The sequence below is a fragment of the Glycine max genome, chromosome 4 (assembly GCF_000004515.6).
Source record: "Glycine max cultivar Williams 82 chromosome 4, Glycine_max_v4.0, whole genome shotgun sequence".
Taxonomy (NCBI): domain Eukaryota; kingdom Viridiplantae; phylum Streptophyta; class Magnoliopsida; order Fabales; family Fabaceae; genus Glycine; species Glycine max.
Window position 1 is genome coordinate 8,247,320 of NC_016091.4, and position 144,179 is coordinate 8,391,498.

General features: G+C 33.2%; 10 protein-coding genes, 2 long non-coding RNA genes and 2 pseudogenes across 17 annotated transcripts in view; 6 read left to right on the forward strand and 8 right to left on the reverse strand.

Moving 5' to 3' along the window:
• The first annotated feature begins 3,281 nt into the window (after window positions 1-3,281).
• Window positions 3,282-5,262, forward strand: LOC100794438 (zinc-finger homeodomain protein 2). Of its 3 annotated transcripts, none has more exons than XM_003522712.5 (2): window positions 3,282-4,469; window positions 4,765-5,262. In XM_003522712.5, exons 1-2 carry the CDS (start codon window positions 3,671-3,673, stop codon window positions 4,845-4,847), a joined length of 882 nt encoding a protein of 293 aa, XP_003522760.1. In that variant the 5' UTR covers window positions 3,282-3,670; the 3' UTR covers window positions 4,848-5,262. The 3 variants fall into 3 exon arrangements, with proteins under 3 accessions (XP_003522760.1, XP_014630049.1, XP_006578270.1); XM_006578207.4 differs by having other exon boundaries at window positions 3,317-4,469; window positions 4,786-5,262; XM_014774563.3 differs by having other exon boundaries at window positions 3,316-4,854.
• A 16,109-nt stretch (window positions 5,263-21,371) lies between these two features.
• Window positions 21,372-25,772, reverse strand: LOC100794961 (GEM-like protein 1-like). Its single transcript, NM_001255282.2, is given in 4 exon segments — window positions 21,372-21,838; window positions 24,729-25,003; window positions 25,148-25,249; window positions 25,338-25,772. Coding segments are annotated over 4 exon segments (852 nt in total). The 5' UTR covers window positions 25,639-25,772; the 3' UTR covers window positions 21,372-21,664.
• Window positions 25,773-27,456: 1,684 nt separating this feature from the next.
• Window positions 27,457-30,296, forward strand: LOC100799915 (transport inhibitor response 1-like protein). The gene is made up of 3 exons (XM_003523732.5): window positions 27,457-28,145; window positions 28,223-28,724; window positions 28,811-30,296. The coding sequence occupies exons 1-3, from the start codon at window positions 27,652-27,654 to the stop codon at window positions 29,564-29,566; spliced, it is 1,752 nt and encodes a 583-aa protein (XP_003523780.1). The 5' UTR covers window positions 27,457-27,651; the 3' UTR covers window positions 29,567-30,296.
• Window positions 30,297-40,283: 9,987 nt separating this feature from the next.
• Window positions 40,284-41,756, reverse strand: LOC121174781 (uncharacterized). The gene is made up of 3 exons (XR_005891154.1): window positions 41,367-41,756; window positions 40,658-41,273; window positions 40,284-40,566 (listed from the first exon to the last, which is right to left on the reverse strand). It is a non-coding gene; the product is annotated as an uncharacterized lncRNA (long non-coding RNA).
• A 3,313-nt stretch (window positions 41,757-45,069) lies between these two features.
• LOC100795497 (pyridoxine/pyridoxamine 5'-phosphate oxidase 1, chloroplastic) lies at window positions 45,070-52,106 on the reverse strand. 2 transcript variants are annotated; one of them, XM_003522714.3, is made up of 14 exons: window positions 51,824-52,106; window positions 51,531-51,728; window positions 51,391-51,429; window positions 51,000-51,167; window positions 50,791-50,896; window positions 50,191-50,360; window positions 49,807-50,049; window positions 49,529-49,617; window positions 49,334-49,384; window positions 49,146-49,236; window positions 47,481-47,585; window positions 47,322-47,392; window positions 47,013-47,108; window positions 45,070-45,277 (listed from the first exon to the last, which is right to left on the reverse strand). In XM_003522714.3, the coding sequence occupies exons 1-14, from the start codon at window positions 51,980-51,982 to the stop codon at window positions 45,211-45,213; spliced, it is 1,653 nt and encodes a 550-aa protein (XP_003522762.1). In that variant the 5' UTR covers window positions 51,983-52,106; the 3' UTR covers window positions 45,070-45,210. The 2 variants fall into 2 exon arrangements, with proteins under 2 accessions (XP_003522762.1, XP_025983989.1); XM_026128204.2 differs by lacking the exon at window positions 47,013-47,108.
• Window positions 52,107-53,356: 1,250 nt separating this feature from the next.
• On the reverse strand, window positions 53,357-63,664 carry LOC100800444 (probable ubiquitin-like-specific protease 2B). The gene is given in 16 exon segments (XM_026128205.2): window positions 53,357-54,253; window positions 54,641-55,030; window positions 55,520-55,639; window positions 56,788-56,881; window positions 58,230-58,361; window positions 58,363-58,449; window positions 58,536-58,736; window positions 59,653-59,784; window positions 60,412-60,468; window positions 60,811-60,919; window positions 61,121-61,196; window positions 61,278-61,475; window positions 61,874-61,920; window positions 62,029-62,119; window positions 62,204-62,544; window positions 63,464-63,664. Coding segments are annotated over 16 exon segments (2,871 nt in total). The 5' UTR covers window positions 63,558-63,664; the 3' UTR covers window positions 53,357-53,551.
• A 1,412-nt stretch (window positions 63,665-65,076) lies between these two features.
• On the reverse strand, window positions 65,077-71,010 carry LOC102669516 (uncharacterized). Of its 3 annotated transcripts, XR_003266741.2 has the most exons (13): window positions 70,558-71,010; window positions 70,340-70,487; window positions 69,923-70,134; window positions 69,735-69,773; window positions 69,199-69,435; window positions 68,439-68,585; window positions 68,238-68,341; window positions 67,974-68,021; window positions 67,803-67,848; window positions 67,664-67,708; window positions 65,925-66,060; window positions 65,415-65,493; window positions 65,077-65,229 (listed from the first exon to the last, which is right to left on the reverse strand). It is a non-coding gene; the product is annotated as an uncharacterized lncRNA (long non-coding RNA). The 3 variants fall into 3 exon arrangements; XR_413838.4 differs by having other exon boundaries at window positions 67,974-68,341; XR_003266742.2 differs by lacking the exon at window positions 69,735-69,773 and having other exon boundaries at window positions 67,974-68,341.
• Window positions 71,011-79,489: 8,479 nt separating this feature from the next.
• On the reverse strand, window positions 79,490-88,774 carry LOC100801525 (MADS-box protein AGL24). Its single transcript, XM_003523735.2, has 8 exons — window positions 88,414-88,774; window positions 81,254-81,332; window positions 80,760-80,820; window positions 80,557-80,657; window positions 80,444-80,482; window positions 80,151-80,195; window positions 79,623-79,801; window positions 79,490-79,505 (listed from the first exon to the last, which is right to left on the reverse strand). Exons 1-8 carry the CDS (start codon window positions 88,695-88,697, stop codon window positions 79,490-79,492), a joined length of 804 nt encoding a protein of 267 aa, XP_003523783.2. The 5' UTR covers window positions 88,698-88,774.
• Window positions 88,775-92,886: 4,112 nt separating this feature from the next.
• Window positions 92,887-94,096, forward strand: LOC100802055 (dnaJ homolog subfamily B member 14). Its single transcript, XM_003523736.5, has one exon. The coding sequence runs from the start codon at window positions 93,129-93,131 to the stop codon at window positions 93,867-93,869; it is 741 nt and encodes a 246-aa protein (XP_003523784.1). The 5' UTR covers window positions 92,887-93,128; the 3' UTR covers window positions 93,870-94,096.
• Window positions 94,097-97,783: 3,687 nt separating this feature from the next.
• On the forward strand, window positions 97,784-103,215 carry LOC100802582 (O-fucosyltransferase 31). Its single transcript, XM_003523737.5, has 10 exons — window positions 97,784-98,115; window positions 98,250-98,312; window positions 98,452-98,533; window positions 98,670-98,740; window positions 98,905-98,993; window positions 99,087-99,290; window positions 100,647-100,902; window positions 102,179-102,406; window positions 102,549-102,746; window positions 102,913-103,215. The coding sequence occupies exons 1-10, from the start codon at window positions 97,981-97,983 to the stop codon at window positions 103,120-103,122; spliced, it is 1,536 nt and encodes a 511-aa protein (XP_003523785.1). The 5' UTR covers window positions 97,784-97,980; the 3' UTR covers window positions 103,123-103,215.
• Window positions 103,216-107,801: 4,586 nt separating this feature from the next.
• Window positions 107,802-111,948, reverse strand: LOC100803108 (mechanosensitive ion channel protein 2, chloroplastic-like; annotated as a pseudogene).
• A 17,099-nt stretch (window positions 111,949-129,047) lies between these two features.
• On the reverse strand, window positions 129,048-135,398 carry LOC100796022 (mechanosensitive ion channel protein 2, chloroplastic). Its single transcript, XM_003522715.5, has 14 exons — window positions 135,076-135,398; window positions 134,552-134,764; window positions 134,392-134,451; window positions 133,531-133,688; window positions 132,645-132,768; window positions 132,460-132,557; window positions 132,003-132,116; window positions 131,670-131,730; window positions 131,214-131,363; window positions 130,860-130,970; window positions 130,518-130,685; window positions 130,323-130,436; window positions 130,095-130,151; window positions 129,048-129,952 (listed from the first exon to the last, which is right to left on the reverse strand). Exons 2-14 carry the CDS (start codon window positions 134,627-134,629, stop codon window positions 129,200-129,202), a joined length of 2,046 nt encoding a protein of 681 aa, XP_003522763.1. The 5' UTR covers window positions 134,630-134,764; window positions 135,076-135,398; the 3' UTR covers window positions 129,048-129,199.
• Window positions 135,368-139,163, forward strand: LOC102663680 (fasciclin-like arabinogalactan protein 1; annotated as a pseudogene).
• Window positions 139,164-139,732: 569 nt separating this feature from the next.
• Window positions 139,733-144,179, forward strand: part of LOC100803644 (kinesin-like protein KIN-4C) — a 9,756-nt gene continuing 5,309 nt past the window's right edge. Inside the window, exons 1-13 of the mRNA XM_006578212.4 lie at window positions 139,733-140,161; window positions 140,286-140,432; window positions 140,563-140,715; window positions 140,790-141,028; window positions 141,152-141,291; window positions 141,495-141,619; window positions 141,995-142,031; window positions 142,116-142,207; window positions 142,304-142,420; window positions 142,503-142,616; window positions 142,743-142,826; window positions 142,912-143,071; window positions 143,917-144,017. Of these exons, the coding sequence (XP_006578275.1) occupies window positions 140,054-140,161; window positions 140,286-140,432; window positions 140,563-140,715; window positions 140,790-141,028; window positions 141,152-141,291; window positions 141,495-141,619; window positions 141,995-142,031; window positions 142,116-142,207; window positions 142,304-142,420; window positions 142,503-142,616; window positions 142,743-142,826; window positions 142,912-143,071; window positions 143,917-144,017 (1,617 nt within the window). The 5' untranslated portion in view covers window positions 139,733-140,053. The remainder of the gene's footprint in view (window positions 140,162-140,285; window positions 140,433-140,562; window positions 140,716-140,789; window positions 141,029-141,151; window positions 141,292-141,494; window positions 141,620-141,994; window positions 142,032-142,115; window positions 142,208-142,303; window positions 142,421-142,502; window positions 142,617-142,742; window positions 142,827-142,911; window positions 143,072-143,916; window positions 144,018-144,179) is intronic.

The following is a 144,179-nucleotide window of genomic DNA, read 5'->3' on the forward strand; positions in this document are numbered from 1 at the left end:
AGTCGTATGTCTTCAATGTCTTGTATGTTTCGTTTGATTGATGAAAATAATACCATAAAGATCAATATAATATTTGAGTATTTGGGAAAGAGAAATAAAGTGAAATAAGTTTTAAAATGGTAGAATTTATTTATATTTTTATTTATCTTTTTTGTCTCTCTTTTTATCTCTTATTTATTTATCTTTAACCAAACAACTCAGTTTATCATTTTATTTCTCATTTATTTTCATTTTCTCTTTTTTATTTTCGTTTATATTATTTCTTTCTTCATTATCAATTAAGCACATCCTAATAGAGCTAAAAAGAGAAGAGATTTAAAAACATATATAACAATGTGATAAATAGAGAAGAATCAAGTAATAAAATAAAAGGAGATAAAAATTATAAATATGATTATTCAACTTGTTGTGTACTGTGTATATATTTTACTAACGATAAAATATAATAAAAAGTTACTTGTTTTATTTTTTTTGCTTGAAAGTTAAATTTTTAATTCTAGGATTATTATATTTATAATTTGAAAAAATAAAAATTATATACTGTATAATAAATTCAACTTAAAAGTATTCACCACATAAAAAATATTATATTATAATTTTAACATAGATTTTATATACAGCAAAATTATTGACTTTTGTAATTAATATTTAAAAATTAAATGTAAGAGTCCTTTATATTACATGATATTATTAAAAAAAACCTATATTGATAACGAACAATAATTGAACATATATAACATTATATATAGTAATTCTTTTAATAGTTAAAAAAACAAAGATACGAATATAATATATTTTACTAGTCCTCGGGGCAACCATCTTTTTTCGTTTTACATGTTGTATTTAGTATCTACAACATCTATCATTCGCTCATTTTTATTTATTTTTTGGTTTGTATCCTCTCCAAATACTGAACAATTCTATTATGAGAGAAATACACAGGTGTATTAAAAAATTAACAACTTCACTCTTTTAAGTTTTGGTTTTAATTATTATTTTGTTCTTTTAATTTATTTTTAAAGTTTAATTTTACACTGTTATTATTAAAAAAATTTAATTATGTACTTTAATTATTAAAAAGTTTAATTTTATTTTTAGAAGTTTCAATTAGTTTTTTATTTTTAAATTGTCTTAATTTTCATTCATCTGCTCCAATTTTTTTAAAAATAAGATCAAATTAAATTTATTTTAAAAAATAAAGGATCTAATTAAAATTTTTAAAAATAAAAACCTAATGAAAATACTTTTAAAAATTATATGACCTAATTAAACTTTTTTATATAATAAGAGAACCAAATTGATCAACTTAAAAAAATAAATCAGAGAATCAAAATAATAATTAAGCTTAAGTTTTATGTATATTTTTCTTCTGCTGGAAACTAAATAGTGCCGGAGAGTATCTATACTCTTGTTTGTAACGGTAAACTAATAAAGAAAGATTATACTTTTGTTAATATCATCATCAGTAACTAATGATCGGATGACTTAATGTTCTTTAGAAATCGAATTAGGAGAACAAATTATATTATTTTGTTATGAGATTCTGGCTTCTAATTAATGGTAAACTAGTAGAGAGAACAAATTGTATCAGGAGAACAAATTATATTCACTCATTTTTTTATGCAGTAGAAATAGAACAACATGAAAAGAAAGGAAACACTAGCTATGCCTTAGGAAAAACACCCCAAGGGCATCCACTATCAACTTAGACGTACCTAAGAGATGTAGGACAAGAACAATAATGCAGTAAAGGAATTGTCTTTCAAGGCTCCTCCTTTCTTGCCCAATCAATCTGCGCAGTTGTTACCATCTCTTAATTTTTTTTGACATACTCATAATAAGTTTAAGAACAAGTACTTTACATATATCAATTATAATTAATAAATACTGTAACAAAATTAGAGATACGTAAAGAGTACCGAAAAACTGTATTAACAATACTTTTTTTTTAATAATTTTTTACCGTTAATATTTTATACTTTATTTAACAACGACAAAAGAGAATGGTGACAGGTGAGTGACGTCATGTCATGTCGGAAGATGAGGGCACGTAGGCAGCTCCCATAAATGCCGACAGATTAATTTTTCCGATGACAAGTTTATGGGTCCTCTCACTTCTGCTGCTAATTCTTCAAGCACCATTCCATTCCATAGCTTTTTTCTAGAGCTTCCGCGCTAACAATAGTTTAAAGAATACTTATTAGTTAATACTGGTAGTAAATATTTGAAGTATTATACGTTTAATCATACAATTTTTATCGATTAAATAATATTTATGCTAGCAGTAAATATTTTTACTAATTTACTAATATTCTTGAAACATTTGTTAATTTCTACATTTTTGTTCATTGAGTTTGTTTATAATATACTTTGGTAGCACATATTAGAGTTAGTTAAACGTGTTTAACATTCTATTTTTTTTTTCGAATATTTAATTTTTTATTATTTTTGTTTCATTTTATATGACATTTTAAAAAATTATTCTAAATTAGTTTAGAAAGTTAACGAAGTATTAAGTATTTTTTCATGGAGTATCCTTAGTAGGAATAATATATTTTTATTGTGTAATAAATAATAAAAATCTAATTAATCAAATAAAAAATATTAGGTAGCTAGATAATATATTTTATGCAATCTAAAATATTAATTTCATTTTTTAATATATGTACTAAAACTTTAAATGTTGTATAAAGTGGAATGAATGAAGTATATAAGAGTGAGATCCTTGACACTAAATGTACCGTTGATAAATTTGTATTTTTTATAAACTTTTTCATAATAAGTTTTATCAATTTTTTTTTGTCTATATCAGTTTCTTTTTTTAAGAAATTTATGCATTTCAAAATTAATTAATTGTTATTTAATGTATTTAAAAACAAACATAATTAAATATGAGTAATTTTTATTATTAAATCACATATTTTAAATGCTTTCGATTAATATCACCCATTTTAGCAGTCAAAATAATGAATTCATTATTATTTATAAAAATATTTAAAATATAAATTTATCAAGACTTACACTTAATACGAACGGTTTGTGTCTAATATATTGTTGAATAGATAATTATTTTTCAACTAAATTTTATTGTTCTGTAAAAAAAAAATTAAAACTAAACTTTATAGAAACAGTATTTTTATTTTTTATAAAAAGTAAAAGATTAAAATAAAAAGAAGTACCGGGACAGGGGTTAAAGTAAAAGTAAATGTCTGAACATCATAGATGCAGATGTTAATGCAATGGCAAGTATTTGAAAGGCTTTCCAGAGTGAGACACCTCTTTTTCTGCAGACGGGTCATTGACGACCACATCCTCTTCCTCTCTCTTATCTTCAACTCCCAGTTCAAACAAATTTAAATATATTTAATTATGCTAATAAATATATCTCTTAAGTTTATTTAATTACTATATTTATTACAATCAACATAAAATATTAAAATAAATAGACAATGGTATTGCTTATAGAGTAGTTACTATTCCTTGCGGTGGCATATGCTTATAACTTCATCATTCAATTGACTCAGCTCTCCTTTCTCAAGTAGAATTGTTGATTCGTAGATCTTCTCTCGCAGTCCCATCCGAAGCAAGCAATACACCAAAACCCAAATAAAACAGAAAATTTATTTATTTATTCGTTTTTAGAAAAAAAAAAAAAAAAGTGGTGAGCGATATGGAATTTGACGAGCACGAGGACCAAGAGGAAGAGGAGGAAGAGGAAATGGGATTCTCAGTGGCGGCTGCGAGTTACGACTCGCTGGGAAACGCGGCGGTGAGGTCTAAAATGAGCGGCGGCGAGGGAGTTGCGGTCACCGGGAATTCTGGTCGGAAAGGGACGCTGAGATACAGAGAATGTCAGAAGAACCACGCCGTCAGCATTGGAGGCCAAGCCGTCGACGGCTGCTGCGAGTTTTTGGCCGCCGGGGAGGAAGGTACGCTGGAGGCCGTAATTTGCGCCGCCTGCAACTGCCACCGCAATTTCCACCGCAAGGAGATCGACGGCGAAACCAGCCCTTACCGGCAGCGTTCGCAGCCGCAGCCTCAGCCTCTGCACCCTCAGTACCACCACCAATTCTCCCCTTACTACCACCGCGCCCCACCACCTTCGGCTGCCGGGTACCTCCACCACCACCTGGTAACTCCTCCGGTGTCGCAGCACCGGCCCTTGGCTCTGCCACCGTTAGCTTCCGGAGGAGTGTTCAGTAGGGAGGAAGAAGACATGTCAAACCCCAGTTCCAGCGGCGGCGGTGGCGGTTTTAGTGGTGGTGGAGGTGGTAGCGGGAGTGGAACGAAGAAGAGGTTTAGGACGAAGTTCACGCAGGAGCAGAAGGATAAGATGCTTGCATTTGCGGAGGAGCTAGGGTGGAGAATTCAGAAGCATGACGAAGTTGCTGTGGAACAATTCTGCGCTGAAACTTGCGTCAAGAGACATGTGCTCAAGGTTTGGATGCACAATAACAAACACACTCTTGGTAAGAAACCATAATTCTCATTCTTCATTTATCACTTTCAATTGTTAGGTCGATATCATGAATTTTAGTCTCAATAGGATCACGAGTTGATTTATAAGAGTTAATTGAGTGTGCTAAGAAAAAAATGGAACAATTAATTTTACAATTTGTAATATAGAATTCTAATTAATGGAGATCTAGTTAGGGTTAATTCTTACTCAATATTCCACCTTTAGTTTACTTTCATTTGATTTTATTATTATGTGAATGAGATTTTAGTTGTTGGTGATTTTCTGTTATTACGTGTATGCACTAGCTAATTCTGAGCAACGTTCAGCTGGGAATGGATCGAACCACTTGAACAGCACAACAATAATTGAGAATTCTCAATTATCCTAAGGGAGATTAACGAAATAAAGAGAAAAGAACTGAAGTTGGAAGAAGTTCATGGAAGGGTTTGCAGGTGTTCATCTTATTTATTTATCAGGTGATGGTGAGGAGGGGGGGTATGCAATGGAAGTATGCGGATGAGCACAGAGAATAAACTCCAACTTAAAGTTGTATTCAATTAACGTGCGTGGAATGCAAGTGCAAAGCTGAGTTTTGCTGTGTTCCTTCGCATTTGTCGTCTTTTTTTCCTCCCTAACACCGCCCTAGTTTAGTTTTATTATCGTTTCTCTCTCATATTAATGTCGATCTCCTCTTCTTTCTTTGCTTCTGGACACATTAGACCTGAAAGTTCACAAACGATTTAATGAGTCCAAGAGATTCATGACCCGAAACTGAAGTGAGACACCATTTTCTTTTGGTCTGATTCAACCATCGCCATATTTTATGTTCTTTTTTACGTTGTTTTCAGTTGTTTGTTTCCGGGTTTTGTTCAAGACTAGGTAACGCGTCCTCCATTATTAATTGCTCTACGGATTTTCAGTTCATTTCTTCTCGATCTTTATGTGTTTGGTCGCTGTTGGGTAATTTTAGTATTTTTTTCTTCTTATCTCTAATGAAAATTGAGAAGAGTGTTTGTTGGATTTGAAGTAGTAATTTAAATCTCATTCCTGCATGTGTGAAAAAGCGAGAAAGTAATCGAAAACTATGAGTGGGCGTTTCACGCGGCAAACTCGTACACTGTTTGCCTGTTGCGTCGCAGATCACAGTGTTGCAGATCAGACATGCAGACTTTTTCTGATTTTGATAACACTGCACCACGTTAATGCTTGCAGACTACTATTTGTTATTTTGCTTTGTTTCCTTTAATTTTCTCGTTAACTATGTTCAACGATTTCTGATTTTGAAATACAAACTAATCGAAAAATTTAGGTTGATTTTCGAACGTTGTTAGCCGCTGAAACTTCCTGTATATATGTTAGCATTTGTATTGCACGTTCGCGATCATCTTTTCAGTTGAAGAGTTGAGAATGCATTAAATTATAGCTTATATTCTTTATGTAATATAGACATGAACTAGACCGAAATACCGTACGTTTTTCTTTCATTTTCCTTTTCTTTTTAGTTTATCTGCATATAAACTCCCTGCTGGTAAGCTTTTATGCATAAAGACCTTTCAGAATGCAGTTTTTCCTCGTATTTTGAAAATGCAGAGTGTGAATATAATTAAGGTTTTGATTGGTATACTATCGTATTTTTTTTGGGGTGCATTTAAATTTGAGAAATGAATTTATTTATTTTCCCTCATGAATAATTTTATTGGTCAATTTCAAATTCGCTAAAATTCGTACTAAATAATTTTTTAGATGGTCTTCTTAATTAATACTTTAATAATACTAATTAAAGAATTAATAGATGATATTTATTAAAATAGCTATAAAGTTGTATATTTAATATCAATTTTATCTCTAAAAGGCATCCCGAATGGTTAGGAGAAAAAAATGCTTATAAACTACCATTAATATCAATTACTACGCACTAATGGGTTAAAGAGTTTGAGCTCTTGTTTTAGAAATATTGTGATCTCAAGTCCGTCAAGTCCGCTGCATTGTTAGATTTACTTCATCTGAATGTATTATTTGTTTTAATAAAGAATGTTTATAATTTATCTTTGGCGTCCATTACTAAATAATATGAGACTTTTTAGTGCAACTGGACATCTTTTGGGGTATGTTGAAAAAAAAAAAGCAAAATCATAGAAAAATACAAAATAATAATCTTTATTTAGTAAGCAAATTACAAGCGGAGTACAATAAAATAATAAAAGGTTATTTTTTATACAATTTTCCTAGCTAGCTACATGTCTATGCCTGAGTTGATGTATTTCATCTTTTAGTAGGAAGACGATTATAACTCAGGAGTTTGATCTCTGCAAGGACATGGAACTGTCGGCAAAACTACCAAGTGTAATGCTCAATCAATTTAACTGCCATCTGTAAAGCTCAACTAATTTTACTGGCACCCTCTTTAAATTGAGTACAGTAGTAGCTAGGGGCAATGCAATTGAGTTAAATTGACAGGACGTTAACTGATGACTTGATGTGCACTTGCAAACAAATTTGTTACTGTGGTATAGGAATTCACAGGGGTTGGTTTACTTAATTAAAGAAGTAGATTAATTAATCTCTAACATGATTAGTTCACAGAAATTAATATCATGTTGAAGTGACCGTACTTGGTAATGTTTGTGTCCCCCCACAAGATTATCAACTTCTAAGAAAAGTATATACTAGTAGTAGCAGCATCAAATTAACCATTTATTTAAGAGTTATGTGATTTTTATGATATTATTTTAAGTTTAATTAAAATATACTGATAGCATAAATAATTTTATACAAACAATTATTATAAAATGATATATTATTGAAAGTTATTAAATTTTATTATACTTATTTTAAAAAACATACATAGAGATAGAGTAGTATCTAATTAGTTGTCAATATATTGAACTCTATTCTTTAAATCTCTCCATCACATACATTTCTTTTTCTTTTTTTCTTTACCTATTCTCTCCACGGGTTTGGTTATAAAAAGAATTGTAAAATATTACTGTACAAATGATAAAAATGGTGCATAAATTCGGCGATAGCTCTTTACTGGGTGTGCCTCTCCAAGAGTATTTGATTAGTCGTAAATTAATTGGCGCAGCAGGAAAGTAGGTCGTTATCTTTTATTTCTAAAATAAATAAATTAATTGATTAAATTAGCATCTCCATAATTGCCACAACTTTTACCTGTTGACGTGGAACTTCTTTAAAACTTTAATAAGAAGGATCACCAGCCATGAAGTATATCATTTTTTTTTTCAAAGCAAAAATAATTATATCATCATATTCAAAAAACTGTTCTGTACAAGATATACACAGTAACAGTGTATACTACTACACTACAGGAGAGTAACGAAGTATATCATATAGAAAAATGTTAAAACAACTAATATATTATTTGACACCAGGGAGAAAAAAAAAGAAAAAAAATAAAAGTATTATAGGAATAAAGATATAAAAAGTGTTAAGAGAAATGTTTAAAATAATAAGTTGTGTAACTTGACTCTATCATGTATTATCGTTTTAAAGTTGCATTGTATGCAAAATCACGGAGAAAATAATTGATTTAATTAATTATATTAGAAGCAGAATTCATTGAATCTACTCTACCACGAGACAAATCCCAAGATGAATATCAATCGGATGAAGGAACTCAAAGTTCACAAACGCGCTTCCGAATGAAGGGACAATGATGAAGACCAAAATGTGGCGGAGAGCAAATGCATGATTAAGGATAACGCGTTCGTCGCTATTCGGAACCATGCATTAATACTAACGATAACAGTATGGTGAAAGGAGAAAGAACAATAAATGCTTAACTCCATGCTAGATGCTACTCCACATTTCTCTCTTTCTCTTCATGAAAATGCTAACATCAATTTTTAATCTATTATGGCTTAAATCTACTTTTGGTTCATGCAGTTTTATAATTTCATGATTATGCATTTTTTTTGCAATATATGATCATGTAATAAGATTTTTATAGCTCATTTGATCTTTTATTTTTTTAAAACCTAGTAATTTTGGTCAATAAATTTATTATAATTTTTTAAGAAAAATATTTATCGTATATGTTAATAATGATTTGATGTTGATAATATATAATAATGTGACACATTTGTATTTATATTGGAATATCATGTCATCTATCACTTTATCTTATTAGTACCACATCATTACTAATATGTCATCTTAGTAATTATTATTAGAAAACTAACAACAAAATAACAGTATACCAAAATTATTAAATTTTAAAAATGTGAAGATGAAATGCATCTTAAATTTCTTAGGGACTAAAATTGTAAATCCATAAAAAAATTTTAAAAAAATCATGTATTTTTGTTTTTGTTTTTTTAACCGTCATTTAAAAAAATGTTTTATTTATTTGTTATTTTAAAAATTTATGGCACATGAACTAAAAGTAAAAAAAAAGAGTTATATTTATATTGACAGAATGAAAACATATTTTAGTTAGAAGGTAATCTTGTCTACCAATCTCTCTCTCTCTCTCTCTCTCTCTATATATATATATATATATATATATAAATTATTATTTTCTCAATTATATTAAAAATTCTGAAAATAATAATATGGAGTATATAAAATACCAAAGTAATAAATGAAATATATAAATGATATATTAAAAAATTACAAACGATTTTTATGTGAAGGAGAACTTAATTACTTTTCTTAATTTGAGTATTCTAACCTTAATCTATATAATTTTTATTAAGAAAGATATTTTTATATAGACTTTGATAATTCCAATAGTATGAATGTTTTCAATAACGTTTTTATATCACCGTCAATGCTTATAAATCAGTTTTAAGAATCAATATTCATCGAAACATTCTCTTTACCTATCAATTTTCGAAAGAAAACTTTATTTTTATTTACCTATCAATCTAAAAGTTCAAGAAAACATCAATTATCATTTTTTTAACGATGGCACTATTTCTACCTATTCCTTAATTTTTTTTTCATATTTGTCATGACTCATGAATGAAAGAAAAATATATTTTGCATTGTATTGATCCGCTTCACATTTTCCAGTAATTAAATTAACTAGATTATTTTTTAAAAAAATTCTTAGGCCGTAAACAATATGGAGTAGTGGAGATCGATCATATTAAAAATAATTTTCCAGTTGACAAGCTAGAAAATTGTATTCCATTTCAGAATTTGCAATGTAATTTGCATGCCTAAGAACTTTCGCTGTCATAACTCAGAATAACTTTGGCAAACTAAAATTTATTTGACCCAAGCTCCAATTTCCTTATTTTTGTCATGAATAGTTATTTCATTGTCATCTTTAACTTGAGCTGACTTTGGTTTCAAATCTGGTGCATTCTAATAACAAACACATGTGCCTATGGAAGTCAACGAAAGGAGCTCTAGCTGAATATCGTGTCGGGGAACGACCGAGACTGCACACATTAGACACTAATGCAGGTCTTACCTTACCTCTTACTTTGCGTTGATTTGTCATGTTTTTGTGCCTTTGCATTAAATGGAAGTGTTTGTTAACTAGCAATTTTGAAGGTAATCCTATATTCTACAGTAGTTGGTCAAATCAAAACTATAACTTTTTGTTTGTGATATTGAACGGCAATGATATTTTGACGTAAAATATTTAACTAACTTTATCTTGTGAATATTTTATAGTTCTCTCTCTACCTATTTAACGTGTAAATGTCTAATTAAGATTGACGCAGTTTATATATATGTATATATTTTGGAAGACCTAACTAACCAGAAGCATTTGAGTGTGTTCTATTCATCTTAGGTTAAAAAAAAAAAAAACCAAGGAATATATCCCCTTTCGTGCCTAAAACACACCCACGATATTCTCAGAAATATTTTTCGGTTTTTTGTATTTGTCATGATGATTGTCTCGAGATCCCTAGAGAAGACTCTCCTAGGCGGTTATTATGATGATGTGTTACTGGCTTGGATGAGAATGAATGGTCGGTTAGACCATGATTTTAGTGGTCAATCACTTGGCCAGGAGAATACACAGTTCCTCAAGCTTAAATGTAATAGCAGGATGAGACTTTAAAATGTAATATAATAGGTTGAAATATAACAGGAGGGTACAGGCACATATACAGTTTTTTTTTTTTTATATATATAATAAGGTCATGAGAAAATTTGCATAAAATAATTCATTTTCACTTTAAACTCGTTAAGCCATGCCAACATGCTCAAGCCTGCAGGCCAAGTGGAGCATACTCCGAAGCTTACGATGAATTTCTTTGTGCTCGTAATATTCTAATGACTTTTGAGAATTATTAGACTTTGCTAAGATAGAAAAAAAGGCTGCCCCTATAATGACAAAAATAACAAAATATTAACATGTTTTTTCCAAATTCAAAGGAAAGATAATTTCATGGGTGAGAATTTTGAGAATGATTTATTCCTAGCCCATGCATTTTCTTTTATCATTTCAAAGGAAAAAATTTAAACTTTAATAATATATTTTAGGTAACATTTTTGTTGTTGATGTTTTAATATATTTGCATCAAAATAGTTATTAGGGTTAGTGGCCAGGGTTTAGTTAAGGGCCAAGGGCTGACTGTATGTGGTTAGGACGTAGGGCTTAGGGGGTAGAGGTTAGGGTTTATGCTAGGGCCTAGGGTTGAGCTTTGGGTTTAGTTTAGTTTTTAGGGTTTAATATTTATGATGGTATGTAGTTTGGGTTGGTGGTTAGAGTTTAGTTTAGGGCTTAGGGCTGACATTAGGGTTTGGTGTGGGGGTTAGGGTTTAATATATGTTGTGGTATGTTGTTGGTAGTTTTAGAAATGGTAGATATGTAAAGGGGTAGAGTAGGTGGTTAGGGTTTATTCAAGTGCCTAGGGTTGGGCTTTGGGTTTAGTTTAGGATTTAGGGTTTATTTTAGTGGTTATGGTTGAGCTAATGGTTTAGTTTAGTCATTAGGGTTTAATATATATGTGGGTATGTTATTGAGAGTTTTAGAAAAGGGTAGATATATATGGGTAGGGGTTAGTGGCTAGGGTTTATTTTAGAGCCTAAGGTTGAGCTTTATATATATATATATATATATATATATATATATATATATATATATATATATATATATATATATATGGTGATATGTTATTGAGTTTTAGAAATGGTAGATATGTAGTGGTTAGGGTTGAGGCTAGGGTTTTTTTAGTTCGTAGGGTTTATTTTAGTGGGTATGGTTGAGCTTAGGGTTTAGGCTAGTGATTAGGGATTAGGTTAGGGGTTAGTTTAGATGTTAGGGTTTAATATATATGGTTGTTTGTTATTGGTAGTTTTAGAAATTATAGATATGTAGATATTGCTTAGGGTTTAGTGTCTAGGGTTTAGTTTATGTAGTGCATAGGCGTTAGTGTTTAAGATAGTGCGATCAGGGTTATAGTCTAGGGCTGAGGACTTAGGGTTATGTAGGTTTATAATTATTTGAATAGTGAATTTGACGGAAAAAAACATGTTCGTCATGATTTGCAGATCATGGTTAGAACCAGAGGTTTAGGTTATGCATTAGGTAGGGTTATAGGCAAAGTCCGGGATAGACAGGATGATCATCATGTGGATGATGTCCCCAGCGGCGTAGGCCTACCGCATCCGCACGTAGGCAACGGGAAGCTGCCCCTGTTGCTGAGCTGACTGAGGACGTACCAGCACTTGGTGCAGAGGGATTAATTGGTGATGGTACTGAGGGCTTAGTGGTGATGGTGTCGAGGGATCCGCTACTGATGATGCTGAGTGATTTCCAGGTGGGCTATGTGACCCATCAGTGCTGACTTCATTTGCTGAGCATGTTGCATATAGCATATGGACTGGAGAGGTATTATAATTTTTACGTAAAGTTATTTGTTAATTATTTGTTATTGTTGAGTTGTTTGTGATAATTAATTTTTGATATACTGTTACTTGGAATCATCTGTGTTTCAATTCAGGAACGTCCTGAATTAAAGTTGGTCTCCCACGGAAGGAAGGTTGAGAAATTTGGGAGGCCAGCTCCTGAGATTGAAGGGTTAGTCGATCCCACAAGATTAACTCCTTTGATCGCGTGTTCAGTAGTCACCGGTGATTTGGGAGTTATATTCGCTTTTGTCGAGAGGTGGCACAAGGAGACTAGCAGCTTCTATCTTTTAGTAGGAGAGTTGACCATCACACTAGATGATGTGGCGTCACTCCTCCATCTGCCGATCACAGGCACCTTCCACAGCTTCGAGCCTCTACATGTGGACGAGGCAGTCATCATGTTGGTGGAGTTGCTTGATGTCTCGGGTGAGGAGGCTAGAGCTGAGACTGTATAGTGTCATGGGGCATATGTACTCCTGTTGTGGTTGCGGGATATCTATCAGAGGAAATGCGAGGCCCGACAGTGGATTGTTGTAGCTCATGCTTATCTCCTACACTTGGTTGGTTGCACTCTTTTTGCTAACAAGAGTTCAACACATGCTCATGTAGTTCATTTGGACGTTTTTCGAGACTTGGCTCAGAGTGAGAGCTATGCCTGGGGAGCTGCCGCGCTGGTGCATATGTATGACCAGTCAAATGAAGCTTCTCAGAGCACTAGACAACAGATTGTTGGGTACCTTACTTTATTACAGGTAAATTTTTTATTTGTAATATGTTAAATTGGATTATGAAGTAAATATGTTTTTTTATGTGTATTTGACATTGATTTTATGTTCATCTCATGTTTGTACTGTTGGATATATGAGCACTTTCCCAGTGTGCATGATAGCGTTACTGATGATGGCTACGATGAGACGTCCCCACATGCCTGACGGTGGCTTACTACGAAGGCTTATATGAAGGGATTAACAGCATCGCCGTACCAGACATGTATAGATGCTTTGACGATCACTAACGTGTGCTGGATGCCTTATGGTGACCACCGAGGAGTTAGGGCGTTTGACCTCATTTCATGCTTCCAGGGTCAGCTTAGATGGGGTCTTATTGTGGTCACACTTCGACCAAAGAGGATGGTGCGACAATTCGGCTACATTCAGACCATCCCTCCACCGCCTATTAGTGCCACCTTGTCATATAAGGATATCAATGACAGGTGGATGCCCTACTCGGACCATTTAGCAGTTACAGGTCAGATTTGTCTTGTGCCTGGGCAGGTTTCAGGAGATTACATGGAATGATTCTTCTTTATATTTCATCTGTTCATCACACCCACACAGACAGGTGATCAGCCCAGACATCCACCTATCCCACAACATGAGGCATACCTGGAGCAAGATATCTCAGAGGTCCCAGTGGCAGTAGAAGGTGGACCGTCACAGGCATCTAATCCCCCCCAGACATGCAGTGGTAAGATTAATTTCTTTAATATTTTATAAAATGTTATTTATTTTAAATGTTGTAATAAACGTGTTTTTATGAATGTCATAGGATGCTTGTGAAGCGATCGCAGAAAGGTTGGAGCGTGTGCTCAACCTAAGGATGGTCACTGAAGGCACAAAGTTACATGAGATCATGGAAGATTGCCTCAGGATCACTAAGGGTGTCACCTCAGATGGAAATGTGTATGTTAGGGCGCGATGAAGACGGTGCACAAATCATTCATAGATCATGTTTATGGCTTGTATTTGACAAAACTTTTGTATTTGTTACATTATTTTGGTTATAACTTTTATTGAAAGTATTTGTTACATTATTTTATTTTTTGTGCACTCTATATCACACACCTTCCAGAATTGATAAATTTAATAAATAATAATTTGATGATAAAATTATCTTAAAAAGAAATATAAAAAATATAATGTAAAAAAGTATATAATAGAAAAAAAATAAAATAAAAAAGAGGTGTATGGTCCTCGAATGGGTAAACCTAACATGATATGTATCATTACTTTTCTTTGGTTACATTTTCTCATGGTGACTAAATTATTAAATGCAACCTAACATGATATTAAATACATTTCTTGAAAGCAAGTTCATGTGAAACATGCGAGCTTAATGCACTCATGAGTTGTTACCCTTTAAGTAACCCTTTAAGTAATACAAGGCAAGGTAAATTCGCCTTAAACTATCCTTGAGATGAAATTTAGTTTGTTAAGTAAATATTTAAAAGAGATCGTCTAATCCGCATTGAATCATGGGTAAACCAAATAGTGGAAATAATTATTGAACAAGTACTGAACAAATAGTGAACAACTTAGTTGAAAAACTAGTGAACAACTTATTAAATTCAAACATTACATTAACTTCAACATGTTGGAATGAAATAAAATTTGCATGAAAAACTCGGAAATAAAACATGTATTCAATCATGTCGCGACATAGACACGTTGTCTTCCATTTCCATTACCTGTTTAGTAAAAACAACTAAAATTTCTATTGGCCCAAATTGTTTTCAATAGTTAGACTGTACTAAGACCTTCAGCACGTCATCGTTAGTTTTCAGCTTAATAATTTCAAATTTGATAAATTTGTCTGAATACTCAGAATGACCTGGTTTTCGAAAAAATAATCGTCTTACCATTTGTGATTCATGAATACCATGAAGGGGAATCCCTTAAGATGCAACTTGCTTTATCAAATCCTTCAGTTCATCGACGGTACATCCTGAAGGAATGTCAAATTTTTTTGGATTTTTTCCTGTGAACGCATAACCTATAAAGTTGTTTTGGCGTAGCATGTTCCACCTCCCGTTGTAATATAGAAGTGCATCATGAGTAAGGGTCATAGTGCCTTGAAGTAAGTTTAATATTTCATCTGATGTTCTACCAATGGTGCATAATAACTCAATCGGACCAACACACGAAAATTAATGATTACACATGAACATTATGTTGACATCATCATCATTTTTCAATTGCATACATTGAAAGCGAATTTGGTTATCTGTATCTGTGAATGACTGCCGGTAGTAAATTTTATCCAAAAATTGTTTGTCGGTTAGCTGAAGGGTATTGTGTATTCTGGTTTTTAGCGTTGCAAAATCACAAGTGTTTGGTACTCGAATGGGTACTGGAGTGGAAGTTTGAAAGTAAACACCACTATCGTTGTGAATAATCGATCCAGTTGGAAAAAATGAAACCCAAACTTGAGTTAACAATTGTCTGACTGCTAGTTTCTCCGAAAAATGTCATACGTTGTTGTAAAAATTGGGAGAGAATGTGTGATTTTTTAGCGTGTTGTCGTGTCTCATATATATAGATGGTTTTCACTAACATTGTTTCGTGTTTGTGTTTCCAACTAAACCAATGTGGTGTCAAGCTGTATCGTGCATCAGAATGTGTTGTCAAGTTAGTCAATGTCGTGTCAGCTCAAACTTTAATACGCATGCATTTGACTATGTGTTGTCAATTCTGACAACAATGTATCATACATGCGTAATTGATTTTAGTTGCACCAACTAATTTATTTCTTAACACAACAATTACTTAATAATTAAGGATAAACGTCTGACAACAAATAATATCACATAATGAATAAAATTAGATAAACAAGTGTCACAGTCCATAACAATGATGCATGTTCAGTCTTCATTTAGGTCGACATAGTCTCTTTTCAACATCATGAAGCTTGTGTATTACTGCATTCTACTAATATATGGAGTTGGCCACTGCTTTGCTTAAGGATGAGAATTCCTAGACCACAATAATGCTAGAGGCGGTAAAGGACAACGGTCTTTCAAATAAACCTGTTATACGTGAACAAACATTATTAACTCAAATAAACACAAATGATTGCATAAATATAAAAATTAGACTAACTATCTTCATTGTACCTGAACAAAATGATTTCCAAACGCGTGACCGACACATATAATGCGGTGCATATAAGAATCTGGTGATGGTTGACTTCTAAGAGAAAAAAATGTCATGCTTTGTTGTCGGGACAACGATACAAGGATTACATTATACCTTGATGCAATGACATATCTCATCTCCATTATATCCATCCACTTGTCCACACTAACCTGAATCAAACAAACATACACATCTAAGTTATTTAAAGTTTGTTCTTAAAAAAAAAAACTAAACAACATACCTTGGAAAACCCATCAACAAGTAGGGACAACCTTAATTCTTCAGATCTCTCTGTGCCACCGAAGAGGTTGATGTAGTCATGAGACCATTCGCCAAGTTCTTTAATCAATTTGTTGCACACCAATGACCAAGAATGTTCGCCCATACCTAATAAAGCGGCAATGGACCGATATCCATAGTTACCATCCGCTTTCACATCCATAATGTTGTCAATGAAATCCTGTATAAATTGCTCAAATTGATCCAACATCGAGATGATCCTTGTTGGTTTCGGCGGGTCAGAAGATGATGCACTACGTTTCACTGAAGAGTTGCTGTTTTGAACAGAATGAAAAATATCAACATACTCCCAATAAGACGGATAACGCTTTGTGGATCTTTGGTTTTGGTTCATCGGTTTCTTAGATGCACCTTTAGTCGTGACCTTTGACGGAGGAGGACACACAGAGTTTTGATCAGGGTATGCAATTTCTCGAAGTTTACTCTTTATAGTAACTTTATCACAAACATCAAGTTCCTGAAATCTTTTAGATATGGTCTCGATCTCTTCCTTGATGGTGACTTCAGCCTCACATAACCCTTGGTGTGAAAAACTAAGTCTCCTCCAAAACATATGGATTGAATCGAGTGAGATGCTGTCAACAACATACCTAGATAGCTCACGTGCACAAGGAAGACCGTGCGTGGTTCTCATCACATAACCACAAGAAGAGGGATTCTTGCCAGCATAATGTACATGCTCAAACTCAGCAGCAATCTCATTTAAAGTGTACCTTGAAATCATTTCAAGAAGCCTTTTGTATAAGGTTTTTTAAATAGATGTCTAACCACATGTATACTTGTTTCAAAGGATGCTTTAATTTGAGTGTGCTGCAACATGATCATGTTATTCATGGCATCCCAAACACTACACAGGTCTCCAAGGCTATTATGTAATACTTTTTTTAAAGCTCAATGAGCATATTCAACCCTACATTTGAAATACACAAAAAATAGTAAACATATACAACAATTAAATTCCATGAATTAATAAACATTACTAGAAAAATTGAAATATTTTAGTACATGTTTGTTGTTGTGTTGCCTAGGTGCATCACCTTATTCGTCCAGGCTGTAATAAATTTTTCCTTGTGTGGGATTATCCATGTTTCGTTAACATAGTCAAGGAACATTGGCCAAGGTGAACAAGCCATTTGAAACTTCTGAAGGCACTCAGCGAACTACTATTCGGAAGGACAATCAACCAGACTACCCCAGACATCCATGACATACTTCCAAGCATTTTTTTAACCGATTGAAGATTTGCACTTGGCCTTGACGTTCTTGTCGATGTGAAACCTGCACAACAAGTTTGTACACCCGGGGAACACAGTTTTCACTGCATTCATCAATGTTAGGTCTCTGTCAGTGACAATAACTGCAGGGAGGCAATTGCGTCTTAAAAATAGACCTCGAAACCGTTCCAAAGCCCATACAACATTATTAACACGTTCATCCTCCAGATATGCAAACCCAATAGAGAATGTCATCCCCGTTGGTGTCACCCCAACAAAGTCAAGTAGTGGAAGTATGTACCTATTTGTTTTGTAGGTACTGTCTATCAAAAACACCAAATGATATGCATTGCATAACTTCACTGCATCCGAGTGACACCAAAACAGATCACGTACCACAAATTCATCCTTTAATCTATGCTAATGAATATATTTATCATGTTCAAGAAGCTTCATTAGATGTTGCATTTCAATATCACTTCTTCTAATGAAAGAACGATATGCACTTCTTGCATTGTATATTTGTTTGATTGTAGTGTAACTGTTGGCATTGTGCTCCTTCAACGTTAGTAGGATGTTTCTTGGTTTCACCATCGACTTTGTCATATCAGCAATAATATTCTTCTCACTCTTAGTCAATCGCCCAACATATGGATGTCCAACTAAGGACTTGGCCAATTCATGATTGTGAATCCCACAGATCAACTTCACCATCCAACCTTCCCCTCTAATAACTAGTTTCCCACAAAGTTTGAAGAGACAACCACATTTCCTACTCCCAGTGTCTCTTCTAACAAATTCTTTCTTCCTACACTTATACTAACCGCTCCTTTCACAACTAATTAACACAAATGAACTTCTTCCTCTACTACTAGTATGTGTGTCAGACCTCATAATGACTGCAACAAATCTGTTTTCATGGGCAACCGATCGAGCCTATTGCAAAACATCATCTTGGGTACCAAATACCTACAACGCAACCCCAACAATTTATTTTTTATACAAAACATACATTCAACCAAATGACTCAAACTAATGAACATGATTACTTGAGAAGTATTAAAAGCATCCGAACAATCAACATGTGATTCATTCACACCACATTCTTGTTCATTTTCATAATCCATATTAACTTCTTCAGACATTGTATTGTCATACATCCATTGATCTTCGTCCATTTTAACAATAAATCAAAAAATTATACATCATACACAATTCTACATAATCTTTTAGTGCACACCATATTAGCAAAACTAAAACTAGTCCCTCGTAGTACTTTTTATTTAGCCCTTAACATCATAATTTGATAAATATCATTAAAAAAATAATAACTACATAATTACCAACTAATACAACTACATTCAAAATTTACAACTAAATAATTTACTTAAACTAAATAGAAATTTTGGACCTGAATAATTTCAATTTTGACTTATACTATATTTAATTTTTAATAACTAACTAGTTTTTAATTTCTACCACAAATTACACAATATGGACTACAAAAACACAATAATAATAAATTTTACGAAACATCTAATTTAACATAAAAATACTTCAAATAAATACAAATTTTGCACCCTAATTAACAATAAAAATATATAAAACTATAACTAACAACTAATTTAACATTTTACCGCTACAACAAAATATAATTATTATACCTAAATTATTTAATCTTTTACATACACTATAAATAATTTGTAATAAAGCAATTATCCACAATTTAAAAAATTATGTATTAAAAAATATAACATAATATATTATTATTAAATATAAATTATTCACAAATTTTAAAATAATCTAAAAAATATTAAAACAAAAAAGCTTACGGAAGAAGTTCTTCCGTAAGCTTTTTTGTGAACAATTTCTTCCGTATAAGTCATACAGAAGAACTTCTTCCATAAGTGTACATTACTAAATACGGAAGAAGTTCATCTGTAAAAATCATACGGATGAACTACTTCTGTATGTTACAACTTACGAATTTAACAGATCTACTAGAATACCACCGGTAAGAGTTTCACCTTTATCAAACCGCTACCTCTCTCAACACTTGCAAAAACCACCACCAACGATAGAAACCACACCGCAATGAAAAAAAAGAAAGCTTTAAACGCAAAAGAAAATGCATAACCGGTGTCAATTTAAAGAAAAAACCAGGAGGGACAGAATTGGAATTTTCAAAAAGTGCTGGGTGCACCTAGCAACGCCCTATTGTTTTATCTTTCTCGGCCTGTGAATTCATCGACAACGAAGACTGTGAGACCCACATGGGCCTAGTTCACCCAAATAATTTGGGACCAAGGGTGTTCCAAGGTAGCCAACACTGAAAAATGCCTTGTTCCTTGAAGAATCAAACTTGATATGCCTTCGTACGCAACTAACTTGCCAACTTATAGACAATAGGGGATAAGAAATCCGGATTGGATTGTGTTTATCTTTTATATTTTGTCAACTGAATCTAACTTTAATGGAATTAAATTGATTGTCAGATTGGATCATTATAAGAATTCATTTTTAAGTCTTTAAATAAACTTTAAAAAAATTCTCAAACTAAAAAATAATACGAATATTTTAAAAATTAATATTCATAAAACATGTACTATTCTTATGATAAACAGAAAAAAAAAATATAAATATATACTCATAGTATCATTCATATAAAATAATATTATTATCTTAAAATAAACAGAAAAAGATAAATTTTAAAATTATATATTATCTTAAGATAAATAATATATTACCTTAAGAATAAAATGTGTTTAGTTTAGAATTTTTATATTAGTAATTTAATTATATGTGGATTGGAGTCTTAATCGGATTCAAAATTCTAAACCTGCCACCTAATCCAATTTTGGGATTTTTTTCTTGCACCAACCATTTTTTCTTCTATACCCATAATATTTTTTTATAATTCCAACGCTGTCCTCACGTATGACCCATATCGATGCAAGTCTCAAACCCGTAACTTTCGGGTTATTAACACGACACTCTAACCATCTAAGTAAATAAGTGAATTATGTTAAAAAATAATTAATGTCGATATATATAACACCAAAATTTATAATGTATATTTAATGCACATGTAAGTTTACATATAATTAATGTTATTATATATAAATTTTCAATAAAATCATAGGTTTAATAAAAATTTATATATATAAAAAATATATTATTAGATCAAAATTAATTGTTACAAAATTTATTATGTAAATTTAGTGTCTATACATTATTTCATAAAAAATATGACTGGGTATCAAAGAAAAATGGTCCATACTACATAAAAGCAATGTTGGAATCATAAAAAATATGTTGGGAATAGAAGAAAAATAACTAATGTCTTCCAATTTTAATCATATTCATTAGATTAAAACCAAAATAATTCAATACAATGTCTCAATCCAACTCATAAAAATCTAATTGAATTGGATTAGATAAATTCACGAATTGAATCTAATCCGTTTACACTCTAATAATCAACAACGTTCTTGGCATTAGATGAATAATAATTTGAATGAGATAAAGAATGAACCCGCCAATTCTTTTAAAATCATTCGCTAGTAACGGAAACAAGAGTTAAAGGATTCCCTCAATCTATTAACGTTTTAAAGTTAAATAGTTAAATCACCCAACTTAAAGATATAAAGAAGGAGATATTTAATATATTTAAAAGTAAATCCACCGTTTATATATCCATTCAACTTACAACAAATCAATGGACCCTCGCTTTCAGAAAGCAACAAAGATAAAACAAATATATGATAAACACTGAATGAGTTTCCATTTTAATACTATAACAGCTCCACCAACTACACTAGCGGACTAACCATATAAAGATAAAACACTTAAATGTTTCTGTGACGGATGGATAATTTATCAACACAAACCTCATCTTTGGTATAAACAATACATGGTGTTTTTAAATCCCTTGTGTGTCAATGAGGCTGCAATGCTCCTTGAATATTTTTAACAGCGCTGTCATAGTGCACAAAGCCCATAAACCAAAATTCATGGTTGTCAACAGAGATAATCTGTATATACTTTTCAGATTGGTTGGTTCTGCTTGTTGATGCGTTTACAGCTCTCAGCTGGTGCAATGGAATGACCACCTAATGCATGGGAAAAAACATATTAAGAATATATATATTAATAACTGCGAAATCTGAACTAAATTAATAGTCTGGCTAATGATAATGATTTCTTCACTTTATTAGTGTTTTTTATGAAATAATGAAGAAATTAACATTTGTGCAATTTTTTATTAGCAGAAGTCAAAAGAAGAAGAAATGAAGTGTCTTAGAGGGAAATTGACGAAAAATGTGGAAGAAAAAGAATTGAAGAAGAGTTGGAAGAATTGGACAACTCGCTCAACACGCAATCCAGGCTCAGTGCGCAACTCTCGCTTAACAGGCAGTTCTATGCTTACCGTGAAATCTTGCTCAGCACGCAGGTCAGGCTTAGCACGCAGATGCACGTTCAGTCGAAATTAGCGTGAAAAGTAAGTTACCTCATGCCTATCAAAAGGGAGTAGGATGCAAAAGGAAAAGACATACCAAGTCTTAGAGCTCTCCAGTGCAAAAATCCAACGCATGAACCTCTCCCTTGGGGAAACCCTCTTTCCTTAGCCATTCCCCCTTTTCTTATTACTAGTCATCCAACCCTTTCTTTCATTAGCCTCCGAAGTATAAAGCCTCTCATGGCTATGAGAGGCTAAGCCCCCTTAGTTGGAGTCTAACAGCCAGTGCCCTTGTAATGTAACTGTTCTTCTTATCTATTAATACAATTTCAATTTCTATTGTTATTTTTCTGCTTTTTATTGTTATTGTGTGGTTTGACCATCAATGCATCTGTTTTTAGGGGTTATTCATTGGGAAATGATAATGTCTAAAAAACTGGGAAAGAGCATCTCAACATTGCATTGCTAGGAATAAAGTGACTCTGTTGTGCCTCTGCATACATCTTTATACCTAATGTTGTTTATTGCTAGGAATAAAGTGACTTTGTTGTGCCTCTGCATACATCTTTATACCTAATGTTGTTTATGATTCCATCTTTACAAAGGGATTTGGGAGAAAGAATACATAAATTAGGCTCTTCATCATCGTGGAGGATCATGGGAGAACATATTTGCATATGTGAGTGAAAATTGAAAAAAACATTTAATAGAGAAAACCATTAATATTGCATCAAGGGTTGTTAGGCATGCTAGGCCCCAACATAATTGTCTTCTAAATAAAAGAATAATATGAAATACATCTTTAAATAGGCTAATAGGCCAAGCAAAACTTTCAAATAGGTTAAGCCAAGCCTAGAAATAAGGATAGGTAACAAGCTAGGCTAAAGCTTTTACTTGCCTTGAATTTTAGGCTTGGTCTATTTAAATAAAACCTATTTCCACCCCTACGGAGGAGTCTAGTTAATAATTATTATATTATTCAAATTTTATCTTTTAAGAAATGAATATTTTATATTTTATTAGGTTTTATTATTTTTGGGTTATAAATATTCCCTTTGGTCCTTTTTATAAGAACCAATCTAGAGTGCCTTGTGCATTAATTTTTTCACAAAAGCATCCTTAATTATGAGTCATAAGTTTAAGTTCAGTAAATAATGAATGGAATACATTAATGTCTTAAGCTCTATGGGAGTCTAACTTTGTCTTGTTTGAAAAGCTTGTTGGAAATTTTACTTTGACTATTTGCATACATAGCCAATAAAAATTAAAGCAATAAATATAATAATGATAAGAGATTAAAATAATTAAACTAACAAAAGTATTAAAAAAAAAGAAGAAAAGAGTGTGCCTCATTAATCTAAGGGAAACTTTAGGACAAATTTAATGTTACTAACAAAACTAACTAATTTCTTTAATCTCAGTGAATTAATTAATTGAGTCTTGTAAAAAGGATCGGAGGGAGTAATTTAAGTAATTTAAACCTTAAATGATTAACAATTAGACTTTGGGCTGGTTTGTTTCAACTTATTTGTTAAGAAAATGCTTATTTTAATAGAATAAGCAATTTTTTTTTGTTTTCTTTGTGTGTTTGTCTAAACTGTTTTTACTTAACATAAGTAATTTTCTTCTTATTTAAGAAGAAAATCCTATCTACTTGTTAGATAAAGCACCTTCTTAAAAAGCGCTTATTTTAAAGTTACTTTTTTTAAGTTTAAACTACTCACCCTTTGCCTAACTAATAATATTTACATTTCTTGTCTTGTCCTTTAAGCTTATCCAGTTTGAGGTTTGAAGTAACTGGCTTAAGAGAAGTATTCTTGGTTAGCATCCTACATCTAATACTAATTTGCTATACAAACCAGCACACAGTTTAAAGCCAACCAAATTGTGTCCTGACAAACAGACTAACAACAGAGCACACAGCAACTGAACTACTCGATCATCATCATCATCATCCTGGACAAGAGTTCAAAAGTAGAGTGCCAAACTATATAATTATAATCGCTAACCCCAATCTGAAGAAAATATTTATTCTGAATTACCAACATATAGTTTATAAAAAAGCACATTACAAAACCTCATTCTTTGAATAATATCAGAATTCAGGAATTGGAATGTACAAATATGAATAAAGACAAGCAAATATGTAACCATCTTTAATTAATTCCACTCTCCGCATCCTTAAAACCCAAAAAATTAGAAGAATTTATGTATCACACACGTAGAGTCTGGATTTAAAATTTCAAACAGGATCAGTAAGCATGAAAGACCACCACTACTAAAGATAATCCTTAGTTCCAAGAAATGCAACATAACTGAACTTCGGACCTGACCAATCAAGCTAGTAAATTGACCATCTCTAAATAAAATTTTGCATTCTCTTAGAAACACATGCAATTCTATCACCTGAATCCAATTTTTAAAAAGTAACAATAAAAATCTACTGTTAGAAGATAATCATAGAAAATGAAGCCATTCGCATAATCACACATCAAATCAGCAAATGTGTATCATATCTTGTATTAGAGGCCAATAAGTTATACCTTATAATAGCTCCATTGAGTCTGGTCACCACCCACTTGGTAAGAAAGAGGGTTATCACTACAAAATGCCAGCTTTGCCGTTGACAAATATAAGACACCCATCACAGGTCCAGCCGAGGTAGACAAGTAGCATGCATAAGTTTTCAGAAGCTGCTCCTCTGGAACTGTCTCAAATGTTTGCCTAAAGATCTTCTCATACCCTCCTTCTGCAAGTACTTTAGTCCCCTGAGCAATCCTCCCCACAGCAGCATCCGCAAAACTCGGTCCCGTTTTCACTGCTCCATGCAAAATTAAATAAATAATATATACAAGTAAATAATCAACCGTTGAGAAGAGTGCGTGAATTGTTGTGAATCCCTATATCTGTCTTTGATTCCCACAGATAAAAAAAAAAAAAAACAGAGGAAATGAATACATACAGTGCTGCCACATGTTGCCGGCGAGATCCTCGGCCTTCTTGGTGGCCTCGGCGGCTTTCTTCCCCCATTTCCCGAGAACGTCTTTCACGGAATCTAAAGTAGCTGCGCAAAAAGAACACCCACAAGTTAGAGGCAGTAGTAAATAATAAAATCAGAAAGAAGGAAAAGAGAGAGAGAGTAAATGAATTACTCTTGGTAGAAGAAGCAGGAACTGGCGCAGGAGTGACATAGGGATTGGAGTCTTTGGGCATAGTAGTGGCAGCATCTTCGGAAATGGGAGCGCGAGATTCAGTGTTGAGTGGTGGCGCAACATCGGTGGGGTCCAGTTTAGGGTATGGAGCATAATCGGCAGTGTGAGGCTGAGGCTGAGACTGAGATTGAGAATGAGATTCTTCCGGTTTGGTAGTGATGGTTTGGGTGTGGGTGTGGGTTTCTTCTGGTTTGGTGTCGGTGGCTTGGGTTTGGGTTTGGGTTGGGGCGTCGCCACTCATGTTGGCTTAGGTTTTCTCTGCTTCGGGATCGGCAACGGGTGATCGCGATTGCGAGTGGATGATGAAACGTGCGTGCTACTTCAATTGAAATTTGAAACGTCAATTTCTGCAAAACCGTCCAACTGATTCAAAAGGTTCAAGGTTTCAACTTTCAACGCTCTTTCTGGATCTACCCGTTGTGTTGTGTCTGGCCGTGTTTTTTTGAGCTTGTTTTTGGTCTTGCTTCACTTTCACTTTTCCAAACTAACACTAATGGACTTCTTCTCTCTACCCATTGGACCAACTTGTGATGATTAGCGGGCCTCTGATAAAAATAGGCCCAATATTATAAGGGTCTGTATACATTTTGAACATGATTTCTACTAGCAGAAACTTTGGTTATTTCTCTAGTAATTTTTTTAAGATTTAAATATATTTTTGTCCTTGTAATTTAGTATTTTTTTTTATTTTTAGTCCTTAAAATACTTTAGGTAACGCTTTGAATAATAAAAAAAAAACTAAGCTATAAGAAGTAGAAAGATATTTAAGCCTTCTTTTAAATAACAGAAGAGTAATTAGAAGCTCTATAAATTTGAAATTTTTAAACACAAAATGGTTTTACACTTTTACTTTTCATCTATGAAGGCAAATCGCTGTTAGCAGACGGACGTCGACTAATCATAACACGTACAGTTTTGCTAACAAATGAATTGGGCCATAACGATTTCTTACTAAAATAAGAAACATAACAAATGAATTGGGCCATCACAATGTGAAACTGTTGGGAAATATGAACTAATTTGCTAAAGGTTTCTTTGATGTTTTTCCTTCTATGTATGTCATTATTTTTAGACCAAATTTACATGAGTTTTATTCTACGTAATTCAGCCTTTATTCAAAATGAATCAATCTTGAGACTATATAGTAGTACTAATTTTTTTTACTTTGAAGGTAAAAAGGACACATTACAAGGAATGAAACAATAATAGTAAAAGAGTTCAGGGTCATGACTCATGAGAAAGGAAAAGAAAAAGACGTGACATATTTTCATGGTAGAAAGTTGAAACCACAAATAGATGAAAACAGATTAGGTATTAGATGCATGTCTGGATTTCAGTTCAAAATATGATATAAGAATGTCAAAGTAAATTTAATGGTCAACAAATTCAATTTTATAAAAAGAAGGATCTTAATGTTTTTGTAAATTTCATTTAACTTAAAACTTTTATTTACAACTGAAAAACAAATATGCATTACATCGAATCTCTCAAACAATTAGCTAGGTTCAGAACTGTAGTTAGTAGAAAATTCTCCTACGCCTTTTGGTTTTTAATAGTAAAAAATAACATAAAAACTACAAATATATATTATAATAATCATAATTTGACAACTTGCAATAGGAGGTCAAAAATTATATTGTGCACTCCATAATCCACCCTAAAATGATCATTACGAAACTAGAAGAGCATTTTAAAATTAGCCGAATCTTAGACTCTTTTTGTTAGGGCTTCTTAGCCTCTTTTGTTTTTGTTTCTGTTAATTGCCCTACTCATACAAAAAATACCCAAAACTCTGTCTTTTAATTAGTTTGGATAATAAATTTTAACAAATTCAACCTAAGGTACACTCCTAACCTAACGTATACTTCTAAGATCAATTTGTGTGAATTGATCTTAGGAGTGTGTCTACTTAATCAATAATATAATTTAAATATATAATTATGTTAAATATTTAAAAATGAAATTTTATTATTATTTTTCCAATCAATATTACATTTCATAGAAGAAATTTATGCCATAAATAAAAATAAAATAAACATTACTAATTATATATTTTACTAAGGAATAAAGTGAGAGTTAAGAAAAATCTAGAAGAAAAAAGAAAAAAAATGCAGACAGGGTTGTAAGAAAAAGCAATGGAGGTAAATAAGGAGGGAGAGGAGAAGTGAGTGGAGAGAGACAGAGACAGCAAAGCAGAGGCGACTCTTGCTCCTCCTTCCTCAGTCTCTCATTTTCTCTATCTCTGAAGCCAAAGATGAACCAAATCGACGACGGTCGAACCCTCTCCCCTCTGCCGGACCAGGTCCTGGAGAACGTCCTGGAAAGCGTGCTCCACTTCCTCACCTCCCGGCGCGACCGCAACGCCGCCTCACTGGTCTGCAAGTCCTGGTACCGCGCCGAGGCCCTCACCCGCACCGAGCTCTTCATCGGAAACTGCTACGCCGTGTCCCCCCGCCGCGCCACCGGCCGATTCCCCCGCGTCCGGTCCGTGACCATCAAGGGCAAGCCACGCTTCGCCGACTTCGACCTCATGCCCCTGAACTGGGGGGCCCACTTCACCCCCTGGGTCACCGCACTCTCCCAATCTTACCACTCCTCCCTCAACAAACTCCACCTCAAACGCATGTCCCTCACCGACCACGACCTCACCCTCCTCTCCCACTCCCTCCCCTCCTTCCAAGACCTCCTTCTCACGTGCTGCGAAGGCTTCGGCACCACCGCTCTCGCCGCCCTCGCCTCCAACTGCAGGTTCTTACTAATCTTACTAAAAAAAAAAGTTAGTATTTATTTATTACTGATCAATGTGGGATCTCCAATACTTACAGATTGCTGAGAGTGCTTGAACTAGTGGAATGCGTGGTGGAGGTTGGCGACGAGGAATTGGATTGGATATCGTGTTTTCCGGAGATTGACGCTCAGACATATTTGGAGTCTCTTGTTTTTGACTGCGTGGAGTGTCCAATTAACTTGGAGGCTTTGGAGAGGCTCGTGGCCCGGTCCCCCTCTTTGAGGAAGCTCAGGCTGAATCGTTATGTTTCCATGTCTCAGCTGCATCGCTTGATGCATCGTGCGCCGCAGTTGACGCATCTGGGAACTGGTTCGTTCAGTGCTTCGGAGCTGGATCAGGAACTGGATTTCGCGTCTGCGTTCGCGGCTTGTAAATCGTTGGTTTGTTTGTCTGGGTTCAGAGAGATTTGGCCGGATTATCTCCCTGCTATTTATCCAGCTTGTGCCAATCTCATATCCTTGAATTTCAGCTATGCTGATATCAGTGCGGATCAGCTCATATCGGTCATACGTCACTGTCATAAGCTGCAGACGTTTTGGGTATCTTTTGTCTTGTTTGGTTTGTTGTATGGATTGAATTGGGAATTAGAAATTAGGAATTAAAGTAGTGTCTTGGTGTTGTGCAGGTCCTAGATACCATATGCGATGAAGGGCTTCAAGCAGTGGCTGAGACTTGCAAGGATTTGCGTGAGCTTCGGGTTTTCCCTGTCAATACCCGGGAGGAGATAGAAGGTCCCGTGTCTGAGGTGGGGTTTGAGGCGATTTCTCGAGGTTGTAGGAAACTGCAGTCGATTCTGTTTTTCTGCCAGAGGATGACGAATGCTGCCGTGGTAGCCATGTCGAACAACTGCCCGGATCTTGTGGTGTTTCGGTTGTGTATAATTGGGCGGTATAGGCCAGACCCAGAGACGCTAGAACCCATGGATGAGGGTTTTGGTGCCATTGTTATGAACTGCAAGAAGCTCACTCGGCTTGCTGTGTCTGGTTTGCTGACTGATCGGGCTTTTAACTACATTGGGACGTATGGGAAGTTGATTAGGACGCTGTCAGTTGCCTTTGCTGGAGACACTGATCTGGGACTCCAATATGTTCTTGAAGGATGTCCTAATCTGCAGAAGCTTGAAATCAGAGACAGTCCATTTGGGGATGGAGCTTTACGTTCTGGCTTGCATCATTTTTACAACATGAGGTTCCTCTGGATGTCCTCATGTAAGTTGACGCGCCAAGCTTGCCGGGAAGTCGCACGAATGCTGCCCCATCTGGTGTTGGAAGTCATTAATAGTGAAGAGGACAAAGCCGATGATATTGAGATTCTGTACATGTATCGGTCTCTGGACAGGCCACGGGATGATGCTCCAAAAGTTGTTACCATCCTTTGCTGATTCTTTCAAACTCAACAAGTTTATGGCTTTTTCCCTTGTTATGGGGGCTGCTGAGTGAAATTATAGAGCAGGGATTCTTAAATAAACCTAACCTGCCACAAGATTCATCATTATTTGTACTGTCAATGTCAAAAAAAGTTGAGCTAACAACTCTGCTGTTCTTGGCCAACACTGTTGTGATGGCAGGCCATAGATTCTATTATGTGGCAAAGCATTTCAAATTCTGCATTCTTGTTCATGGGAGAGAACTTGGGGAATAGCAACGGGAGAGGGTGTGCTGAGAATGATGCAGATGATAAGAATTCCTGTAGTTATCGTATCAGGCCATCCAATGTTGTATCACCATTATTAAAATTTATGTCCTCTTTTTTATTCGTTTTATCATGAAGACCTACCATATTGAGGAAGGTAGAGATTGCTGAAGCTGCTTTGAGGATTTGTTAATAAGCATTATTTGTCTCCTTGGTCAAATAGATGATGATGGTTTACCGTACCAGTAGAAAAGGGAAAGCATTCGCTTTTTTAAGGACTTAGTCTGTGTATGCTGACTCGGATGATAGTTAGTTTAAGCTGTAGGTGGTGAGAATCCTATCACCAGACTGATATAAGCGAATATGCGCTCCCCTTATTGTTTTCTCTGATGTGTGTTTCTGTAGCTCCAGACTTTTGAATTTATTTTTAGTTAGCAATTGTTACGTGGTTTAATAAATGCCAGAATATGCATGGACCATATATGAACTTACTTACTGGGGCTGTGTCTATGCATTTCATTTTCTGAATGCAGAATGATCAATTGAGTGTGAACGCCCATTGATTATGTGTATGATATTCTATTTTATTCAGGTACTTGTGTGTCTTCCAGTGTATCTGGTTTATGCAGAGAACCGGACTTTATTAGTCGCATTCTAAATCAATTCCTCATGGTATGAGGGAGCCAATAATTTGATGGCTTCTATCTCGCACTCTCATAATTAGGAAAGAAATATTTCATTCTGCTTTGTTGATATTCAATATGGCATAATGCAAGAATGGTAAAAGAAAACTAAACATCAAAGTGGGATCTGACTGTGCAAATGAAACAAGTGATGGGGGAGCAAAGTTTCGGTTTTCTTTCTTGTCTAACCATTTTCTGTTGCGCCAAGTGGACCATGGCCAAATGCCAATGTTCTCACATAAAACTGACCCCTTTGCAATTTTAGCTATTTACCCACTTCCTTTTTTAGTCTGATCCTCACCTTCAATGACTCGGATTACGTTCCTGAGGATAAGAAGCTTGCGCGGTAATAAATGAAACATTCAGTTCTCATTATTAGGCATATCCATCCATATTGTAATATGGCGGGAAAAGTCCCTTCATATTGTAATTACCCTTTTCCGTGTGTATTTGCATGTGTATGGATAAATTTTGATAATCTTGATTTTCTAAAATTAATTTACTTAAAAAATGATTTTTTTTGTACAGATTAAAAAATGAGTTTGTTTATGTTCGAGTATATATATGTGAAAAGTGATTTTCCGTTTGCCTCAACATGTATTTCAATAAGCATTTTTAAATGATTTCAAATGCTAATTATATAAAATTGACTTTTAAGTACCTATGTGGGAAAAGTGAATGAGTGTTATTTGGATGATATTAATTATAACTATTTTATATGTAATTTTTTAAAAGTTAAATTTATTTTATAAACTTTTTTTTAGTAATTATGCAAAAAGTTAAAAACATATAAAAACTACTGGAGCAAAATAAACAAAAGAATTTATCGCAACAGTAACATTTTTTTTGTCTACTTTAGTTTACAAGCAAATTCTAGAAGGAAAGCACGGGACATGACATTTACCAAATTTTTAGTGTTTGTCTGTTTGACATGATGTAAACGTAAATGGAGGCACAACTAATCATAGCACGAGTTATTTTCTTGCGAGTAACCATCACTATCTTGATCCTATAAGAAAAGTGGTGGAGAAAAAGAAGAAAGAAAGATGAGAGAAGAAAGAAAGATGAGAGAAGAAAGGAAATTGGTATGACCTTAGACGGGTCGGAACGGTCCTCTTTCACCTTAACACTTGTTTCACTCATATAGCCGTCAAATGCTTTTAATGACTCTACTGATTAGTAATTATGGTATGACTAGAGCATCTCTAATTATATTTATATAAGCAAATTAATTATGTCACTTTAATTTTAAGTAATTTAATTAATTTTTTTTCTAATATATATTTTTAATAATAAGTTATTTAACTTATAAATATTTTATTTTTTTTCTTTGATATTTAATATAAAGTTAAATAATTTATGGGCAATGATTATTTATATAAACAATTTTTTCTTTTTAATTTTAAACGATTCAAAATCACATGGTTATATTAAAATAATATTTATTAAACAACTCCTATAGTATCTTAGATACTCTTTGGCAGCCTGCAGACCATTCCATCACTTTTTCAATAAAAAGAATTTCATCAAAATTACATGATCTAAATGGAAAGAATAATGTATAAACACGCAACCTGATATGGTTAGCACATGCATTATACTGTTTGCTAAGCACGCATAAACGATGATCATAACAAATGATAGTAATAATTATAATGAGTTGTTGCAATGCTAAAAAGTTGAAGTTCTTTGGGCTGATTGGTGAGGACCCATCTGGGTGTGGCCACACAGCGTGATCATTAAAGTGTGTGGGCCGTGTGTACGGTGATGGATTGAGTTACATTATTTATAGCTTTGTGCATATTAAGATATTTTATAATCATGCATTTGATCAAATAATGATATCATAGTTGATACAATAATGGTGTACGCGTACAAAATATCAAACAAGGAAGCCAATAACTGCAAGGCAAGTGAGTGACATTGGCCGTGGCTGGTGTCGGTGTCTTGGTAGGGAAAGGAAATGTTAGGAAATGGTCGGTGGAGCCACAAAAGGGTTTTTTGGTTTTCCACAAATTTGGTCAGTTAAGCACATTTCATGTTGATCTAAGCACGGGTCAACCACTAAAGTATAATGCAGTGTGCTATGCTATTACCATTGTATTAAGCTCCTCCTCCACTATTGTTGTTCATCTGGAATTAACTTGTTAGTGACGCATTCTTTTCGAGCACCAATTTCTGGATTGATCTTTTGATTTTTCCTAACTGAACCCGTCTCCCATTTTATATGTTAGAGACCATGATCAGAGCAGTGGCTTGAAGGAAAGTAGGTTGAATTTTCATGTAGACGGACGGCAATTGCTGATTTCAATAATATCCTGTATACTAACATTGCAGACCTATGTGTAGGTACAACGTTTATTTCCAAATTCACAATTTTATTATATAAACTATATAGTGTTACTTTATATAACATATGATATATTGATTTTTCCATTCGTTGCAAAAAATTTGTCTAACTTTGCTCTATAACATCTGCATAAGAACAGGATGCTAAGAGATTTCACTTGTGTATATATCTCAAACAAGTGTATGTCATGTCGAGTGAGAATATCATTTTGTTAGGAGTCTATCACGTCATTTTTACATGAATGGTCTTATTTAAATGTATCACATGGAGTAATAAATAATATGCTCAACTAGAAAGTAGAAAATTAGAGAATTACTGAACTTCAGTATTATTTAAATCATTAATGCCTCCAAAAATATTCAGTTTGCTTAGACTGCCATATCAAATGTCTAAAAATGAAGAATAAGAACTGGTTATTGGAGACTTTCTTTTGAAAGGCCCAATGTGCTTTTAGTTTGGCAGAAATCCAGGGTTCATAACAAAGGAAGAAGAACCCTCTCAGCATCATTAAAATATATGTCCCCAATTGAAGGCATGAAACATGCACTAATATTAAAGGGCCTCCTCTCAATGAATCAGTAAATCACTCAGGACAAGCAGTCAAGTCAGATTGTCAGAGTCTCTTTAGATAAGTTGCAGATTTTAGTCCCTTCAAAGGTTAATCATAATACAGATAACCATTGAAGAAAAGGTTTTCAAAAAAGAAAGTAGCATTATTCCCTCCTTCATTATCTTTGTCCATTCCTATACACAACTAGAATGCAAATAGCGTTTGAACAATGATGCACAAGACCTTTTTTTTTTTTGGGAATAAACGGGGTCAAAACATCTTTCTTTTCCATTTACCTTTAGTCTTCCCTCTTTCTCACAGTGTATTAAGGAACTGGATCTCCTAAGTTGATAATTTAACTGTACATACACAAATTAGTACATACTAGTTAGTAATTAGAGATACACAAAATAGAAGATACACATATTAGTACATCCTTAACCCTTAAGAAATGATATTACTTCCTCCATTTTATTATAATTAGTGTAAGAAAAAAAATTTGTGTAAAATAATTGTTATTTTAATTTTTATGTAACATTAATTATCTTTTTACTTATATATCTTATATATTAACCGTGAACAACAAAATTTATAAATAAATAATTTAATGATGATTTAAAATTAAGTACAGCTGAGAATCCTACTTGGAGGTGGTGGGTCGGTCCCCTACTCTAAAATTGGCATGTAGATGGTTGCTCACAGTCATAGGCTTGATGTTGATGTCATGTTTTGTTAAATTTCCCTTCAAACAGAACCACAGACCAGTTATCTGCCAATGCTAATAACCCATTAGTTTGATCAAACAGCCTCCCCCACTTGTGGAATATCTAGAACAGAACTTCAAATCCCATTAAAACCTTTTCTTTAGTTGCATATGTGAAAAAGTGGTAAAGAAAAGACTATCACAATAATTTCTCCTTTAGAATCATCAGAACTCAACTCTAATTCTAACTCCGTCCCATCTCAACATCTTAGCATCTGTCTTTCAAGCGTGACATATTGACATGTAACCAGGGCCACGGCCAGAAATTATCTCCTAAGGCAATTATCTTACGCCTCAAATTCTTCTTACTTATTATTATTATATTGGAACGCATTATTAATTGTCTCAATTGCTCCTTTTTCTCATGTTTTTAATAAAGCCCGTTTGTTATATTGAATATGTACAATACATAAAATAGTTAAAAGAAGACAAAAAATGCATTATTAAAAGAGGAAAATAGTTTTAACAAATAAATATGAAGTTAACAAGAATACAACATTAGTTGATAAGTTATAACTGTGAAGGAGCCGTTAGAACAATGTGAAATAGAGACAATCCCATACTTGTTAATTACTATTGTTCATTTCCATAGTTAAGTAACTGTTTATTTATTTTCTATTTATTTAACAAACTTCAACTTTTATATTTCTCTTTTAAAAAAACAATTCTCTCATTCTTTTTTACGTTCATACACTAGTCTTAATAATAATTCTAGCCAAGATATTCCAAAATTTCTACACAGGCATGGATGTAACAATAGTCCCTGTGCGTTTAACAAAAACATACATTAAGATAGAGCAAGCACTCATTGAATCTTTCTTTCTGAGAGAAGGTGGCATCTTCGGTCAGGACTCAGGGTCACTTTTGTTTAAATCAAAATAAAGCAGCGTGACTGTCAGACTGTCAGCTTCAACTCGGTCAAAAGAAGCAGGAGTGGAAGCAAGAAAAGTTTGCAAGTTTTAAATTCATGGTGGAGCCCATTTTAGTATGATCGAACTTAACCGAATCGATGCAAATATAATATTTGGGTGTGTTTGGTTGCACGTTTGTACTCATCAAACTTGAGTCTTGAATTCTTCAAATGCAATTATTCTTGTGATGAGTAGTGTATTTGAAAATTCGTTAAGAATGAAAGAATTACATATGAGATATGGAAGTTATAATTATTAGCTTTTTAAAATCACATTTAAACATTGAAACCAAATATGCTATAGAAGTTTGGAATTGAATTTAAAATGTGAGTTTCACCCTCGAACATGGATTCAATTAGAAGTTAACTTTTTTATATATTATTTTCTCATATTTACTAGTCACTCTAATTGAATTAATCCCCAAAAGTCCACCAAAAAATATTGTTTATGTAGCAAATTACTAGTCATCAATGTCTTATCTTCTCTACTTTCAAACCATTACTATTCTTCTGTTTATTATTAACTGTTAACTTCGAGTTTTATGACTTTCATCCCATTTTTTATTCACAATTTTCCAGTCCAGATCTCTTTCCTTCGATCTTTAGCTATGTTATTTGGATAAGAAAGATGATACATTTTATTAAATAAAGAAAATATTTTAAAATTTATTTATTGTCACTACTTTATATTTGATAAATAAGCTAATTTAATTTGTAAGCTTTTCTCAAAGTTGTGTATTTTAGTTCAAAAGCTAATTATTATGTAAATATTGTAATTATTAATTTTATTGTAAAAAATATTGTAAATCTCTAGCTATTTATTTTTTAAATTATTAATGAATATATCAATATCAATATAATTATTTCCAATACAAAAAAATGTCTGAAAAATTATATACGAATATTAAAACCTATTTTGATAATCATACATCTAAAATATAGATTTTCATGCAATATTTTCAATAAAAATCAATTTTCTAATATCTATAATTCAAACAAAAATCATGTTAGTTTAAACTCACGTTTACTTAAATCAGTTTTATAAAACCACGTTAATCTAAAATCAATTTTATAAACATATATCAAAACATGAAACATGAATTTAATGAGGCATTCCACTCATGATAAAAAAAAAATGAAAAGAAAGGTGACTTATCTTGAATAGAAAGTAAAAACTAATGGTATTTCTCCATCATATTTCAACAGGAGCATCTTGTTCACTGAAGATCAGTGCATAGATGATAGATAGAATAGAGGATATACGCAGACAGCAGATATACAGCACATTCACCCGTTTTAAGAAGGCTTCAGTGAGAGGTACTTTCCAATGAATGAATTGTTGACCAAAAAAAAAAACAGAATCTCGTCTTTTTAAAGGGTGATAACATTATTGTTTGTGTACCCAACATTTTTTGGTAATTCCAGAATTACTCTTTCGTCTTCTTCTTCCTTTTTTAAGTTGTTTTTACTGGTTTGTGGCATTTGCGCTTCGCTTTCTGCTCTGTTAGTTTTTGTCGTTGAGTGAGGTACCGCTTGAGTGAAGGTGAAAGTGTTACTGGTGGGTGGTGATTGTTGCAGTGGTTGGTTCGTCGTTGGAGGTACACCAAGTACGCGAGTTGGTGTTGCTGGTTTCCGTGAATGAGTTGATCCGTATGTTTAATTTCAACATACAGATCAAATTGATCCGTAAAGTTTATATGGATCAAATTGATCCATATGGTATACAGATTTTGAAATTTGTAAAAATTGTTTAAAGTTTTAATTTTTTTTAATTATAAATGTTTGTATGTAAATTAGTAAAAAAAAAATATTTATTTATATGTGTATTTGAAATAATTCGTATGTAGATTGATATAGGATTTTTGGTTTTTAATATATATGGTTATGAATTGTAGTGTTTAAAAAATGGTGTGCAGTAAAAGATTATGTTGAGTTTTGTATGATATTATATGTATAGTGCGGTTAGGTGTTGTATGTTTGTCATGTGAAGATTTTTAATTTGTTATTAAGATGGACGAAGATCAATGGATGTATAACAGTATAATGTCTGAAAAAGTTGCTATGGATGATGAAAATGAACAAGAATGTGGTGTGAATGAACAACATGTTGATTGTTCGGATGCGCTCAATACTTCTCAGGTAATAATTTTCATTATTGTTATTAAATTGATAAAATGAATGTCCTTTTGAAGACTAAAATTGTGTGGGTTGTGTTATAGGTGTTTGCTACCCAAGATGATGTTTTGCAGTAAGGTCGATCAGTTGCTCATGAAAATGGATTTGTGGCGGTGATTATGAGGTTAGACACAAATACTGACATTAAAGGAAGGATTTCATTTTTGTTAATTGGTTGTGAGAGGAGTGGTCAGTATAGGTCTAGGAAGAAAGATTTTGTTAGAAAAGATATTGGGAGTAGGAAATGTGGGTGTCCGTTCAAGCTTTGTGGGAAACCAGTGGTTGGAGGGCAAGGTTAAATGGTGAAGTTGATGTGTGGGAGTCATAATCATGAATTGACGAAGTCATTAGTTGAACATCCGTACGCTGGGCGATTGACTAAGGATGAAAAGACAATTATTGCTGATATGACAAAGTCAATGGTCAAACCAAGAAACATTCTGCAACGTTGAAGGAGCACAATGTCAATAGTTTTGCAACAATCAAACAAATATACAATGCAAGAAGTGTATATCGTTCTTCCATTAGAGGAAGTGATACTGAAATGCAACATCTAATGAAGCTTCTTGAACGAGATCAATATATTCATTGGCATAAATTAAAGGATGAAGATATGGTATGTGATATCTTTTGGTGTCACCCTGATGTAATGAAGTTATGCAATGCATGTAATTTGGTATTTTTGATAGATAGTACCTACAAAACAAGTAGGTACAGACTCTCACTACTTGATTTTGTTGGTGTGACACCAACGAAGATGACATTCTTTGCTGGTTTTGCATATCTGGAGGGTGAACATGTTAATAATGTGGTATGGGCTTTAGAACGGTTTCGAGGTTTTTTTCTAAGACGTGATGCACTCCCTGGAGTTATTGTGACTAACAGAGACCTAACATTGATGAATGCAATGAAAATTGTATTCCCTGAGTGTACAAACTTGTTGTGCAGGTTTCACATCAACAAGAATGTCAAGACAAAATATAAATCCCTAATTGGTCAAAAAAATGCTTGGGAGTATGTGATGGATGTCTGGGGAAGTTTGGTTGATTGTCCTTCAGAACATCAGTTCGATGACTGCCTTAAGAAGTTTGAAATTGCTTGTTCACCCTGGCCAATGTTTATTGACTATGTTAACGAAACATGAATAATCCCCCACAAGGAAAATTTTGTTACAGCTTGGACAAATAAGGTGATGCACTTAGGAAAGACAACAACAAACAGGTATGAAAATGTTCAAGTTTTTCTATTAGGGTTGATGAATTGATGGATTTTAATTATTGTATTTCTTTATTGTTTTTTGTGTATTTCAAATGTAGGGTTGAATATGCTCATTGAGCTTTAAAAAGAGTATTACAGAATAGCCTTGGAGACTTATGTAGTGTTTGGGATGCCATGAACAACATGATCATGCTGCAACACATTAAAATTAAAGCATCATTTGAAACAAGTACACATGTGGTTGGACATATTTTTAAAGTTACCTTACACAAAAGGCTTCTTGGCATGGTTTCAAGGTATGCTTTAAATCAGATTGGTGCTGAGTATGAGCGTGTACATTATGCTGGCAAGAATCCTTCTCGTTGTGGTTGTGTCATGAGAACTACACACAATCTTCCTTGTGCATGTGAGCTATCTAAATATGTTCTTGGTAGCATCCCACTAGATTCAATCCATATGTTTTGGAGGAGATCAAGTTTTTCAGACCAAGGGTTATCTGAGCCCCAAGTGACCATAAAGGAATAGATGGAAACCATATCTAAGCGATTTGAGAAACTTGATATTTGTGGTAAAGTAACTCTAAAGAATAAACTTCGAGAAATTTCATACCCTGATCAAAACTCTATGTGTCCTCCTCCAGAAAATATCAACACTAAAGGTGCACAGAAGAAACCCATGAACAGAAACCAAAGATAAAAAAAGTGTGATCCGTCTTACTGGGAGTATGTTGATGCTTTACATTCTATGCAAAATAGTAATTCTTTAGTGAAGTGTAGTGCATCATCTTCTGACCAACTCATTCCAAGAAGGACCATACCGATGTTGGATCAATTTCATCCGTTTATACATGATTTCATTGACAACATTGTGGATGTCAAAGCTGACGGTAACTGTGGATATCATGTGATTGCTACTTTATTAGGTATGGGTGAAGATTCTTGGTCCTTGGTGCACAACCATTTGCTTAAAGAACTTGACAAATGGTCAGATGACTATATCAAGCTCTTTGGTGGCACAGACAGATTTGAGGAATTAAGGATGTCCCTACTTGTTGATGGGTTATCCATGGTATGTAATTTATGTTTTTTTTTAAGAATTAACTTTAAATAAATGTGATGTGTATATTTGTTTGATTCAGGTTACTATGGATAAGTGGATGGATATAACCGAGATGAGATATGTCATTGCATCAAGGTATAATGTAATCCTTGTATCATTGTCGCTACAACAAAGCATGACGTTCTTTCCTCTTAGAAGTCAACCACCAACAGATTCTTCTGTGCATCGCATAATATGTATTGATCATGTCTATGACAATCATTTTGTTCAAGTAGATTCAAGATAGTCCTGTTTTTAAATTTATGCAATCATTTGTGTTATAATAATGTTAAATTGTTTGTGCATGTACAACAGGTTTATTTAAAATATCATTGTCCTTTACCGCCTCTAGCATTGTTATGGTCTAGGAATTGTCATCCTCAGGCAAAGCAGTGGCTCCATATGTTAGTAGAATGCATCAGTACAAAAACTTGATGATGTTGAAAAAAGACTATGTTGACATAATTGAAGACTGAACATCTAGCTTCTAATGACTTTGTAATGTTCTACATTAATATATAATTGTTAGGCTACATATTCACATAATTGTTAGTAGCTTTGTTACGTTAAACTTAATTGTTTAAGGTGTAGAACTTATGAATTTATTGTGATGTCATTACTAGGGTTACCTGATACGTTTAACGGTTACGTAATTTAAAATAATTTGTTAACATTAACCCTAACATTTAGAGGCATAAACATAGACTAAAAATTATAAACCAAAATAAGTTAACATTTACAAAATGTTTGGGAAAACCAAAATGTTGTCAAATACAAGAAAATTATAAACATAGTCCAAATATTAAAATATAAAATGAATGACGTCTATGGCTGATCCGTGCATCGCCTTCGTCGCGACCTGACATAAACATTGTCCTCTGCTATGACACCCCTAGCGATCCTTAAGCAATCTTTCATGATCTCGTGTATTTTTGTGCCTGTAGTAACTATCCTTGGGTTGAACAAACGGTCCAACCTTTCTACAATTGCTTGGCAAGCCTCCTATGACATTGAAAACAACCGATAAAGTATTACATTATTTCAAAATTAAACTAAATGACATTTAATAGAACATTAATGCAACATTATTTACCACTGCATGTCTAGGCTGCTCCACATTAGAAGGGGCATGTGCCGGTGCTGCTGCTGGTGCCACTGGGACCTTAGGGATATGTGGCTCCACATATGTGTCATCCTACGTCATAGGTGGATGTCTGGCCGGATCAGCAGGCTGTGCCGGTGTCATGAATGGATGAGAAATCATGAAAAACCACTGCATGTAATCTGATGCACATTGTCTTGGCACAACATAAATCTGTTCCACTGCTGCAAGATAGTCAGAGAAATGCATCCACCTGTCGTCAATATCTTCAAATGATAACATTAGTCTGTGGTGGAATGGTTTGAACATATCCAAATTGCCGCACCACCCTCTTTGGTCGATGTTTGATGACAACGGGACCCCATCTTATATGACCTAAAAAGCATGAAATCAAATCAAAATCGTGCACTACACAGTGGTCACCGTAAGGCATCCAACAAACATTAGCAATCGTCAGTCCATCTAGACGTTTTCAGTATGTCGATGCTGGTAATGACTTCAAAGAAACCTTCGTAGCAATCCACCGGTAGGCATGTGGTGACATCTCATCATAGTCAAGATCACTTAAAGACTCAGCAACAGAGGGAAAATGCTCATACATCCAACACTACAAAGATTAGATCAAAATAAAATAAATGTCAAATTAACATATTAATAACATTTTTAAAATAATTAAATTACAATAATTGACAATAATTACCTATAATAGGGTGATGTAACCAGCAAGCTATCGGTTGCTGCTCTTCCAAGCATCATTCAAATGATCATACATATGAACTAGGGCGGCAACTCCCCTTGTGTAGCTTCCACTCTGACTCAAGTCTCGAAAAGCGTCTAAAAAACAATATGAACATGTGTTGCACTCTTGTTAGCAAAAAGAGTGCAAACCTAACAAATGCAACAGATAGGCACAAGCTGCAACAGTCCAATGTCCAGCCTCACATTTACTCTGATAAATATCTCGTAGTCACGATAGGCGTACGTATGCCCTATGACATTTTGTTGCAATATTGTTAATGGCGGATGGCGGTTCATGGCGAAAAGCCAAAAATCTGCCATAAAAATATGACGGATGGCGTAGCGGAAAATGGCGGATGTCATGGCGGACAAAAAAGATATATATATATATATATATATATATATAAATAACCAAGTTAAAAAACTAAAAAAGTTAAAAAAGTTTCATGAGTTCATACAATAACCAAGTACCAACACCAAATAAACTCATTAAAGAGTTCAAAATAAGAAAAGGATAAAAACATAATGCAAAGTGCAAAGTGCAAAGTGCCATTTAAAAGAGGATTGAACAAAGAAAAAAAAACGTGTTGTCAAATAGAAAAATAAAATAAAAATGGGTGTCAAATAGAAAAACGAAAAAAAAAGCTACAAACACCAAAAACAGGTGTCAAGCAGCAAAAAAAAGAAGAAAACAAACAAAAAACAAAAATGCACACTGAAGCCGTCGACGTTCGCTGTTTGTGCAGGTGCGAGATGTGGGATCGTGTGTGTACTGCGTCACCTTCGCGGGGTGGTGGTCGTGTGCCGGTGTGCGTCGCCTTCGCGGGGTTGTGCAGGTGCGGGGTCGTCGTCGCTAGTCGCTGCTGGTTGTGGGGTGGTGCGTGCAGGTCGTGCTTCTGTGTTTTGTGTTGTGCGTCCTCCCACTACGCTTTTGCACTTCAATTTCGGGTAAGGTTGGGTCGGGTCAGCCCAACACCTACCGCGCAAAAAACAAAAAAAAAACCGCTATTCCTCCTTTTCTGCTATTCCACCATGGCCACCATGGCCGCCATGGTGCCACCATACCCAACCTGCCACGCCACCACTATTCGGTGGCATTTTTTCAAATTTCTGGCACACTTTTTCGCCATGGCCACTATTTGATAACACTGTTGTGTTGTCTTAACTTTAACTTCCTCTCCAGAGACTTCAAGTAACTCTACCAACATCAAGACCGCTTCTTCGACATGTAGAGTCTCGAAGCTATGGAAAGCGCCTATAATAGGAAGATGAAGCAGAGAGACCACATCATCCAAGGTGATGGTTAGCTCTCCAATGGGAAGATGGAAACTGTTAGTTTCCTTATGCCACCTCTCCACAAAAGCAGATATAAGTCTCCGATCGCCAGTGTCCACTGAACATGCAATCAAAGGGCTTAATCTTGTGGCAACGACTAGCCCTTCAATTTCAGGAGCAGGCCTCCCAAATTTCTGAACATTCCTTCCATGGGAGAATAACTTCAATTGAGGATGTTCCTGCAAAAAAAATTAAATGATTCAACAACTTATAAAAATAGTAATTAAAATTATGACAAATTTAAATAATAACAAATACTTAACAAATAAATTTAATTAAAATTTTTAAATACCTCTCAATTCCATACGCAACGTGGTCACCATAGTCAATTAGCACTGATGGGCCATGCGGACCACCTGGAAATCCCTCAGCATCATCAACAGCTTTTTCAGCATGTGCATGTACGTCTTCAGTCACATCAAGAGCATCCTCAACAACAGGGGCAACTTCCTGTTGCCTAAGTGCTGATGCTGTAGGCCTTCGTCGCCGGGGAACATCATCTAAATGATGATGATCCTCTCTCCTCAGGGCTCTACCTATAACCTTGCCTAAGACACGACCTAACCCTCTAGTTCTAACCAAAATCTACAAGTTTTGACACACATGCATTTTTTGGTCAAATTCAATATTTACTATTAAAATAAACATAAACAACTACAAAATTTATAACTACAAATAATATATGACTATTTTTCATTGAAATAAAATAACACCATTTAAAACTATTTCATAATAGCATATATGACCACATAATTAAAACACAAAATTCATAAATAAAATAACAACTACATAATTAAATAATATATGACTATTTTTCATTGAAATAAAATAACACCATTTATAACTATTTCATAATAACATATATGACTACATAATTAAAACACTAAATTCATAAATTAAAGTAACAACTACATAATTAAATAATATATGACTATTTTTCATTGAAATAAAATAACACCATTTATAACTATTTCATAATAGCATATATGACTACATAATTAAAACACAAAATTCATAAATAAAATAACAACTACATAATTAAATAATATATGACTATTTTTTATTGAAATAAAATAAACATAAACAACTACCAAATTCATATATTTACTATTAAAATTTATAATTATTTCATAACACCATACAATCATACATATTATTTTTTAAAACACAAATAATACCTATTTTTAAAACAAAACTAACAAATAAACTACCTATTTAAAAACATTTTTCAAAACATAAATACCTATTTTTAATTTTATTTGAATTAAAAAAGGTCATACAGATCAACATGATCTGTATGACGCATACGAATCAACTTGATTCGTATGCGTTATATGGATCATGTTGATCCGTACGAATGCACAAGAGGAAAAACGAAAACGCAACCATTAAAAGAGATGCGAAGCTTACCTCGACGGTGGAACAACAAGACGGAACTGCAGGTCCTCAATGCCAACAATGAACCACCCAATGTGCGGCAAAAGAACCTCCAAGGAAAGCAGATGGCATCGGGAGGAGAAGAAGCTCAAGCGTCGTCGCGAAAACAACCAAACAGCACAAGGAAGAGGAATGTACAGAACGCGTGAACAGTGTTGGATGTACAGGTTTTATATTTTAAGTGAAAAACATTTTTGCCCATTTACTTAAAATGTTGGATGCACCTAGTAACACCCCTTTTTAAAGAATCAAAGTTTGTATTGCAGTTACGAATAATCACAATACCTTGAAATATCTCTAACTCGTGGATCCGAGGGACCATGATTTGATTCAGGAAAAACAAAATGAGCTTACCAACGTGTCCACAACAACTATAATACAATAACGTGGCATAGCAAATAAAGCTGAAAAAGGCTAACACCCTAAATCATGCAACGGTATTTGGGGTTGCAAGTAACATTTGGTAGATTCCAAATATGACAAATGCATGCGATTACACAAATACAAGGTACGGGGGAGCAAGTGAGCGACCAATATTGGACAATAAATACAAGGTATTCACATAACTATTATCGTTTACATCTTACAAGACCCCTAAGACAACGGATAACGTTTTGTACTTGCTATTTTTGAAATGAATGTAGTTCAAGTTGACTAATTGAAGCTATCTTATAAATCATGATATGATATCGGACGATTATTTATGTATGATCCCAATTTCCCAAGGAACAGCTTCTCTCTGTCTTTTTTCAACATCATTGGTTTGTCTTTTCATTAACTTAAAATTAGACCCGGATCTCAATTTTACAAATTTTCGGCGGGCGAAAGCTCATCGTTCTGGAAAAGTTTACTTAGAATGTAGGCCTGCGATCAAGTCTACTTAGAATGCCAAGTAAAAAAATAAAATACAAGTAATATAAATATAGACACAGCACAATTCAATATGTCGAAAGAAAAAAAAAGGCTGAGCTTTAGAAACAAGTTTATTTCCCTTATTTTTCACAAGTTGAGATACTGAATAGAAGAAAAAATGATCAAGGAGCCAACCGGTCAACCTTCCACAGCCGTTGTCCATTGATCTCATGGGGAGTATATTGCAACCTGTCAATAAAACATGCACACAATATCAGGAAATTTTACCTCACTATATATGAAGCTCAGCTCTGACAGAACGATAACCTAGAGAACTTTATTAAAACGCAGAGAAGGGTGTAAAATGTTTCTGTTAGGTGTCTGTTTGTGTTAGATATCTTTTAGCATCTTTAGCAAGGGAGGGAGTTAGTTGGGCGGGGATATTTAGAAGAAACCAGGCAGCTCGTTCATAAATAAGAGGGGCTGAGAGGGACAGGTAGCTAGTCATTTGTGAGAGAATGGGAGCTTTAGGGCACGGTGGTGCAGAGCCTTGAATTTCTGTAGTGTTTGATCATTTGTAATTGGGGTTTATCCCTACTTTTTCCCAATCTCGGAGCTGTGGGTAGTGCATATAGAAGGATTCAGGAACTGTTCAGGTTTCAACAAGAATGAAGACATTCTTGACATCATTGGAGAACTGAGGAACCAGATAGCAATTTTCAAGAAAAACTAAAGGAGGGGCGTCTGGGAATCCCAGACTTTCAAGAAGATGATGTGTATGGATGGCTGATTCAAATCCAACAGCACTTTGACATGAAGAAGGGAGGGAAGCTGCAGTTGGATTCAGGAATTGTTCAGGTTTCAACAAAGAATGAAGACATTCTTGACATCATTGGAGAACTGAGGAACCAGATTGCAATTTTCAAGAGAGAACTCAAGGAGGGACGTCTGGGAATCCCAGACTTTCAAGAAGATGATGTGTATGGATGGTTGATTCAAATCCAACTGCACTTTAACATGAAGAAGAGAGGGAAGCTGCAGTCGGTTGTGAAAGTATTAGAAGGACATGCTTATGATTGGTATAAACAGTGGGAGGTCAGTAATCCTAAGGTGTCATGGGAAGAGTTTCAGAGGACAGTGCTCAAGAAATTCCAGGCCAGGTATGATCTGAATTTGCCAGTTAGGGTCCAAGAAAGGGAAGGGAAATCTTGGGAGCAAGACAAAAGGGAAAATGAAGGGTTGAAGATTGAGAACCAGAATTGCAGCAAGGGAGGAGAAACGGAAAACAGTGAGGAAAAAAAATACTATGCTAGATATGGTGGAGAAGAACCAGGTCAAACAATTTTGAAGAAGGAACAAAGGCAATAATGCTTTATCTTTGTAATTGGGTTTTATAAATATTTCTTCCTAATAAAGTACCATGTTTCTATCAGTTTTCTATGGATGGTTTATTTATAGACAATACATAACAAAACACTCTGATAAGATAACCCTATTCTATACCAGAATAAGATAATTTGAAATATGACAAAGTCCCTAAATAATAAATGGTTCCAAATCAAAATTGCCCATCAAGAATAAGTATATCCAAATTTTAAGCAATCTCAAGATAAGGTTCAATATTTAGGCTGTGTATGGATGACTAATGAGGGAAGAAAGATGCAGCAAAAGCTGGTAAGTGTTGATTTTGAATATAAACCTAAAACTTATTTGAGTAACTTGATTGGTGGGAGGACAGTAAATAAAGTAAAAATGTTATTATTATTGTAGACATGGCAGACTACTTTATAACTATCATAACCAAGCAGCCAGCCTAGGATATAGATCAACTCAAATTGATGGGCATACATCATGGATCTTGAACCTAAACCATGGCTTGAAAACCAAATATATGTCATTAAAAAATATTATGTACATACTGTTTGGCTTCATCCATTAAAAAAAAAGAAAACAAGAAACCTATCATAAACGGGGTAGCAACCACCTGTCATGCAAGCGAGATTTCTGCCCTTGCCAAAACTCGAAAAGTTGTGGTGTTAGCCTATATCCACCCCAGTTCTTAGGTTTAGGGATTAAACTTCTGCAAGCAAAAAATATGAGGATTATTTGCAGCTCCCCTAGAGTTAACAAATGGGAGAAAAGGTATACTTGTGGCCAAATGAGATGGTTAGCTAATCAGATTTCCAAGTCCAAGCCAAGGGGAGATGTGGAATTATAGACCATCTCATAGGACTATCATATTTTATCAGAACTCACAAATAACAGAGTCAAAAGCAGTTGTTCGATAACTTACCCATCAGAGTATTTTTCTTCCAGCTCTTTGTACTCCTGATAAAGAACATGCCTACCCGGCACTACAGTACTCTAATGATCCAAGAAATTAAATTATAAGTATACATACCATATCATTTCCATACATAATAATTTGAATTGAAGTGAGGCAGAAGTAGACCTGCTTGCTGACTATTGCTCCAATCTGACTACCTCTAGGGCGGCTATGGAAATACTGTTCTGATTCCTCATCAGAGACTTTCTGAACAGGCCCTTCCACCCGTACCTAGGAAAAGATATAGACAACAATGTGTTTTAGTTCCTTAGTCAAATATGAATTACAGGGAAGAAATAAATAATGAAAACTGTACACAAATTTAGGAGCCTAAAATAGAAAGGAAAAAAACTCCTTTCCCTGCTATACAAATAGATTACTGATAACAGCTGGTTCAACTAAAAGGACCTGGGAAAACGAAATCGGTCAATCACAATTCATAGCTGCTTCATATTTTCAAAAACAGTATCCAACAGTCATAAAATATCATGATTATCAATAAGTTAATTGGCGTGCCTCCAAAATGCAGTGTCACGAAGTTTGCATTATCAAACTAGATGCATCTTTTCCCTCAAAAAAAAAAAAAAAACTAGACGCATCCTGTTAAATTGGCACACAAACCATTGTACTTCATCAATGTAAAACAAGTCAGCAAATGCAAAATAATAATACTTTAATGAGGTTTGCTAATGCTCACCTATTTGTTTTATAGTTGGAGTACGTTAGAAAGCTACAATGTGGGTGTATTTTAAGAATATCCTTAGTTATAACTTACTAAGATACTCCAACTAAAAAATACGTAAGTGCACATTAGCAAACCCCACAAGCATTTACTAACATACATCCTCTTGTTTTTTAGTTGGGATATGTTAGCAAGCTACTACACCATGGGTGTATTTTAAGATAATCTCTAGTTGTAACTTGCTAACGTACTCCAACTAAAAGCAAGTGGGTGTATGTTAGCAAATCTCATACTTAATAATAATAAATTAAATAATCAATTAGTATAGAACAAATACTACTGATGTTCATCTTCTATCACTTCTTTTGCAGGTTTCCTAAGGTAAGATCATGTAAAGGAAAAAAGGTTTTAAAAAAAATTCCCTGGCAATCAATGCATGTAAGCCTAAGAGCAGGAAGTTTTCTGTAGTATTAATTTATCAAATGTAATGCAACTACTAGTGGATAAAATAAAAGACAGACCAGATTAAGATCAATCAGGATTTTTATTTTGCTTAATAAAAGAGAGAATACAACAAAGATAAAGGACACAGACTTCACACCGTGCAATTTGGACTGAACCCTAACAGAAAATGGAATCAATTTGCTTAGTATTTTCATCACTAAAATCTCCACCTGTATGCAACAAAACTTATTAACATAGAAAATCAGTTTTTGTCTACCTAGGCTTCAAAAAATGAAAACAAAGTAGAAGCATCACCAAACAAATCAAGCCCTTATGAATCCCAACTGAATCTTATTACCAAAATGACCCAACTCAAGATTTCCAAAAGAAGAGGCCATACTAATGGTAGATATTCTAATCCCCTATGTTATACCACCTGAAAGAAGTTTACTCATCCAAATCTTAAATGGTCTCTTTAGGAGTAGAACTATCAATTATTATACTTATCCTCATTTTCCCACCTAGTAAAGTACATTATGGCATGCTGCACCATAGGTTTTCAAGAAGGCATGATATTCTTTGGCATGAAAAATTAACTTCATCAATTCCATGTAAGAATAAGTCAATCTGAAGATGTGGCTAGAGAGAATGTAAGCAATAGTCACCTGCCGGTTTAAACCATCCCAGTAAAAAAGAAGTGATGCACGTGGATTTTCAGATAATTCACGTGCCTTTTGACTTTCATAGTTTGTGTACCTGCGCAAAGCAATTGCAGTAGGTGAACACAAATAAGCATTTGCCAAATAGCATTGCCACAGCAGTTCTAACATAAAAATAACAGATTAGTACTAACCACACAAATCCTTCCTTATCCAAGCCTTTTAGCAATACCATTCTTGATGAGCTGCAGCCAAATGAAGTAATTTGGAAATCTTAGTTCAGCTATTACACATAATATCCAGAATTATGGGAGAGTAATTTATTTTACAAGACCGACTGATATTTAGGCAAACAGCATTTTAACATAAAAAACAGAAGCAGATCTTACGGTTTTCCGTCCTTCCCTACAGTTGACAAGGACATAGCATTTGGTTCCTTCAAACCAGCAGCCAATGCATCATTAAACCATTTATGAAACTGCAGATAACAAATAGAATATTATAGATTTGCAATCATTCGCAGCCATTAAAATCTAAGTACTCAAAATACTCAGATTAGAAAACTGAAATAGATCACGGCAAAGTACTAAAGTCATTAACAACCACTGACAAGTAAAAGACAGACAACACCTCTGCAACAAACAGTATTGTGTCAGATGAACTTTACCTGATTAAAAGGGTCAGCCTCCACCTGCTCTTCAAGAAATTCTGGAGAGATATAGTTCTCTCTTAGAGCTGAGATATCAATACGTGGAGGCTTTCCAATTCGAACACACATGGAAGTTCCAGGATATGGTGGAAGTATAAGCTTATATTTTTCTGCAATAGCAGGTGGGACAAATCTACCTCCTAGAAAGTGGTGAGGACCACCAAACTTCTTTGCACCTAATTTTGGGGCTGTCAAAGAAACCTACAAAAAAATTAAGCACAACGGTGGGATGGCATCTCAATAGAAACACAATTTATGTTGAAATAAATATTGAGGATATATTATATCTAAATTTCAACATTCAAAGAAATAAATAGAGACACATATATCCCTGAAACATACCAACATATCAGGTTTAATGCCTGTACCATCAACATCTCCCTCTTCAACATGCCACCCAGAGGGAATATCTACAGAGACTATAACTGATCTTTTTTGGCCAATTTGATTATTATTATTATGTAAAGAGACAAGTCTCTGGATCAAATCATCAAAAGGAGGCCTTGGAGAACCTGAACAAACAGAAAATAATAAAGAAAAATAATACAAAATCAAATGGAACTATTTGTTAAAGGGTCTATACAGTAGTTCGGTATTCAGAACCAATGTGATGAGAGAACCTACTTGATAACAAAGAAAGCATTATTTAATTTAATTAACTGAGTGTTGCAAGCTATAGTTTAAAAATTATAGTAATGATATTGATCCTAACAGGGAGAACAACCCACCCAGAGTTCTGAGGAGACAGTAATCATCAAAATAAAAAGAAAACATACATGAAAAAAGAGAAAAGTAGCACAAGCAAGACGATGATTAGAGGCATAAAAACAGTGGTAACAGTATATTGTTTAGTCCCCGGTTTGCAAAACATAGGTGAGAATAATGTAGATGCTCTAGATGTACATGGATAGCAAACAATTTCTTAAAAAGAAAAATACCTACCATGAAATGAGAATCCAAACATTGCATCTATGACAACGTCAAAACCATTTGAAAGATCTGATGGTAGTTCTTCCACTGAGAAGAATGGGATTGACAGTGCTTCAAGCTAATGCAACAACATTTCACATGAGACTTGAAGATACAAAAACAATAACTAAAAAAGAGTGGCGGTTCAAAACTATGTCAAAATGAGTTCCATTCCATCCTACCTGAGTAACTAACCCAGCATATAGAGGCTTGGGGGTACGCTTTGGGTAACAGACAAATGGCTTATAACCGAAGTGATGCAGGTGCCGAGCAGCTACGAGACCGTCACCACCATTGTTACCGGGACCACATATAGTAAGAACACGACTATACTCACTCGGTTTGTAAACCTGTAAAAGAAGAAAAGAAACAATTCAAGCACAAACGCACCAGTATTAATTTAATAGACAATAATCCATAGAGAAAGAGAGCAAATTTCCCTCAGACAATGTTTTCTCCTTTCTGGTGTAAACTACACACCAATAGAAAGACATTCATGCCTAGAAGGTTTCAAATTTTACAATTATTATTGTTTTTTCGCAAAATCGAGACGAGTACACACAAAGTAAATACCTCAGAAATGGAAGTGGCGACACTCAAACCAGCCAACTCCTGCCATTAGGAATGAAAGGCGTTAAGTAACATAAGCAATGCGAAAGCGTTAACAAATGAAAAGTAAGAAAAATGGAGAATGAGGTGAAGAATGAAATAACCATGAGCTGGTCAACGCTGAAGCCAAGTGGACCCATGAGTGTCTCGTCGATCTCCGCGGCATCTCGCTGCTTAAGGTAAGTGACGGAATCAGCGTCGAAATTCGCCATGCTTTGGGCAAAGGCAGAAGAAGAAGCAGTTGGTGTGGGGGCGCTCCTGAAGTCGGTGGAAAATGCTCGAATTCGAGGCCGGAGAATACCCTGAAACAAAACGCGAGATAGAAACGCCAAAATTTCGGAGAGAAGCATCGAGACACTCGTGGATAGAATGAGAGAAGAGGGAATTGGTTACTTACGGAGAATAATTGAAAGAGGGGGTTACGGTTGTTACTATTATAGAGAGAAGAAGAGAAGGTAGTAGCCAGTAGGTTATGGCTATGGGTTTGAGTGAGTGAATGGGTAAGGCATAGACATGTCATGCTTCTGCTGCTTCCCTTCGGCACCAATGAACGCATCGGTTTGATAGTTGCCCTTCTGCATCTCCCCGCTATTCACTTCACCAATCACCACTGTACTGCGCTCTTAACACTAGTGATTATACCTCAGATAATTGAAAACCAAAACATGTGGTTATTATGACATCAAAATAATTTGGAAACTAATCATTTTATTTATACTATTTGATAATTATCTAGAAATTTAAGTTTTAGTGATTGAAAAATGCTATAAAATATTAACACATTCTAATCATGAAATAAAATTTATTAAAAATTACATAATTTTGTGAATGTCATTTAATATGGAATGAATCGTACTTGTAATTTTTTTAATTCTTAATAAATTTTAACTAATAATAATAATGGATAGTGTGTTAAAAAAATATTGTTATCACTTCTCTTAATCCTTGCATTGTATTTATTAATACAGATTTTTTGTCCATATATTTTTCCTTAACTTCATCAGATTACTTGTACTATTTTCCTCATGGTCATTAATCATTAGTTTTGGGGCTAAGTTTATGTACATCAAAAGTAAGTAATAACAAGTGTTTGAAGAGGAAAACTCGGATGGAAGAAGCTTTCCAACAATAGTTGGAAATATTCACTATTTGTTTCTAAATTCTTCAAATAAGTACTAAGGAAATCCACTATTTTACCCCTAATTTATATTATTGAAGCAGTTTGATGAATAAAATTTGTTTTAATTTTAAATAAAAATTAAACTCTAATAAATTTTAAAGAAATGTATCTAATAAAATTATTTCATTAAAAGGATATTATTTTGAAAAAAAAAAAGTACGTGTATATTCATACTAAATGTGAAAATATCTTATTCTCAAGAAACATATATGAACATTTTACCTAGAAAATTTATAACTGATTAAATAGATTTTAATCATTCTCAAAAATCATATACATAAGTTTCATGATTCTTAAAAATCACCATACTCTTGTATGAAAAACTTTCCAATTACCATGATGTATTATCCCTCACCATCCAGAACTGTTAGAATCGAGCCAACTAATGTTTGTAAGGTTTATCTAGTTTAAGTTATAAATTTGTCAAACACTGCAATAAAATAATATGATTAGATAATTTAAATTGATTATATCGTTTTTTAAGTTTTTTTGGATGTGATTAGTTGTTGAAATAAAAATGAGGATTAACATGATCCATGAACTAATTTTATAAGTTACTATTTATTTTAAATTTACCTCCCCTTTTACACTGTTAAGTAATTTTCTTAACAGTAAGCTCTTTATTGTTTTCCACTTCACCATTTACAAGAGATAACCCTAGTATCACAAACAAAATCAAAAGCAACAATCGTAAAATTCATAATCTGGATCTTAGAATATAAGAAACAGAGGGAGAACGAATTTCAAAGGTTTTCATCAAGGAAAAAAAAATCATATCATTGCCCGGTTGAATTGTACCTAAAGTCCGCAGATATTTCTCAGTTTTGGTCGCAGAATTAACTACTACCAAGCAACGACACTATTCACATAATGGTAAAGTAAAACCTAGAAATAATTCAAAACCAAAGGTAAAAGAAGATGCCATATTTATCTATATCAAGTTATCTACAAATCGGATTCTGTCCCAATGCCGCCACTTCTGCACCTTAGAGGCATAAGCCGCCTCCTCTTTGCAGCTTGTTCCTCACAATTATCAGGCTCCATGCCATCAATCATCTGACCATCATCACATCCAGCCTCATCATCTACTGCATCAGAAACTTGTTTCAATGGTGTTGTGGGAGCTTCCTCGTCATCTACTGCATCAGAAACTTGTTGTAATGGTATTGTTGGAGCTTCCTCATCATCCAATGCATCAGGAAACTGCTGCACTGAAATTGTCGTAGTTTCTTGACCAGAAGAGTGGAGATCTCCATTCTTGTTATCATCACACTTCGTAATCGAGTCTAGAGAATTTCCCACCACCGAGTTGGAAATATCTATAACATGCTCAGCTTTTTCCATGGCTGAACAAGTTTTCTCACCTTGTTCAGGTTCATTAGATGACCCAGGCTCATTCACAACAAGGCAATTTTTGCAGACTGTTATATCTTCTGAATCATCCAAGACACTATTTGATGCATCTAAAGATGGCTGCACCACATCACGATCCACTAGCAGAGAGATTTGTGGTCTATGACATTTCTCATCTCCACAATCCCTAGGAAGATATGGCAATGAACATGTTTGAGGTGTAATTCCAGCCACTTGCTGGTAGTTGGGATCTGTAGCCAAGTACATAAACTGGTCCCCAAGATCCGTGTCTTCCTATTAAAATACAATAGAAAACGAGGGGAGCAGAGGAGTTAGTTTTACAACATCAATGTAAAAAAGGAGTGATAGAACCTAATATAAATGTGATAGGTTCTAAGTTTAGAAGAAATTTACACATCATTCAACGGCTACATTTAGAAACTATGCTGGATAGGTCCTAAGTTTATTACAACGTATAAAATGTAATGCAGGCAGCATAAATTATTTGACAACCATAGAAGCCTTTTGTAGCATAAGGGTTCAAAATTTGTATTTGGGATGAGGAAACTGGCTATGTCCATGAGATAAAAATGTTGCTGGGAGGAGAGACTACACATGACCTAGGGAGTGCTTCAAACAAATTCAAGGAAAAAAATGCAGAGACAGATTATGAGTAGATACCTCCATCGAAAATATTGAACGATAATCAGATGACCGCTGGTCAAAGGATTGGCACTGTCCCAACATTGCTCCTGCAGTAGCTCCTGGATCAAAAAGCTCTTTAAGAACCAATCCTGAATTGTTAAAGGATTGAGGATCCAAAGACGATGAACCAGACAATAGAGTGATTTCTATTCCCTGCCCAGCATGAGAAGTTGTTGGCTCCTTATTGACTTCAGGGTGATCAATCCCAGTTCTGTTATCATTATTTTCTAAGCACTCATCATCACCACTACAGTCAGAGGAAGAGATTTCATGTGAACCATGATTTTCCACAAGTTCAAAGATTAACTTCTGGATCAGTGTTCGCTTGAGAAAAGCTTCAGCAGGCAGAAACCAGTCCACATTGAGCTGGAAATTACTAGTTATATTAGGTCAAATTGGGATATATAATACTAAAATAGGCATGACTAACAACTAAGAGAAATGTTAACAACACACTCCTTTTAACACATTCTTCAATATACTATCACTGAGTGAATTTTATGTGGGACCCAGGTTATTTAGTAGGGCATGTACTTAACCCAATTACAGTGTGTTGAAGAGAATGCTAAAATGCTGTTCAGCTAGAACTCCTCAGATGAAGAGATAAACAAAATTGAGGACGTTGCAACAAAAGAACTATGGGTAAATTATTTTCAACTTAAAAAAATATTGAACCACTCAAGTGATTAATAAAGTCAACCAGCAGATAAAGATTAGCTCTGCTCTTTGTACACTGGTAACCAATTGAATGGATGATTGATTTTAGAATGGAAATACTCTTTCCAATGATTTCTTGTTTGTGCTCTCATAAAAAGTTTGAAATAAACCAGAACTAAGAATGAGTAGATCACTTACAAAGTTGGAAAACTTGGTTAGTTTGAAAGGATTGAAATTAAGAGGTGCTTCAACAAGGAACAGCTCTAGGTAGTGAAGCAGAAATAGGCCACAATCATATGAGTTCTCTTGCTGCGGCAACTGTCATGGAGTGAGAGCATTCAATCACAAAACATTAAAAAGAAAGAAAAACTCAAACAGGAAACCAAAAAGTGATCAGTATATTCAGCAGAAATAGGCTAGAATCATATGAATTTTCTTGCTGTGCCAATTGTCAACGAGTAAGAACATTCAATCATAATATTATAAAAAATAAAAAAACTTCGTACCCCATTGCCCAGAGGCTCTTCGCTATGCGAAGGTATGGGGGAGGGATGTTGTACGCAGCCTTACCCTTGCATATGCAAAGAGGCTGTTTCCGGATTCGAACCCATGACCAACAGGTCACCAAGGCACAACTTTACCGCTGCACCAGGGCTCGCCCTCAATATTATAAAAAAAAAAATAAAAATAAAAAAAAAGTTAAGAGCATAAAACCAAAAAGTGATCAGTGTTCCTTGAATAACTCAACTAATAATGAGCCATGGGAAATTGAGGAAAGATACAAATGCAAAAGGTATGCCATATTCCATTTCTCTCAAATTTTTCTATATGGCGAACAAAAAAATAGAGGAAAATTAAGATTATCAAATGATGGGATTTTCCACTTCAAGTGTATGTAACACAAATGGTTTGCAGAAAAACTCAAAGTAAACCCCCAAACTAGTCTTCAAGATTGAATGAGTAAGGCATTTTAGTCCGAGATTTTAAAAATCCTGTTAATGCTTGACTTTGCAAATCATTCATTTTTAGCCCTTTTTGGTGCAAAACGACAATGGAAAAGAAGTACAAAAGGATTAAAATGAATTATTTTTTTGCAAAATCAGGGGTTAACAAAGTTTTTAAAATCTCAAGAACTAAAATCTCCCTCCCTTACAATCTCAAATTAATTTTGGGGTTACTCAAAACAACTTCTAACATATAATGCATTGAAACAAATACCTGTATTTTCTATATGAATGATTAGGTGCCTCACTTTGACAGAGAAGGAAAAGATTTTCAGGTTCATCAACCAGTAAGAGATTTTTTTTATCAAAAAACAGCAAACCTTTTATAGTAACTTCCAAAACAATATAGTATCTACTCCTCAGCAAATATAACAGCAATTTGTTTCATTAAAAACACAAATGGATCTTTAAAGGAAGAATGATTGTCCTTGTGAAAGTCATCAAAATATTAGCAGGCAATACCGCAAGTGGAAGAAAACGCATATTTAAGAATCTTGATGAAAGGTCTTCTTCCAAAGTATCCTTATGTCTCTCTTTCCACTCTTCCCACAAGTAACTGTCAATATCAGATGAGAAAAGACCAAAATACAACTCTCTTGAGTTCACTTTTTAAAATCAGAATACAAATATAAGGAATCTGCATAGTAGTAACAGAAATAAGCATGTATAATTGATATTATGTTGAAATTAAAGTAAGGAACAAAAAATGCCAATACGAATAAGCAGAATCCATAAGCACATAATTTTGGTTTTCTTGTTTGTTTACACCATCATTCATAATCAAAAGATAAAACAATAATGATATTTGCATTTTTCAGGGTTCAATATTAAATGTTTTTGTATTAGCAGTGCATGTTTCTGTATTATTTAAATGTTTTTCCAGATTGGCCAAACTATGTTAAGCTCAATTCTGGACTGATACTTGTACTGTTAGTACCTCTGGTACTCAATTAATATATATTATTAAGTTTGCTGATAAAAAAAAATATATATATATATATATTAATTTAAAGGTGAAACTAAAGGACTACATAAAAGTCAAATTAGAAAATTTAACATTGTGTTTTGGTTGGAAAGTTGCCTTAGTTGTGGTATGGTCACCCCTGGGTCAGTGTCTCAGAAAAGACTATCTACAAAGGGGCTGACCAGAAAGGCCAAGTGAAGTGTGGAGCCACCAGGAAGTGAACTCTTAGCAGGTTGAGATCACACATCAATTAAAAATAAGTCCTAAGTGGTGCTCATAATGCTTGGGCAATCCCTACCTTAAAAATCAGTTTTGTGAGGTTGAGTTAGGCCATAAGCCCAAATTCTAAGAGTTCCAATAACTAAGAAGAAACTTCATCTAGAAGACTCACTTAGAGTTTAATCAAATGCAGGATCAATGGTCTGAGCTCTATTTTTCAGATTTATATATGTCTAAGTCTAACGTTGTGCAAAAAGTTGAGTACAAAGTTGACTACATTTAAGTAAATTATTATACACAAAATACTAGCTAAGGATATACAGTTCTGTTCTAAGGCCAGAAACGTTCCCTTGAATGGTTCTAGGACTGATAGATATGTTTACAAAATTTGGTTAGATTGACCGTCATGCAAGACTTCACAACTAATTAGTTATTACATAATTAAAGGAAGCACATTAACCACTAGGAACTTCATTATCAATTGCTTGATAAAATCACAATTTAACGAAGTTACTACAAAATCAATATTTCAAAATTCAGCTGCAGGGGCAGATGGTCTGCAATGGTCTCAAACATGAACCCAAATATAACTTGTACTTGCATATATAATATAACATCAAATTCAGTTTTAATTTATAGCACATAATAACCAGCATACACGTTTTTGGGGCAGGGGAGGGGTTGAGAGGGGAATAAAAGAAAGTAAGAAGTTCTAATCTACCTTTGCACTAGGTTTTTCAGACCACTATGACTTCCTTTTATGGAATCCATATGCAATATACAGGGTACCTTAAGTGAATTGTCCGGCTCCTTATCTGGAATACATATAATAACATAAATCTCAGAAAATAGTTTCACAAGAATGATCATAAGCCGAGACCTCACCATTAAAATTAACCACTTCACCAGGATGGCATATGACTATTAAACTCCAGTGAAGACTACCATCACATGAAAAGATAAGGCTGATCAGCACTTGAATACAGTTAGAGACAGATGGAGAACCAAAACTTCCAAAGAATCTTACTTGAAGTTCACAGGAATAAAGATATAATCCTTTGCAAATAAATTTACTTTTCTTGTCCATTTACGAACGCGTAGAAATGCTGCTTTTCCATCAGAAGCACTAGACGGATTTTTGTCCATATCAGCCAACTTTCTAAAGAAGAAACTATTAAAAAAATGAAATCTATGCTTTTCCATGTCCGGTATTTGATTCTTGAGATACCTGCCAAAATGAGATTTCCAAAATGTCAAACCATCTTCAATCACAATATAGATCAACAACCATATAATTATAATGGGCCTTTAAAATACGTATACCAGAAGAGAAAAAAAAAAAGGGAAATGGATGGTACATAAAGCAGGGTGAGAAATGCTGCCATGAGTAAAGAGAAAATTAAGGATGGAGAGGTAACAGATTTTACATGTGGCATTAGCAAATTGGGGAGGAAATTCTGCAATGTTGTGTGAGGGTAAGGAAAACATGAATATAGTGGAAGGAGAAGAGATTGGCAGAGGAGAAGAGAATTTTTGAAAGGGTTTAATGGCTTTAGCCAGGGAGGGCAGGATCCACTAATTCAGCTCTGATTGTTCTTTTTCTTGCTGCATTTTATTTCTCTTCTGTTCATTCTGTTCCATTTCTGTGTCCAGAACTTAATAATCAACTTATACCCAAAAAGGAGAGTTTCTCGTTGCCTTATATTATAATTTCAGTATCCATCAATTTTTCATTATTTAATATTTCCTGCCTTTTCACAATATCCTACAATCATCAATCCTTTTAGTATTCTCTTTATATAAACGCAATATATGTTGATATTCCTCTGCCCATAAGTGCCTACATATATCATCATCTATTTTCAATTGTAAATTGTATGTTACAAAAATCATATGAAAGAGAACTTAGTTTTTAAAGGGAGAAAAGATAAAGGACACTCCATTCCATGGTTCACAAAGATGCAATCTATAAGAAAGAAAATGCAACCAAGAAGGACAGAACAAGCTAAAAATGTTATTGTAGTCTTGCATATGATGAATAAAGTTTTTAACAAAAATATGGGACAAAAGAATGATAATTATGCATACACACATGCATACATATGAGTGTGTGTGTGTGTATAGAGAGAGAGAGAGAAACTCACTGGATGTAAAAATCAATAATTGTGTCATTAATGAATGTGTCTGGTTGCAAGAGATCTACATCTCTCTTGCTTAGGGAAACAGCATCTGGATCCCCTTTCGGATAGATAACATCATCGAAAGGCTCCTCAAAACTGTTTCAGATCATAAATTCTTAGAATTAAACATGGTATTATGAGCTACATCCTCCCTCCCGCCCCCCAAAACACACACACACACACACACACAAAGCAAGACGAGAAAATGAAAAATGATAGTAGAAAGCAATAGGCTCTAATGGTTATTTACAAGATATCATGATCTTTTACATTCACTCAAATAGACACATTAAAAAAGTATATAGAAATCAGAAGATTGATGTGAACACGTTTTCCTCAACATAACAGAAGTTGTGCACGTTTCTACTTAAAGGTATATGGAAAACATGAAAATCATACAGATGTAACCATGGACTCAAACCTCACATTTCCAATAAATGATATCTACAACATTTTTAATTGGAAGAATGAGTGAAAAGGATTGCACTCAGCTTCAACATCCCAAGCCAAACATCTCAGAAGCACACATTAAACCATAGAATAAACTATGGAATACGGTGAAAAGAAGATTAATAGACAGCATATATGCAATGGCAAAGGAAATAGGACACCATAAAGCACTAAACCTGAACACGTTTTCAAAATAAAAGCTATGGGCTACGGCATCCATACATGTAGATATGCTTTCCAAAATGGAAAAGGAAATTAACAAACAATTCTTACTTGGGGAAGTAGCATCTTGACCCACGTGAATCAGTTTTATTGCCTTCTACATCCGCACTACAAGAGAAAAATTAGTCATAAAAATAATACATTCAATAAAATGACATAAACTGGCATTCAGAGCAAAAAACATATGCACCTCAAATCAATTTTGAACCAAGAATAAACTTTTCCATACAATGAAATCACACATCACAAGTTTATAAACAAAACACAAATATTACAATTAACAGAGTCCAGTCAAGACTTGTGACTTGCAGCCTATCCATCAATCAATTATAATCGATAGAAACCAGTATCCAACAGGTGAAAACCTACAATCTGTGTAGAATTTTATAGAAAATTGATAACCAACTGACCAAGGAAAAATGTAATAGAAAATACATCTTAATGACTTACCGAAGAGCCATGTTCCAAGAAGCCAAGTATTTCAGATTAAGAGATGTGATTTGTCTATGTCTAAGAGACCAATTGTAATCAGCAACCGCAATTTCCAATTCCTCAATGCCTAGCATATGTATAGACATACACTTAATCAGTAACAGAGATAAGTTACTATCTGCAAAAACAAACTACAAACTCCTACTATCAGAAATTACCCAAATAAATTTAGCTAGTTTGAATAAAAATGACAAGTTACGTCATGTAAGCCAAGATATAACGAAGAAGAAAACCATTCCCTTTGATCAACTATAATAATAGCACTCACCTGAAGCATCGCTTACATGTTTTGATTGGCTTGCATTACTTGATATTACTCGAAGCTTTATCACGACAGTTCCACTCTGAAGAAAGGGCATATAAGGAGAATTATAGAATTTACACACACACACACATATTGCAAGCAATAGAATTATAAAACTCACACTTTGAAACAACTGACAATTAATGTCAATGAGATCATCAACTGTCCATTCAAGATCAAAAGCTTCTTGCTTTATACATGTAGTTGAAACATTGATCTTGACAAAACAAGGTGAAAAGGTTAACTTTGGCCCCAGATAATAATTATCCTGGTATATGACATAATCAGGATGAAGAACAACTTCTGTATTTGTGTCATCCTGAAGATTACATGAAAGAAAATAATAGTGAATACAAAAATAAAATGACCCATAATATGCCACAAAAATAGTGAATCAAATGCCGTAGAAAGCATTCTATATTGATGTACTAGATATAGAGATAAGAAAATACAAAGTTTGTAGCTTAAACAGTTAGTACATCAGCTTATATTCTCAGATAAAAGGTAGGTAAACTTGATGAAGCAGTAAGGGGAAAGACAAAATAATCCAAAAAATTAATATGCAGCAGTAATGAAAAAGTAAAAAGCAATAAAAGACAACAGTAGAAAAACAACTAAAGCAATACCAAATCTAAAAAACCCACAAAAGATGACAAAAATACTGCATGAGATGTCAATTTCTTTAGCACAAAAAGGTCATGTGCTTAAAAAAATTACCATGTCAGAATTGTCTGTGCCATTCAGTCCACAACCATTTAATGACACTGAAATAATGAATACTAAGTTTAGTAAGTAAACTGCAATATAATATTTCCAAATTGAACGTGGTAGAGTTACCAAGTATAAGGAATCCAGGATTACAAAAAACACACCACCATTCTCTGGAAAATCCGAAGCAGGACTTGTTGGAGCACTCTCATCCATGCTATCATCAGCCTCTGAATTGACATCAATTGATTCATTCTGTAAAAAAATTGAACATAGACATAAATCTCACAATTAAATCAATTACTTAGACTGTAATCTGACAAATTGACGTTACAGTACACTGTATGAAGACCCTGAAGGGGCTGTGCAAAAAAATGAGGACCCTGAAGGGTCAACCTGGCTTGTTTCAGGTGAAGATACTTCGCCACTTGTATCCATTTTCTCTAGTTTGTTATGGTTATGAATATCTATTTTAAAATGATGACGGCTTTCATGACTAATCAAATTTGATTCTTTGTCAGCTTCCAACACAGAACTATTCTCTTTACTATCATATATATCTTCCACTGTGTCAGGAGAGGGGTCAGAACAATCCTTTTCCAAATTAAACATAGCACCAGCTACATCAACACAATGAATACTGGCAACACTCTTGATGCCAACCTTATTGACCTCGGAATCTGCAATACATCACAATATATGTACAATCAATTTAATTGAAATGCTTATATAAAATAAAAGGAAAAATAGAAAGAAGTGGGGAACATGAGAGGGAAACTATTTCAAGAAAGCAAAATTACTAAAATAAAGACTGAATGGCATATTTTCAACAATAAAGAGTAGGACTCTCAATCTTGCCGTTCATAATCCATAATTTATTACTACTATTTTATTATCTTTTAAGAGTCTTGCTATCCATGCTCCAAGGGTAATGATTAAAAAACTATAAAAAAAACATATTGAAAATCACACTGGAGATGCATTGGAAATTGTGGCAAGAGTATATTAATAACACTTTTCATAAAAACTATGCACTTATAATACCTTAACCAGTGCCCTGATTAGTATTTGCTTGTCTTTAATCCTTTTTCATTTCATGATAATTATATATACGCATGCCATTCTTCGTTATCTATCTATTTAAGCATATTGAAGTTTACTACCCTTCCACGAATTCAACAACCATGGCGTGCACTAGGGCCCATCCAGAATCAAAACGAGACCACTGCCTATGCTCGACAACGTCTTGTGTTAAGGACAGCCCAACTTATCTCAATAAAGATAACCAGCCATCATGACATTACATTTTTTAAATTACTTACAAACTCTTTAAGTCCTCAGAAAACGAAAACAATAACAATCAGGAAGAATTCTCTAGGTTCCATTCCTCTCCTTCAGTTCCTTCAAGTTGTCTCTCTAAGAAGCATTCGCTATACTTTAAAATCGAAACTATTAATCATCAAACATTAAATATAACGCAATGGCGACACCTACAAATTAAATTACCATCTAAAAGGCAAAACGAGTACTATATATGAACAATTCCAAATGAAGATCACGTTTGTTTCTCGAATTGGGAAATTAGGGAAATCGTCTTACCGCGAGCGAGGAAATTGTGGTGTTTATCGGAGGCGACCTCATCCTCTTCGTTGAAATCGAAGACTTGCAGATCTCTGCGCGGAGACTTGCTCATGGTTCCCCAGCAACAGCAAGGGTTTTTGGGGGGAGCAGCAGCGAGTTGAGAGCGCCAAATTGATGCAAGCTATGCCACTCTTGGGAATTGGGGGTGCGTTGAAATAGTGCCCTAAATACTATTAAAATCCGCCAATTATAAGTTGCCACCTGTCCCAAACTCGGTTGAAAGGTTGATGTATTTTTTCTTTCGACTCTTGAGTATGGAATTACCACGTGAATTTTTATAAGAAAAATACTCAATTTACTCTATAAAAGTGGAAAAGAGTTTCAAAAACATGAAAAATATTTTTTTATTTGAGTGCGTAAAAATTAGAGGTGTTTGTGACCTGATTTGGTTGGATTTTTTTTATTAAAATATCATTCCAATCAAACTTTAAAAAAAACATACAATTTGATTAAGTTTTAATTTAAAATAAAATCCGAACTAAATTAATCTTTTATAATTTAATTTGGTTAGATTTTTGCAGTTTTTATTGCTATAAAATTTTCATTGTTGAACATTTTATAATATAACTAAAGACTCTATAATTACTAACTTATTCATATTTTCGGAGTTGCTTTCATATTTACAAATAAATGATATGATGTCATAGTAAAAAATCTTAATACAAATATATAAACTTCTGACATGCTTTAATAAATATAATTCAACTACCAACAACAAGAAATTATCATTGATATCATTATAACATTCATGAATATTATATCTCACTGCTTCTCTTTTTCTTTATTTAGTTGTTCACAAATTCTCAATATTAAGATTAAAAAAAATTAATTAGCAAATTCAATGATCTAATATTATCAACCAAAAAGGCAAAAATAAAGCATAGGATCACTACTACAAAATTACCTTTCTACATCAGTTAAAAACACCTTTTTACATCGGTAATCACGCATCATTATAGTCGGCGTCGTTGAAACACTCATGTCTTTCTACATCAGTTGAACGACCATCTTAGAATGACTCGGTTCAAAGACGGGTCTCGAGCCACACTCGTCTTAGAATTCTAATCATTTTACATCGGTTGTGGCGTCGAACCGATGTAGAATGTGTCCATTTTAAGACGGGTTGGTCTCTAAACCTGTCTTAAAATGTCAGATTTCTACATCGGTTGTCCTAATAACCGATGTAGAATGTCCGTAATTCTACATCGTTTGTGGCCGTGAAACGTCGTAGAATGTCACCCCATGGTAAATATCCTACATTGATTTTCCTAATAATCGATGTAGAATATCCACCAATCCTACATCGGTTGTCCTAATAACCGATGTAGAATTATTAATTTTTATTTTTATTTTTTTTCCTTTTTGTTCATGAATGGCAAAAACAATGCAAATATAATTAAATTTTTCAAAATTCTAAGATGCAATTACACCTGAACCAAACCATACACAAAAGCACACATTCACATGTCCATTACCAATGGACATAGACAAATTTTCATACCAGAAAGACACAGACTTATTTACCATATAAATATGCTAAGTCAATCCAATAGTAACAAAAAATAGAGAGGCATGAATATTTACATTATGGGGGCCAATAATGGTGCCAGTCCAAGAGTGCATGTAAATGTCATCACCATCATCCATTCCATAGCTACCTGTGTCATCTCCAATTCCTTTTTCACCACGTTGAAGCTCCTCCAGCAATCTGAAGTTCCTAGGAACTGCATTTAAACATACAAATATTTAACAAAACACAAACATTTTTTATTTGAAAACATGTAACTAGCCATTGTGGGATCAATGCATGACAAGAATATCTACATATATTGATAAAATCCTTTCTTTAGATTTAAATCATTCCTAATTCAGGATCCAAAACTCAAGGACCAGAAAATTTGTACCATACTTTTAAGCGACAAAAAAGCTCGTTGGTGTGTAATATGTTGGCTAACTTGGACTGTCCATAGGCCTTCTTGTCAGAGTATCTGAAAAATTATAGCAAAATTGGAAAAAATAAATTGTAAAGCTATAGCTATATGCATCAGTCATGTATATGTTTCTTGATTACAACCTCATATTATTTGGTCTATTGCATTATTTTATTTTCTAGTTATTTTGGTTTATGAGCTTTTACCTAATAGCTTGAGGTTTTAAGAAATTGGTAATTTGCATGACATCAGAGTCTATGTGACCGAGGAGTATAATCATGTTTTTTACATGGCCATATGAATGAATATAGAATACTTATGTAATCAGATCAGATTATAGTTTCTTAGTACTTAAAAGCACATATTTAATTACAAAAGGAAGAAAATGGCTTTGTTAGCTATGATTAGATAAAAGCCAAACACTGCTATTAGCAAAGAGACTTTGACAGAAGGGAAGGAACGAACTATTCCACGGGTAAATACTGTACCTCTACTAAGTTGGTCCTTTCAAATGGGGACAACCATTTCAACTTCATCTCCGCAAAACTTTGCATGCTTTGCTATTGCACTAGAATCAGGTTCTATTGCCCACATTATTGTTGAATCATCTTCAACATGCCTCATCTTAAAGACCAAAAAACCAAAAAAAAAGTTAGCCGAGAATAGTAGATGATAAGCAATTACCACAAAAGCTAGTAAAAAATAAATATATATTTATTGACAGTCGGTGTGATGTCCCCCTACTCTCCGTAACTAATCATCATATGGTTATTTTCAAAAAGGAGAACACACACACACACTATATACTAATTGGGAGGGAGGTTTGAAGTTAAACATGAAATCTAGGTTCAGAGTCCAAGAATCTAAAAAGATATTGGCAGGAATCTATTTAATTAAAATCACACATTAAGAAATGAATTGTTGCCCAAGAACCTAAAAAGGTTGCATGTTGCACGATACTATATATAAAAGTTTGAGAAAAAAATGAGATTACAAAAATGTACTATATTTATGTTAATTTTATGTTGAAACGACATATAAACCACACATAAAGTCACTACGGCCAAAAAATGAGAAAAGAAAAATAACAGTATAGCCAAAGTGGGATGAATCCAGTATTTCACTATAGCCAAGGTGAGATAAATCTTGTATTTCACTTGAAGTACCAAATAATGATTACTACCACCATTAAAATTGAAAATAAAAAACTAGGAGCATGCATGAATCTATAAACAGTACAAAAAAATTGTATCTTACTATATATGGAATCCTCAATAAATAAAATAACTTACTGAACCGCTCCTTCAATCAAAATGGTTTTTACTTTACTATGTATTTTAGGACATGTTTAAAACATCTTTCTCTTGTTGTAAAAAATTATATAAAAAAATCTCTCATTTTGTATTATTTTTATTTGTTTCAAAATATTTATCACTCTAAAAAAACTTAAGAAAGTATATGAATTATTATTTGGTACTATAAAGGCACAGTTATGAAGCACAACTACACACACATTTGGTACTAGTAGTTATATAATTAAATATAAATAGTATATGTGGGATCACTTAGGACAAGGGAATTAAATGCTGCAACAACTTTGATTATATGCATGTCTCATAAGATTAAAAAGATCAGCAAAATAAAAAATAAAGCAAACTGAAAAGACATTTAATTCCCCTCCAAGGAAATAAAAAAAGCAGTAACATAAATATCTGTTCATGGATAAACAACTTAAGAAGTACTGGAGCTAATTAAAGAAGCTCTAGTGCTCTACTGTCATGTCATAACTGCAGTAAAATTAAATTTTTGATAAATAACTGTATGTTAAGAGTGTTGTTCCTTAAAGCTAAACCATAGTGTTCACAGAAAGGGTCCCTCTCATTAGTCATTAGTCGTTTTCTTTTTTCAAGTAAATACTCAAATGAAAAAGAGGTATGAGTGGAAAAGAATTTTTTTGCTTGAGATTGATGCTTAATCTCTTGTCATACCTTTGAACAAATAACTGCATGTGTATGCAAAAATAGACTACATAGTATTACATCAGATAGAAAATTTGTGTGATACTAGTAATTACTATTTAATAAAAAAAGTCAACTAGTTATTTGTGTGCGATATCATTATTATTATATAAAACTTGTTTAATCTATTTGCATTGAAGGCAAGTTTTCATACATATACATACAGTTGGTATAAAAACAGAAACAAAAACGGGATAAACAAGTGGTACCAGAGCCACTTCCAGAAGCGACACGACCGGCGGTTCTTCTTGGTTCTGCTTGAAAGAGAAAAAGGCATAAGAAATTAAGAATCATGATGTTTTTTAAACTAACATATACTGATTAATGAATGATGAAAACAATTCTTACGAAGGTAACAAGGGGATCTGCGTTTGCCATCACATAATCAGCAATCCTACAATATTGTGGCATTTAATCAGCAAAGAACATTTGGCTAGCAATTTATTATTCAAACATCTGAAGGAATTTCTCTTATTTCATTTCATAGTTTCACAATCTAAATGGCATGTACAAACATACTCTTTGCAGCATCTTGGGTTGAAGGCCCTCAACAGATTTTAATTCTTCCTGCTAGATGCAAAATTGTCAGTAAACTTGATTTTAATACCAAAAGATGCCAGACAAAAATTGCACAAACTTAATCCAAATTGGCATGTTTGACTGTACAATCCATAGTAGTTATCTAATAAAACTGATATATGAAGGATCATCAAATTTATGTGAAATAAAATGATTTGGTTTAATTATATCCCATAAATTAAATTAGTGAATTTTTTACGCTACCATAAACCTTAGCAGCACTAAATGACATTGTTTTCGTAACATATAAACAGCAAATTCTTTCACATAGGAAAAGTGACCAAAATGTCACGTGAGCTCTCCACCACCTACAAGTTCATAAAAACCAGAGTTAGTGAACTTATTATATTCAAACTCTAAATTCTGTTGTAACAATTGAGGAAGGGGGAGCTTATCGAAAGATACCTAAATAATTGCTTGTCCATAATCAATCCACAAGTCCTATACTGCTACCAATGAAAAAAGGCAAAGAAACCCAAGATACATGACTAATCCCAACAATTAATTGTACAGCAGGCTACAATAACCAGCATACGCCCTTGAGATGAGATCCTGCAACCCAAAAATCAACATCCATTTATAATTACATAGAGCCAAGCAAATCAATTTGTTATTATTATTCCGTCATTCACAATTTTATTTTTAAAAACATAAATTAAAATCCTAACCACTTAACTATTAATATTATGTACAGTGATTTGGTTTTTAGGCCTAAGAATCTGATCACCCTTAGCCACTATAGCAACCAAATTGCACTGTGTGACCAACAAGCATTAGCAAAACCAGAGTAACAGTTTTAAACTAATCAGATAACCAAAAGTTTGCTGGCGATGAATGAGAAATGAAATATAGTTTATTAGCACTTCTTCTTAAGCTTTGAAAACAAATGATCAGCATGGAGGAGATCATAGGTCCTAGTATAGGTGCTAAATGATTCACACCAATCATGATATATACCAAAAAGACTTCGTTCATAAATAATGGGAAGAGTATCTGGGGAGTCTATTGTAACCACATTCATGACCCAAACATTCAAATCTCTCGAAGCTATAGCAAATCTGGAAACCACAAACGGTGAAAGATGCCAAGCAAAGTGGGACATATTAGCAAGTGAAAATCTAATTCAGAGTAACAATTGAAAATCAAAACAGTGACTTTAGCTCACCCTCCATAGATAGATCTCATATCAATGACATTGCGTACATTTGACCATTTAATTCCCATCCCGTCTAGATAAGACTTGGACATTACACGTTTCCAATGTTCATAATCAGCAGTGAAATCTTGAGGGGCTGGCTTTCCATAAACTCCAACTTGGGAACTCGACAACCAATAAGGCACTTTGGTCAGTTTGGCTGGCCACAACTCAATACTCTATTTAGCTCCAAAAGAAGTTTACCACCTACAGTTGGACAATAATAATGTAAATAAACTAATCAAATCTTGTAATTACTAACTAGGAAATTGATGATTCTTGTAATTGTTAGTCTCCTTGTGTATTAAAAACAAATGTTTTTCATCAAATATCTCTCATTTTAATAAAACAATTCCTCCCCCACCCAAAAAACAGGGCTCATAAAATAAAAGCCAGTTGCACTCACATGTATTTTACATCAATACAGTTTATATGCTATCTTATAATCTAAATGGCTAAAATGAATTAATTTTATCACCAAAGTAAAAGTTATGTAGATGGAATACCTTCTATATGCCACGGAACTCTACATCGTGCACAATGGACTACATCAAAATTCACAAAGTCACCATGAATATATTACTTAGAAGTGACAATCATCATTTCATGATCCACACAATTATCAAACTCCTTGTTAACTTGCATGCTAAAACATGCCATGACCAAACATAGAAAGTCTTGATGATGAACTTACATCTGTGAAGCTCCTTGGACATTGAAAGCTCAAGGGCAGACACTGCTGAGAAAACTGCATTCAATTCTCTTCGGTGCCATGCCATAACTGTGCTTTTTGTACTCCGAGAGCTCTTCATCGGCCAATTGGAAATTAGGAAACAAGCCAATCCATATTTTGACGCGGCAACCAGTAGATGTTAGCTTGTTCACATTGATTATCTTCATAACACCCTATAATAACATATATATATATATATATATATATATATATATATATATATATATATATATAAGTAAAAGAAAGTAACTATAATGTAATCCACACCACCTTTAAAAGATTCCTTTCCATTCACCTTGGAATTCAAGTAATCAATTGCTAAATATAAGTACATAATATGAATATTAAAAAAAAAATTGAGAATAAAGATGTATTGACCTGAGCAATGTGCATTTGTCCGGAGGGTTCGAAGCCATCTTATCAAATGGGTTCGGGTTTTTTGGTGAGGAGGTTAAAGAGTTTGTCTTCCTGAATGCACTCTTTTCCGACGCTCCTCACAATTTGAAACTTCTCATCAGGGGCCAACCTGGGAATAAAAGAAAAAACAATGAAATTGAAACCCTAGAAAACGGAGTTAGTGAGTGAAAGAAACTTACAGATGAGTTGGATTGGAATTGGATGATTGGGGGATCTCAAGGTCGGAGACAGATAAGGATTCCACTGCTTTGGTGGGTGGTTGTTCCATTGCGTTACTCTCTTAAAGAAAGATAGTCAACGCCAGAGAGATGAATGTGAGAGTCCAGAACACCAAAGAAAAAACACCATAAATCTCTTCATTGGTCTCTGAGTGACCAATGTCTTCAGCAAATGTGTTCCTGTACACGTAGAGTGATAATGTTTTGTTTTCCTGGTGTCGTCGCAGGTGAAGAGATCGAAGACGGTGCTGCGGGGGCGAACGACGCAGGAGCTGCAGCAGGGGGAGGGAGTGGGGCGGGAGCAGGACTTGGAGCGAGTGAGCGAATGAGTATGAGAATGTGAGAGTGAGAGGGTCAGCTAAGGAAGGTTCAAGAACAAGCTAGGGTTCAATGTGAAAGGAGAAGGTGGGAGGACGTTGTTGCGCGTTTTGCTTTTTTTTTCCTGAATTACGATGGTTTTTACTAAAACCCGTCGTAAATTTAATTACATATAACATTCTAAGGCGGTTTTTAATAACTGTCTTAGAATGTGTGTCATAAAATGTTCTGATCCTTATAATAATTACAAAAATGTCACCGTACTACTTTCTAAGTCAGTTCCCATACAATCGTCATAGAATGGGTGTCGTAAAAAACTATTTTTGTAGTAGTGGATTCGTTGAACACTACACAATAATCAATTGATCAGCATAACAGTACTGCAGTACAATGAAATTTGAAACAACTAATAGCAATATAGCGTACAATGCAACAATAGTGGCTCACAGACTGAGTTGTTGTCTCGCTAACAGTGGTGGCTCACGATCACGATGAATCGGTGATGATTGCGAGAGGTTAGAGGAGCCTGAGAGAGATTGAGAAATGCAAGAGCCGAGACTTGTGAGTTGCGAGAGTGGTGGCTCTGGCTCAGAAAGAAAATTTGCAAGAAAGGCTGACACTTGCGAGAGACGAGAATGGTGGTTCAACTTTGGCTCATGGTGGCTAAGGTAGCAGATCTATGAAAAGGCCGAGACTTGCAAGAGTGGTGCTCACGGTGGCTCTGGCTCACAACGGCTCTCGATGGCTTTTCATGAGAGAGTGAGAGACAGAGAGAGCTTGAGAAAAGGCCGAGAGCAGAGACAAAGAGGTTAAGCGAGAGAGTGAAGGATGAAGACGAGAGACCTGAGAGGTTGAGTCGAGAGTGAGAGACGGAGGAGAGAGAGTGTTAGTGGCGCAAGCAAAAGAGTGAAGAAGCAATGAAAAAAACCAAGGACACTTCGGTTTTGATCCATTATTGATTTTTTGGATCAATTTTCAGTTATATTTTTGAAACAGTTCGGGTTTAAACACTCCTAATAAAAATGTCAACATTTTGGTGTTGTCATTACTTTTTCCTGGTAAGTGTAACATTTTCACTTATATTACATGTGGGGATTAAAATATCATGAAAAAAATTATCAAATGAGATGCTGACTCGATAAGATGAACTTGTCATGGATATTTAGATGAACTATTTTGTCAATTTTGATTTTTTTTTTTTACCCTCTCCCCTTCTTGCCAACAACTATTTCTTCTTCTCCCTTACATGTTCTTCTCCCTTTCATATTCTTCTCCTGAAACTAAGATGCTTCTCCACGAACAAAGATGCACCATGACTAAAAGTAGTCTTTGGCTATTTTTTTTGTTTTGTTAATATAAATTCATAATTTTCAATTTTACAAAATAGTCCTTATCATTGAGTTCTCCCATATGTCTGAATGAATTTAAAATTAAGTCTTATAATCCAAAATCCTATTCAAAACCACCAAATTTAGAACCTACAATAATTGAATCATAACCAAAATGGCACCAAATTTGCTACATATAAGTGCAATAGAAAAATTAAGTGCAAGTAAGAAGAGAAGAGAACAATGAAGAAAGAACAAAAAACAAACAAAAAATAAGTTAATCTCCCTTTGTCTCCTTTGTGAGCGTCGCCGCATCGCTGGATGCAAGTTATCATCATTAGAACTAGTATGTTCTCAATGCTTCAACCTCAACACGATCCTTTCACACACCACTCTTTTCAACTCTTTGCAGAGGATGACAATCGTGTGACGCCACCATGTTGAACTTCGTCTTCTTCGACACTCTAGCTTGTCGGTGAGCGCGAGTTCAAGAATGATCCAACACCATTGCGTCAAGGCCAATGTCACCGACATCAATGGCAATGACATGGATGGAGACACAATAACAAAACCAAACACATATACCTTCATGATAATCACAAATCCAACAAAAATGAGCATTATCCAAATCTAAAAAATCACTAACCTAATTTTCAAATTTTTACACAATAATTCATAAAACTAAATGCATAAGGATTCCCTCATCATTAACATTAGTGGCCCCACCAACGATTGCCACGGACTCCATTTGTATCCTCCTCAATCACTCGCCTTATCGCAATTGGACTAGCAAGGTAAAGAATGGTGGCTTACCTTCCTGGGTCGATCACCACACTCTGTACTTCCATCGAAGAGGTCAAAGTGACATTGTTGTCGTCACCATTGTGTTATGCATTGCCTCTTCCCCCACTATCTTTCTATGTGTGGCATTTAGTGTTAGGTTGGTGTTGTAGAAAGAGTGGTAGATTGAAAAAAATGAAAGAGAAAGAAAAAATAAAAAGAATAAAACATATTTGATCGTTGATTTAAAAAATTCAAAATTTACAAATTGGTCATACTCGGCATTCCATTTGATAATGGACATTTCAATTCTCATATGTTTTAGTTTTAAATCCAAAATTAGTAATTATAATTTTTTAAAGATTAGTAATTATAATTTCTTGAAAATAAAAATAGAAATATTTTTTCATAAGTTATGCTTAGTCAGTGTAAAAAAAATTATATTATCAATTAATTAAAAACCACCATTACTATAACTTTTAAAATAATTATTATAATCATGTGATAATTTCTTATTGAATTATATTTTCATTTAATTGATTATGCAATGGATATTTGTTCGGTCTAGGTGTTTTAGTGAATTGTTGGTGAATTCTAATTTCAAGGTAGCCATCAATCCCATTATCAATGGGTGTGTGCCTTCTCATGAGTGTGCTCTTATTGTCCAATCAATCCTTCTCAAATCTGCTAACCAAGGCGTTTCTTCTTGGCTGCATGTTTTTAGGGAAGCCTTGTCAAGTGTAACATCCAAAAAAAAAAAAAAAGAATAGCACTTTTTATAAAAATAAAATAATATATTTGGTAGGATAGAATATATATATAATTTAGATAAGATAAAATAATATATTTAGTTTATTTGCTATTTTTGAGCATATTAGTTTATCTTATATAAATATAAGATAAATGAAAGAAGATAAATTATTAGATTTATTTTATATGTATATATATGATAAAATAAGATAAGAAATGTGCAGTGAAATGATTAGATAAGTTGTTAGGAATTACTATAAATAAAGATCAAGAAAATCGAGGGAGAAAAGGAGAGACATAGAAACAAAAAAAAAAGGAGGAGAGATCAAAACAGTTGAAAATAAACGAGAACATCTATCACACAGGAAGAGAACTTTCTTTGTTTATAGGATACGTTCTGGGAACATTTAATTTAGAAGCTTAACAAGGTCTTTATAAGATTAGTAAAATATACTTTTAAAGCTTTCATGGTATTTTTTCTTGAAATTATAACTTCTTGGAGTTCTTGATAATAGAAATTTTGGGAGTTGATGAAATTATAAAAGTTACATACGATTGTTAAGTGTAATGGATAATTGAAGTCAATTTGGTTATATTTCTTATGGTTTTTTTCATGAGATTTTGTGTCTGTGTTGTGTTATGTTATTCTTGCGCACGATTTGAATATACTTGAGCGAAAATTGGTTAAAGGATAATCAAATATTTTTCATATGCAGAAGATTATTTCTAAAAGAAATAAATTAAATTACTATAATTTATATATATTATTAATATTTGTTTGCGTTGATAATTGTTTTTTGTGAACATGGAATGTTGGGATGTATATTAAGGTTTTTCATTTGTAAAATAAGTATATATGATATACAAAGGGGCACCTATAAACCTGTTGGTACGGTGAATTATTAGCCAAAAATCTTAATTGAATCTAGGGACTGAATCTTCCTGGTTGCTAACTATGGTCGCTAAATTTCTTGTTTCTAGTAGTGTATAGAGATATACTCATTCTTCAAAATGAGTATATCTCTATACATAAGCTAGTAGTATATTTATTATTATTAGCGTGAACGTGTTTGTTTCGGTTCTTTGCGTTTGCGTTTCTGCCGCGGAGAAAGAAATTTGTATTGCGAATCCTCGAAATGGTGGTGTGTGGTTGCTTACTTGTTTGCGTTCTCAACAGTTTTTTTTTTTTTTTTACTGAAATCGGTTTCTTAGAATGGGACAATGGCAAGCAAATATTCACGCCGAAGCATTGGTTTTCTAGATTGTTTCTCTGTTAGGTTTTAGAAAAAGGTTAAAAAAATTTAATTGCTCATGATCTCAATTAGGAACTGTTGCATTTTAATTGCCGCGATATCAGTGAACACAATAAAACCGAAATGAGACCGCGATTGAGGGCAATTGAATTAATTAGAGTAATTGTGGTTCGTATCCATCATAATAGAGTAACTTAAAAATCTAATATATTTGACTAGATAAAAGTTAGAAGAGAACATTGGTTATCGCAATTATTATGTTGTTGATAGACATTAGTCGGGTGAGACGTCTTGACAAATAAAATAAATGTGTAAAATTTGTGTCCCTTGATGATATTTTTCAAATAGTAATAACTTAATGGTCAATTCATAAGCTAGCACTAGCTACATTGTCTAAAGAGATTAGTCTCATATTATCTTTTGTGTTGTGTTGTTCTATTCATTGAATTTGTCCCTTTGATGAGATGTGATTTATTTATCCTTTAGGATTACACCGATGAGAATGTCTCGGTCCAAAACCTCATTGTCGTTATTCTTGGGGACAAGAATAAAGTGAAGGGAGGAAGTGGGAAAGTGATCAATAGCAAACTCGAGGACAAAATATTTATATCTACTTTAATCATGGAGGTCCGGGAGTTCTTAGTGAGTTAAGCGTGACTTGAAGTAAAAAAAAAAATCATCCCAAAGACTTTTTTCTTTCTTTGGTTCATGGAGGTATAGTTTCATATGTGAATATAGTTGTATAAAATAAAATTATCTAAGGGTGTAAAAACTTCATTTTTGTAGCATATCATGATGGGAAAAGAAGCCACTTTACTTAAGTTATTAAGGAGTTATCATGTGATCATGTAGGTCATATACGCGGAAGCTTGTGATATACGAGGAAGCATGTTTGAGGGTATGATGCCTAAGGATTTGAAGATTTATGCCACAACTGCATCCAATGCACAAGAGAATAGTTGGGGAACTTATTGTCTTGGAATGGATCCTTCTCCACCTCCAGAGTACATCATTTGCCTAGGGGATTTGTACAGTGTTGCTTGGATGGAAGATAAGTACTAAATATAGTGTTCTTTTGTAATCAACCCATATATACCATGTATAATATTCTAATCCAAATGTTATGACACTGGGAGGATTCAAATTGGGAGGATTCAAACTCGTCTATGACCTCCTTATTACTCCAAATGTTCTTTTTTCTCTTTCTTTGTTTCACACTTGCACTCGCTAGGTGACTTTTTGTTTTCACTAAAGCTTTTTAAGTTGTTGTGCACCTCAATCTATTTGATCAACTTCACTTTGTCATTGACATTGAAATTGAATTGTATCGCCAAGACTTAAAAGTGTTACAATGTTAAATGGATTGATCATGTTGGAACCCTAAACATTATTAACTTTGAACTTCTAAGATGGTTGTAAAAAAAATCATCGTACAAATTTGGACTTTCCTCTCATCGCGATAGATTGTATTTCTAATTTATTTTATATTTAAAAATTGAAAATAGTGACCTAATTTTATTTTAAAATTATTTTATGTCCTAAAATTAAACATTAAATAGGGCCTGAATTAGCGACCGAAATACATTTTTAATTTAGTTTACATTTAAAAATCAATTATAAATTAGCGACCGAATTGGCCATCGAACTTATTTTTAATTCATTTTATATTATAAAATTAGTCACCAAATCAGCGACCGAATGTACTTATTTTAAATTTTAGTTAAGTTTTATTATTTAATAGCAACCGAATATTATTTTAATTTTTGTTGCATTAAAAGTCAAATTATTTTTAGCGACCGAATTGGTTACCGAAAATTTCAGTCGCTAATTTGGTCCCAAGCAAAATAGCAACCATATACACAGCGACTGAATTTTATGTACTTGCGACTGAATCTTTCAGTGACTAAATAGCGACTGAATTTATATTTGGTCGCTAAGGGCTTAGTGACTAAAGTTTTTGCAGCGCAAAGAATTTGATCGTTAATGTCTTTAGCGACCGAATTGTACTATTTAGAGACAGATTGCTAAATCATGTTTTTTTTGTAGTGGTATGAGACTAAGTTGGTACTCCACATAAGTAAGATTGAGGTAACTTTCTTTGATGAAAAAATATATCTCTACATAACATTGAATGCCTTGAAATTGGTTGGTTTAATATTGATTGATTGTGATATTATTAGAGATTAATCATTGCTAGGAAAAAGGCTTGTGTGATGATGCTATAATATGTAATATGAGAAAATTATTAATTTAAGATATTTATATTATTATTATAGTGTTATTTTTTAAGAATGTGGGTACCATGATTAATTTTTTCGATTGTCGTATCGGATGAGAACAAGCATTATTTGCAAAATATTTTATAATTATGTGTTTCATTCACTAGGATTATATATCTCATTAGTTAGTGTTGTTTTGAGAACATAAAGACAAAATCATGGGGACTAAGGGAGCTTGAAGAATTAATATTTCGTTTATTTAGTTTGATTCTAGACTGGTTTGAAATTTAATAATAAATGGTCATTTGGGGTCGAATAAATTTTATTATTCCTTATGATCATTAATAGACATTTGAATGCTGGATTTCATTACTCAATTTATACATAGATGAATTTTATTGGATATTTTAATATATTTGGAGTGTTATTTCAAACCTTTTTAATTTTTGAAATTTAGTCTTTAATGAATCTTATATATGATTTATTGTTATAACGAAGGACATTACATCAAGCATTGGCTTGAAGTAACTAGTTTAGTTATTTTGGATTGGATTCCCTCTTTTGCATCTACGAGGGTGTTAGCTGATGTATTTACAACTTGTTTTCCTCGTGAATTTTAATCAATTGTGTTCTTGGGAGTTAAGCTCCTTTCTAGAAAAAAAAGTATGTTATTTCTTATAATAATTATTTTAAAAAACATATTAAAGATTATATTTAATTTAATTGTTTTATTTTTTTAAGTTGATTATGCATAAAAATTAAACTCATATATAAATTAAAAAAATGTTTATCTTTTCTCTGATTAAAGGAATCTCACTAATTTTTTGTTTTTCTTTTCTTTTACTATTCATATATTACATAAAATTATACTATTATTATCATGCATATTCTAATATATCTACACATTATTGTGTTATTAAACGTCATCTGTATAAAATATTATATAATTTTTTGTCTTAACTCTATGATTCATTAGAAAAAAAAGTAAATATTATATAATTTAGTTATTGTAATATAATGATACAATAATATAACATATAATATAATTAAATAATATATTATAATTTAATATTATGATAATAATAATGTTTAATAAAAATAAATTAATAATATATATTTTATTATTATCTATATAATAAATCATTAAAGATATTTTACTGATATAATTGAGATATCTGAGATCATCTCAAGATCCATTTTTATCCTTTTTTTTTCTATTCAATTGCATGAAATTTTTCTTATCTAGTGTTCTAAATTTAAATAATCTTTTCTTCACCATTTTCATTAGTTGTTATCCTTAATTATTTGCATTTGTTATTAACTTTAAAGTAAAATAATGGTTAAATTGTGCATATCGTGAGAAATTAAACTAATCTTCATATATAATTTCATTTAAATTGTTTAATATTATTGAATGATATTTGAAAAAAAAAAACTGTTTAAGAGTATATTGGTTTCTTTTTTTTTTCTCTTTAATTGATTGTATGTGAAACAAAATCTACAATCAATTATAACGATGTTTTATTTGAAAAAAAAATCATTTCTCTCTCTTTAACATTAGTACAATATATACTATGTTACAACGAGAAGAAAGGATCCAAAGTCCAAACAAGCACCTAAATTTATTAGTCCTTCACATGTGGAGTATAAATGTAGTAAAACCACCAAAATCATTTTTTTTTATTTGATACTATCATAATTAAGACCTTAACCTTCCTAGTGATACTCAAGATATGTACACAAGTTTTAATTCTTTAGATTGATGATTGGACTATGTCTTAGGATTTTTAATAACACTTAAAAGTTCTTTTCTTCTATCTAAGAGTGTATTATACGAAGATGAAATATAAATCTTTTTTGACAAATTCAAGGTGTATTATCAACTAATTCATATCCATTGGATACCACCAAAATTAATTTGATTTCCCATAGGTACACTTTGACAAAGAAAAAATATAGTAAAATACTACAAAGATATATGTGATGAGAAGATTAATAGTTAATATTGTATTAAATTAATACATGGAAATATATAATAAATTATAAATTTATTAAAATATATTTCATTGATTTATTTAATAATCATACATTTTAATTTTTAACACACTTCTCACTTATAAACAAATCCAACAAAAACATAGTGGTATGATTTTTTATTAAAAAGAAAAATACTGGTACACTTTTAAGAAAAAATCTTAATAACGCCCTAAAAGGGCATGACTCTTTCACCATATTACCTCTTCAATTAGAGAAGGGGTAGCCTGAAAAAACAAAGAACTTATTCAAATTAATGAAAATGCAAATAGCTAATTTTTGTAGAATATAATATACAATTGTAACTAATTAATTGTAAGTGTTAATTTGCTTCGGTTGCTTACCCTAACGTAAGAGATATGTTTGAGGAACCATCCTCGGGAGGAGGATCATTGATGAAACTACTAATGCTATTTGTAGAATCTAGTGAGACACCTTCTTCCTGCATTATTCCCTTATCTAAGTCCACCATGAAAGGAATTTCTGGCTCACACAGCATAGCCTCCATCTCTGTCTCCACTAACTAATTATTTAATTTAACTTAGTAATTGAAATGAAAAAAAAAAAGATCAAGACATTCTCATTATTTTAACAAACCCAACACATCTTTTTTTCGCACTTTCCATGCATGTTTTTTTAAGATAATATTAATTATTATCTTTTCATCATTTATGTATTTATCTTCACTTAATTCTTAAATATTTAATTATCATAAAAGAAAGAAAAAATAGTACTCAGTGAATCTCATGTTAAAACGTTAAACATGATTTTAGATACGAACAAGAGGATACTAATTACATTATTTAATCTATATTATTTTCTTAAGTAAACATATAAAAAGAAATCAAGTGTGCAATTGCTTGATTTCTCACCTTTTTCTTTAAATGTTTGTTCTCTTCTTCCAACAGATTCCCTTTATTAGCAGAGATGCACACAAAAGAAACCAACAATCCTCAAAATTTTGAAGTGAGTGCAAATCTAGATTCTAGAAACGCATAAATCTTGATATTCATTAAAGTAAGTATTATTTAAGATTCATCCAACAAGAATACCTTGTACTTGTACCTATCTAGCCGTTACACTACAAAAAGGAGCATTATACTAATTATATGTTTATTTCATTATCAAATACTAGCTTCATTATCAAACTATATCAATAAACCTTTTTCTGAAGTTCAGAAATCTGACTCATTATTTGCTTTTCCTGAAGGTAAAAGTTGAATTGAGTTGGTATAAATCATGCATCAACAATGCCCCAGAAGAGGTTAATTTGTGTACCTTTATCTCAATCACGCGATCGAGTCCTATTTCAATTGTTTTCTCAAATTGCTTCAACTCATTTAGCCCTAGTCCTTGAAGATCATCGTCTTTCAACCAACAGATCGATCAAAATATAAAACACAATAGATTTTACTAAATTCATCTATTTATATTCACCTATTTCAACTATTTTTATCTTTAATTAACGAAATTGATATACCTTAATTCTTGGGTTCTATCTACAATTTCCTTACTAAATTTGGCGCTATTGCTAGCCTCTAGCTTAAATGAACAAAAGTGTCTAACCAGTTAGTGCAACAAACAACAACCTAAAATGTTAAAACGTGACTATTTCATTAACTACACCTCTTTCAAATGTAAGTAATAACATAAATAAGTCAAAATATATAAAAACAAATAAAAAAGTTATACATTAATTAATAGTGTATTACATAATCATCCAATCACAATTCATTTACTGCCTTTTAAATTAATTTAAACGGTAATAATTTGTGATTAGATGATAATGTAAAACTATTTTACATTATCCGTGCATAAGCATTAAATTCTAAAAAAATAATTAAAGCAATTATATAAACATATTGAATTTTATACTTTGGGCATCAAGAAGTTCAGGCGGTATAAGCTCTACACAATCATAAGAAACTCATAAATAGAGAAAAGCAAAATATAAGAATTTGGTTTTTTGTACAACCTGCAATTCTAGTGATGGCTTGCCCAATTTGTTGACGCCATGGGAGTGCGTATTATAAATTGTAATTATGTCATTTATACTTTACACGACCAAAACAAGAAGATATCAAGAAAAAAAAGTTAGTCAACAAGTGTCAAATTAAATAATTTTTTTAATAGAAAAAGAAGCACCTTTGCAAGGATTGTGCTATATTCGAGAAAAACAAAATTATATTAGTTCTTATTAGTCAGGAATTAAAGGATATTCTCAAGCCAATATAATTAAAATGATCAGTATTTTTCATTAAAGTAGTTGTCTACTACGTACTCTACTCTGATTTGCAAGTTGAAGTTGTTAACTAGGCACAAATTTCCTTATAAATCAAACTAGAAGGAAGCTAAGCCACAATATAAAATATGTTTTTTGAGGATAAAAAAAACACATGATCAACATGAACAAATATAAGCACATATAAGTTGGCAATGCAAAAAGACTATTTTTATGGGTGAATTAAGCAATTCCAGTGACATCATTCTCACTGGTAATTTTTTGGCTTTATAAACAGGTTGGTCAGGTGATTAATCAATGTATATTACATATTATCATTCTTATGCAAATAATCTTTCAGAAGGAGCACATGAACGATATTAATTCATATGAAAATTCTCTATTTGTAGAGAAACAATTTCTGACAGTTTATTTTTGAGGTAGTTAGGAACTCTTACATATTCCAGCTGACTTGTACGGTTAAAAATCATTCTTGACTTGCATCTTATAGTTTGGAACTTAGAATGAAATATCATCTTACTATATGATGATATACGTACCAACAAACAAATTTCTTAAAGACAGACTTCTTCAGCTAAAAAACATATTTTAAGATTTATGGGAAATAAAGTGAAAATAAAAGCTTCTTACATTTAATATAAATATTTAAAAAACTACTATGTATAAAGCATATTTAGGAATGAAAAATTATGAAATAGGGAGAAAATTTTCACTTCTGCTGCTGCTTTGTACGTAGTGAGATTAAAACATTTTTGTGAGAATATAAAAAAAATGTAACAACCCAAAATGTTAAACTGTCTATTGATTTTATCTTCCTTTATCATAGACTCATTTGTTGCTTCACATTCATTTGATTTTGTTCTGTTGTTTTTTCTACCGTTTGTGAAAATTGAGCCAAGATAAAAGAAATCTTGAAAGAATGAGAGCTTGCAAGACTTTCTCTTTGTGAGGAGCACGAACATCAATGGAAGAAAAAGGTGAATTTTCTCATTCAGCTGGAAAAGGAAGGATACAAGCTACTAGTACTTATATAGTATATCATAAGCTCAGACATGGACAGATGGAGTAACTAAGGGAAAGAGTAACTAACCACATGACATACAAAAAGACTATCACCATTCCTTTATTCACTCATTTTCGCATTGCTTCAACCACCAATTTAAACCACATATCAAATTCCTAGCCGTTGAAATTTGGCTAAACACTACTACAAAAACAAGATTTAACATCGTCAAGTTAACATCAATTTTGACAAAAACCGATGTTACAAAATGTGCGATAGAATTTTCGTAAATAAAATGTTATCATTAACATCGGTTATTAAAAAATTGATGTTGAAATGAGAAGTTTAACATCGGTTTTCAAAAAACCGATGTTGTCAATACTCATTTAACATCATTTTTTTAAAAAACGGATGTTAAGATTCCCATTTCAACATTGGTTTTTTTTAAATTGATGTTATGCGTACTCGGTCAACATCGATTTTTAAAAACCGATGTTAACACATTTTATTTACTCTTTCTCTCTCTATTTTGCCATTTCTTTGTTTCTCTTGAAGTCATTAGGTGAGTGAATGAGTAAGCATCGCACCGTCGCCCTAACACTTTCTCTTCTCATCACAAAAGAAAACCCTCTTTCTCGCCCTAACCCTCTGATCATCATCGTCAAGATGTTGGAACTCCATCTCATGCAAGGCTCCCTCCTGAAGAAGGTTTTGGAGTCCATCAAGGAGCTCGTGAACGATGCAAACTTCAACTGCTCCTCCATAGGGTTCTCCCTCCAAGCCATGGACTCCAACCATGTTGCCCTCGTCACGCTCCTCCTCCGATTTGAGGGCTTTGAGCACTACTGCTGCGACCGCAACATCTCCATGGGCTGGTAATGACGATATCATCACCATCAAGGCCGACAATGGTAGTAACACTGTCACTTTCATGTTTGAAATCCCTAGTATGTTCCCCCTTTCTTTAGCATTCTTTTCAATTCTTGAGTTTATTTCCAATTTTGATGTTTCAGGGTTTTCTTTTCATATGTGAATGCATTCAAGTCAATAGATTGCTCTAGTTTCACCACAACATTCTTTGACAGCTTTTGCCCCTATGAATTCCGACAGCCTCACTCCTTTGTGCACTAGTGTAAGTTTCTTATCTAGAAAATCAACAGTGCACATCTCTTTCACGCACGTCACCATGGAATCGGACAAGTACATTTGCATTAGGGAAATTGCGCCATAGAACAACGTATGAATCCTAACACTAGAATTCTCATGCTTAAAGGTAACCAATCATTCGCGCTTTTGATTGATTGCATTATATGATTCCAATTGATTGTGCTTAAAGGTAATCAATCTCTAATATGTGATTTTTATTCAATCATGTAATGTAATTCATCCTATATTTTAACATATAGTTATAATAATATTTTTGTATAAATTGTCGGACACTTGATTGGTGGTGCTACTGCTGGACTATTGACATATTATAAGCCTAGAGAAATACCACAATTCTATTCAACCACTTGTGTCACGTTTGGTTTAGACATGTAGTTATACTAACTTCTTTAATTTACATCTAATTATAATTAATTTTTTCTATTGATGATTGATCTGATCTATCTAATTCAATAGGTTATGTGTTTTAATTGAATCATCACATGATCTTTAGCCTATGTTTAGTTTAAAGAAATGGAAGAGATGTGAAAGTAAAAAGAGATGAAAAAAATGAATTATTTAAATTAAAATAGAATGTAGAGGTATAAGTTCTATACCATTTTTTAAAACTCACATCTCAAATTCACCCAAGGCAATTTAAACCAAACTACCTTAATGTTAACCATATGCATAGAATGGTGCATTATGCATATTATTTTTTTATTTCATAATGAAAAATACATAAGGAAGACATGTTAAAGACATATTATTATTACTTTCTATTTTTCCTTTTTTTGGGCTTTATACTAACATTTTATTCAATAATAGTATAAACTTAACAGATTTCACACACATAATTGGTTTTGTTTGCAATTTGCAGGTTTGGGTTGATTAACAAAACAGATAACATATTAAAAAAATGTAGAAATGAAGAATCGATGTTGTCAAAACCGATGTCGTATGGTGGCTTACAACATCAATTTTATCAAAATCGATGTTGTAAGGTGCAAAACAACATCGATTCTGCCAAAATCGATGTTGCATTGAACATTACAACATCGGTTTTGACAGAACTAATGTTATAATCCACCATACAACATCGGTTTTGATCAAAATCAATGTTGGTCAAAATCGATGTCGTAAACTACATTACAACATCGGTTTTGGTCAACATTGATGTTATTTTTGCATTTTTTGTATATTTCTTATTATACGACATTAATTTTCATAAAAATTAATGTTGTATAGTAGATTTTAACATCGATTTTCATAACCGATGTTAAAATTGATACTTTTAATGATGGTAGTTTTAACATCGATTCATAATCGATGTTAAAAGTTTGTAATAACTAATATTAAAAGTATAATTTCTAGTAGTGAAAACAATTTCAACATACTATAAAACTTTGAATTTCTAAATATTACCATAGTAAGATGTAAGTTTTTTTATGAAAAGATATGTTATGCACTAAAAATACTATAAAAAAGTTTTTAGTGTTATTCACTCACAACCCATTGTAATGATAAGTTTATTAACTTTTACATTAATTATCTTAAAATCATACTAACAATTTGAAATTCTGATACTGGGGACAGATGTCGTACCGGATGTCACGACATCACGCTTCAGAACATGCAGATTATATGTGTCCGTATGAACAGATTAAACAAGTAAATAACACAAGAGAATTGTTAACCCAGTTCGGTGCAACCTCACCTACATCTGGGGGCTACCAAGCCAGGGAGGAAATCCACTAAAATAGTGTTAGTTCAAGGTCTAACAGTCACTGTTTACAACCTTCTCACCTAACCACTACCCGTGCAATCTCTACCTAAGAGCCACTCTTAGATATGAGAACCCCGCTCACTCCCTCACACTCACACTCCCGTGTTTACAAATAAATCAAAGACACACCAGAGATTGCTCTCTGAACAAAAGAGATCAACTCTACACACTAGAGATCAACTCTACACACAAGAGATCAACTCTACACACAAGAGATCAACTCTACACACTCAGGTCCAACACTTGATGTTAGGGTACCATCAAGGTGGCTCACAAAACACTCAAGTCCCAAAACTCACAAAATAACTCTTCAATCCCGGACTTGGTTCAAAACTCGTGCAGCCTCCATGGTTATATAGCAGTGTGCTTATCTGGGCTGCAACATCTTGTGCTGGATGAGATCTATCATTCTTCCTGAAAATCTGCACTTAAAGATCTAAAAGATACAGTTTGATCTTTTAGCTTTTATCTTTAATCTTTAATCCCTGAACGAACTCTTCTAGTTTGTAATTCGAACTTTAATTATCTTTTAATTCGTTCCTAAAGATAGATCATCTAATCTCTTGCTAACTGCACAATAATCTGTTAAAGATATAACAGATTTATATGTCCAGTATTTTCGGGCAAGATGTCCTGGACATCGTATCCGACATCGCGGATCCTGCAACTTCAATGCTTTCAGCAACTCCAGTATTTTCGGGCAGGATGTCCTGGACATTGTATCCGACATCGTGGATCCTGCAACTTCAATGCTTTCAGCAACTCCAGTATTTTCGGGCAGGATGTCCTGGACATTGTATCCGACATCGTGAATCCTGCAGCTTCAATTCTTCATTTGACACTTTATCTTGCCTTGTGCATTGTGCATCCCGATCTTATTCTTTGACATAACGTTGGACATCATGTGCAGCAACTCCAGCTTTCCTTCAGTGTCTAAGTGCTTATGTTTTAACAAAATCTTAGCCAATCTTTTAAAACTCAGTAGAGCTAAGCACTAACACAATTACTTTATTGATTGACAATGTAAAAAAAATTACCCTGATAATGCCTAATCAACACACACACATATATATATATATATATATATATATATATATATCACCTTCTATTTATAGGATTTATAGCTGTATCTTAACTTATTTTTTTATTGGGATTATTTTGAGAAAGCTAAGTATATTGTTGGGGATATTTCCCTTGACCAAACCTAAAAATGACATTATGTTGAGAAAGCAATTCTATTATTCCTAAGTTAAAACATTACAACTAAATATATACTTAGTCAACTTAATTTCCCATACTGCTCATATTTCTGATAATGATGAAAATTTTAAGAATGTAGTTTACTTAGGAAAAAACATTTCCTCACCAATAGCCACCGTTAGAAATATTTTTAGAATTTAGGGCTTTTATTCACGTATATGTATAGTTTCATCCATACATGTCGTCCAGCATATCAAAGAATTTAAAATCATAATAGAATATAATTTCCCAATATTATTATAATATATTAACATAAGGACTAACTAATATATTTAATTTAAGATTATTTTTTGGTAACTATTTAAATAAAGGTATATAAATATGTAAATTTATTTTTAATAGTTTATATTGGAAAATTTATGCTGTTATTAGCATCAAATACTCCATGAATTACATCATTGAATTCATACACACTCTGAATTTTGGAAGTTATCTCTGCCTTGCATAACTATGGTTTTTTATATGATTTTAGCAATTCATATTTTCTTTTGGCTTAGCAATATTTAAATAATATAAATAATATAGGATTGTAATATGTTCTTAGACATAATGTATTGGTAAACACCAAATCATCTAATTTAATCCGAACCGCATCTTATTATCATGTTGGATTGAACCTATTTTTTTTAAGAAATCAGTCTTCCAAACCACAAGTTATTTTAATTTTGAATTAATCATATGAATTTTAATTAGTTCAAATTGGATCTAAATGAAACCACAAACACCCCTAGTTGATAGCTAAGTAGTGCCTCTGTCTATGAAACCCTAACTCCTTATAAGAGAGATTGCAAATGCAGGAGTGAGAGGTCAACAACAACGAGAGGGAAGTGGTAGAGGATGCCTAGCATTAGCGCCAATTGGAGAGGCCATCTGACAATGACGTAGATCGCACAGCTTGTCCAACAATGCTGTAAGTCATACAAAAACTCCATCATATTGCTAGATCACTTGGAGCTAGCGATCACGATTTATCCAAGAGGAACAATTTGGGCCACGAAATGATCACTTCAGAAGGAGTAAAGTGTTGGTGATCTCACGTTAAATAGTAAAATAAACAAAATAAGATATATAATTTTCATTCTATAAGCTAATTTTTGAAATCTAACTTAAGTTCAAATCGAAATTCTACAGGAGAAATATCCCTGGTATGATGTGTCAATAATAGCAATGCTTTTGCACGCAATTAAATAGCATGACATGCATAATTCAATCATCTATCAAAGAGTTTCCTTTTTATAATATTTAAAAAAATAGTTAAAACGATCTATCAAAAGCTTAGTAATAAGTAAAACTATTAACTAATGCTGCATTTTCTTTTTTTCTCCCATCACAACTTACCTTTCATGGAAACTTCAATAAACTACTATTAAATTTCCATAAAATTAGAACCATAAGCGAGTGAAACGAGGTTTCTGTTCCAAACCCATCATGAGATTACGTCTAATTAATCTCCGTCCTTCTCCTCTCAGTTCTTATACACAGACTCTCTCTAACACACTCCCACATACTCCGTACATAAACTACAGGCACTACTAGCTAGGAATTAGGATAGAAAACAACGTAAGAATGTGCTTTACACATACATGTATATATATAAGTATGGTATTAGTATATATATGTGTATATAAATACTGAGAGAAAAGTCAAAAGAGTAGTGAGTGATAATATATATATACATACTAGTCCGTATGTACGTACCTGGCGTTGCTATAATCAAAGAGCTTCCCGGTAGATGAGAAAACAATGAGACCAACCTCAGCATCGCATAGCACAGAAAGCTCTTCAGCTTTCTTGAACAGCCCTCGCCTCCTCTTAGAAAATGTTACTTGCCTCGCCGTTATGTTGTCGATTTTCTTTATCTTTATCTTCGCCCTCGTCATTTTATAAATTAGCTGCACAAAGCTGAGAGTAAAAAAAAAAACTATTTTAATTAAACACATTCTCTCACACTTTTCTAAAAACAAAATAACAATATATGCCATATATATAAGGATATATCATATATATGGGATGATAAACACTGGGTTCTTGCGTAACTTAGATAGAAAAAAAACCCTAATAAAACACACACTGGCCAGTTTCAGATCTGGTTAAGGGGAAGAGAAAAAAGAACCTACTACCCAAAAGGAAGATCGTGAGCATGCAAGGGTATGAGAGCTTTGGATTGGTGGGACCTCGTTGTCCTTTTTCATGAGAAGCCAAATTCAGATTGGTGGGGTTTGATTTAAATTTGTTGATATATTTCACCCTAGTTGGAGCACTATCTCGATTTGTGAAAGGGGAAAATTGAAGAAGAAGAAGAAAATGTTACCAATCAGATACAGTAGTATCAAATAAAGGAACTAGAGAACGAGAACTCTGAGGAGTCAAGAACACATCAAGAAAGAGAGACAGAAAAGAGAGAGAAAGAAAGATAACCTTGATTGGAAATACTGGCTTGGTAACAAGAAAGGAAAGAAACCTTCCCTTAATAGGTAAACGCTGGACTCTTTCTATTTTTATTACTAATTATACAATATACTTTCTTTTTTTAATTATTTTTTCTTGCCTGAAATTCGTTTAAAATAATTAAGATGACCATGACAAAATGGTCAAAGTTGGATAAGGATATTTCAAAAAACTAGGACAATCAATTCTAGGAAAACTGCCATTGGTTCTTTAGAGATAGATGTGAACGCGATCTCATATTTTTCGTTTTGTCTTTTACAATTATTTTTTGATAAATATATTTTTTATATAAATTTAAATTTATAATAAATAAATATTTTAAATTTATGATAAATACATTATATTATACTTAAATATACTTTTATCCATTATAATTCATGATTGTACAATTTTGCTGTAATAACAAATTTTATTACACATTGATCTTCACTTTTTTTAAAAAAATTTAGTAATTTTATAGTTTGTTGTTAATTTTTAAATAAAAAATATTAATGTAATATTTAAATGATGAACTTACATTGACACATTTGATTAATAAAGTGATAGTTCTCTATATATATATTACATGTTTGGATATTAGCAATTCAAATTTTAGTTTATACTATCACCTCTATACATTGATTAGGGTTAAGTCATCATATGTCTAAGACTATCACATTATTTATCGCCTCACACATTTATTATCATATTACTTAGATGTGATGTTATCAATTTTTGTTAAAAAATTAACAACAAATTAAGAGTAAAAATCATAATTGTTAAATTTCAAAAATGTGAAAACCAAATGTGTAATAGAAATTTCTTAGGTAACAAATTAAAATGATACAATCATAAATCTATAGAAGCTGCTTGTTTCATGGAAATTTTTTACATTCTCAAAAATTTCATTCATGAGTATTTTAAAAAATAATGTTTGGTTACATTTTAATATGTTTGAGAATATCTTTTTAAATTTTAAATATTTTAAATAAAAATATATAAAAGTAAAATTAATGATATTTTAGCAAATAATTATACTTATTCCTATGAGAATACCTCATTCTTGTCCCTCCACTTGGGAATAAAAGTGTAGGAAAGTATAATAAAAATAGAAGTTATTATATTTGTAGGAATCATTAATACCTTAAAATATTTTTTTCCATAACTAGTAACAAACGTGGGTATGTAATAGTCTTATGTTACATCCCCGAAATTAACCTTTAATCTGTTAAACAAATACACTCATAGGGGTCCAAAAAGAATATAAAATATTATTTTTGAGTCACCATGACATTACTCTAAAGCATTTATTAGTTTTATTAATGACTAAGTTCTATCAAGAAACATGGTTAGTCACATTTAGTCAGTCTCCTAGGTATGATTTTTCATCTACAAAATTTAAACTTGATATATTTTTTAAAAGGATCGAGCCAATACCATCGGACTAATGACTTGTTAATATTTAAGCCTTTATATTATCATATAAAGTTATTTTTAATTATTGAAATTTTTATTAAAAAAATATTTTTTTAAAAAAAGATAAAATAATCTATAAAAAAGATTTTAAAAATAGTTTGAGATAGCTAAAAAATAATTTTAAGGATTATCTGTTAAATAAAATAATTTAAATTAAGAGATATATTCTAAAAATAAAATAAAACACTATAGAAATTTAAATAAGACATGTATCTCAGTGGAATAAAAAAAAAGAATTTAAGAAATGCTCCCGTTCAATGATAAGGAATTATGACTTCGTATTTATAATATAATATAGGAGCAGATTAATAATTAATTAACAGTAATATAAGTACCTTTTATATATTAAATAAATACCATCAATATTTATCATTTGTTTATATTTCCCTTTTTTTTATATTATCATCATACTTATATTTTTATCTCTTTCTTGTGAATTAAAACTCAATAAGAGGTTTATAGGACGAGTTGGGATAGCTTTATATTTGACCCGTGAACTTAAATTTAATTCGATTAAGATCCAACAAAAATGAATGAAAATCAGGTCAACTCGACTATAATTGGCATAATATATTAATCTGAATGTTAAATATAACTAGATCTTATAATTAAATAAATACACAACAAAAATTAAGGTATATTTTGTAATATATATTTTAAGATATATAATATCGATATAAATATAATATTAATAATATCTATGTAAAATAATTTTTTATTTATTAAATTAAGAAGTTATAGTTGAATGACTTGGACTTGTTTTTTAACGTATAAGTCTAATTTTATGAATCCAAATTTGTTAAAAATCCCTTTGTCCCAAGCCGAATTGATTAAACGGGCTAGGTCATTGACATCCCTAATAATATCATGTTAGATAAAATTTGCATTTTATAATATGAAGGAATTGTTTGTCTACGAAATCATTTTTATTTTTTTCAATGAATTTGTACATGAATTATTTTCATTCAATATCATGTTAGGTCATATATGATGTACACGAACTATTTTCATTTGATAATACGAAGGATTGTTTATCTATAAATTATTTTCTATTTATTTTTTCAATGAATATTTTATATATTTCTGTGGAGTATTGCTTTTTCGTACATCATGGCCATGCTGCCTGTCTGACGTGCTTTTACCTCTGAATTATTATTTCATATGATACATTATTCTATCCTATACTAATTTTTCTATTTTTTATATCAATAATCAATATGCAAATAATTAATAATACATTTATTTATTTATTATACAATAAATTTAATTAAGATATAGTGTGACAGTGAAAAAAACTATACTATTATTTAGTCAAGCAATGTCATTATTTAAAAAGTTACACGTATGATTGCATTAAAAACTATACTATTGTACAATAAATTTATTTAAAATATAGTGTGACAGTGAAAAAAATTATACTATTTATTTATTATACAATAATATTTTTGATAAATATTTTTTATTTTTATAATAATTATTTTTAAAAAGTTACATGTATGATTGCATTTATTAAAATTAAACATTATTAATTAGTGTGTATCATATAATAATTAAAATTAATTAATTTCAAAATATGTTTGATTGATATCCTTTATTATCAATAATATATCCTATATGTTTATCGTCATAATGAGAGAGACATTTTGAAAAATTACAAAATGGTCCTATATTTATTAAAAAGCTATAAAATGGTCATTTAAATAATATTTTATAGCATGGTTATCCAAAATAACTGAAAAAGTCATTATTTAAAGATAAACAAAAAATGATTTAAGAGACTATTTTACAACTTTCAATAAACAAGATACTATTTTGTAACTTTTAAAAATAAAGAGCAGCTTATAACCTAAAATAAAGATAAGTAACCAACAGCCTAATTAGTCCATAAAAAATATATTTGTATTTAATGTAGTTGTAAAGGGGACTGGTGATTGCAAAAGAAACAAAAGAGTTGAAAGAATAAAGAAGAATTTAAATTCACTGACATTGATGAACCTAATCATATATGAAGGTAAAAAAATTGCATTTTCTCATTTTAATAAAACATATATATTTATTTTAAATTTTTATATTTTTGCACATCCTAATTTTATATGTTTAAATACTGACCTGTTTTTAGGTGAGCATAAACAAATACATTAAAATCAAATCATTGTCCATTTTTAAATGGACATTTCGTTAATTTTCAATATTTTTACCAAACTAAATTAACGAATTTCGTGTAAAAACTATAAAGAGTGCAAACGGGTAGTAAATACCAAATAGTTATAAATAATTCTATTAAAAAAAATAGTTATGAAAATCACGTGACGTGAGTTAATCTGGAAACAGAGTATACAAAATCCAACATTTATTTACACTTGGGGCATGGCTAGTTTTAACAAAACGTTAACCCAGTTTGTCCAGAAGTAGCAGTCAATGTGTTCAGCACTGTCGCTGATGTAACTGTAACTCCCAGCACGAGGCCTATCACCACAACAATAACAAAATAAATTAAAAAAAACTAAAACATGAAAACAAGCAGAGCCGAAGCGGAACGCTTGCTAGCGATCGGCGAGAAGCTGCTTCAGAGCCGCGATCTGAGCAGCTCGCGCGACTTCGCCATCCTCGCCCAGGAAGCCGAGCCGCTCCTCGAAGGCTCCGACCAGATCCTGGCCATCGTCGAAGTCCTCCTCGCCGCCGAGAAGCCAATCACCAACGACCACCTCGATTGGTACGCTATTCTCCAGGTCGATCGCACGTGCCAGGACCTCGATCTCATCAAAAAACAGTACCGTAGACTCGGTCTTCTTCTTCACCCCGACAAGAACCCTTTCTCCCTCGCCGACCACGCCTTCAAGCTCGTCTCCGATGCCTGGGCCGTGCTTTCCGACCCGGTCCAGAAAGCGATTTATGACAGGGACGTGGCCGGTTCGGTCGAACCGGAGAGCTTCTGGACCGCGTGTCCGTACTGTTATTTTCTCTACGAGTACCCTGCGGTTTGCGAGGGGTGCTGCCTGAGGTGCCAGAATTGCGAGAGGTCCTTCCATGGGCTTTCGATTCCCTCGCTGCCGCCGCTCGTGCCGGGCCAGGAGGCCTATTATTGTAACTGGGGCTGCTTGCCCATGGGCTTTGTGTTTGGGAATTTGGGCTCCGATGGGCCTGGGCCTGGACCTGGGCCTATGGTCGAGAATGGACCTACTGCGGTGGCGGTTTCGAATGGGGTTAACGTTGCTTCGCGGAAGCGTGGAAGGCCGCGAAAGGGGGTTTGAGTTTTGTTCACTTTTTGTTTTTGGTTTTGCTTGGAGCGAATTGCAACTGAAGCAAAACATGGAGGTGGTGTTTTGTTTTGTTTATTTTTTTTTTTTACCTTAATTATTTCTTTGTTTGTTGTACATGCATGCTCTTTTCGTTGTTGTTGATGTTATAAATGTAGCTCTCTTGTGTCTGGTACAATGACGATGGCACAAAGTAGTAGATCAATGTTTATGTCACTCAATATCATCATCACCGTTTTCTTTTATTTATTTATTTCAGAATAAGGTTATAGACTTATAGTACTGGGCTAGTTTTCTAGCTTTATATGGATTTGGGAAACGTTCATCTGTTGTTTACATTAAATATACGATCATTACTCAAGTTTAAAGGATTTTGTTTGAGGCACATTTGCTGTATCCTTTTGTCATCATCATTCATTTGATGCTGCCACGATGTTCTCACTAAATTGCTGTGGGGGGATTTTTAGTTTTGGAGTTCATTTTGTATACGTAAGCTAATTGCTAAACTTTTTAAGTGGATCAGTTTCGTTGTAATTTCTGCTGTTTAGGAAAATTCTATTGATCTAAGATTCATTTTAGATATTGGGAAGCAGATCTTTTCTATTTTTCTTCTTCTGTATATCAAGTTTGTGCCTGTTTTACTGATGTTGAACTAGTTTGGGACACGTTTTGTTGAACTTTATGTGAACCTCAATGCACTGATTGTAAGTACTTAAGAGGCAACCCTAGATTATCTTTACAAATTGGTATTCCACTCACTTATGAATTAAAACTGCCTTTGCATTCGGAGTTTGGACGGACGAGTTTGAGGTCCAATATTTTTCTTCCATTCCAAACTTGCATTCAGTGGGTGTTATACCGCAACCTTGCCCTTGTTGAATGAAGTGTGTATAGGCTTAAAAGGAAATCACAATCTAGATTATGATGACAACACCATTATTTGTTAAGCTTTCCCTCCTCTAAAGGGAGGGATGCACTTTAGTATAGAAGATTAAAGTATTGTGGTAACCATTAATAAGAAAATCAAGAGTGGAGTTATTGGATAGTGACATGTGTCCATTGTGTTATGCAGATATCTCCTCATAACCAGGTTATGGGTAACAGTAGGATTAAGTTACAAGTGCTCTTGTGTGTAGGTTAACTGATCAGGTAAATGGTTAGTCTTTTTAGTTATGGATAGGCAGATCAAGTTCAGGAGCTGAAAGATATGTAGTCAGATCAAACAAGAGAGAGAAGGATAGGGGCTAGAGATAATAGTAGGTCAATAATATTTCTGGTATGGTTCATACTCTCCCTGCTTAGAACTCATATAAGCACGTGAGCTAGGGTTTAAATTTATGTCTTGCCTTGGGCAAAATCTTTGATTGGATAATCTGGGTGAGCCATTACAGTCCTCCTTACAAACTGCATTCTACCATAGCATTAGCTCTATTTCATTTAACACATTGTTGAATGTTCAATAGTTGTTCGTGAGATAATCTAGAATTGTGTTAATAACAGCCAATTTTATTAGTCCATCTCCCCTCCTCGGTCTCAGGCTATGTTTGGTTGAAAGTAATAAAAGGATGATATTTTAGGGGAATAAATAGTTAGGGAGTTTGTTACTAAATAATTAGGCAACTGCAAACAAACAAGTTTATAGGCTTGATTAGACTCATCTTCGATTTCGCTTGGTTTACTTTATGTGAGATGTCGACCTATGTGAAAAAAGAAAACATTATGAAGTTCTTTTAAAATAAAATAAGCGTCTCTCTAAAGTAAATGTCAATATTCGTTTAAGTCCATGAGCCACCCCATCCAGCTCATGTACAAGGACTTACAAGTTACAAATACAGGTGAATACGTGAATGAGTTATAACAAAATTATAACTTAAAAAACTATATAATATAGGTATTAAAAAATACAGATTTCCTTTCAAAAACAAATATTCCGTATGATGAACAATTCTGTGATTCTGCAGGGATAGTTTGAGCCAGCAAATGACTCTTTCAGCGTCTTTGAATTCTTCTTTGGTATCCGCATTCGCATGTTAATTTTGAAGCATCAAAGAATTGTTTATGCATTCACGTGAAAACGTGATTTTAGATGTAAATCTAAGCGACTGAAAAAAAGGTTTAATAATTTTGGTTTCTTTATTTTTAAAAATTAGTAATTTTAATCTCCTATTTTAAATTAAAAACATTTAATTTTCTATTTTTTAAAATCTGTAATTTTAATCTTCTATTTTAAAATAAAAATATTTAGTCTCCTATTTTTTTTTTAATAAAATATGCAATTTTACTCATTTACTCAAATTGAAAGTTAATTAAGATTAACGTTCACTATAACATAGATTAAACTAATTATTTGGTATCACACTAAGTAAATTTCTTACTTATCAATATTTTTTAAATTTGATTGAAAAATTAAAAATATAGATTTTATAAAATTGGAGGACTAAATATTTCTATTTTAAAATAAAAAAAATTAAAATTATGAAATTTAGAGAATATGAAAATTAAATATCTCTATTTTTAAATAGAGTAACTAAATTACATAAAAGTAAAAAACTAAAATTACATTTAAAGCAAAAGAAATAAAAACGATGTAAATCTAAATGTGTTTGGTATGTTAATTAAATGCATCAAAGTAAAAGCCATTTGTTATAGCTTCTGATTTTCACGTATTTTATGTGGGATAAAACACTAATGACCAAACACACAAGTTATCTTGCTTTCATTCAGTTTTTTAGATTTATTCATCATTCAATATTCAATTTTTTGGATAATTTTGTATTAGATGAAATCATTTATGAACAATGCAATTTAAACTATGCTTACCAACGTGGTAATTAAATATAGGAAACTGTTAAAGAGTTAATTTAAAGTGTTTAAAAGTATTAAAAAATTATCTTAAAAAAGTGGTAAGCTTTTATTAATTATTACATTAAAATATAAAATTATAATAAATACTTTCTTTTTAAATAAAAAACTATCATACTTAAATGTTAAGTTTTAAATTAGCTCAAAGAAATTGACGTTAACAAATTTGTTTAATACAATTCTTAAAAAAATATTTGATGTTTTGTTAAGAAAAATAATATTTGATGTTAATTTTAAAATTATAATATATTATTTTCATATTGAATTTCAAATGTGAATCAAAATTTTGTTCAAGTTGTGGTATAATTCCTCAATAAATAAAATTTTTAGAATATTTATAATACATAATTATTTAAATGAGTTGTTTATATCAATTTTATGAAAGTTATTATAAATTCAAGTATTTTAGATAAAATTCAATTTTAACATTAAAGTTGTTAAAGTAAATGTTTAACTTTTAATTTTATGATTTGCATAAAAAAACTTAATTTTGTGATTGAATTTTTTTTATTAGTATGAATTAATTAAATAACTCACTTAATACACTATCAAGTTATTTTATAAAAACATTACGAGGCATTTGTTTATTCTGGAAGATATTATTTTGGAAATATAACATGAAAATATTATTCCTGATACTTAAAAGAAAATGTGTGATATGTCCTTCAATAATCATTTTATCACCTTATAACAAAGGTGAAAATAAGTTTTACAAAAAATAAGTAAATAATCTATAAATAAACGCTACCTTAATATTCAAAACTTTCATTTAAGAAAAAGATGATTGAATTACTTAAAAGATAACATAAGTTGAATTGCTTATATAAAGAACATTAAAATATTATAATTTTATTAATATTTAATATATTTTTGTAAATTAATTTGATCTCAAAGTCATTTCACTCTTAAAAGTTTATGTTGATATCGAATTTCAATCAAAAAGTAGTTTAAGAAAATTTTGATTGTTATCTAAAAAAAAGAATTTTTTATTAAAAAGTTAAATAATTTTCTTAATAAAATGTGAAATAATTTTTTCTCCTTCTTCTCGTAATTGAGTCCGGTTAGTACCACATTAATCTTGAAAATTTTCATAAAACAAAGTTCTTGTGCTCCAGAATTGGATCTCTGACCTACAGATGCAGATGAATCTAATGAAGCTAAGGGAACATTATCTTCTGAGTTGAGTTGATCGGGTACAGAAACGCAGCGTTTAGAGCAGCACTGAAACTCGCTTGTATGAACAATGAAGCTTCAGATTTTCACCCAACTGAACCAATCTCAAAAATCCGCATTCGCGGTGGTTTTCGTGATTCTCTTGCCGCCTTTCTTTTCCAATCTTTTCCAACCTCTCGGTCGTGCTTCGCCTTCTACGTTCTCTGTAACTCCTAATTCTCAACTTTTTTATTTTTATTTTTTCGTTCCTTAAATTTGTCAAATTAAATGTGACTTCTCTGTGAGAAATTAAAAAAAGAAGATTGATTTTACTTTGAAATCAATGAATTACCATTGCAGGAGTGGAATGCTCCGAGGCCTATGCACGTGGCTTTGCTAGAGGGTGCCTTGCAACGCCAAACAGTGAGTGAAGAATGCATGTTAATCAATTCATGATTATAATGATAATTTTATTTAACTGTTAAAAAAATTAGGTTGACTTGGCATGCTTTTTGTGTCTCTAGTTGTTTCAAGATTACCAATTGTTTATTTATTCTTTCAGTCAGTTGAACTCCAAACTAGTATCTGGTCTCCCTTGGCTTTCCAAGGATGGAAGCCTTGTACTGAGCGTCCAAAACCACCTTGTGAGTTCAAATTGTATATTGAATTTAATTTTCTTTTACACATTGGACATTTATTTCTCATGAAAACGAGGGCTCTGTTGTCTGTTGGTAGTGTCTGGTATTTTACATGTTTCTTTTTGCTTATAATTTCTTGCAGCACTACCTGAAAAGTCATGGGGTTATATCCAGGTTTTCCTTGATGGAGGGTTGAACCAGCAGAAGATAGGGGTAAGTGAATGAATGAGATTGTGTTGAAAGGGTATAATTTGATCGAAGAGGTAAAGTGGAAAAAAAATGTAGTGTTTTATCATTTATCTCATTGACATTTGCCTCAAAAGTCAAAACTTGATCGCTTGTCTAATACTGTTCTTCCTCTTTTTTCTCTTTAAAAGATATGTGATGCTGTTGCTGTTGCTAAGATTTTGAATGCGACGTTGGTGCTCCCACATTTTGAAGTGAATCCTGTCTGGCAAGATTCAAGGTATATCCAGAGTCTGCTATTTTTTCAACCTTTATATGTTTAATTTTCAAACTGGAAAGTTGCCATTTATGTGAAGTTGTTGTGTTTCCGCAGTTCATTTGCAGATATATTTGACGTGGATCACTTTATTGATGACCTCCGTGATGAAGTGTCCATAGTGAAGGAGCTTCCTAGTGACTACTCTTGGAGTACAAGAGAGTACTATGGCACGGGCATAAGAGCTACGAGAATCAAAACCGCACCTGTTCAAGCAACTGTTGATTGGTATATAGAAAATGTCTTGCCTGTACTTCAGAGGTATGTACATAGCTTAACTTCAGATTTTAATGTGTTCCTTCTTCCCACTCCCCATCCTCCACTATTGGACTTGGGTTTTACCACTATTTTCATTGCTTTACTTGGTTAGTTACGGGCTTCTATTTTCTGTAAATATGACTTAAAAGCTTTTGTTACTAATGCTGAGATGGAATTTCAAAAAACATTTTATAAGTGTTATTCTCTGTGATATGAATCAATAATGTGTGAGAAAGTGTGACAAAATAAGGGAAAAAAGGAAATAAAATGTTCAGAAATATTTTACAGAATTCGAGAGAATTATATTGGTGGAAAGTGGAAATGGCTGAATGAATGAACTAGTTTTGCAATGCAAGAGATAATACAATTATTGGTTGAGAGTTAGGGAGGGAGCTGACCGTGTAACTTAACTACCCAATAGGTGTAACTGAGTCTAGTATAACAGACTTCAGTGACTACCATATGAGTAGTTATGCTAATATTCCCCACTCAGATTCAAGAGGATGGAGAAAAAGATTGGTCCGTGACCCTGAGTTTGTTGTGCAACTCAAAAAACCTGTATGCTGGGAGAGACTTAGTTAGCTCTTTATTACCTTCTCTTCGACAAATAACTAGTCCAACTCCATGTGCTTAGTTCAGGAGAATTGGGAGTGAAGCACTGAGTCTTGAAAGAGGGAAGCAGTGAATTGTCTTTGCCACAAAAAATAACAAGGGTGAGCACCGAGACTTTTAACTCTTGAAGTAGAGTATGGATCCATAAGATCTCAGCTTCAGTATTGACAAAACTTCTGTATTCAGTTTCAGTGCTGGATCTGGATGCTTGGGCAATATTTCTTGGACCACCAATAACTGAGGTTAGGTTGTAGGTAGATGCAAGAACTTGATGCAAATCTTCTGTCATCTAGACCACTGGCCCAAGCAAGCAGTATCATAAAATGAATGTAAAGAGAAGGGTTTCAGGGCAGTAGCAGGCTGGGGGAGTAATCCATGAGTGATGGTACCCTTAAGGTGTCTTAGGATGCATTTGACTACCTTTAGATTCTCTCCTCTAGGGACTAGGAAGGAAATTAATAAGCCTTATTATAACTTATTGTCTAGCAAACATGAAAATAGCATTTGATCCTGGGAATAAAAGATAAAATAACTATCTTTTGGTTTATCTTTTAGATAAAAGATAAATTGAAAGCTAATTTTTTTCTATTCTAAATATCAACTTTTTTCATGAGCAGAAAAACTATATAGTAGGCATCAATCTGGAGCATTTGCAGGGTCATAAACCATTCAATGTATTCCTTTATATAATACATTATTTACAATAATATCTGTTTTCAAATGTTGTAGATTTTCTCATTGATACAGTTATGGAATTGCTGCTATTGCACCATTCTCTCATCGCTTGACATTCAACAACTTGCCATCAGACATCCAGCGCCTCCGTTGTAAGGTCAACTTTGAAGCACTGATCTTTGTTTCACATATCAAGGAATTAGGAAATGCCATTGTTCATCGTCTTCGCCACACTACAGAAGGGAGTGACTATCCGCTGGAGGAAACTGATAAGTTTGGAAAACAGCAAACTGGGAAGTTTGTTGTGTTGCATCTGCGTTTTGACAAGGTAAAGACTTCATTTTGGTTTGAGTGGTTTACTAAGATTCGAAGCTTAGGCATGTAGCTTCATGACATTCTAGGTCTCTTGTCATTCTAATTTCATTTGAAAAATCTTGTTATTCAGTATTGCATTAGGGACACAATCTTCTATGCTGTGTATAGTTTGATATGTAGTTAGAACTTAGAACTTTGAAGTAGGAGAATTAATGCAAATATCCATAGCACCAATACTTTCCCTCTTTGTGAGTGCAATTATTCTTGCATATGTGAATGATAAATTGCTGGTTCATGCTTCTTTATTAGAGTAGCCAAATAATACATGCTTATATATAGAAAATATGTTGATTCTGTTGTAAAGACCTTTTAGGGCAATTATGACTTAAAGGAACTACATATTTATGTTGCCTGTGTGTGCGTGTTTGAGCATGGTTTCATGTATTTAAATGATAATTCATCCTTCTATAGTTGACTACTACATGTTAACACATGCTTCTATGAACAAAAAGGATGATTTTGTTATTTAGACTTTTAGATTAACTGCAAGGAGACACATTTCATCTTGAATTTTCTATGTAACTTTGTATTACAACAAAGCCTTGTCCCGCTAGGTGAGGTCAGTTATATGGATCACACGATGCCATTTGACTTGGTTGAAGGCCAAATCTTAAGAGATATTATTTACCATGAGATCCCTCTTAACAACTCCCTCTGGTGTCCTTGATCTCCTTCTCTTCCTTTTCACAAAACTAAAAGCCATATAATCTACTCCCCTATGTAGCAGTGTAATACATCCTGGATTTTCTGTGAAAAGTTATACATTTTTTCAGAAAATTGAAGGTCCTATTTATTTTCATAATGGCCACATGTCTATATGATACACCCTTAGCCCATGTATATATAAAAAATATGGGCTGGGAAAGAAATGGCACAGCAGAGCAGAGTGGTCTACTTGGAATTGGCGAGAAGGACTAGAGAGGATTTGGCTATACACAGGGACAGCAGGCATGCTGTGAACGGGAGATTCAGAAATAATGATTGAGAATCAGGAGTGGGCTTGTGTGGTTAGGCGGGTGTTGAGATAAAATTAGGAGGTTTGGTATGTGGGTGTTTCAGGGGTGTCTGGGACCCTGTTATTTTGTTTCTATGTTCTTTTGCATCTTTGTTTCTCCGAATCCAGAATACTTTCCTTGAGTTCTTTAGAGCTAATCTCCAGTATCTATTATTATTATTATTATTATTACATTCTCAGCCCTTAACACTTTGATTCCAAATTTACTATGCAGGATATGGCTGCTCATTCAGCCTGTGATTTTGGTGGGGGTAAAGCTGAGAAACTTGCTCTAGTGAAGTACCGGCAGGTGCTTTGGCAGGGAAGGGTATTGAATTCTCAATTCACTGATGAAGAGTTGAGAAATCAGGGGCGTTGTCCACTGACTCCTGAAGAGATTGGATTGCTCCTGGCAGCTTTGGGTTTCAACAATAGAACACGGCTTTATCTTGCTTCCCACAAGGTTCATTAAAAACATATGAAGGATGGCTTGTGATTATGTAACAGCATATATTTCATTCTGATATCCGTAATGATGCCTAATGATTGATAGGGCACTTTGTGCTCTGACTTGGGACTTATCTGGATTGATTGTATGCTTTCAGGTTTATGGTGGAGAAGCTAGGTTAGCTACTTTAAGCAAGTTATTTCCTCTTATGGAAGATAAGAAGAGCCTAGTCTCCACAGAGGAAATGGCCAAGGTTAAAGGAAAGGCATCACTGTTAGCTGCTGTTGATTATTACGTGAGCATGCAGAGTGACATCTTCATTTCTGCTTCTCCAGGCAATATGCACAATGCTCTAGTAAGAATCATTGTTAAATTTTCTATTTCAAAGTCCAAATAATTATGTTATATAACAACTTATAGGTTTAAAAGAGCCTTGAGCTATGTTTGTTTTGTATTGGTGCAAGAATTGATGTAATTTCCCAAAATTTATCATTTAAACCAAACATCTTTTGCTTCTTTAGGCAGCGAATCGTGCTTATATGAATCTGAAGACCATCAGACCAAGCATGGGACTGTTGGGGCAGCTATTTCAGAATAAAAGCATAGGCTGGTCAGAATTTCAGCGTGCAATTCTTGATGGACATAAGAACAGACAAGGGCAGATAAGATTAAGGAAGGAGAAGCAATCAATTTATACGTATCCTGCTCCTGATTGCATGTGTAGAGCTTAATGGAAACAAGTTTTGGCTGTTATAAATTGATCTTTAGCTTAATTACGGTTTTGGCTTATTTAGTTTCTCCAAAATTCATTTTTTCTCTCCCAAGTTCTAATTGCAGTGGTGATGTTCCAGTAGTTTTCGAATTCGTGAAATTAAGATGCTGCCACGGAGTCACGGAACTCTTTTTATGACGTGACATAGTATTCAATTCAAAGTATTTGTGATAGTTAATTGAGAAAGTATTTTATTTAGTAAACACGGGTGGGATTATTAGCCAAACCCCCTGTTGCCTCCCATTTTGAACCAAAAAGGAAAAGACGATTACCAAAAAGAGAAACCATATACTGTCAGGCTTAAAGAGGCGTACGTAAGAAGAAAAGATATCATGTACGAATATTTAATGGTTTGAATGAACTAGCTACATCTCAAAGACCCTTTTCATTTTTGTTAAGCGTCTATCACACACTTTTAACCGTTACACCGATGGCTTAAGGACCATGACTCAAGGCAGGACCCCCCTGAGATTTGCTTTGTAATTCAGAGATTTTGATTCTGATTTTGGGGAGGGGTACAAGTTTACAAATCCCACAATTATGTGATGTACTCTCATGGTCAAAATTACCGTGATAAGATGATGTTTAAATCTTGCCCTTTACTTTTCTTAATAGACAAAACCACAATAAATAGGTTGAAATGTTTAAAATTGGATAGAGATAGATATTTAAACTTAATTTGTAATTACACGAGAATTCATTCCCAATAATATACAAATGGATAGTACAATGCACAAAACACAGCTTAAAAAAGAGAACTCTGATCATCAGCCTAATCCTTTTGTTAAGCAGTAGGAAATGAAAGTATTGTAAGGAATTGCTTTAGCAAACATTTATAAGCAATATTATAACTGTTTTCCTTAACTAGGAGGTACTGACCATTGTACTATGCATCAGCAAGTATTGTAAGGAATCTGATAGCAATTCAGCAACCGAACACAGGCCATTCCTGCAACCTCACGTAGGTCATAACAGAATTAGTTACACAGTTATGCAATAGTGCAATTCTGTTAGGCAAATATTCTTACTAGTGGACAAACAATTATATGTATAAATAAGCACTAAGTGAATGGAAATGGTAGAGAAGAATTATGAAATACTTGTTAGTGTAGTTTAGCATAGCTAGCTTAGTTCATATCCGTAACAGAATCTAGTCTCACCTTTACACGGAGGTACTCTTCAGAATGTTTAGTTTTAACAAAGCAGGATACCAATATCTGTAACAGAAAAAAGGCACTTATAAGATAATGGTAGTTGAGAAATGAAAATGTGTAAAGTCACAAATTCTTGGCAATAAATAGTAAAGCAGATAACATTATGAGGGGCAGAAAGCAGATTTCTACAAATTGCAAGATGTTAATAGAAAAAATGCTTCAATCCTGTCATGGGTGAAGATAGCTAAGGAGATGCCTTGAATGAACAAAATACAAAATTAGACAAAAGACGAAAAATCTATCAAAGTATAGGCCAATTCTAGCATGAACCATTAAGTCAGCACCACCTTTTACAACCGTTAGGTTCATCAAGTTGTATGGTATTATCATAGATCCTCCCACACTGTAACATTTCCACTTTCCCCTCCTTTCTCGCCATTCCCTCTTTCCTCTCATTCCTCACCGTTCTGCCACCACACTGTAACTATGATTCCCCTCTTTCTTCATTTCTCAATCTGTAACCATAGTATTTTGGAGTTCTTACAGTTGCATTGAACCTGTCATATTTTCAGGCTTGTTTTAGTGACGTCTTCTCCCTTGCAACATCCACACCAAGTTCAATCGCTCTTCTTGCTTCCATTGTCATCAACGACAGCGTTTTCAGTCTCTTCTCCGCCGCGGGAGCCACCTGATCCGCTGTGGATTTCTCTTCCGTTTGAAGACAGGTGGTGCGCGGTTGTCGGAGGTTGGAGTTTCACTGTGGCGCCGCCGTATTGGGGCCACCTCTGCGAGAACGTCATGGTTGTTGAACCTTCGAGAACGACGCCATTGTTGCTGAACCTTTGAGACCACCCTCTTATGGTTATGCTCCCATTGAGAAACCAAGATTTGGTTTTCTGGTCGACAACACCATCGCCGTGTAAGCATGTGACATTGACGAGGGACGCGACTGACGGCGCACACTATTCTTATCGTTCTGTTTCCCCAAAGGTTTCGTTCTCGACGAGGAAGTCGATGATGTAAAATGTTCTTGCCGTAAAAGATGTCACAAGTGACGGTGGTGGTGGCCGTGAAACCATGGCTGTTAACGGCGGTGATGATGAGAATGGATAAAACAGCATGTTTGTTAAAGTATTTTGGTTTTTGGAGGAATGAAAAAGATTAAAAAAAATGAAATGCCGCGCTGGAAATTGTTTCCGGCAAAGGTGAACGATTGTCGCCGAGGATAGTTGCCGGGAGAAGGAAATAGGCACTACTATTGTGCAGAGAGTACACCATAACGCTATGAACATCAGATCAATCTAAAGGCCACCATTAATGGTGATAATGAACCATCTATCAAGTAGTCTATCGAACCAATGACTTATCTAACATCTCATTTTTCGTAAATAAATTAATTTTTTTTTTTTAAAATAAATGTAATTTTAAATTTTTTTGAGATTCTTATAATTAAAATAAAAAAGGAGAAATAATTTTATTAATTAAAATAGTGTTTTGAGAGAGAATAAAAATGATATTTTATTTATTCATTTGATAGGAAATAAAATAAAGTTTATTTTATAAAATAATAGAAAATAAATAAATAGAGTAAATAATAGATTTTGAGTACGCTAAGAAAAGTGAATTGGTATATGATTTTTCCTTCTCTTCCCAGGACCTTTTTTTTTTTTTACATACCACCAAACCTGTCTCACAATAATGATAATCTCGGACTCATTTACCGTTGGATCTTTGTGAAATTTGAACACCAGGTTTGAAACTCATTTATGACCATTCTCACCATTGAAATTATGAAACATGTCAGAGCTGAGAGAAATACCATTTGCATGTAACTTTTTTTTTTTCCGCACAAATCCAAAATTATCTCAATAAAACTACGATCCTGAATTAGTTAACCGTTGGATTGTTGTGAAATTTTGATATGAGGTCTGAGATTCAATTCCACAGACCTTCACCGTTGGGATTTGCGAAATAATATTCATGGAGAGAGAAAAGTGAATTGCACGGAGACAATACAAAATGAAGGCTTCAATCTCTTCTCATTCTCTAACGATTGGGAACCCTACCAGAGTAGTCAGAAGAAAAAACTTCAGGAATCTCAGGAATGCTGCTATCGCTGTTAGAATACGCACGTAAGCCATCTTAGCCCTCTTAGAGGTAAGAGATGAGTTTATCACAATTGAGATTAGAATAAGCATGTGTAGGAATCCTTAGAGGGATGTATTAAGTTGAGTTATGCTATAAATATTTTCATAATTTATTTTGACAACGTCTTGTTTATTTGTGATAACTCACTCTCTGTGTGCTATTTGTGTTTGGGTGACTTTAAAGAACCTCGTGCTAAAGGATGTTGGGACACAATGCTCTCATAGGATGTGACATTGAGGGATGAGTTTTTTTTTATTTTAATTGCATAATGTTATTTTTTTATTTTACCTGACTGATTTAACAAAACATTTTTTGTAAACTTTGACGGCCTTGTTTTGAACCGAATATGTATTTAATAAGTCATATTTAATAATAGTGAAGTGAATGTGAACCTTTTCCCCACATGAATTTGTTGATCAATATTTTTATATGTTTTATTTATTTATATGTATGTCGGGATAGAGGGTGTCACATTTAGTAGTATAAATTATAAACATTATAAACAGAAACTTGACAAAGCTCTCAGAATGTAACACATGATAAATAAATAAAAAACTTTTGTAAGCATTCTGGAACACATTATTGCAAAGAAGATTTTAAGAGAAAACTTTTGACTTTAGTCAGAGCTACTAGACACCTGAGTCACTGATGATGCCAAAGAACAACAACCTATATAGGGTGTTTCAAAACATGCTTCTGATACTTTATCAAATTGACACCATAATTACTTAACAATCTATCCAGAAATTTTTATATCAGAAACAGAAATCTGCTAATGTAGCAGAAGGATAAGAATGAAAGCTACAATATATTATATAATAGCCATCATGCCATGGAGTGCACTGAAAACATCTAAAACTGCAAACATGATTCAAGGATTATGTTTTATATAACCAAGAGTAATTTTGAATTTGAGCTCTACCATATATAAAGGATTTTGAAAACTGAAAGTAGTAGTTCAGGTTTTTCTTCTTCTATATTCCCTGGTTGTTAACAAGAAGGCCAGCCTATTGGCAGGGTACCAGATCTCCTTGCCAGTTCACTTTTATCCCTGTTTCCCTAGTACTAAATTGCTAACCCTAGGGATGTTGCCCTATATCAGATAGTGTAAGGTGTGATGCTTTTTATCCATAAATGAGGTGAGCAGTAAGCCACAAACAAGGCAGTAAATTGGCAATGTTAGATTATAATGCATATTTTTATGTCTTAATGATTTCCAGCCAAATATGTTTTTTCACTTAAGCTTTCTTTATATATAACTTTTTAATTTACTTTGTTGTCTAAAACAACTTTAATTTCATGACTATGATTATAAAAATTATAGTTCTTAAATGGAAAAGAATAAAAAGATGCCCAAGATTTTCATTCAGTTGACCAATACAGTCTAAGAAAGGTATATTCTAGAAATTTGAACAAGCTCAGGAAGGCAGGGCTTTTTATTCTAAGCACCATGCTTCAAGAAGCATCTCAGGGTGAATCTTAAAAAAGCCTTTTAAAACAAAAATTGAAGAAAAGGGAAAGATAACAAGATATTGGAATTTATAAACTTGTAAATATTATATAAACCGATGAACAGAAAAGATATATCATCAACCATAAGAGCCTGATTTTCTGGATCAATATTCTCTAGAAAAACCCTTATGTGCAATTTTTTCTGCTCTACTTGAGGATTTTTGGCCAAAACCTTGCGCATATAAGCTATAATACTCTGCATAAAGAAATTAGGAGATGTTACTTTTGTTTTCAGATGATGACATAGCTATCAGTAGTCCCTGAACAATTTTTAAAGACAAGAATACTCACATTAATCTTGTTAACATCCAAGTGACTGATAGCAAGGTGAGTCTTGATGCCCCAATGAGATTTCTTACTAAGATTCCTCACAACATTTACACTCAAATTGTGATTAGGAATATGAACTGCTTCACAATCAGAAACTCTCACTATTGTTGGTGACCACCAGCTTACATGCTATACAAAATATAAAATTTGATTACAATGAAAATTTTTAAAGATATATACTTGGGGAAAATATCACTTATAATAAAAATCACTTACACTGAATAACATTATGTTTTCTGTTCCTCCTAAACAACCTTTTCAGTAAGTTAGGTGATAGATACAAACCTCAACTTTACCAGTAACCTCATATCCTTTAATTTTTGTTTGAATCCGCTCATTCACAACAAATGGTCGAGTTGCATGAATCATTATACTCGAAAGGAAGTTTGTAAATATCTGAATACATCACAAAAATGAAGTGAGAATGACAGCAAACAAGAGTCTACCTGATTGATAATGGCTATCGCTATGGCTATGCCTTGAAGAGTTACTCTTACAAAATTTGAGAAATCGAATATACTGGACAATGAATAAAAAAATCAAATGACAAAGATGACTTAATCATTCTCATAGACACTATCAAAGAACATATACTGTACCTCGCGACCTGCAAGGGAAATCGATACTGTGCCCAAACCACCAGCAGTCAACTACTTATGTGTGGAAAAACCCAGCAACTCATGAACAATGACACAGCAGCAATCCATATTGCAGTATATACAGCTTTCCCAGTAAAATCAATTCTCATCTGTCATTGGCAATACATTGAATAAGAATTGTGTTTACAATTCAGGAATGCCCTCAGTAGTCAACAATCTAAATTAACAAATTTGAACTCCCTCACCAAAATATCCAACACTAAAATGAGGAATATTATCCTATAACACTACCTTATTCATCACACATATTCAAATTTTGTTAAACTAATATTCTGCAATCAAATTTTTTATTTCCTAGAGGTTGACTACTTTTTTAATCCTAATCTGGAATAACACAACACTGAAACAAAATGTTATGTAAACAAAAATGGAAACATGATAAGGATCTGTAACGAAAACCTACATTTCTTTCATCACTGGAGTCATTTGTCCCCATACAAATATTTTGTGCTTGTCGAATTAAGCTGAAAATAGACAGCACAAGCATATTACATTATGAATTTGAACAAGACAAAAGATTCCAAACACATAATAGGAAGTAATGAGCAGCTGAAATAATTTATTTAAAAAAAATAATAAAGAGGACCCAATCTTTTATCTGTGTAGTGTTTGAATAAATTAACAAAAGGTCTCAAAAAAATATATAACTGAATAGTTAAAATAAAATATAATAGAATCATCTTAGATAGCAAACTCCTCATCGGTTTATGTGCTTCAGTGTTTTTTTCCTCCCATTATTTTTAGTTTTCAAATTGCATAGTCTACATTAGTGTGTTTTTTACTTATAGTTCTAACAATAAGAAATCAAAAGTTTTTCTTACAATTAAGAAGTGCAATACAATAGTAACTAGGTTAGTTTACTAAACTACTGGGGATATAATTCTGCCAGAAATCAAATCCACCTTGAAGAACAGTAAGCAAATGTAAGCACGGTTGACAACGATCGTACAAAACTCAGCCGCCGTTGCTTAATAGCTTGACTGGTTTCTGATGGTAGGACTAGTGGATCCAAATCCCTGAAACAGTTTATGCTAAGGTGTTCACCAATGGACATGACAAACTTCCAGTGGAAAAGACTTGTTGATCCAGAAAGATACCTGCAGATGAGCATTACCCCAGGCCACAACAGCAAAGGTTGAAAATAAGATGTCAAAATATAACGTGAACTACTTTTCTTCCAATCTGTCCTCTGAAAACATCACGGAATAGAAAGTAAGCAATTGATACTATTCAATTGATTTAGACAAAACATGCAATAAGATAAGATGCTAACTTCTTGGAGAAAAAGATTCCTGCTCAGGCGTAGGAGCGGCTCAAGGCCAAAAACAGCAAAGCCAATGATACCAAGGGCAGGGATAAATTGAATCACACTTGGTTTTCCTGCTATAGCATTATATGACCTACACTGATTTTCAAAAATAAATATCTCGAGATTATATTCAGCAATAGATAGATGAAAAAGGAAAGATTTGAACAAACAGAATTTAGCATCAGATGACATGATTTATGATGATAAAACTTCATGCCTACACATATCATAATACCATGCAATGGGTTTGTTTTGTAGTTCATTTCTAATTAATTCAGAGTCTCGGCGGGGTTTGGTTGATTCCCTATTACTACCCACTGCTCCACCACCACTCTCAAAAAGGGGAATCAGAGGTCAGTACTTTAGATGCCCAACACAAATATCAACAAAATACGAAAGAGATATAATGAAGGAAAAATGAGAGGACGCAACCATACAGCTGCAGTGTGTACTAGCTAGCAAGTCACATGCAGTGGCTTGGAGAGGAGTAAATTGTCAACATATCAAAGAAAAAATTGGTGTCAACATATCACAGAAAGTCCATTTTGGCAGAATATAGTCATAACTCTTAATCATAATTACTTTCTAAGTTTACAACTAGTAACATACACAGTAAAATAACTGCAGAAAATACATATGGAACAGATATGATTGTTATTCATGAAACTTTAGTTGCATCATGCATGACGTAGAGTTATCAGTCCATAGGAAGTCCAGTCAAAAGTAAGTGGTACACACCCATCAAACTAATTGTTTTTTGCAATTTAAGGAAAGCCTTTATCAGGAAAACTGGAACACTACATATAAACCATGATATGCATTATCAATGAAATTGCAGTAACTTCTCTCAACTACGAGGAGAGAAATAGAGAGAGGGACCTTGACAGAGAAACAGAAGCCACTATAAGTGGGGCCTCACACCCTCCAGCTGGTATTAGGGAACATTGCCACGGCAAAGCATTACATCTCAAAGGTACCGGCCTAAGTGGGGTCCATAATCTGGAAAGCAGTGCTAAAGAATCCTGCCTCTGTCAATGCACAAAGTTCTCCATAGATTTAGACCATAACTAAAAGAAACACATAGATCCAAATTCCAATACAATAACTGTATCCATGAAGCATGAAGAATTGCAAATGAAACTGTGGTAACAAAAATTTGAAAGATAAATAGCTAACTAGCAAACATATCTATCACAGAACAGAACCAGGGTTTTGAAAAAGGACCAAACCAAGATAGTTCCTTAGGTTGCTCTCCAATTAGAATTGAAATTTTACCAAGTAATCCGTGTAATAAAGGTCTATATTAAAGGATTACACAAATTACCAAGGTGAAACTCCATTTCTAATTGGAGAACAATACAAACAATACCCAATGAACTTGTATCTAAGTTTTGTCCTTTTAAAAATGGTTTGCGGCCGTGATTTTGTCCTCAATATATGGGTTTTTAAGTGTCCGTAACCACAATTGTGGCCACTCATTTGTCTACTATTTCCCACAATATCAAGAAACGTGAAGTTTTAATACATGAAGCCCGTACTAAACCATGTGGCAAAAGACTGATGGCAACAAAACATAATCGATCACCACACAGAGGTTTCTGTCAAGAGATAAGCAAAATAAAACTCCATATTTTACAGAGTAAGACTAAAAGCAAATCTCTAGAAAGAAAAAAAAAACAAATCAAATTAAATAACCACATACACGACAAAAGCTACAGCTTCCATTATTACTATAAAGCCTAACATCGCGAGACAACCTAATTGAATTGAAGTGAAGTCCGAGGTCACACTATGAGCACGACTTCGTATAAACAAATCGAAACTACTTTAACATTTGACTATATTAAGCTGCATGAGAGAGAGGCAAAACGGTAACGTTAGCATTGAAGAAACAAAAGACAAGGTCTCAATGCAAACAAATATATATTATTAGAGTATATGTAAATATCTCTACAAACAGCTTGCAAAGCTAACAGCACTATACTCGTATCAGGATGTTAGTTTACTAATTGAATTCTGTTATTCAGTTATCCTGTTACAACATGATTCTGTTAATGTGTTTTGTGCTTAGGCTGAACACCTAGAGGTCTATCAATGTCTCTTTTGTAACTAACTTTGTACTAAGTTTCAGACTCAATAATATCAGTATCATTTTTCAGTATTTTTTATTTTTGTGTTCTCTAAATCTAAAATGGTATCTAGAGCTAGCTTTTTGTGAAAGCTCTTCTCTTCGATTTTTCCATTTTCTTCTTCCACATCCATGCCTTTCGAGTCTCAAGGTTTTGTTTCACACTCTTTTCCAACCTCCATAGCTGAGAAGCTAGACGATTTCAACTACCTACACTGGCGACAACATGTCAAACCAGTAATCAAATCACACAAACTGCAACGTTTTGTGGTTAATCCGATTGTTCCGCCTCGATAACTCACAGAAGAGGATCGAATTGCCGACCGCGTCAATCCAGAGTACGAGGCTTGGGAAGTTCAGGACCAAACACTCCTCGTTTGGCTCTAATCCACTCTTTCGAAGTCTATTCTCTCACGAGTTTTAGGCTCGAATCACGCCTATCAGGTGTAGCAGAAGATTCACGAGCATTTCAGTCTTCACACCAAATCGAGAGCATGTTAGCTACAGACTCCGATGCGCGCAGTTTCACTTGAAGGAAAAGCAATGGATGAATATCTCCATAAGATTAAAGGCTATGTCGATGAGCTTGCCGATGTTGGTGTTCTGGTTCGTCATGAGGAGTACGTTGATGCAATTCTGGAAGGTCTCCCTTCTGATTATGCACCAGTTATCTCAGTGATCAAAAGCAAAAAACGAACTCCATCCATTGCTGAGATTGAAGCTCTGCTTTATTATGGTCACGAGACTCGTCTTGTTCATTACAAAAAAGACACTCAATTTCTCAATTCTCCACCCTTGAATTATACTCAAGGTTATTTGCATTCAAGTTCATATAAATCTGGTGATTCTGGTGGCTCTAGAGGGGTGTATGGTCAAGGTAATTGTGGTCGTGGTGCCTTTTCTGATTGTGGTGGTCCCGACAGGGGTCGTGGTGGTGGCTGATTTGCCAACTTCCAGTGCCAAATCTGTCTCAAATATGGACATACTGCTAATGTATGTCATTTTCGAACTTACATGAGCTTTCAGCCTCATTAGTCACTTACCTTTTTTGATCTAACTACACTTCAACCAATTCCTTATTCATCTAGTTCGAGTAGATCTTCAAACACTTGGGTTAATCCTAATCCCAAGCCTATTGCTCAGCCAACCAATCAACCTAGTGTTATGCTTACAAACTCAGCTTCTCATGGCAATGGTCAAGCTAGTTCCACCTGAATTCCAAATTTTGAAGCTAGCTTCCATGTGACTAATCACAACATATCAAACAGTTTGCACACCTTGATGGACATGACCAAATTTTTATAGGAAATGGTGAAGGTTTATGTATTTCTAGTACTAGTCCCTCATCCTTTGTGTCTCCTTGTGACTCTCATATTACTTTCAAACTTAATAAGCTATTGCATGTTCCTTCAATTTCCAAAAATTTGTTAAGTGTGAGTCAGTTTGCTAAGGATAACTCTATTTTCTTTGAGTTTCATCCTCATTTTTGTCTTATGAAATCATAGGCGACCAATAAAGTACTCCTTCAAGGTGTTGTCGGTGCTAATGGTCTTTATTCATTCCATAACATCAAATTTCAAGATCACTCTCCTTAGTTGTTGTCAACTTCCACTTCTGCTTAAATCACATCTCCTATTGTTAATAAAAGTTCTGTTGTAGCTTCTAGTTCTGTAAATTCACCTCCTAGCACTGTTAGTCTATGGCATGCTAGGCTAGGCCATCCTAATAGTCATGTACTAAAGTTAGTTTTCAATCAGTGTAATATTTCACCATCTAATAAAATGTTTTCTGACCTTTGTGCTTCTGGTTGCATAGGAAAATCTCACAGGCTGTCATCTCATTCTTTTGCTTCTGTTTACTTTCCTCTAGAACTTATCTTTACAAATTTATGGGGGGCATCTCATTTAACTTCCTATTCTGGCTTCAAGTACTATGTATCCTTCATTGATGCTTTTTCCATATATACTTGGATATTTCCTATTAAAACCAAAGTTGAAACTATATCTGTTTTTAAAGATTTTAAATCTTTAGTTGAATTGCAGCTTAATACCAAAATTAAAAGTGTTTAATCTAATTGGGGGAGGGGGGTGAGTATAGATTCTTTTCTGCTCTCTTAACCTCCTATGGTATCTCTCACAGATTGATTTGTCCTTACACACATCATCAAAATGGTGTGGTTGAGATAAAGCACAAACACATAGTTGATCTACGTCTCACTTTGTTACATCATGTAACTTTACCTCTACAATTTTGGGACTATGCCTTTACTACTGCTGTCTAACTAATTAATAGATTGCCTATTGCATCTCTAAACTTTGTTATTCCCTTTGTCACTCTTTTCAACAAAGATCCTGACTTCCATTTGCTTAAAACCTTTGGTTGTGCTTGTTTTCCTTTGTTAAGACCTTATCATACTCATGAACTCAATTTTTGTTCTCAGGAATGTGTGTTCTTAGGGTACTCCTCATCTCATAAAGGCTATAATTGTCTATCTTCAATTGGCAGAATTTATAGTTCTAAGGATGTGTTGTTTAATGAGCTAAGATTTCCTTATTTGGATATATTTCCTTTATCTTCTAGCCTAGTACAGAACATTACCTCCTATTTGTGTCTTAACCCTGATCTGTCTCCTCCTCTTGTAACTCCTACACCTTCACTTTCGCAACTGCCTTCCTCTCATTCACCTTCTGCTTCCTCTATTCCTCTTGGCTTTGCTTCTGTCTCAAATCAACCTTCATCTGAGTCTACTTCATCTCACACTCAGTCATCCAATACAGAGTCTCATAATGAATCTATTGTTAGTAAATATTTGTTTTATAATTTAAAATTTATAAAATATATTACTTATATTAATTCTATTTTATAAATTAAAATATTTATTTTTGAATCTATTATGTAAAATTAGATTTCTTATATTTTCTAAGATTTTTCTTTAACAGGTCAATACAATTTGTTAAGTTTGTTTTGACATATGTAAGTTGTTACATTTGTTTTGATATCTGTGGGTTCCAACGGTCAGATTTTTATTGTTGCATAAGATATATATATATATATATATATATATATATATATATATATATATATATATATATATATATATATATATATATATACATATCTTTTTCCTCCTCTTTAGAAAACACACAAGCAGAGCAAGGTTTCTTTCTCCCCCTAAAATTTTCTCCTCTTTCTTTTATAAAAAACTTATTTTTGAGAGTAAGAGCATTGGTGTTCAGAAGGTTCGGGGTTTTGCTGCACACGATCGGAACCAACGGTTGTCGTATCTTGGGAGAGGAGCGCAATCAGATTTTCCTACCAATATAGTGGAGGCATTTTCTCTTTAAGGATAGTGCTTGCGCGCTTCAACCCAGACTAATTATTTTTTCCCCTAATTTATTTTTCCTTGTGCTTATTGTATGATATAATGCATTGTTGATTCATGTGGTGTCAATTAAAGTTATTTTGCTACTGTTATTTTGTTATTTAATTTAAGGCTTTGCATTTTTCTTCTTTTTTATTTCTTTAATTTTATTTTATTTTCTAACAGTCTCAGAGAGAAAAAATTTTCAATTCCTACTAATACTCATCCTATGCAAACTAGATCCTAGTCTAGAATTCATAATCCTAGAGTGCATCCTTCACTGTTTCTTACTCATTTTGAACCTAAAAATGTCAAACATGCCCTAGAAAGTTCAGATTGGTTTGCAACTACGCAAGAGGAGTATAATGCTTTACTGAAAAGCAGAATTTGGGACTTAGTTCCTTTACCTGCTAATAGACAAGCTATTGGGTGCAAATGGGTTTTCAATGTAAAAGAAAATGTTGATGGTTCCATTAATAAGTTCAAAGCCAGATTAGTTGCTAAGAGTTTTCATTAGGTTCATGGTTTTGATTTTCATGAGACATTCTCTCCTGTGGTAAAGCCTGTTACAATTCAAGTTGTTCTCACTCTTGCTCTCTCTCAAGGATGGAAGTTGTTTCAGATTGATGTCAACAATGCTTTTCTTAATGGGGTGCTAGAGGAATATGTTTTTATGACTCGACCTCTAGGGTTTGAGGTTGGAGATAAATCCCTGGTCTGTAAGCTTTATAGGACTCTCTATGGCTTGAAACAAGCTCCAAGGCAATGGTTTGATAGGTTAAAATCTACACTGCATCAGCTTGGGTTTGTGGGAAGCAAATGTGATTCTTCTTTGTTCATCTACACATATCTAAAGCATACCGTATATCCATTACTTTTGTGGATGACATCATCATTACAGGCAGTTCTGTCTCTCTTATTCAACAGCTAACTTCCAAACTAAATACTATCTTCTGTCTTAAGTAGCTGGGTCACTTGGATTATTTTTTTGTTATTGGAGATAAAATACCTTCATAACAACTCTATGCTAATGACTCGAAGTAAATATGTTCGTGATTTACTTGATAAAACTCAAATGGATGAGGCACACTCTATTTCTTTTCCCATGGTTTCAAACTATAAACTGTCCAAATATGGTGTTGATCTATTTTATCACCCAACACTCTACAGATCAGTAGTGGGTGCTTTGTAGCATGCTACTCTCACTAGGCCTGAAATCAATTTTGATGTTAATAAAGTTTGTCAATATGGCTAGTCCTTTGGATTCGCATTGGACAGTGGTTAAAAGGATCTTGAGATATCTTAAGGGTACCTTGTCTCATGGTTTACTTCTTCAGCCTGCTTCCATGATGAAACCTTTGGCTCTTTATTCTTTTTATGATGCTGATTGGGTATCAGATGTAGATGATAGGCGTTCCACTTCAAGGGCTGCCATCTTTCTTGGCTCCAACTTGATATCTTGGTGGTCTCTCAAGCAAAAAGTCACAGCTAGGTTCAGTATTGAAGCTGATCGAATATCGCAACTTGGCTCAAACCTCTACTGAATTAACTTGGATTCAAGCTCTTTTAACAGAATTACACGTTTCCTTCAATACTCATGTTCTTTATTGTGATAATCTAAGTGTTGTTGTATCCTTTGCTCATAATCCAGTTTCCTTCAATACTCATGTTCTTTATTGTGATAATCAAAGTGTTGTTGTATCCATTGCTCATAATCGAGTGTTCCACAATCGCGCGAAACATATGAAAATTGATGTCTTTTTTGTGAGGGAGAAGGTTCTGGCCAAGCAGCTTTCATATTTCATCTTTGGATTAGTGGGCAGATGTTTTAACCAAGTCACTTTCTTCAGTAAGATTTTAGGTTCTAAGGGACAAACTCAATGTGAACAGATTTTACTCTAAAAAATCTCCCCCCTTGAGTTTGAGGGGAGTATTAGAGTATATGTAAAAACCATTGCAAGGGTTGTTAACTTTTGCTAACAATAGTACACTTGTATCAAGATGTTAGTTTACTAACTAAATTATGTTATTCAGTTAGCATGTTACAACAGAATTCTGTTATTGTATTTTGTGTTTAGGCTGAAGGCCTAAAGGTCTATACATATCTCTCTTGTAATTAACTTTGTAACTAAGTTTCAGATTCAATAATATCATCATTATTTCTTACTATTCTTCTCTTCTTCTTTTTTTTCCCCTAAACCTAAAATATATTTATCCGCGTTGTTTTAGATGTAAATAAAAGTAACAAAAATGCTAAAAGTTGTATCGCTGAGCACCTGAGCTAAGCTCGAAAAAACTCACTAGTACGAAACGGAGAAAAGGGACGAAACATTGGTAACGGACTAAAAGAGAGAGAAGGGACCAAACACAGGCTGTGATACGCTGATGTTTGATACTGATAATTTTCCAAAGACGTGGGAGCAAAGGAAAGAAGAAGAAAAATCGTCTCGTGGGGAAGGGAACAGAACAATCGCAAATAGTTACACATTTGTATTATTCCACTTCAAAAGGAAATCGATCGGAACACGAATCTTCCTTGCACAATGATAATTCAGCCATAATAAAATTCTCTATAATAATACAAAAACTTACAATAAAATAAAACGTGGCATGGCAATGGCATAATATGGAATCACAAATTATTCCCCACTGTTTACGATTTAATACCTAGTATTTAATGAAAATTTACAAAGTTTCTCTTTTATATTTCAGTAGCATGTAGTGATTTTTCTCTGTATATTTACTTTTTCGAAGCAAAAAAAAAATTGTATTACTTATAGTTTTTAAAATCTTCAAATTAAATATTTTAAATATATGATATAATTTAATTTAATTTTCATTTATTATGGGTTTATTTTTTTAACGATTTTTTTGACAGATTTTTTTCATGTATTATGAGTTTTTTTTACAATAATATTTAATTAATTAGAATATACTAATAGTTTAAATATTTTTTAACCAATTAAAAATCACTTTAAATGTGACTTTTAAAATAGTTATTGTAAAAATTAATAATTTATTAATTTTGTTTGTATGATAATATAAAACAAGTATTTATACTGTTAGTATATTCTAATTAATTAAATATTATTTTCATTCCTTGTTTTTTTTAGACTGTTTTTCTTTAACTGTTGAGATAACAAATATTGGTCTGTGCATAATTTTTTTAAAAAAACAAAAGCTTTTATTTGAGATATTGAATTGTGAGAGTAAGATAACTTTGAGAGAAGAGAAAAAAAGAAAAAATGTTTAAGAGAGAAAGAACATGTATGACCATGAACTCAGAAAGAAATTGATTTTAATTATATTTTTTATTATAATAAATATAAATAAAAGTAAATAACGCAATTGAAAATAATGTTGGATTTCATTAAATAGGTAAGTAAATCTTTAAAATGATTTTGTTTGTTACAATGTTTAAAATGATTTGATTTCAATAAAGTATATGTTATGATTCACGCTAGAATTGTGATTGATGTACAAATTATGATTTTCCAAGTGTATGTTACTATGTGCTCATAAACCATATTACCTATTCATTGTGGTGAACAATAAAATAAGCTAAATTATCTTTTCATTATAAAAAATGAAAAATAGAAACTATAGATATTCAACCCATAAGTTGCATTGTCTTTTTGAAATCAATCATAACATCCATAATGATAAACCAATTTCACATTTAAAATACATTATCAAACTATATTAAAATACTTATCAAATCATTAAGGATCACAAAGAATCAATTCCACCTAAGAAAAATAATTATTATACTTCATCTTCAAGTACTCATAGAAACCATAATCACCCAAAGAGTTTACTTTAAAATTTACTTATTTGTCCTAAAAATAGTTTTAAAAAATGTCACTACATAAATTAGCTACTCATAATCAACGAGAATACAACCAACGCCTTCTATTGTCGTTGGAAGGATCAACTATTGGAAGGATCAACTACTGTATTTTTCATAAAATCTAGACATTTAAAGTAAAAAGAACAAGAGAATAGAAAAAATCTTCAAATTTAACATGTCTAGGGTTTTGAGGAAAGCACAATAATCTTATTATTTAATTTTTCTAACCCCTCATACATAATTCATGACTAATCTATGTCATAAAAATACTCATTTAACTCAATGGGATTTACCTCAAGGGGCTCAAGTAGAGAATGTTTAAGGAAATAGGAAATTTTCTTCTCAACTCAAGTCACTTCCTCATGCCTAAGTGCTTATAGGTGCAAGGAATTTATAAGTTTTGAGAAAATGGAGGAGCAAGGAGGAAGAATAAGAGAAGAAATTGATGAAGGTGGGGTTGAGAGAGAGAGAGAGTTACGAGAGAGAGGGGGGGGGTTTCTATTGAAGGGATTGGGAGGGAGAGATGTCTCGGGTCACTAAAGAAAAACGGGAGGGAGGGTCTTTATATATATATATATATGTATGTATATATATATTAGTGAAATGGTGCGTTTCAGTATAATACAAGTGTTTTTTTTTTCATAAGAATGTACGATGATTAATTTTTCCTTTTAGTTCACGGTACTTGTTATATTGCCACTAAATCTATCTTACTAACTCTATTATTATTTTTCCATTTGAATCCTTTGATAACTATGTCACTGCAGGTTGGTAATAATTCCAGATCTTTCCAAGAGAAGAGTGTTACAACTGCCATCATAGACAGGGGAAAGTAAAAATGATTGAGTAGTATCAAATATCATGAAAAAAAATGGACTTGATGGGTTAAATCTTTTGATTTTGGCTGGTGTATATACATTTTGGTATGCATTTGTTATTTGGAAAATGTTGAAATTATAGAGATTTGATGATTTGATTGAGTAGGTGGGTATCAATATAATGAAATGGTGAACTCGACGAGTTGTGTTTAATTTCAATGAATTACTAATCATGTTAAAAAAAATAATTTGTAAAATCTTTTGTATTTGTTAGGCCTCTCATATTAAGAGAGTTAGAAAGAAGGCCTAAGAGGTTGTTGGATATGTGGATTCTCAAAGAAGAGGCTTATTTTTTCTATATGGGAAGAATTTTTTCTACACTCAACCATTAAAGTGAATTGGTAAAATTACTCTTTACTTAAAATTGAAATACAACATCCCCGCCATACACCCATCCCCTCCATCAATTTTTGTCCTCCATGTTGTGCTGCCCGGAGTCTCTTCCTTCCGTTCACCCATCCGTTTATCTTCACCATTCTTGTTGGTGGTGTTGCTTCTCGCTGTTGTCATCGTCGTTGTGAGTATCCCTATCTCTCCGTAAAATTTAATCTTTTAACGTTAAATCTATGACGATTGACAATCCGTATGAATTAGACAAATTGGATCCGTATGATCCATACAAATTGATTGGTAATCGGTATGGATTATAGAGATTTCCAATTTGTATTTTTCTTTATTTTTATTTATTTTATTATTTAGTAAATTATTAATTTAATTAATTTGTTTATTTAAAAATTAATTTTGAATTTTTGTTGTTATTTAATTATTTTATAACTAAATATTATTGTTTATTTTAAATATTTATTTATTTAATTAACTATATTTGTTTATTTAAGTTTATTTTTAATAATTTTTTATTTAATAAATAATTAATTTATGAATTTTGTTTATTAAAAATCAATGTATAATTTTTTTAATTACTTTATAAATAACTATTTTAATGAATTTTTATATTTAAAATAATTATTTATAAAAAATTTAAATAACAAAAATTTCAAATTTTTTATAATGTATATATTTTATAACTAGTTAAACAAGAAAAGGTAATATTGTACATGACAATTTTTTTATTAATATACTTGTATAACTATTATTACATTAATACTATTAAATATTTATATAAATGGTGTTTGGAAGTATAAAAAATAAAAAAATGAATTTCTTCATTTATTTATAAATATTTAAAAGTATTAAAATAGTTATTTATAAAATAAGGAAGTAGTCATTTATTAGAAATAAAAAATAAAATTATATTTTAATTTTGATCATATATTTTAGTTTGCTAGAATTAGTTACGTGAAGTGTAAAATTTTAAAAATTAATTTCTAAATTGATTTATGAATATATAAAAGTATTAAAATAATTATTTATAAAATAATTAAATATTTATTTATGAATTATTAAATAGTAATTTATAAAATATTTTAAATTAAATTGTAGTTTGATTCTGATGATATTTTTTAATTTGCTAGATTAATCATTTAATGTTAATTTAATTTTTTTATTACTTTTGTTAAAATATACTACATTTAGTAATACAATAGACTTTTAGAAGATTTATTAGTGAATTTGTTAGTTAGTTTTTTGAGTAATAGAATGAAAAAAAATTATGAAATATGAAACTCAACTATTATTTGAACAATGACATCAATTGTTATTACTGTTTAAATTTGTAGGTTATGGTTAGAACCAAACGATTGCGTCGGACTTTAGGTAAAGTTTTAGGAAGAGCCTTAGGTAGACAGGTTAGTGGTAGTGCGAAAGAAGCCCCTCATCGTTGAAGGTCGACAACATCTGCACGTAGACAACGTGCAATTGCAGCTGTTGCTGTGGATGTTTACCGTGTGGATCATGCTACTGACAAGGTTCATGAGCAACCTCAGGAGCTAGTTACGGATCATGTCGATACTGATAGAGGGTTTTATAGGCGAACCCCATGATACATCAGTGTTGACGTCATATGTTGATCATGTGGCAGCCAGAGTTTGGGCAGAAGAAGTAGTTATTTGTTTAATTATATAATACTTGAATAAATATTTATCATTTTAGTTGAACTAATTAATTTTAATTTTTTTCAGGAACATACTGAGTTGAAGTTGGCCTCTTATGGGAGGAAGGAAGAGAAATTTGGAAGGTCAGCACTTGAGATTGAAGGCATAGTGGCTGCTATATGATTAAGTTTTCTAATTACATGTTCGTTGGAGATAGGTGACAAGGGATTTTTATATGTTTTTGTGAAGAGGTGGCACAAGGAAACTAGTAGTTTCCATCTACCGATAAGAGAACTGACCATAACCCTTGATGAAGTGGCATGCTTATTGCATCTGCCCATTACAGGTGCCTTCCATACCTTGGATGCTATTGTTGTAGACGAAGCGGTGAACTTGTTAGTTGAGTTGCTTGAAGTCAGTACACAAGAAGCAAAATATGAGACTGAGCAATGCAAAGGGGCATGTGTTCGCCTAGCCTGGTTGTGAGACATTTATCGTAGCAAATGCGATGCAAGACAATGGACACTAGCAGCTTGAGCATATTTATTGCATCTAATAGGTTGCACACTCTTTGCTAACAAGAGTACCACACACATCAGTCTCGTATTCTTGGACGCATTTCATGACCTCAGCCAATCTGGAGGCTATTCATAGGGAGCGACTGCACTAGTCCATATGTATGACAATCTGAATGTTGCATCCAAGCACATACGACAAAACATCTTGTAGGATATATCACTTTGTTACAAGTAATTATAATTATTTTTGCCTCCAGTTACTAATTTTATACTTTAAATGTACTATTGTGTGAGAATTTTTTTTTTTGTATTTTTAATATGTGCAATGTTGGATCTACGAGCATTTTCCTACAATTGCTTCCATTATTGCTGATGAGGATTACCATGAGAGGAAACCACATGCTTGTCACTGGAAGTCTAGAAAGGCATTGCCAATGACGACGTATCATAAGAGCTTGGATAAATTGACGCCAGATTTTGTGTGTTGGATACCTTATGGTGACCACTGACCATTCAGAGAATTTAAGCTCATTTCATTATATTCTGAACATATCAGATGAGATTCATCTATTGTTAGACACCAACCAGAGAGGATAGTGCAATATTTTGGTTATGTTCAAACCATTCCTCCACTCCTTGCTGCTCCATCCTTATCCATAGAGGAGATTGACCATAGATAGCTTCGGTTTTTAGAATATCTTGCACTGGTTGGACAAATTTGTAGTACTCCTAGTTAGTGTGTAGCATACTACATGGAGTGGTTCTATAGGATATCTCACCCCTTCATGAGTCCGACACAGCTTGGGGACCCTCCTAGACATCCACATGTGGTGCATCATGATACATTTATTGTACCAGATCCTCCTCAGGAGCTCATCCACGCAGCAGCTATGTCACAACCACCCGCACCTTGAGTTGCCGATGTAAAGATGCCTTGACATGCAATGATATAATATATTTTTGCAATTCACTATTAGTGATTTTTTGTGTCATGTTTCTTATAATTTTTTTATACTTTGTTGTCAATGTCATATGGACACTTGCCAAAAGATAGCAAAATTTTTGAAACACATGATTAACATAAGGATAATCATTGCTAGAACTGATGCATACACTCTAACTGAGCACTGTTTAAGATTAGCCAGGGGTGTCACTGAGCAACGAAATGTTTATGTGCAATCTAGATGTAAGAGGGATACACATGACACATTAGGATAGTTGGGATTGACTAAGTACTATAGGATATTTGTATGCAATATAAATGAACAATGCTTAATATTTTTTTTACTTGACTAACTTTGTATATTAGACTATGTTTTTAATTTGTGTTTATGTAGTATTTGACTGTTATGTTATTCGGCTAAACCCTAAACATAAAAAACCCTAACCCCAAAAATAACTAAACACTTAACCCAAAAATAAGTAAACCCTAAAATATATCAACCCTAAATCCTAAAATAAATAAACCCTATAATATATCAACCATAAACCCTAAAATATATCAACCATAAAACATAATTCATAAACCCTAAAATAAGTGAACCCTAAATCCTAAAGCTGGTAAACCATAATTATATGAATGTCCATTCAAAGACACGCAACAAAAATAATTATATGAACGTCCATTCAAAGACACGTTAATTACCACATTACATGCATTATCCATGTTGTCACAACTATGTAAATTACAAGCATTGTCCAAACAATAACAAAATGTTCAATCTTATCCTAAATTAACATAGCGTGCGGTCAACCTCATCAAATTGATATACTAGTGCATTCTACTAATATAAGGAGTGAGCCATTGTTTTGCACGATAATGACAATGTGTTGGCCATAAAAAAGTTGTTGGTGGAAAAAGAAAACCATCTCTTAGAAATACATGTTATATAGACAAATACACATTAAAATGTTATAATTGTTTTACCTGAATAAAATGATTGTCATACACATGACCAATACATATAATGTGGTGTACAAAACTATTTCTCAGTGATTGACTTCTAAGAGGAAAAAACGTCATGCTTTGTTGGAGAGAAAGAGAAATAAGGATGACATTATACCTTGATGCAATCACATAACCCATATCGGTTATATTCATCCACTTATTCATGGTAACCTACACATAAAAATTTTAATTAGTATTATTTACAAAAAATTTATCCATGAATACGTAACAAAAAACTTATATACCATGGATAATTCATCAAGAAGTAGTGATCGCTTTAACTCCTCATATTTGTTTATGTCACCAAGTAGGTGCATATACTCATCAGACCATTGTGCAAGTTCTTTAAGAAAATGTTTACGAATCAAAGACCATAAATCTTCACTCATACCTAATAAGTTAGCAATTGCACAATATCCACAATTACCATCAGCTTTAACATCGACAATGTTTTCAATGAAATCATAAATGCATGGATGAAATTGATCCAACATGGATATCTTCCTCTTTGGTTTTGGTTGTTCAGATGATGATACACAACGTTTCACTAAAGAATTGCTATTTTGCACAAAATGTAATGCATCCACATACTCCTAGTATGACAGATCACGCTTCGTTGATCTTTATTGTATGCTCATTTGTTGCTTTTAAGCATCTTTTGTTTTGACCTTTTCGGGAGGAACACACATACAATTTAGATTAGGATAAGCAATTTCCCAAAGTTTACTCTTTAGAGTCACTTTACCAAATACATCAAGCTCTTCAAACCGCTTGGATATGGCTTCCATCTCTTTGGTTATGCTAACTTTGGACTCAGATAAACCTTGGTATGAAAAACTTAGCCTCTGCCAAAACATATGGATTGTGTCAAGTGGTATGCTGCCAAGAACATATCTAGCTAGCTCACATGTACATGAAAGACCATGAGTAGTTCTCATTATACATCCACAATGAGAATTGTCAATGCCTACATAATTTACATGCTTAAACTCAGCAACAATCTGGTTTAACGCATACCTTGATACCATGCCAATTAGTTTCTTGTATGATGTAACTTTAAAAACATGTCCAATCACATGCGTGTTCTTCTCAAAAAGATTCCTTAATTTTAGTGTGTTACATAGTGATCATGTTGTTCATGTCTTCTCAGACACTACATAGGTCTCCAAGGCTATTTTGTAGTAGTCTTTTTAAGGCCCAACGTGCAAACTCAACCCTACATTTGAAAAACTGAAACAAGTAAGCACAAACAATTATTTTTATCCATTGATGTGTTGTTATTAAAAACAATATATATTTACAATTTTTATACTTGTTAGTTGTTGTGTTTCCTAGATGCATCACCTTATTCGTCCAGACTTTAACAAATCTTTGCTCATGGGGAATCAACCATGTTTGTTTGACATAATTAACAAACATTGATCATAATGACCAAACAATTTCAAACTTCATAAGACAGTCATCAAACTCTTGCTCAGAAGGAAAATCCACCAGACTCTCCCATGCTTCCATGACATAATCCCATGCATTTTTTTTACCCACAAGGGTTTTACATTTTGCCTTCACATTCTTATCAATGTGAAACCGACACAACAAGTTAGTTGCTTCATGGAAAAAAGTTTTCATTGCATTCATCAATGTTGAATCTCTGTCGATAATAGTAACTTGAGGGATTGCATCACGTCTCAGAAAAAATACCTCAAAACCGTTCCAATGCCCAAACAACATTGTTTATGCGTTCTCCCTCCAAATAGGCAAATGCAGCTGAAAATGTCATCCCAGTTGGTGTCACACCATCAATGTCAAGTAAAGGCAACCTATATTTGTTTTTTTTGTAGGTACTATATATGAGAAATACCAAATTACAGGCATTGCTTAATTTCACTGCATCAGGATGTCTCCAAAATATATCACATACAACATTTTCATCCTTCAGTTTATGTCAATAAATATACTGATTGTGTTCAAGAAGTTTCATTAATTGTTGCATTTCACTATTATTGTCTCTTATTAAAGAACGATATGCATATCTTACATTGTATACTTGCTTCATTGTTGTATAATTGTTGGCATTGTGCTCTTTCAATGTGAGAAGAATATTCTTTGGTTTCACCATTGACTTTGCTATATCACCAATAATAATCTTTTCATCCTCAGTCAGTCGACCAACATATGGATGTCCAACGAATGACTTAGCTAATGCATGATTATGACTCCCACATAGTAACTTTACCATCCACCATTCACCTCCCAACACCGGTTTCACTCGCAGTTTAAAGAGACACCCACATTTTCTACTACTATTAACTATTTGTACTAAATCTTTCTTGTATGTCATATATTTTACACTCCTCTCACAACCAATTAAAACATATGAGGTCCTTCCTCTCTTTCTAGTATCTGTGTCTGACCTTATTATCATCGCCACAAAATCAATATCATATGCAACAGAGCAAACCCAATGCAAAACGTCATCACGGATAGCAAACACCTACAAAAGGGATAATGCATGTTTAATCTTCAAGGGACATTCATTTACTTATTTTAACAAAATACAAAATCATATCAATAGCTGAGAAGTATTGAAGGTATCAGAACAATCAATATTTTCAAAAACACCAGGTTTCTCTCTATTGTCTTCATTCATGTTAACTTCTTTAAACATTATGTTGTCATATATCCACTAATCTTCGTCTATCTTAACAAAACATTAAGAAAAATTCAATGACAAACTAACGACCCCTAACGACACCATACATAATTCTAATTATTTATAAAGAAATCTATTTATTTTGAACAACTTCCATGTTTAAATTTATTTTAAAATCTTCTACACTACATATGTCATATATTAATAAGTAAGTTTTTTGACATATACTTTCACACAATTTAATTATTTTTTTAGTGCACATGCTAATATATTATATTAAAATTGATATGCATATATATGAAAATTTATATCTAAATTTTCATATTTTATACACTTGCATAAACTAGTTAATATAATACTTACACAAATATTATAAAAAACTATAACTAAGTTTATAAAAAAAATCAAAAATATGTTTTTTTTTTAAATTAGGTTATACGGATTGTCGATCCATATGATTCTTACGGATTGCAAATTCATATGTTTATTAGCACAGATTCAAGTTGCAGGACAAAAAAATTAACCTCTGCCTTTACATCACAATACCAATCACGAAGACAACCACAATCCGTCAACGAACCACCATGATCCGTCAACGAACCACCACGACAATGTACCTCGACCAAACCAGCCACAACAATGAAGGAGAAGCTCGGCCAAAACGAAACGAAAATGAATGATATATGAAGAAAATAAATAACGAACAAAGGAAGAAGAAGTTAATAGGGATAATTTTGAAATTTAAAAAAATGTTGGGTGTAGAAAAAGTATTAACGGTGTAGGAAGAAAATCCCCAAAGAAGATTGACAAAACTAATGCATTTGTTGTTGAACTTTGGGGTCTTTATGAAGGTTTGAAGTTGATTCAAGAAACGGATTATCAAGCTGTTGATATTCAATTAGATTCTTAAGTTGTTGTTAAGAGTATCAATGGTGGGAAAGAGGAAGTGTTGCTGGAGGACACCTTATTCAAGAGATCCAGAATCTGTTGAAGATCGGGATGCGATATTCCTTGAAGCATATTTATAGGGAGGCAAATGCGTGTGCGGATGCTTTGGCCAACATGACTACTGGTTTAGAGGTTGTGTTTGTGATGTTTGAGCAACAACCGTTTTTAAATTAGTTGCTTTTAACTGACTTGTCGGAGTCTCTATCCCTCGTATGTTTAGAGTTAGAAAGAAAGTGTGATTAACATTCCTTATTCCTCATTCGGGAAACATGAGAATAGTAAAAATAAGTAATATAGATGTGGGATTCCAAAAGAAAAAATATAATACCAAATAATTATATTCGAAAATGTATTAATATGATATCTACAATTTTTTTATTAATATTACTAAAGACACTTATTAAAAAAAGAATATATTGAATGATTTTTAATCGTCTAAGAAGTAATAGATTCGAGAAAATTATTTGAAGGTATGCATTTACCCGAGTGTGAACCATGAATTGATAATTATGTACATACATGGGCAAATTAGGGAGAATACAATGCATAATTCCAACTTATAAAAAAGACAGCTGGATCATTTTTGTTTAGTTTCTATCGAAGGTATGTACTGAAATATCAACTTCTAATCTGCCTAATTTAGCTACTAATCTTAGTCATTCTGTTTACTAGTTGGAAATGAAGACTGGCCATCCTTCTTATCCTTACTAGCAGGAGGTCCACCCCCATTCCGTTGAACAGCAAATTCTTGTGACTCTGCAGGCATAGGAGATGGAGTCATTTCTTCCTCAATTGGAAGAGTACGTTTTGAGCCTTCTATGGCAACCCCGAGTAGAATGTTCTCTTCCAAGGATGGCCTAACTGATGACAGAGGGACAGAAGATTTCTCTTCATCTTGTTTTGATTGCGAAGAAGTTGCAGAATTGATCTCGTGGGAAGTAACAGGAGAGGTTTCAGGCGCAGCACTTTGAACAAGGTTTTTGGATACAGGAACTGTAGGTCCCTTTCCTGCATCTACTGCATTTTCCTTTTTTGGCTGGGCTTCAGACAGTGACTTGGATTTATCCTTGGAATTTACATCAGGTGAGGAGGTTAATGTTGCTGCAAAGTTCTCATCTTCTTTGGTGTCAGATGCCATGGTTTCATCAATCCTGAAATCTTTTTCCTCACTTGCACGAGTTGAACGTGTTGAAGGCTTAGTTTTATCTTCACCATTAACTTTATATAGTGGTTCTATCAGTAGGAATGGGCGATTTCCCGCACTAGATCGAGTGAAAATGGTGTCCCCAAAGGGTATATTTTCTGAGTCAGCCTCACTGTATATTTTCTGAACAGTGCGGATGGGAGTGGCTAGCCTGGCTCGATGATGACTGACGACTCTGAGAAGATCCAAAAGGATTGCCTCCTATTTTTTTACATGTAAATGATGTTACAAAAAGAAAATATTATGAATATAATGAATAATGATCTTATAATAATGACTTGCTTACATCCAGAAACTAAGTTTCCACCATAAGCAACTGTAATTACTGTGTATATCATATTACCTTAACACAGAGATACTCCTCAAAATGAGAAGTTTTCACAAAGCAAGATATTAATATCTGGAACAAAGAGGATAATTAGTAAGAGAATGGTATATTGAGAAAGGACAATTAAAAAAAGAAACCTCTGAAGAATCATGCTTCTTAAGACACTACAGAAAACATCAAAAATTGCAAGCTAAAAGCTGAGGACTTGTGCAAAATAAACAAATCAATAGAACAGACACTAACCATAAGAGCCTGATTTTCAGGATTGACATTCTCCAAAAAAACCCTTCGGTGTAATTTTTGCTGCTCTACTTGAGGATTTTTAGACAAAACCTTGCGCATATCAGCTACAATATTCTGCATGAAGAAACATGCTAATCAGAAAAATACACATCAGAAAGTCCAAGAACATTAAGCATGTGAACCAATAATGCTCACATTAATTTTGTTAACATCCAAGTGACTGATAGCAATGTAACTCTTGATACGCCAATGAGATTTCTGGCTCAGATTTCTCACAACATTTACAGTAAACTTGTGGTTAGGAATATGAACTGCCTCGCGATCATCACCTCTGATGATGGTTGGTGACCACCAGCCTACATGCTGGAGAAAAAACAAAATTTAAATACATAATTGAAGTTGTTGCACAAAAAGAAAATCTGCCATTGGTAATGATTCTTCTATTAGTCACATGATTGTGGAGATAAAAATACTTATATATATAGTGGACCAGCATGAAACTTATACTATTAAAGTAACTAAGGTAGAGATACAAACCTCAACTGTGCCAGAAACCTCATATCCTTCAATCTTCGTTTGAATCCACTCGTTCACAATAAATGGCCGAGTTGCATGGATCATTATGCTCGAAAGAAAGTTTGTAAATATCTGAATTAATCACAAACTTGAACTTAGAATCGCAACACCAAACAAGAGTATTAAATAATTATTTTTTATATACAAAATTCCAAATTACTGATTGAATATGGCTACTGGCTACACCTAGAATTCTTTCACAGAATTTGATTAAGTTGATTTGAAGATGAATTCACAACAAACAATGAACAAGAAACAAAGCTAGTAGCCATACAAACCATAATAGTAGCCAGTATGAAGGAAACAATGCTGTACCTCACGACCTGCTAGAGTGAGCAATACTGTGCCCAAACCACCAGCAGTTACCCACTTCTGTGTGGAGAAACCTAGCAACTCCATGAACAATGACACAGCAGCAACCCATACAGCAGTATATACTGCCTTCCCAGCAAAATCAAGGCCCATCTGCAGTCAATTTTTCCTAAATGAGAAGCTGATAAAGATTATCAATTTTGGGTTCCCTCACAAAAAGATCAAAACAGAAAATGAAGAAGGATTTGATAAAAAGACATTCAATCCATATACCGAAAAAAAAAGGTAAACATATAATTTTAAATTCAAATTATATTAAAAAAGATCTAAGGCTTCATTCACATGCTCTGACAACAAAAATAACTAGTCTGTCAGTATTATGGCAGCAAAATGTTATTGACATGGCAATCAAAAAATGACAAGAACAAAGTAGTAAATGAATATGTAACAGAAACATACATTTCTTGCACCACTGGAATCATTTCCCTCCAGAAAGAATTTTTGTGCTTGTTGAATTAAGCTGAAAACAGGAAATACAACCATATAACATTATAATTTAAACACAATGCAGGACCCAATACACCTAATAGTGGGAAATAGCAATAAAAAAAATAAAAAACATGATCTCTTAATGACTGGTGCAGGCAGGAAACCATAATAAATTACTAAGCAAAAGCAATATAAACTTACAGCATTAGGGGGGTAGGGGGAAGCATACAATAAAATACAGAAATCCATTTTTAAAAAGCATTTCCAATTTCTGCTGGTCATGCATCTTCCAGATATCAATACCTTGATAAACAGTAGGCAAATGAAATCACTGTTGACAAAGATCTCACAAAATTCAGCAGCCGCTGCTTCACAACCTGGCTGGACTCAGATGGTAGGACTAGTGGATCTAATGCCCTGAAACAAATAGTTCTATGATCAACACCAATACGGCTTCTCAGGAGATATAGTTATATGATGTGTTGAATGGAAGTTGTATGTTTACTGTTTAGCAACTGTAGGACAGTTATGATGTGATGTATGGCAGTTAAGTGTGCTTTTCTTAAATTGTATTGAGATAGTTTCCTGATTATTGTGTGTTAAATTGCTGAAGTTTGTTTGAAGGAGGAGGCTCCTTGTTTGGGTTTAGGCTGCGTTAGTGTTCTGTACTGCAAATTCTAGTTCAATCCCAGAATTCTTTCAATAAAATCTTCTAGTTTGTGTTCAAACTCTTGGGTCTAACATTGACCCAGAAACAGACCTGCATACCAGCATTGCCCCAGTCCACAACAGCAATGGCTGAAAATAAGATGTCATGATATATCGCGAACTACTTTTCTTCCAACTACTGTCAGTACTCTGAAAATATTTTTTCATAAACAGAAAAGGTATTAATTATATTAATCAGTCAGATTTGGGACATGTGAATAATTAAAAATCAACTACCTGAAGGAACAAAACCCTGCTGAGACGAAGGAGTGGCTCAAGACCGCAAACAGCAAAGGCAATGATACCAATAGCTGGGATCAATTGAAGAAAAGTAGGGTTTCCTTGTAGAGCATCATATGACCTGAATAAATATCAAAAAATAAATAATGTTTCCATAGAGATTATGCATTAAATAAAAGATTAAGAGAGAGAGAAGCAGCAAGAATAGTACAAAATTAGCACCAATCAATCCCGGTCCTTCAGAAATACAGTTTAAGCATATCGTTATATAATCTTGCAGATTACTTTACAAGTTCATATACTAATTAATTTAAGTTTTGGTAGGTCCAGTCAATGCCAATTTATATGTATATTCACTACTAAAAGAGAAAAGAGAAACAGATCATTTGACAGATTGAAGTTACTCCAGAATATATGTCAACAAGCTAATAAATAGATACAAAAAACAAAGACGGGCAGAGTTACCATGCAGCTGTGTTAGGCACTAGATGACTGAAAACAAGCAGGAAGTTTAAAGCAGAGTCAAAATAAATTGAGAAAGATATAAAAGAACATTTAATGATTTACCACAATATGATATATAATTATATACCTCTGAATCATAACTACAAGCTGATTCATGAAAATGAAAGTTAGAAGAGGAACAAAAAATATTCAAGGCATAAACCTGACTGTATATACATGTAACATTATTAGAAAGGCTAGCAAACATCAAGAGTAAACAAGTTAACAAACATAAACCCTCTCCAAAAAAAAAGTTAATAAACATAAATTTTACAGCAAAACGAAAAAGGTGAAAAAGCCATATATAAATATGAGCATGCATTTCCGCTAAATCAAGGAAACCTTTCTTAATTAACAAGGAAAAGAGAGAGAAACCAACCTTGTTAAAATAACACTAGCAGATTTCATCAGTGGAGTTCCACTTCCTCCACCTGGTATTAGGACAGACTGACAAATGAAAACATTACATCTGGAAGGCACATGCCTTATCGGGGCATGTGGTCTACTTAAAAGATGGAGTGCTGAAGAGTCTTGCTTCTGTTATTTCCAAAAGTAAAAGATCTCCAAAGATTTAGATTAAATAAACACAATCAATCGATATTATATGAAAGCAATTGTATGAAAAGAGTAGGGGTGCTCAAGACCAAATTCTGGCCAATAACCCAACCAGTCTCAAAGCTAATCTTTGCTGGGATTGGGTTTTAAAAATTAAATCAATATCTTTTTGTCACTCTATAATGTCACTCTTTAAGAGTGTGTTTTTAAACACGTTTAAATTCCATTGTGCGGAAATCCCACAAAGTTCTTCAGTCACTTTTAGTTTCTTGGAAGGTGGGAGAAACGGCTAAACAAACACACCCTATGTTGACCAAGCTTACTACAGAATTTCTAGATTTCATATCTTATGTATAAACATTCTCATTGATTGAAAAATATAAATTATAAAAGTACCATTTTTCCACTTTTAAATTTTATGCATTAGCCATACATCATATCAAAATTTGCACATTTTGCCTAAACTTTGGGTCCAGTCCAACTCTGTCATTATTTATTTAGCCTAAAAATTTGATCCAATCAAAATACCAGGCCAAAGTAAGCCTACTGGCTCATGAGCAGTTGAGCACCCGTATCAAAGAGGAATTCAAGCAGAAAAGGATTAAATACATCCATCAAACATACATAAAAGAGGAAAGGGAGAGAGGAGAGACTATGGATAATTTCTATTTCATAAAAGCCATACCAAACTACATGGTGAAAGATTTAAGGTGACCAAATGTAATCGACCGACCCCCATCCGGTTCTGCCAAATGACATGGAAATGAAACTCAACATTCTTTAATTTGAAGAGTAATACAATAGAGAATTTACCTAAACATTAAAATTAAAAAAAAAAAACGCACATGATGGAAACTACAGAATCCAGTATTACTGTAGAACCTAACGTCATGAGACAATTTCGTTGAACCCGGACAGACCATTCTTGAAACTGCCGTACAAGGTAATTCAATCAGTTCACAGTTGAAAACCAGTTCTCCCCTTTACCCCAATGCCTCGGCTTCTCAATAATGGAATTACCAAAATAAAAAGTTGTAAAATTCAATGGAATATAAACCCTGCAAAAAAGCAAACAAGAACATTAGCAATTAGCAAAGAAAGAAACTCAACAATTCACTGAAATTTTGATCTATTGACAAATTCTCAGCAACTGAACTAAGCTCAGGGCTAAATTGAGAAAAAGATAACTTCAGAATCAGCAAAAAGCGAGAAACAAAACCCTAAATATTCGTGTCAAAATTACAATAAAACCATCGGAGCTTTTAACAAGAAGTAGAAAACAGCACTTAATTCAACATGCTCACGCATCTTCAAAAAAAGGAAAAGAGGAAAACAACACGCAATTGAGTGAAATTCGAGATCTACGAACCTGAAAGATGCTACTGAAATGAATCCAAGGTTCGTGGAAGAAAAGAAGATTTCGCTCGGGAAGAAACGCAGGCGCTTTTGGAAAAAATCGAAACGAACATTACGAGTTTACCCTCGTCGAGAGAAAAGAAATTCGTGGAAGAGGTTGTTGAATGCAACTCGTAGTTTAAGAAGAAGGACGAGACCGTAGAAAAGGCAAACTCGGTTGGCTTGGATGTACGTTTTGTTCTTATAATGAGGCGATTAACGGGTTTCTGGTACGTGGTCCAATCAAAACGCTGTGTTTCGGATTAATGTATGCTGGTAACCCGGGAATTACAGATTGTCGTGGATTTATGTGGCGCCTAGAAGGTGGCCCTTATATCCTAATAGTAACTTACACGACATGTGCTTCTGCCTTTATTTTTTATTATTAAATTTTGTTATTTTTGTTTTTCCGGATTTTTCCAAATATTTGAGAATGGTTTCCTCAAAAAGAATAGAGAGAGAGATGAGAATGGTTTCTCCAAAGTTTTTTTCTTCTTCTTAAATCCACTTTTGGCCTTGTAGTTTTAGGACTGTATAATTTTAATTCCTAAAAAAAATTATTGTCACACCAATATGTCAGGGTCATGTCATGAAATGAGATTATTGTAAAGATTTTTCATTTTCATTTTCAAAGTTATAGACAACAAAACAAAAAAAAAGGAGACAAGGAATGAGAAAAAAAAATCAACACAAGATAGGAAAAGAAATCAGTAGCTCGAGTTTGAAGGAATGGAAAGGGTAATAATGGGAGGAAGAAAAAAAAACAAAAAATGGAGAGTATGAAATTATTAGAAGAAGAAGAGAGGAGAAATAAAAAGAAGATAAGACATCGAGAGAAGAAAAAGAAACATGGAGAAAAGATGATGAAGGGGGAATCTAATAAAAAAATCACTTAATTATATTTTTAATTCTTTAAATTTGGATAATTATTTTTTTTCTTAAAAATATAATTTATTTTTTATAAAAGTTATTTTTAGTTTCTCTTTTGTTCTCTTTATGGTCTCACAAATTGTAACCATTTTTTAACCGTCAAACTTTTATTTTATTTTATTTTTGAAAAATACTTTATAATGATTTTAAACTGTCAAAATAATTAACTCGTATGATTTGGTGGTAGTTTCTTATATCTTCTGCTGGTTTTAAAGAAGAAAAATAAAAAAAATAAAATTATTACAATTTTTTTACATATTTTAACTGTTTTAAATGGTCACAAATCATTTTAAAAAAAATTAATTTAAAAAATACTTTTGATGATGACATATCATCATAAATTATGACACCATTAATGGAAAAAGAGAAACTAAAAATAAGTTTTTGAAAATTTGAAGGATTAATAAAAATAAATTCTTTTTTGAAAAACTAAAAAAATAATTATTCAAATTTAAATTACTAAAAATATATTTAAGTAAAAAAATTGATATAACAAATATTTTTAATTCACATTTACTTAATTAATTAATGTCCGGGAGACAGAAAAAAATATGGTCAGACAAAAAAGAATCACTCAAATTACGAAATTGTGCCTATAAAGATAAAGAATTTATTTTATAAATTTAATTAACAATGTTTGAAATTTAAATTTAGTATTTAATCAATGTCTAAAATATTTGAAATTTAAATTTAAATAGTTATTAATGCTCAATATATTGAAAATTGTGTCTTTTATTTCTAAACCCAAAAATTGTTTATATTCTTCTAAAAAAATAGTTTAAATTTAATACGATGTAATTTACTAAAACATTCCAATTTTGGTAGACTATTTAGGAGATTTTTTTTCCAAGCTTTTATAGAAATAATCCACAAGGGAAGCTAGTCGAACAAACATCAACAAGAACATGAATAAAAAATCCGGAACCCATTAAAACATCTAAATTCACACCTATCACCACAACACACAGTTCAGCCTGCAAAACCGAACAGGATCCCAAGTTGCAAGCGAACGAAAAAAGAACCGTGCATGCCAATATGATCCCTAAGGACCCCTTCAACTGCTGCTGCAATCCCGTTATTATCCACCGCTCCATCACAGTTTAGCTTAAACTGTTCCTCAGGGGGAGCATTCCACTGAATAACTTGCGGTTGTTGATAGCTAACTAGCTGAGTGTCAAATTTCTTGGTATGAGATAACGATTGGGAGACGTATTACAATATAGGATAAAGAGAATAATACAAACTAAATATTTGAGTTACAAAACAATTTTTTATCGTTGTTTGATGAACAATGAACATCACAAACAAAATAATATCAAATTTATTAAAATAACTTTTTTTTAATATTAATTATCTTAAGATAATTTACATTATTATTATATATATATTATGTAATTTTTTAAAATACATAATATAGACAAGTAAGCTAACCATTAAATAATATAAATTAAAAAAATGCATGACATGATAAGATTATTGTAGCTAATAGATAATGTGAATTCAAAATACATAATATATTAAGATTGTACTAATAGATAACATGAATTCAAAATACATCACATCACATGATAAAGTTGTTGACAATTCAAATGTAGTGATTCAATTTGTGTTACTACAGAAAAAACATGGGTAGGAAATAAGAGAGAAGTAAAACTAAGTGTATCTTTTTAATACTTTGTATCTAAGATAAAAATTGTTTGATGATTTTTTGAATAACAAAAAATTAGTATTTTTTTGTGTGAATCAAGGTATCCATAGCCGAAAGCCAATTACTAATCTCCCGAGTTACTCTCTCTCAAGAAATTTACTAAAAAAATTAAGTTTTTGTCTTATCTCTTATGTTTAACTTGTGTTGTTTCATAATATTTTTCAAATCAAATGTGAAAGATAAATATTTATCTTGTTCAATACTATCATTTTTAGCAAATCAATTGGATCCTAATAGAGTACAAGTATAGAGGAATGTTAGTGACACTCTCTCTTAGACTCTCTTTCAAAGACTTTTTTCTACGATCGGTTAGAATTTATTGAAAATCATCAATTTTGATAGGTTTCACTTCTCATTTAATATATAGCAGGAGTGAGAATCATTAAATGAGAAAACAAAATTTACAAAAAAAAAATGATGATTTTTAATAAATTATAATCTATCATAGAGTCTTAAAAAGAGACTATCAAAGAGCCAAATAAGGGTTAGCCAATCTTATTCCTATAGAATCCATTTAAACGGTTAGAATTTGACCCGATTTTTGGTGTGGTGTATTTTTTGTTTGGATTATACATATATTTTTGCAAATAAGTTGACCAAGACTAATTATTGTAAATGTTTTTTTTCATAATAATTAGGCAAAACTGTAAATTTGGTCCCCCTAATTGTCTTCAATTTCAATTCTAGTTCCCTTTAAATTTATTCACGAATTTAGTCCCTTATTTATGTCTAATCCCGTAAATTTGATTCTTAAGCCCAGATTTAGACGTTGACTTTACAAACGAACGTTGACTGCCATATGGTATGTTCTGATTAGACCATAAACAAGCTCTCTCGCCACTAGATCTTAGACACACACTCTCACTCTCTTAACCTTACCTTCCATAATGTAGCTCCTTCAGGCACTGCTCGCGGCGACGCTGTTCCTCCTCACCACCTCCTTCGATGCGCACAACATCACCAACATCCTCGCAAAGCACCCTGAGTTCTCCACCTTCAACCACTACCTCACCCTCACCCACCTCGCCCCCAAAATCAACAGCAAAACCACCATCATCGTCTACGTCATCGACAACGCCGCCATGTCAGACCTTCTCTCGAAGCACCTTTCCATCTACACTATCAAAAACGCCCTCTCCCTCCACATCCTCCTCGACTACTACTTCGGTGCCAAGAAGCTCCACTAGATCGCCAACGACACTGCCCTCGCCGCCACAATGTACCAAGCCATCGGCACCGCCCCTGGATCCACCGACTTCGTTAGCATCATCGACCTCCACGACTAAAAAGTTGCATTCACCCCTAAAAACAACGATGGCACACTCTCCTCAACGTTCATCAAATCGGTCGAAGAAAACCCTTATAACAACTTCGTAATCCAGATCAGTAAGGTTCTCCCCTCTGATGGGATCACACTTGGTTAAAATGACGCACTTGTTTATGGTCCAATCAGAATGTGACATGTGACAAACAACGTTTGTTTGTAACTGTCAACATCCAAATCTGGATTTCGGGACCAAATTTACGGGATTAGACATAAATGAGGGACTAAATTTAAAGGGGGACTAAAATCAAAATCAGAGACAACTAGAAGGACAAAATTTGTAATTTTGCCTAATAATTATGATGGAGAAAATGCTTATTCAAATAGAATAGACTTTAAAATAATGTTACTTCTCTACTTGGGTTTTTAATTTTCTGAACAATTGAATTAAAGTATTTCATTTATTTCAATTAATTGCGTTCAAATATAAATAAATATAAAATAAATCTGTCGCTGGCACTTCTCATATATGTGTATATATAAAAATGAAAATAAAAAGTTGGCTTCGGCTTTGGATAAAAACCAATTCATTATTACCGAATTTTAATGGGCTTTCTCTGTCTCAACAAATTTCATTCAGCCGACATAGACTACTAGACCGTTTGCTTGCGTTCACGTGACGCGCGCGTGATTACATTCCGTATTTGAATTCGACCCGAGCGAGCGCCTTTTTCTCCATTTCCGTTTAATGCAAACCCAACACGTCCTGATTCAAAGAAATATCCAAAACGAAACGTAAACCCTTTCATTCCGTTCTGTTCTATTCCTTCTTCTCCAACGACGACGCAGAAAATCCCCTCTCTTCTGTTGATTCTCCTTCTCTTCCCTCTCATACTCTTCAGCCTCACACGCGAAATCTCTTTCTGCTTGATCGCGTCAGAATTTCACCAGTTTCGACGCTTCATGTTTTTTTTTCACATTGATCACGGTATTGATTTCCGCGCTCAATCACGATTCTAAGGTTTCCAAAACGGGTTGAATTAGGCAGAGATGGAATCCGAATGCGTGCGAGTTGCGGTGAATATTCGTCCATTGATTACGTCGGAGCTTCTTCTCGGTTGCACGGATTGTATTTCCGTTGTCCCCGGCGAACCTCAGGTGCTATATTTTTTCCCCTGAATTTCATCTTTGATGTTCTGCGATGTGGATTATTTAGCAATTTTGAAGTTTAGTCTTCTTTGTATGGTAAAATCTATGAAATTGATGTTGGTGTGTTCGGTAGGTGCAAATAGGATCACATTCTTTTACATTTGATAATGTATATGGTAGCACGGGGTTGCCTTCCTCTGCAATATACGATGATTGTGTGGCGCCTCTTGTTGATGCTCTCTTCCATGGATATAATGCTACAGTTCTTGCTTACGGTCAGGTATAATTTCTAATGTTGTTGGTTATGTTGCACTCGTGATCATGAAGATTTCATTTGGGAAACTTGTCCATTGTTATCTATACCCTGCAATTGTGATTGAGTTTTTTTTATTGCTTTCTCATTTTGTAAGACGGGCTCTGGGAAAACATACACCATGGGCACCAATTATAACGGAGACGGAAGTAGTGATGGAATTATACCCAAGGTATTGGAGACCATATTCAACAAAGTTAAGGCTACAAATGACTCCACGGAGTTCTTGATTAGAGTATCATTTATTGAGGTAAACAATGCTATGTTGGTTGATGAAGATAATTTCTCTGAACTTTTAAAGCTTGATTTGCTAAAAATCCACAGATATTCAAGGAAGAGGTTTTTGATTTGCTTGATCCCAATTCATCTAAAGGAGAGGTGATGGCAAAGGTTGCTGCGCCTGCCAGAGTTCCCATACAAATCAGAGAAAATGTGAATGGAGGAATAACACTTGCAGGGGTAACTGAGGCTGATGTTAAGACAAAAGAAGAAATGGCATCTTATCTCTCGAGTGGTTCATTGTCACGTGCCACTGGGAGTACAAACATGAACAGTCAATCAAGGTAAAATGCCATAAAAATGTTTCTAGATTTTTTGCTTTGAATAATAAGAATACACATGAAATTTATATTGATGAAAAATTAATTTATAGTATGTTAAGTGTGTGGTTCATACGTTTTGCCTAGTCGTTCACATGCTATCTTCACAATCACAATGGAGCAAAAGAAAGGTGATGGCATCTTATGTGCCAAACTCCATTTAGTGGACCTAGCTGGTTCTGAACGAGTGAAACGAACTGGTGCTGATGGCTTGCGTTTAAAAGAAGGTATTTCTCATTGGTAATGATACAGTACAACCAAATTATAGGGTTAGGAATAGGTTTTATACAAAAGCTATATTTCTGCACTATTGTTAAAATATAAAAATTTGAAAATTGAGTTAATTGCATCCCATTCTGCTAGCTGAGAGTTCTTTATAAATTCAAGTTGTCTATAATTTAATAATCAGTTATTGTTTTTCATGAATTAGGAATTCATATAAACAAGGGTTTGTTAGCTCTTGGAAATGTAATAAGTGCACTGGGAGATGAAAAAAAGCGAAAAGAAGGAGGCCATGTACCATATCGTGATAGCAAGTTAACACGCCTACTTCAGGTTTGTATAATAAGCAATAATAGTAGTACATTCTTATACTTGTTACGTCTGTCTTGTCCACTGCATCATTTGTATAAATGATTCTTTCTATGGGAAATAATGTAAGAAATAATCGGACATAAAAACAGTACTTCTATACGAATTTGTACATGAGTTAGTGCACCTTGTCATTTGTTTGATCACTTGATGTGTAATATCTCTTGGAAAAAAAGTGTCACAAGGATAGAATGTATTGCCACTCCTATCTTGTAACTTGTTTGAAAAAGCCTGTTACTAAAAGAATGTTATGAAAAGGATTTGTTTGTAGTGATTAGTTGAACATATCTATGCCATGGATTTTTTTTTATGACACACAATTGGATAATGAATATGTAGGATTCTCTCGGAGGAAACAGCAAAACTGTGATGATAGGTACAAACTCAAATGATGAGAGTTCAGATATTTTTGTGTTTTCTATAGTCACATGCATCATCTAACCTGTCAGAAATGTTGCAGCATGTGTTAGTCCTGCTGACACAAATGCTGAAGAGACATTGAACACTTTAAAGTATGCAAACCGTGCTCGTAACATTCAGAACAAGGCAGTTGTAAGTGTTTTGTATCCATCTTATTCATCCCTTGTTTATTTATTTACTCCAGGCAGGAAATTTTGATTTTGATAATTTTGAAATTTAATGTTCCAGATTAATCGAGATCCAGTGGCAGCTCAGGTGCAGACAATGAAAAATCAGATCGAGCAATTGCAAGCTGAGCTTCTATTTTATAAAGGTGATACCAGTGGACCAATTGAAGAGCTTCAGGTACATCATTATTTTAGGTGTCATATTTACTTATAGGTTTCTTATGTCCTTTGATGATATTTTTCTTTTTAAGTTTTTTCAGATTCTTAAACACAAAATATCCTTACTTGAAGCAAGCAATTCAGAGCTACAACATGAGCTTAAAAGACGCCAAGTAACTTCTGAGAGTTTAGCACAATGTGCTCTCGATGCTCAGGTCTTCTTTTGATCCTTTCTCCCTTTCTCAGTTATAATCAATGTTGTGAGTTCCTTACAATTTCTCTGTAGTCTTCTTTTTTACTTCAAGTGCTAGTCTCACTCACGGTATTGAAAATGTTTTTAGGTTGAAAAGGACCAACTGATTTTGAAAATAGAATCAATACGAAACGGTAAATCATGGGATGAGATTGACTCAAATTCAAATCAGGTTTGAATGTGTTATGTCTTAATGGGTGGTTACAATTTTTCAGAAGTAGATACATCACTGAAACATGCTCTAAACTTATTTTTAGGATTATGACCTACTGAAATCTTATGTGTCAAAGATCCAAAATCTGGAAGGAGAATTGCTATGTTTGAAAACTTCAAATGCCACGAATCCAAGCCGTTTTGTTGATTGTGCTGGTTCTGATGATGATGGATATGGATCAAAACATGCTTTATTTGCTCGTGGTAATGATGGATATGGATCTAAAATCTTCTGATTGTGATGCCAAAGCTGTTGATATATCCGATAGTACATTGGGAATTTGTTTTATTGTAGTATTGTGGTGCAGTCAATCTGATCTGAACAAATTATAGCAGTAACAGATTGAACAGATACTGATATCTCTATTAATATGAAATTACTCAATCAAAGAAAGAATCCTCTACTAATTATAGCAGTTGAAGATTGAACAGATACTGATATCTATCTCTATTAATATGAAATTACTCAATCAAAGGAGAATCCTCTTTACAGTAGTATAGAAGTAAAGTGATAGAAACAGAAAAATGCAAGATAAAAGACTAGCACCACTCCTGACTGAGAGAAGGACCAGCACCTTACTTAGATGAGAGTCACAAGACCACCCAAAAACCTATTGACAGAAAAAAAAAACCTTGCTCCCATTATCCTCTCTCAAATAATCGTTTTTCTCTCACTCCTTGCTTGATTTCAGCATCTACATTCTCCATACTCTCACTGCCACTCAGGCCCTGTTGAGGGCATTTACCTCTAGCTCTGTTCCTTCATTTCTATCTTTTCCTCTCCTTTTGTGCACATACATTATGGGCCTAACAACATCTTTTATCAAGTCTTTATGCTCATAGCTGATACTACAAGTATTGTTGATGATTAATTTGTTTTAGTTGAGACATGTCCATCCATCATTTTTTGAGATTACTTAAATACTTAATTGATTGTGAAAGATACTGCAACAACATTTGGGCTCCTTAATTTTCATTTTTCTCTCTTTGTGCATTGGCATTTTATCCTAATTATTGATGGTTTTTAAATGTATGTACCTTGTTTGTAGATGAAATGGAAGAAGACACAAAGGAGCTAGAACACTCATCCCTTCAAGAAAAATTGGATAAAGAGCTCAAAGAATTGGATAAGATACTTGAACAAAAAGAGGTAAAATTGTTTGCCTAGTTGTATAGTATTTACATGTTGACCTTTGTTTTTGTAGTTTTTATAGTTTTTAGTAACAAGATTTGAATGAAAACAAAGGGGAGGCTTAAAATAGTAATAGTAACAAGATTTGAATGAAAATGTTTGACACTTCGGTTAATTATA

Coding starts and splice junctions, on each gene's coding strand:
- LOC100794438 (XM_003522712.5), top strand. CDS start 3,671: ATGGAATTTGACGAGCACGAGGACCAAGAGGAAGAGGAGGAAGAGGAA. Junction 4,470..4,764: donor CAATAACAAACACACTCTTG/GTAAGAAACCAT, acceptor TGTATGCACTAG/CTAATTCTGAGCAACGTTCA.
- LOC100799915 (XM_003523732.5), top strand. CDS start 27,652: ATGAACCAAATCGACGACGGTCGAACCCTCTCCCCTCTGCCGGACCAG. Junction 28,146..28,222: donor GCCCTCGCCTCCAACTGCAG/GTTCTTACTAAT, acceptor CAATACTTACAG/ATTGCTGAGAGTGCTTGAAC. Junction 28,725..28,810: donor ATAAGCTGCAGACGTTTTGG/GTATCTTTTGTC, acceptor GGTGTTGTGCAG/GTCCTAGATACCATATGCGA.
- LOC100795497 (XM_003522714.3), bottom strand. CDS start 51,982: ATGCGTTCATTGGTGCCGAAGGGAAGCAGCAGAAGCATGACATGTCTA. Junction 50,897..50,999: donor ATGCTGGGTTAGTTACTCAG/GTAGGATGGAAT, acceptor TTGTTGCATTAG/CTTGAAGCACTGTCAATCCC. Junction 47,393..47,480: donor GAGCAATAGTCAGCAAGCAG/GTCTACTTCTGC, acceptor TTGGATCATTAG/AGTACTGTAGTGCCGGGTAG.
- LOC100801525 (XM_003523735.2), bottom strand. CDS start 88,697: ATGGCATATATTGTTATTTTGTTTTTAGAAAAGTGTGAGAGAATGTGT. Junction 80,483..80,556: donor ATCGCGTGATTGAGATAAAG/GTACACAAATTA, acceptor TTTTACCTTCAG/GAAAAGCAAATAATGAGTCA. Junction 80,196..80,443: donor AGATTTCTGAACTTCAGAAA/AAGGTTTATTGA, acceptor ATCTCTGCTAAT/AAAGGGAATCTGTTGGAAGA.
- LOC100802055 (XM_003523736.5), top strand. CDS start 93,129: ATGAAAACAAGCAGAGCCGAAGCGGAACGCTTGCTAGCGATCGGCGAG.
- LOC100802582 (XM_003523737.5), top strand. CDS start 97,981: ATGAAGCTTCAGATTTTCACCCAACTGAACCAATCTCAAAAATCCGCA. Junction 99,291..100,646: donor GTCTTGCCTGTACTTCAGAG/GTATGTACATAG, acceptor TCATTGATACAG/TTATGGAATTGCTGCTATTG. Junction 102,747..102,912: donor GCAATATGCACAATGCTCTA/GTAAGAATCATT, acceptor TTGCTTCTTTAG/GCAGCGAATCGTGCTTATAT.
- LOC100796022 (XM_003522715.5), bottom strand. CDS start 134,629: ATGGTCTGTCCGGGTTCAACGAAATTGTCTCATGACGTTAGGTTCTAC. Junction 130,437..130,517: donor TGGATGTTAACAAAATTAAT/GTGAGCATTATT, acceptor TTCTTCATGCAG/AATATTGTAGCTGATATGCG. Junction 129,953..130,094: donor AGGAGTATCTCTGTGTTAAG/GTAATATGATAT, acceptor GTAAAAAAATAG/GAGGCAATCCTTTTGGATCT.